This window comes from Equus caballus, chromosome 30, assembly GCF_041296265.1.
Source record: "Equus caballus isolate H_3958 breed thoroughbred chromosome 30, TB-T2T, whole genome shotgun sequence".
Lineage (NCBI taxonomy): Eukaryota > Metazoa > Chordata > Mammalia > Perissodactyla > Equidae > Equus > Equus caballus.
Window position 1 is genome coordinate 28,180,941 of NC_091713.1, and position 144,179 is coordinate 28,325,119.

The 144,179-nt window shown below is 35.9% G+C and overlaps 1 long non-coding RNA gene and 1 pseudogene across 1 annotated transcript; both read right to left on the minus strand.

Moving 5' to 3' along the window:
• Window positions 1–29,954: 29,954 nt before the first annotated feature.
• On the minus strand, window positions 29,955–92,563 carry LOC138921539 (uncharacterized). The gene is made up of 14 exons (XR_011434175.1): window positions 92,446–92,563; window positions 65,750–65,976; window positions 64,552–64,597; window positions 54,507–54,571; window positions 50,735–50,937; window positions 50,161–50,249; window positions 49,896–49,918; window positions 46,923–47,020; window positions 45,296–45,721; window positions 41,378–41,470; window positions 34,455–34,541; window positions 33,670–33,997; window positions 32,830–33,102; window positions 29,955–31,577 (listed from the first exon to the last, which is right to left on the minus strand). It is a non-coding gene; the product is annotated as an uncharacterized lncRNA (long non-coding RNA).
• On the minus strand, window positions 83,165–85,305 carry LOC111771290 (transaldolase pseudogene; annotated as a pseudogene).
• Window positions 92,564–144,179: the final 51,616 nt, after the last annotated feature.

Sequence of the window (144,179 nt, forward strand, 5' to 3'; positions counted from 1 at the left end):
AAAACTAGCATGACGACTTGGTTAGACATGAAAAATTATGAAAATAAAACTTTTAATTTAGAGTGGATTAGATAGAGGTGCAAGAGTCAGGGGTTGGTTAGTAACCCAATAAGAAATATAAGAAGAATGCCCAAAAACAATAAAAATGAGCTTCCTATTTCCACAGTATGGGAAGAACTATTGACAAGACAGGAGGCTTTGAATCAAACTAACAGAGATTATAAAATGCATCATCTTTGAATATGAACAGTCAAAATTATAGTTACATAAGACCAGGGGAGTTGGAGAGTGTGTATTTGTGTGTGAAAATTCATAAACTTTGTCCTACCTCGTATTCTTATTGCACTGGATTAATGGACGATTGTACTCGTTGATGCAATAAGCAGGCATTGAGCATATACTATGTATAAACCAGGGGGCTGGTTAACATGGAGACAGCAGTGGATGTGATAGGCGTATTTCCTGACCTCAGTGAGTGTATAGTCAGATAGAGGTCCAAGAACCGTGTAAGTGCACTACTAAATAAAATAACAGCTAGGTGTGTAAATTCAAGGAAGAGCAAGCAATAACATGAAGACTCATGCAGAAGAGCATTTTAGATTCAACGTCTTGGGAGATTTCCGTGGTTAGGTGATTGACCTGAGGTCTAGACACAGAAGGCTGAGAAGGAGTGAGCTGCATCATGCTTCAGGGAATGTAGAAAGGTCCTGAGGCAAGCAGGAGCTTGGTGTGTTTGGAGACCTGAAACTGATAAGGCGAGTGGAGCAATTTTGAGCTACAGAAAGGAAAGCTGAGCGAGGTTAGAGAAATGTTCAGGGATAATGTAGGTCAAAGATAGGAATTCAGATTTTATCATAAGTATAATGGAAGTCTCTAAAATGTTCTGGGTGGGAAGTGGTCCAATTCACATTAGGAAAAAAAAAAAAAAAAAACACCTCAGGATACAGGGAACAGCCTGAGGTGGGAGGAGTAGATGTGGGAGTTTGGTTAGCAGGTTAGGATGGGAGGACAGTGGCCTAATTTGTAGAGCAGAGACTGATGGAGAAAAGCAGGCACGGTCATTGCCAAAAGACTCCCTGAATAGGCTATTATCTTTAATCAAATCTTCTATTCACAGAATAAAATAAGCACTTCATGAATCATTCCAAATTTAAAGTTGGTGTTAATTCAGATTCAAAAATCAATTTATAGATATTTCTGGGTGAGTTTTTCCCTCTTATATTTTTTGCCAGTACACAGGAGAGTGCAATAAATGAAGCGGAATCTTCTTTGTGCATGTTTTATTATTTTTCACAGTCGTTTACCACCCTTTAGTATTGCAAGTAATCCCAGGGCTGGTGCATCAGAAATGTGGAAAGAATGCTTCTTGGAAATCACATTTTAAAACACAGATTTTTTTTAAACTTACTTAGCTTGTAAACTTTTCCTTATAGGTGAAATAATGGCCTCATCTGGAGATTAAATCATTCTATGTAATTGAAACATTTTATACTCTTGGTTAAAATTCCAGAATTTTGGAGCATTACCCTTTTATCGTCTTTAAAATGTTATCTTTACTATGTTGTGCTCAACTCTTTCTGTGATCCTTATTTACTGGAGGGGTTATGATGTTCGTGATCAATTTTATTCCTTAATACAATCCTTTTTCTTCTAAGAAAGAGGCTTTAAAAGCTGGGTAGTGCTCTCCATTTATTATTCTCATCACAATGCAGGTAGTGGAATGGCACTTTATTATCATCAAAGGCCCAGGTGAGTCCATGAACCTGCGTGGTAGGGACAATCTGTACCTGATGAAATGCTTCAACTTCCAGTTAGTGACATTTTCTTCCATCAATATAAAGTGCTGAGGTGACACATCCTGTTTTAAATTGTGCAGGGTATTTTTAAGCAGTCGACTACGGTACTCAATGTCAAGGTAGTACAGTGATCTATTTAAGTTTAAAAATGCCTTGCTGGCTTTAAGTGCTATCAATTTACCTTTTGTGAGTGATAATTATAAGTTTGACTTTACAGAAGTTTGGCAGAGTCTCCCCATTCTTCCAGCAAATATTAAGATTGAGTTCTGTTTTTCTAATGGTCTGTTCTGGTTCAATCTTTTCAGACCTTTCTAGCAAGACTGCGGTATAAATCAGATCACTCTGTTTCACAGGTGTAAACACCTCACAGTTGGATTATATTATCAAAGTTGTCCGTGTTTTCACAGGAAGAGCCAAGGCAGAGAATTGGAGATGTCATATAAATGTGAAAATATTACAAGTAAGGGAATATTAGGCAATTAGACACTTCTGCTAAATAAATGCAAAAGTAGGAAGACTATCTCTGAAATGTGTAAACCCAACAGCATGTACTTAAGTCTATCGACTATACAAACGATATACTAATTCTATGCCAAAATCCACATAAGAAGAGAAGAAAGGAAGGAAGAGAAGGAGGGAAAAGAGAGAGAGAGAAATATATTTTCTTGTTTTTACTCTAATACACATAAAAAATAAGTATGAATATTTTATTCTATTAAAGGGGAATTCAATCTAAATCCTTAGGCAATTTCAACTGTAGGTCTATCTCGTAGGCCAGTGCAACACTATTTTAAATTCTGTTCGCAACATCTCTAGAATAAAGCTCTAATTAAATTTATGTTTTACTCATTGCTATTCCTTTTTCCCCAACAAAGGTGACCTTGTGATTGACACATCTTCAATTGTCACATTCTTCAATAGGAGAGGGAGTTCAGAGTGACACAGGAAAGAGCTGCTCAGGCCAGCTTTGGGATCTCTTTGGAAAAAAAGAATGTCTAAATTGCTTTATTCTTGTTGCTGGGGCAGTGTGGTAAAACTGACTATAATGTCACGACTAGAGGCAATAATTCCATGGTTTGAAAATATTGAGGCCGGGATATGCTTTTCTCCTACTTTTGTTTGGATTGAATCTGAGTTCTCAAATCTGAAACTAAAATTTTTGCTGAATTTTCTAAATAGAAATAAAAAAGACATGTTGAGAAACAGAAATGATTTCTCAGAATTCCGGTTCCTCGTGTATCTCAATTCGTCTGGGAAGAAGTAGAAATTTCTTACAGTATGTTTATCTGTGTAGCTCATTTTGTTCTTAAAGTGGGATTACCGTGAATTTTATTTTAATTACGGAATCAAAACTAAATTTATCCAGCACTAAGCAAGAAAATAAAAAACACTTGAACAATATAGAATAATTTATTGTACAAACATACAAATTATTTTCTTAAAACAAGCCATTAAGCCCACTATTCTAATCAATATGTGGAGTAAAGGCTTTGGTGTTTTTCATTGACTAGTGCTTCAAGAGACTTTTTAAATCTTCCCTCTAAATTTATGATATTTATTATAGAAAACAAAAATCAAGAATTTTAAAAAGTCTTCTCCAGACTACTCTTATAAAAAAAGAATAAATTTGAGATAATAATAATACAGAAATTGTTTTTTAAGTGAAGGTACTCTTGGTCTCCTAGTGAAAAAATTACTTTAATCTTTTATCTTCATTTCCTTGAACTAGCTATGCATATACTACCCATGGAGAAAGAGAGAGAAAAAACATCTCTTCTAATTAGGATTTTTTTTAAATATTGAAAACAATATATAATTTTAATCAAGATTTAAAAAAGAAACTTCAGAATTAACCCAAGTTAATATCATATCCTACTAGTGTGTAATAAGGCAATATAGAGCTTTAATTAAATGTAGTCTCCTATTTAAAAATACTAACCCAAAGCTTATCTCTTTAGATGCAGCTTCTATGAGGCATTGGCTTCTGTTCTGTCTGCAGAGATGAAGCAATTGCTGTGTCAGGTATTAGAACAAGAACATTATTTTGTTATTTCTTTAATCTTCTCAATGAGTTTATGAAATCGGTTTTATCATTAATATTTATAAATAGAGAAAGTTAGGCTTACAGAGGTTAAATAAATTGCCCAAGCTCAGTCAGTTAAAAAAAAAAAAAAGCAGTACAGTGTCTCTCCAAATGCTCTGCTCTGAGCATCAGGCAGAAACATTAAAAGTTAAAAGGGTTATTTTTCTTTGTAAAATACATTTTCCAAGGAAGAGGTAAAAAAAATGGAGAGAAACATGGTGATAGCAATATATTTTTCCAGTTGATGATATCCTGTAATAATGAGGACAGATCAGCAAGGTGATTGATGTTATTTCCCATAGATCAATGCTACAGAATTAACCACCTATCATAGGACTTCTATTAATGATTACAAATATCCTTGTAATATATTTTTTTAATTACAAGTTTCTGATAATGCCTTTACACTTTTGGGAAATTGTGCATGAAGGACAAAACCTGACTGAAGAGTCTCAAATCTTTCAAATATTATTTCTGATAGGTTATCCATTAAGCGCTCTACAAAATACTCTTTTTTGTTCAATCATTGCCCTAAGAGGAATGTCTTGATTCCTTGAATGACTGTCAGCAATGCCTATTATGTTTTACAACTTTGAAATGTGAGGTAAATGCTTGAGTAAATATCATAAGGTGATACAAGATGCATTACATTTTTTTCCTGCAAACTTGATTTCTTCTTTTATCCTGCCATAACTTCTTCTTTCAGACGAGACAGCCAACAGATCTATCCCTATTATCCTGCAAAAACAATAAAGCAAACTGGGGCTGAAAAGTGGAATTTACCTTTTTTTACCAGAATCACTAATCTGTTTGCAATTTCTGTTCTAATGAAAAAATACTGAGAAAAATCAGAGGCACCTCTATTTATTGTTATGCCTCTCATTATTTTCATCTCTAGAGGTCATCAATTATGGGTCCATGCCTCGTATGAAATTCTATCCATGCGTCATGTGGAATTATACATTTATTTTTCTCTTAACTAAATACTTCAGTTCCAGGATCTAAAATTGCGTTCCAGGTCCTGATGTGAATTGGCTCATTCTAAAATCCAATATATGTTGAGCATTGCATCTTTATATTTTCTGATATGTCTCTATTTTAAACTCCTATTAATTTATCTGATCTTTAAACACTTAAAAAAAGTCTTATTTGCTTTCATTTCTGAATGGCCTAACGTTATATCCATGCGCCTTTATTAAGCTATTTAGCGCTTATCGTTCCTTTTTCTAGTAGCAAGCATCCTAATCTCATTGGGAACAGGCTTCCAAAACAACTTGGTAAACACAACTGTTTCGAGCTTTCATAATTTAAAATTTATGACTGTTCCCACCAGGGAGATTTGAATTCCTTGGTTATAATTAAAAAGAGCCGAGGAGAGGCTGTTCCTGGTCTCAGCTGAGCCAGGAAACCCCCATCCCTAGACAAGTCAACACTGTTTAGACGCACATAGTGGCCAAATGTGAACCACAGGGTCAGAAAGAAGGAAAGGTGTAGTCTTCTAACAAGAGAAGAACGCTGGGCACTTTATTGATCAGTTGAGACTCCCAAATGACAGAAGACTCAACAAAAACTTGCCTTAAAAAAACAGTAGTAGGGGGAGTGTACAGGAGAGGGAAACAGATATATTGACTTGTAAAACGGAGAGTCCATGGGCGTATGGTACGGGCTTCAGCACGGCGTGATTCAGAGTTCCAATAATGCTCCATTGCCCTATCTCTCTTCATCACTTGGGTTACCTCACTGCAGTTTGCTTCACTTTGAGGGCTCACATTGTGATAAAGTGGGAGCAGCAGCCTCTGCTCTTTCACATGCTCAGCATTGAGGTCTGTGGGGAGACGCGCGGCTCTCTGAACTAGTATTCTCAAGAAAAGCCTCAAGGAATCTCTTTTCCTCTGCTTGGGTCATGTGTCCATCCCTAAAGAAGTCACTCTAGCTCAGGAAAATGTAATGCACTTGATTTTGGTCAATATCACCTGTAACACCCAGAGTCACTGAGCTAGTTCCTCACTCAGGCCATTGAACCAAGAAAAGGAAGTGTATGTGCCCAGACTGGTATTATTAGAAGACGGGTGGCAGCTCATCCCCAAGTCCAATGACATTTCTTCTTATGCAAACAAGTTAGAATACCCCATTTTCATAATTCAGTGATATGACATCCATGTCTAAACTCACTTGTCGTTTTCGCCAAAGGGTGCAAGAAAAATCTCATCCACTTACTGAGTCCAGATCCAAGTTCTGGACCCCAGAGTATTTTGCATGTCTTTCTCTTGGGTCCGGATGAGGTTCGCAAGTCTAAATAATGAGTTTACATAAAACACGTTAAATAAAAATGATGTATAAAAAATCAAGTAAGTACACTAGAGAAAAAAGCAAGCATTCGTATTTGGGAAAGGGAAGGAGAAACAACACAGAGTCGTGAGTTACAGGGTCAAATGTAATGGAACTTTGCTTGAACTGGTTGAATGAAAAACTTAGTTTTAATATAATAGTACATTATTGCAACCTTGATATTTACAGAAACCCTTATTTATAAGTAATTTGTTAACTAAGACATCAGTTCTGGATATATTTCTTCTGGCTCAAATATTACTGATTTTTTATCAAATTGCTAAAGTTTATGTTCATTTTCATTTAATTTGGTGGGAAAGAGTTTTAGGCATTATTTTATATAAATTTTAGGGAAAAATCAGGATTACTTTTACTGGTTTAAATAAATTATTATTTATATTTTTTGTTGTCATGTGTAGTCAATAATCATTATAGACGGAAAATCTTGGAGCTGAACTGGTGGCATGGTGGTTAAGTTCATGCACTCTACTTCTGCAGCCCAGGGTTCACAGGTTCAGATCCTGGGCATGGGCATAGTACTTTTAGTCAAGCCATGCTTTGGCAGCAGCTCACACAAAATAGAGGAAGATTGCCACAGATGTTAGCTCAGCAACAATCTTCCTCAAGCGAAAAGAGGGAGATTGGCTACAGATGTTGACTCAGGGCCAATCTTCCTCACAAAAAGAAAAGAAAAGAAAAATTTGCCTTTTTCTGTTGCGATTTTGCAATGTCCCGTTTATACTCTAAAGTAAAGTAGGCCTGCATAGTGCAGAATAAATTGAATGCACACAAAGATCATCTTACTCTGCCTGGAGAAAGTTCCGAGGCTCTACAGAACATTTCAGTTCTGTCTCCACTTCTGGGGCTTCTGAAAGAGAAATCATCATATACAACATTTTAATGCCTTAGGAGAACAACATGCTCTTGCAAGAAAAACCAGAATTAATGTAAGAAAGCTCTTGTTAGATCACACAGTGAAGTTCGGAAGACATAATGGTTAAAAGTTGACTTGACAACTTGCCACCCACAGTTTTCTACAAGGAGAATTTGTTTTCATCATTTTTTATCATTTTTGCTTATTGTTTTATAGTTTTGGAAAGAAGGAAGAATAAAAGGGTAGATTAGAATAACTTCATATTTTATTCTTATTTATCAACCTCAACAAATAGCGCTGACATTTTTGTATGGGGTATGTTTTATTTTTGGAGTTGTGTATAAAGATAGATTTAGGAGTAGGAACTCTGATTCTTGTTCATATAAAATGTGAAACATTAAAAACTGATATCTGCCAATACTAATACACACATCGTGTACCAGAAATATGAAGAAAAGGCATGTGATCTATTTCTAAGAAAAAACAAAGGTTTTTGTTTTAAAATTTGTCAACTGATACTTGGAAGATAAACATAGCGAAAGTGATTTCAATGGAGATGGAATTCAAGACATACTGATATGAAAAATTAGATGGAGGAAATCAGAATTTTGTAATAGTCACAGGATCCCTGAGTACACTGTGTAGGGGGAAGAATTAGGACTTTGTATCATTACGCCATTAATATTGCCCATTGATGAATCTTGGTTTACCTTGGCCAATTGAATATTTATCTGTGACAGATTCTACTCAAACATTTTTCTTCTGTTTAAATAAACCAGAAGTCTGCAAAAGAAGTGAGTTATATAGGAACTACTTAAGTCTTTTGCAAGGTTTTGCATAAACCTTAACTATATTTTCTACGAATAAGAAGCAAAAGATACTTTCGAATGTTTTAGGACCCTTTTCCAAATCTTACTTTTTATTTCAGAAGTTTTTATTTCAGAAGACTAAATTGAACAGTATTTTAATTGGAAATTTAAGCAGCTGTGTATACAATTATTATTTGCATTATACTAAAGAGGACAGGTTGCAGATCTGCGTTTTGCTGTTTTCTTTTCTTCTTTTTCTTTCTTCCTCCTCCTCCTTCTCTTCTTTCTCCATGTCCTCCTTCTTTTGTATTGTTTCCACAATAACGTAAAGGTATGAAATATCATTTATATGGAATTTGATAATTGCCCCAATCTTGGAAACCACAGCATTGTAGAAGTTCTTATCCAAACCACACTTAAGTGGCTTGCCAAAGAAGACATTACTCCTTATATAAAGTATACTGATTGACATTTACAGAAAAATAGATGTTTGTGTCTCCTAGTCTACACTCTAGAATTCCTGGGTAATCTTCCTTCCACCATTGAGACATACACTTAGAAGTCTGAAGCATAATTGACCCTCTGCCTCTCTGTGTTAATTTTATTATTATAACTTAATTCAGTGAAAGATACGTCAATGAAATATAAATAAGTAAAGAGAGCAGTTTCTATGGACATTAATTTTAATAATTTAGAAAAATTTCTTGGTGTCAAGACACTAAAAATTACTGAGTTGAGTTTTTTTTCCGTTAATCAACTTTAAAAAATAGGGGAGAAAAATTCCAAAAATTATTAAAGTGTTACATTACTTATAATAGATACAAAATGTCATGTGGTCTATACTCTATTTTAAAAATTGTTTTAATCTGTTCTTCAGTTCTAGATGTTTTTCCCTATTGAGAACTAATGGAATTCCATTAGTTATCCTAGAAACTGTAGGCACTTCCAACTCCTGGTGAAAGAAATCTAAGTGGTAAAAATATTCCTCTTTCCTTGAAGCTGGATCTCTATATCTAGATCTGTAAATAATATAATATATGTCTATAATATAGGTTTTACATATATGTATGTTTATATATATTTTATTTACATATATATTTCATATACAAATAAGTATTTTATATATATTTTATGTGTGTAAATATATATAAATATATTATTTATATTTAAAATATATAAACATAAATAGATATAATATATATCATCCAAATGGAGAGGTAGAGTAGAGAGATGGGCAAATTGGTTAAGACTTCAGAGAAAATATAAAGGCATGTGACATATATATGGAAAACATAGTATACGGAGGGTATTTTAAGTATGGGTCTGAGTGAGATCATTCAGAGTTGAGAATGTGAAGAGAAGTGAAAAGAATGTTAAACTGAGCACCTAAGGTGTTGATCAGGAACAAAAGACTGTGATAACCATTATTCAATACAGAAGGAACATCGTAGTCAGAATTTTACATGTGTCTAGAAAAGCCAATGTGGAATCTATTTGGGGCTGCCATCACTAAACGAAATAAAGACAGCACATCAGGAAGGAGTAAACCACTATCGTTCATGCTGCCAAGAGGTTCCTTAGATAAGGACTAAGAGTTGTCCACTGGTTTTAGCAATACCGATTTTATTAATGACTTTGAGGAGAACGAATTCATTGGAATTTTGGGAATGAAGAGAGTAGATTCAAGAGAGAATAATTTGAGAGCAGTTGGAGACAGCATACTTCTTTGAAGAAGTTTTGCCACACAGAGGAGCAGAGAAATAAAGTAGTAGCTGGAAGGAAATATGAACTCAATGGAAAGTATTCTTAAGAAGGAATACATAATGTGGGTGATTTTACAATTTTGTGATAAATCCTTTTTTAGGAAGCATTATTTCTGTAATAAACATGAATAGTTTTGTTTTTTTTTAATTTCTAGAGAGCATGCAGTTTATTTTATTGTATTTGGTTCTCAAGGTTTTATAATGTTCTGGGATGAAAATTTCCAATTTCTATTTATTGGTAATAGGGATAATTTTAAATACTTATCATTGGGACATCAATTTCTCTGAAAAACATAGCGTTGTCTAATTTTTATATACTGATTAAAACAAGGTTAGATAACACATAGAGATACACATTATATTTTCCCAATAAGGTTAGTTTTTCTACAGAGTTGAAGAAATGTGACGTATTTTGATTTTTTTGTGAATTGCATTAATTTGAGAAAAATATTTAGGAAGTAACTCTATTCTAAATGCAAAAACATCAATAAAAAATGTAATACCTGGCCATGCAGATTATGTTGTATAAATAGAAATCATGCTAAGTGACACTAGAAATTTCTTTAAATATGTTAAACATTGAATTCCAGGTATATAAATTTTACTCATTATGTTTTCTGAGTTCAGCATGTTTTCCTTAGAAGAAAACCAAAACAGCACATTTTTTTTTGTTGGTCTGTGTGTTTTCACACACAAAAATAAGGCGCTCTGTCTTTATAAGCAACATATTAAAATTTGAAGTTTGTTTATACAAACCTTTTTAAACCAGTAAATACCATTGTCTGGTATTTTTCATACTTTCAACGTTTACCCATCATGAGAGTTACTTTAAGCTTTTCATTTTAAAATGTAGATTGACGATTTTAAGGTAAATTAAATGCAATAAATCTTTTCTCTTTCCAAATGTTCTGTTTATATTGTTGATAATATCCGACTCTAAACTCCATGAATTTCTATTTGTGGATTAAGAAAGGGCACTATTTGTTCTTGAGAATAGCTGCATATTTTATCCCTTTGAAACTCTATTTCCCAGATGGCCCGCTCTCCATATTTCCTCCTTTCATACATGTCCAGGCTAAGACATAAATTCGAGAGCATAACTAGTAACATTCTGCTCATTAGCTCTAACCAGGCACAGCTGTAGTGTCTCTCTTCTGTAAAGCACTTGAAGATTTAAAAATAACATTTTGCTGTTGGAGAAGAAACCCAGGCAAGAGATTCACCAGGGGAAAAATAGTCATTCTTCATTATTCCTTCTAAGAAGGCATATCCGGCACTTAAAATATATTGTTCTAGGGGTATTTTTTTGTTTTGATTGTTTTGTTTTACCTTTTTGAAACAAAGACCCATCGAGAAAAGAAAACCTTACCATTGGAAAAATAAAAGATAATTGGAACTGCAATAAAAAAATTAGAACACATTCCTCTCACCTAGATTATTTTTTTACTAATCTCTAATTTTCTTTAAATTAGTGCAATGTAATACCTGTTATATGTTCTTGTCTTTTCAAGTTGCTTATTTAAAACCTGGTTATTTGAAATGTGTTTTGCTGTTGGTATTGTTTTATTTTTGCCTACAACATCAGTATTATGAGTAGATGGAGCTGGTCATCACTTATGATGTATGATTTCAGAATGGCAACATCTCTGTCTAAAGCATCTGCATATCATATGTATATTTCATGTCTACATATCAGAAGTTTTAAATATTTGAGAGTAAAGAACCCTTCTATTGGGTCTATGTCATATAGGTTTCAGGAATATTATTCAGTTGAAAATACTAATAGAAGAGAATAGACTTTGAGTCAATTTCATCTGGACTTTTAAGAGAATTGACTGACAACTAACTGCAAGTAACATACTAAGAGGCATGAAAGGCAACTCTCATTTCTGGAATGGGACAGTGGAGTACTAAGAATGAGGGGAAAAGACTGGAAAAAGTGGGAGGACATCTATATAATTGCAATTAGTCCACTATTTTGGTCAGCAAACACCCTAATTTTGAATTGATATAATAGATAGAAATGGGACATAATTGTTTTCTCTTGATGTATGTCAAATTTATGAATATTCTTTTGATTTTTTTGCATATGTAAGTAGTAAGAGATAAAAAAATTTGTGAAAAATACATTTTTCATAGTTCAGGGAGAAAATTAAAATTCCAACAATTTGATACTTACTTTCTCAGAAATGAATTAGAATTTTATAGTACATTTCATAGTTGTTGAATATATAGAAAATATATGATAAGTAATTCAAGGTTTACTTAATAGTAAAATAATGTAAAAGTAACCAATATAAGTGAATTAAACAGGATATAATAATTATTATCTACTTTGATGAAAAGACTTGACACATATTGGAAATAAATTGTCATAGTGGATTCAGTTCAATTACTCTCAATTCATTCCTAATTTTGCGCTCTTGCTGTACGAAAAGTCTTCACAAAAGGTTAATCAGTGAATACTAATCTGATTCTGATATTAAATTACCTTATTTTCAGCGTTTCCAATTTAAATTTAGTAATTACGTAATATTTTCATCAAGTTGAGTAATATTGAATTGAAAGTTGAAAGCTAGGTGGAACAAAAATAAATTTATTTTGACAAACTATATCACTTAGAGAACAAGTAAGTCATGCAACTTAGCTGTCTCTGAAACTTCGCTGTAAATGTTTCCATAGCGTGATCTATAGCAGTCTATGCAAATTTTCCTAAGTAAGATAAGTGGGGTTATTATCTCCCACTAAAATAGTGGTTTTTAAGTGGCCTATTTTTTGTTTGGTTGCTGTGAGCTAAAACAATGTATCTAAAATACTTAGCATAAGGTATGACAAAAATAAGTGTCAAAAAAAAGATATCGAATAAAATTTTAGGCAGTCTTTTCTCTTGATTATCTTCCAGGCTAGTTAAAGAAGTGACTATGGTTAGAAAGATGATGATGATGACAATGATGGAAATGATAGATGATAGATACATATACATATACATACGTACGTACATACACAGCAATAAGTATATGAAAACATGTCAAAGAGTGAATAAAAACAAACAAAAAAATCATGTACCTCAGTGCCGAATCAGGTGTGGCATTCATAAGCTGGAGTTGAGAAGACCTAATGTGCAATATCTTGCTGAATGGTTCAATTCAGATAGACAGTGAACTGACAGTTTACAGAGCAGGACACCACTGTGCCATAACTTAGTTCCATGCGGTCCCATCTCCCAAACCTAGAACAAGAGTGAACGCTTATATAGGCATTGCTCTAAGTGCTTTGCATATATCAATATATCAACTTAGTTCATCCTGTAACAACCTATGTGGCAGGTACTAATAATAGTGCCCCATTTGACAGATGAGAAGTTAAATACTTAGCAAAGACCACAGAGACTAGAGTTAGCAGAACTAGATTTAAACTTGAGCAGTTGGTTTCACAGTTTGAGCTCACAATAACTATAGTCTTCTTCCACTCTAATATCTCTCCGTTCTTTACCTAAATCCAACCATTTTGCAAGATCGTGTGTATTAGGTGTTCTCACCTCCAGCCTGTAAATGCAAGACCCAAATCAGTGCTGTTACATGATTTTTTTTTATTCTTTCCTTGACATTCCTTCATATACTTATCTATAGCTATCTTATCTGTCTACAAAATGTCTTTTATCAAATTGCTGAAATTAGCAAGGTGTCCCTTGTATTATCTTAAAACGCTTTATTCTTTTCATTCATTCTGTCGTGTTTCATTGTGTTGTAACACAATGATTTATTTTTATTTACATACTTACACTCAATTATCATTCATCTACACACATTTATTGAATAATTAAATCTAAGTACTATGCTAGCAGTAGTCCTGCTACATACAATGAGCTAAGTTGTATGAGAGAGTCCTTAAAGAGTGTACTATGACTCATGCTTTGTGATGCAAAAGTTGCTCCATACAGCAAAAATGAGATCTGTGACATGTCCATGACTCACAGAAGTGAGACAATTCCATTGCTCCGAAGAAATTGAATTTTTGCTTCATTTATTTTAAAGCAATGTCATTTTGTGTTTATTGATACATAGCTTTAAAGATGGCAAAATTTTTTGACTACTTCTAGTCTTTGATTTAAAAGAAAGCCAAACTAAATTTACTTATATAAGATTGACAAACGTTATTTGGCTTTTAGCATATGATTTGTTAATTTTCAAGATTGATGGACTAATAAATGGCGGCACATAGTAACATACCCGAACAACCAAATATTCAGAATAATCATTATCACTTTCCATATTATCAGACTTAATGGATGACATAATTGATTGCTATATGCAAGGCATTGAACTAAGTTACTTTCATATATTAATTCGGTTAATACTCACAACAACTTTTGAGAAAGACTCTATTATTGACCCAATTTAAAAATCCAAAATTTCATTACTTTATTGTATATGATTCTTTTTCAATGTATACCTGGCTACAATGTAAAGTAGCCAAGAATTACAATCTTAATTTAAAACTGTTCTATCATTTCCATTTACTCCTCATAGAGCCAACAACCAGTAAACAGTCAGCAATTATTTGTTACTAAATGGAAATGATAAATCCAAGAATGAGATCTAAATAAAATTATTAATTATTTAAAGGAATAGTTTATAATGTGAAGTTTGGAGTAAAATACTAAATGCTGTAAAGTCAAAAAGGACAACATTATTTACTTCACTAATAGATGAAACCAAATATTCCTAATACTCCAAGCTTCTTTGAAAGTATTTATTACTCTAAGCATGTGAGAGCTACTGAAAATTTCTTTTAAATGTAATCTCATGAAACAGATTCATGGTTTGGGATGTGGAGAAGAGAATTAGAGGTAACATATAAACAAACATGGCAAAAATATTGAGATTATTTATTTCAATATAACAGTGGCCTCTCAACAACTCCAATGAAATAAGGGCTCCTAATTTCTTTTCTTTTTTTCTTTTCTGCTTTTTCTCCCCAAATCCCACAAGTACATAGTTGTATATTTTAGTTGTGGGTCCTTCTAGTTGTGGTGCAGCTCCTAATTTCTAAATTCCACTGAGAAATAATCTATCAAATTTAAACTTTAGACCAAAAAAGAAATACCACTAAAATTTTCACATTAAAAATTCATTTTCTATGTAATACGTGTCAAGCTTTATAGAAAGTAGCCATAGACCCAGTTCTTCATACAATTTAACTATTTAACATCGAAAATACTGGACTTAGTGTCCAGAAACCATGTTGTTTTGAGCTCTCTATGTGTTCACTAGCCAAATAGGGACTTTAAATCGGTTCATTTAATTTGTTTATTTGACAACTGTTATATCAAATCACTTCATATATTCAGGTGCTAACTAATCTCATAATTTAAATGAAAGAATGGTCCTAGATGACTTTTCAGGTTCCTTTCAGCTCTAAAATTCTACCAACTTTGTAGTTTCCAAATGTACTTTGTTGTCTGAGGAACTGGCTAATGATGTTCGGAGTAAATGTGTCTGAAAGCATTTCACCTTGAATACATCTAAAGAAACATATTAAAAAATGAAACAACTTCCATTTTGGGGAAAATATATTAATCAGATTGTATCAAATACATCATATAGAATATATTTGTTGCTTACATATATTAAAATTATTTTTCTTGAAAGATACTATCGGAATAGATATATACACATTTTTTTTAGCAAGGAAATAATCTAAATATGGTTTCATCTCATTGCCATTATTTCTTCCTTATAGCATTTAAATTAAAGGGTTAATTGAGAGAAAGATGACTCAAGTAATTTCTCTGCTCAAACTTTTCTGTAGACTCATCTAGTAGACATAAACTATCACACGCAATATTCTACCATCTTATTAAGCTTACTTTATAGAAATGAGAGGAACTAGTGATTATTTGCTCTTGTAACCCTAAAAGGAAAACCTGAATCTTAAGTAGTAATTAAGAAAAGCAAAACTACATTTTAAACAAAGCGTCTGTTATTTGGGCTTGCCATTTTCCCTTTTGTTTTGTGAAGAATAGCCTTGAATTTAATTGTACATTATAATTGCACACCATTCCTTTTGGAACTGCTAAATTATTCCTCTAATTCGCTCTGCATTTCTCTTCGTTTTTTAGCCCTACTATTTTCCAGCAGAGTATTATTACCGATTCCATAATTAAAATATTTTTGTTTCTCCTTGAACATGGCTAAATACCTTATAAATACCATAGCTTATACCTCATTAAGAGCTGTTGAGGAGGGGCAACTAGGATTTTTTTTTTTTTTTTTTTTTTTTTTGCCTTGGAACAGAAATGAACCCTAGGTCCATTTCAATAGTCTTTTTCATTCTGCAAGCAAGCACACACTTTCACGGAGAAAGAGCATTGCAATGACAATGTACCTTATGCAGAAACTAGTGCTTCAGATGAAGGTTAATGGTTTGAATTGCAAGAATACCAGTGTGCAGACTGTAATTAGGAGTGTCTGATGAAAGTCTGCAGTACAATATGAAAAGAAAACATCTGCTTGTTCACAGTAATGGCTGTCTTTCATTCTTTCTATGTAATCTTTCTGTTTTAATAGACCATTTATCAAAATCTCATATGCTCATTAATCTTAGGTTATAGGAAAAATATAACTGCATTTTGAATTTCAGTGAAGAAATTTTATTTCCTCTTTTTAACCTTCTCTCAAACACAACTTTGAGCCAATGATGCAGTATGTTCTCAATGTTGCTTAATGTTATTAGGCATTGGAAATTATACAAAGGTCAAGTTTTTCTCCGAATTCTAATAAGTGCCGATTTTACTCGATTCTGTAACTAAATATATTTGTGAAAGCATTGGTTAATACCACCAGAAATACTGCAGATAGATTGAATCAAATGAAGAAATACATCATGCGCCATAGACTCTTGTGTTATATTGATGTTACCAGTAGCATTATTCTAAATTATTATTAACAAGATGAGAACTTTTAGGGTAGATGTAACAAGAAGGATTCTAAGATAGGCCCTAAGATTACAGCTCCCTTGTGTAAATGCCCTGTGTTATCACATCCCCTTGAACGTGGTCATTAACTGTGAATATGGTGCACATTCATTCCTGTGATTAGCTTACTAATCAATAGACTTTGAGTTAAACAAAATAGAGATTATCTTGGGCCTGTTTTAATTAAAAGCAATTTTAAAAGAAGGTGAAGCATCAAATGTGCTCCTGCTGGCATGGAAGAAAGTAACATTTGTGTTGGCAACTGAATATGGGGAGAGCACATGATGAGTAACTGTGGGTGGCCTCTAGGAGCTGAGTGTGATTTCTCACTGACTGCTAGAAAGAAAACAGTCATACAGTCACAAGGAACTGAATCTGATCACGACCCTGACGGAGCTGGGAAGTGCATCTTTCCTAAGTCGATTCTCCAAGTGGGAAGTACAGTACGGCCAACACATTCATTGCCGCCTGTGAGACCCTGAGCAGAGGATCTAGTTAACCCATGTCTGGACTCATGATCTATGAAAACGTGAGATAATTAATGGGCGTTGTTTTAAGCCTCTATGTTTATGTAATTTGTTATGCAGCTATAGAAAACTAATATAGATAATATTGGTATTTCACTGTCTAAAATATCCAGGAAAATATATTTATATTGTCAGATAATAGAGGAAACCCACAAATTAGAAGATGTAATATTTGATATAATAAACTGAAGTATGTGTATTTAAAGCAGCCCTAATTCTAAAATTAAATCCCTGAAAATACATGGCTCTTTAAAGAGAATCTTGGGTTTAATTTTATTCATTATCATTAAGCCCACTTAAAATACTCTTCAGGATATATAATATATTCAAAACCACATTTCTGAGATTGACTTCTCTCCTGCCCCACCAAATCACAACTCCTACAGTCTACTCCTCCTCAGTTAATCAAAAGCAGAATTCTACCAGTGGTCCAAGACAGACGCTCTAAGTCATTATGGATTCCTCTTATTGTTACACCCTACATGCTATCCGTCAGCAAACTTGGCTAGCTATTTCTTCAAAACTCCCTGAATATAACCCAGTCTAATGATCTCTAATGATTTCTGACGGAAGCCCCAGCTTGCAACCCCATCTTTGACTTAGGTTAACCTTCCACAAGTTACTTTCACCTATTTACATGAAAGATACATTTTTTTTCCTCCTCTTCTCAAAATCTTCTAGTGGCATCTAGTTTCCTCATAATGATAGCCAAAGTTCTTCCAATGGAACCAATATGATCTGTCTTTCCTTTATCTCTGCAACTTCACCTTTGACTATTTTCTACTTATTCCCTCTGCTTTAGGTGTCCCGACCTTCATTTTTCTAAATAGTCAGATATCCCCCTAAGGTCTTTACTCTTGCTCTTCTGTTCCCTCTATCTGGAACACTGCAAGTCTTGACCAAATATATCTTCTCAATGAAGCTTTTTCTGTTTTCCTCCATAGCACTCATATCACTCTAATTTTCTTGCTTAATTTATTGCCACAGCAGTTACTGCTTTCTAACATACTCCATCTTAATCTGAAATTACAATAGTATGTATTTTGTTTCTGTTTTGGAAGAAAAGGGATTATAACTTTTCAGTGAAATCACTATTGATGATCATGCCTTCCATTTTCTACCTTGCTCTGATATGTATTGTGGTTGGTGTATCGACCACAGCCAAAGAGCATTGGTGTGTTAGTGCAATTCTTCTCACTTTCTCCTGAGCCTCATCACATCTAGGAATAATTTTTTCCAGTTATATTCTTTGATTTTTGTGCATCAGTCATGTTGGTTATCTATTTTCATATATTTGAGATAAAACTTATGCTCTTCAATCTATCCATCAAAGGTCAAATTCCTATACTTCTCGCTTTAATTGAATTGTATATTAAGTTATTTGTATGAATTTGGGCATAGATATAGTTGAAGTATTTTAGAATGAGTAAATTACATCATTGTATTGCAGTAATTCTGTAAATGGAAACATCTGAATAAGCATGTTTCATAGCAAGGTCTTTTATTTTATTTTTTCCCCTACCAAAAAAGATTCTAGAAAGGAAATAACAGTGAGAAAAACTTATGGTACTCAAAGTTCAAAAGACTTTTTAATTTTTTGTTTGTTTGTTTTTTATGATCTTAAAGTGAAGAGAGCTTTGCCCTTTTAAGAAGACTATATAATACAAAAACTGTGAAAAGTTTACTGTACTTTCACAATCAGAAATTGAAGTAACTGCTTCAAAGTATCAGGATAGTCCTGCACTGTGACGAGAAGGAACAGATGTTATAGGAAAACATAATTTGAAATTCAATTTTATTTTGTTGCGTATTTTATCACCCCATGTATTATGTAAACAAAACTTAAGATCGGTTCTTCTGCCTAATATATCAAGCTAATAGCTTAGTAGACTGGTTTGAAAAAATGGAAATACTCAACAAATGTGTGCTAAGAGATTAGAATATTATTTTCAAAGAAGCTTCAGTACTAAAGATAGACATATTATCAGGCTTAGATAATAGCAGAAAACCATAAAATATGTTTATTAATTTAAGAATTAAGTGTTCTAGAAATATATACTTTTTTAAAAGACTTCAGGTTTTTTTAAAAGCAGTTTTAGATTCATAGCAAAATTGAGGGGAAAGTACAGAGATTACCCACATAGGCATAGAGTCCCCTTTATCAATATCTCCCATCAGAGTGGAACATTTGCTATAAGTGATGAACCTACATTGACACATCATTATTATGCAAAGTCCATAGTTCACATTAGGGTTCACTCTTGGTGAACAAGAGTACATTCTATGTGTCGGGATAGATTTATAATGACACGTATCCACCGTTATAGTATCAAACAATGTAGCTTCATTGCCCTGAAAATCTTCTGTTCTCTGCTTATTCATTCCTCCCTCCGAACCAACCCCTGGAAAACACAGATCTTTTGACTATCTCCATAGTTTTGTGTTTTCCAGAATGTCCTATTGTTGGAATCATATAATATGTAGCCTTTTCAGATTGACTTCTTCCACTTAGTAGTAAGGATTTCAGTTTCCCCCAGATATTTTCATGACTTAATGGGTCATTTCTTTTGAGCACTGAATAATATTCCATTATGTGGGTGCACCACAGATTATTTATCCATTCACCCACTGAAGGGCATCTTGGTTGCTTCCAAGTTTGGGCAATTATGAATAAAGCTGCTATAAACACTGTGTGGAGGTTTTTGTGTGGACATAGGTTTTCAACACTTTGGGCAGATACCAAAGAGTAAGACTGCTGGCTATATAGTAAGACCATGTTTCATTTTGCAAGAAACCACCAAACTGTCTTCCAATGTGGCTGGACTATTTTGCATTCTCACCAGTAATGAATGAGAGCCCCTGTTATTCCACATCCTTCGCAGCATTTGGTGTTGTCAGTGTTTGGATTTTGGCCATTCTAATTGGCATGTAGTGATATCTTATTGTTTTAATTTGCATTCCCCTGACGACATATGCTATGGAACATATATTTTTATTTTTTTAAAGATTGGCACCTGACCTAACAACTGTTGCCAATCTGTTTTTATTTTTTCTGCTTTTTCTTCCCCAAATCCCTCCACTACATAGTTGTATATCTTAGTTGCAGGTCCTTCTAGTTGTGGCATGTGAGACGCCGCCTCAACGTGGCCTGACGAGCAGTGCCATGTCTGTGCCCAGGATCCGAACCGGCGAAACCCTGGGCTGCTGCAGTGGAGGGTGAGAATTTAACTGCTCGGCCAAGGGGCCGGCCCCATGGAACATATTTTCATATGCTTATTAGCCATCTGTATATCTTCTGTGGTGAGATGTCTGTTAAAGTTTTTGGCCCACTTTTTAACTGGGTTGTTTGCTACCTTATTCTTAAGTTTTGGGAATTCTTTGCATATTTTGTATAACAGTCCTTTACCACTTAAGTCTTCTGCAAATACTTTGACCCAGTCTGTGGCTTGTCTTTTTATTTTCTTGATAGTGTCTTTTCCAGGGAAGAAATTTTTAGTCTTAACGAAGTCCAGATATCACTTATTTTTTTCATGGATCGTGGCTTTGGTATCATACCCAAAAAATCATCCCTGAACCCAAGGTCATCTAGGTTTTCTCCTATGTTGTCTTCTGGGTTTTACAGTTTGGCATTTCTATCTGGGTCTCTGATTCCTTTCAAGTTCATTTTTGTGTAGGGTGTAAGATCTTGGCCTAGTTTCAATTTTTTGTATATACTTTTTTAATGTGCAGGAAAGAAGGAAGATGAGGGCACCCATCTCTAAGCTAAAGCTGCACCACATTTCCTTACCGTAAAATAATCCCACTCTCCCAACACCAATGGTTTTGGGTCCTCCAGAGTCCATTCTATTACGCTATTTGCTCTGCTTATTGCTTTGCCACAAGAAGCTTCAGCCATCCTGTTCATCCCTGATCTTCTCTGTGAGCTGCACCCCAGAGGTCTGCACATCTCCTTTTATCTCTTCTCTGTCTTTGCCACTATTCCAGAAACCCTCCCACTGTCCATCAAAAAAAAAAAAAAACACTCTATATCCTCAATCTTGTCTCTGAAAGCTTTTCTTACATTATTGCTTGGCTTTCACCAAAGGACTGACATTTCAACCCCTTCTAAATAGGAGTTTTATCCTCCTCCTACACTCTCCAGATGAATACATGAATGTGACTGAGAGAGGGTAGGTGTCCTCTTTGCTCCTCATTGTGCTTTCAGATAATTTTTTCTTTCTCCTCTTCAAAACTCTCCAGCCTTGAATCCTATGTCATCAGACTGTATCACTCATTACACATCATTGGTTCTATCTACTGAGAGCAAAAGACTTTCATTTTAGCTTTGTCTTCACATTACTCTCATCATTCTTACTTTCTTCTTAATTCTCGACAATTTCGATATACTTGTAGAAATCCTCCCAAACCACAACCTCAAAGTCCCACAAATTTCTCCTCACCCATGATCTTGTTATCTCCTCTGCCCCAACTATTCACCTATTCTCAGGATCATTTCCTAGATATATGTATTATCAATATACCTCATTTTCCTGCATTAATTTTTCCAATTACCACTAACTACTTCCCAAGTGACACCTTCTGGCATTCCAACAATCCTTCAAAATTATCAGGACCCATAATCCACGTATTCCTCAAAGTTTTCACTAACCCCCATGCCTTCTCTTCCTTTCTTATCCACATTATATTTCATGGTCAAGCATTATAACCACATTCATATACTCTCAAACATCCTCGCCATTCTCTCACATAGCTCTGCTTTCTTGCCGAATCACAACACTCTCAAAATTAACCATTTGCCTACTCTTTGCTTTCACCAATGTAGCTGAAAGTGACTGGAGAAAAAGATCAAATCACAATGACTGGCCTCACATCAACCTGATGACTACAACCTCAATGTGCCTGCAGCACTGCTCAGGGGCCATGATTTGTTTCCCCAGAAACAAGAAAGCTTGCTCCTTTTTCCAAGAAAATGAATCATTCTTTTCTCTCCTCTTCTCAACCCTTCAATACTTTATTTCTCACCCTCAAACTCAGATGATGAACTTGCTTCCCATTTTACTGAAAAACTTGAAGCAGTTGTAATAGAATTACCACTGATGTCCATCACCACATCTACCCAGAACTTCTAGAATCTGCACCTATATCATCTTTCTATATCCCTTTACAAAGAACAAACTAACATTCTTCTGCTTACAATGTATCTCAGTACATCTCCTCTTGGCAAATTAAGGATATAAGTACAGGCATTTTCCTGACTTTAATATACATCATTGATAGTCCCCCCTTAAATATATAAATATTTCATTTATGGTTTGTTTTCCTTCCTTATTAATTAAAGAAAAGTATGTGTAATCTTCACCCTATTTCCCACACTGGCTACTGCCCCACATCTGTGTTCCATCTGAGGCAAAGGCCCTTGGAATAGCTTATCCTATTGTCTCCAACTCTTCTCCTCATCTTCCATTATCTCTTAAACTCAATATAAACAAACTTTGCCTCCCACTCCAACAACTTCTAAGTTTGCCAACGATCATCGATGTGTGCTCTATGACTCAGTATTTGTCTCTCTCTTCTTTTGCATCTACACTTGCTCTTTAGTTATCTTATCTAGTTTCATAACTTTGATAACATTTGTAGGCTAACAATTCCCAACATTACTCTTGTGAATCCTAAACTCATATATCCAACTGCCTACAGATATCCCAAATTTAACATGCCCAAAGTATAAATTTTTCCTTCAAACTTATCCCACCCATGGTCCATCTCAGTTGATAGTGAGCCCACCTTGTCAGGTGTTTAGGACAAACACACAGGGATCATCACTGAATTCTCTGTCTACAATCCTTAATTAGCCTACAGATCTTTATAGGGTGACCAAATGCCTTAGATTGCCTGGGATTGAAGGGTTTACTGCGAGAGAAGATTTTCAGACTTAAAATAAGAACAACAGCAGGCAAAGTGAGACAGTTGTTCACTCCAGATGATCTTCTCCCTATTATGTCTTTGAGGTCATTTACTAGTAATCTCTCCTTTGCACACCCTGCTCCGGAATCACGGGGCTCCTTGCTTTCTCTGAAGCTTGTCAAAAACTTTTCCACCTTAAGGCCTTGGTACTAGCTACTCTGCTGCCGGAGTGCCATTTTAAATGGCTAACTCCTTCATTTCCTTCAAGTGTGCTCAAATGTCTATTTCTTGATGGTGCCTTCTCTGACAATCCAGTTAAATACTGTTCCACTCCTCCCCATCACTCTGAATCCACTTCATTGTCTCAGGCCTTGAGCATAAGCAAAAAGCATAATCAAAAGTTGTTTGGAAGTAAAAGTTGTAACCATCTTTGCTATGTAATGTGCAAAGTAAAATATTATTTTGCATATTTTTCTTCCATTTATATCTATTTCTATATATATATGGGTTTAATTAAAACTACTTCAGATATTCTATAGACTATAAAACTGACCTCTGCATCAATCATGTTTTAATCTAAGAAATGTTTATATTTCACATGTATCAATTTAATATAACTTTTCAGTGTTTCTTCCACGTGTTTAAGAACAGAGAAAATTCAACTTTAGTAACAACCATGGCCATTTATTAAAATGTCTTACATTTCACATAGTTATAATGCCAGTGATTCAGCATGTCTTGAAGATTTCCACTGTCTCCTGATTCTTCTCCCTAACTAATGACATCAATCTTGCAGGTTCTTATGAGGGCTCTCTCTTGATCTAACTAGATGGTTTCCATGGGATAGTTCAGAAAACAAATGGGAAAAATTTTAAGTGGCAATTAAATTCAACAGACGTAGTAACAATAATTCACCAAATCACACTGAAGTGACAGCAACATGAAAAACCATGAAGAAGTTTAAGCATATGGAAACAAAGACAAAAATGTCACTACTGCCACTATACAACAGTGAAAATAAGATTTTAATAATTTACCATGTCTCCCAATTGCAAAGATGTTAACCCTTGAAAAATTGTGTTCTAGAATCACTGAAATGTTGTATGTTGGAAATAACTTCTGCGGTCAAACAATTTTGATAAATCTGTATTAAACTCTGTTATCCGGCTCATTCACTGCAAAATTCCTCCTGTCCTTTCGCATATTAACTTATGTTGTAAAGCTGCAAGAGACAAATTTATTTTGTTGCATTTCACAAATTTGTCTGATTAGGACTTCTGGTTTTCTCCTCCATATCCTTTTTATTTTTTTTTTAGAGCAACTGATTTACCAGAGTTCTAAGAAAGGCTCTTTAGTCACTGTTATTCTAGAGTGTTCCAGAAGAAATATTATCGTTCCTTCATTCCCTTGTCCCTTCAAGCCAGATAAACTCTCAAGATACTAGATACAGAGAGTGGTAATAGGAGAAAAGGATTGAAAGGAAGTCCCCTTCTGAGTGTTTTATTACTTCACCTGGAGAATGCTCACTAGTTCTCAGAGATGCCCCTGCCTCACTTTTAAAATTATTAAAGAAAGTTTCTCTTGAGAGGAGCCTTAAATCTTGAACATCTGAGGAGAAGTGAACACACTATTTATTCAGCAATGGTTTGGCCAGCGATGTTTTTCCATCTGCTGGAAACATAAAAGATTTTGAAGAATACTTATGGTTGAAGAAGATAAATCAGAGAAGGTAAATTTATCTTTGTGTCCAGGAAGTTAGTATTTTCTTTCTTGGCAGAGAATATTGGTTTTACTAATCGAAATGCATATTATTAAAAAATAGAGCATACTAAGTGCCATCAGAAAAAGGATGTTAAGTGGGATACTTTCTTTCCTGTCACAAAAAAATGAGAAGCTCATTACTAAAGCTCCAAAGCTGAAAGGAGTAGGATCAGAGTACCACCAAGCTGTAAAGAAAGACAGCCAAGAGGCAGCAGATGAGCACCCATTGGGATGGAAGGATATCAGGGATGTCGTTATGCTCAGCTACCCCAATCAAGTGGAAAACTTAGGAGTTAAAGAACACATGGTATCAATAGTGGTGTGATGATTTTGGTGAAAGATTATTCTTTCACCCTTTGCCTTAATCAGAGTGGGGTTCTTCTAACCTCCTGCATGATTTGCAAGAATAAATAGCTGCTGCTCTAACACCCGGTTTGTGGGACTTTGTTACAGCAGCCCCAGGAAACGCATCTGTCCTCCAAATTCTTCCTTCCCCACTCCCAACTCTGGAGTAGGTAGAGGCAGAAGAGGAGAAGTCAAAATAGGCTTGACAGCTTATAAGCTGGCAGGTCCTGGAGCAGAAAGAAGGCTAGTGTTGGATTGTATGTGAAATTGAAATTTTAAATCGAAATACATTGAACTAGATATTTTACATTCTGGATTTTATATCCCTATGTCAATTTTCATTGCAAAGTGTCCACTTAAATGAGATAAGCTTCAAATAGCATTAATGGACTAAAAGGGAAATTAAGCAGACATTTAGTGGAAGTTATTGGAAAGAAATAAAATTATTTTGCATACATATACCAACAGGTTCAGGGTGCTGAATCGATCTGTCACATAGACTAGAGTAGGAATCACTGGTCTGAACGGGCATTTTCTATTAGCAGCTCACTCGCCTTGAAGCAACACTGAGCATTGGTCATAATCTTGCTTCAGTGACCTCTTAAAAAAGAAACAAAAGACAATCTCCACAATTCATTAAAAATTAATAAAATTTATATTATGCATTTTATAGATTTATATGCTACAGCATTCAGACAAATTAAATGAAATAGATGTGTGCCTGGCTTCTAGTCACATCATCTCCTTTTTCCCTTTTTTTTCTTTTTTGAAGCAAAACTTCTCCATATGACTCTATTGTCCTAAGCAAATAAACCGTGAACATTCTATTAACTGTGCATATCTATTCAGCAAAATTAGAACTCACTGTTTGTTGAACTTAAATTCCTCTAAAAGCAGCTCAGCAACCATTTATTGCTAATTAACTATGCTTCTCAAGTGATGTATCAACGTATTCAACCAACTAAATGGGCCTCTTGGAAGAAGCTAATCTTTACAGGAGCAAACACAATATGGTTGTTTATCCAATTATATAAGCTGTATTTAGAACATTTAAATTTATATATATAAATACAGGGTTTAATATTAATAGAATACAGAATGTAAATATTTATATATGTTTTATACTTCCATAGATATAATACATTATATTATTATAGTATAAAGCATATATACTAAATTATATGTAATCTATTGTATTTATATTATATTAATGTATACTAGATGCATGAATTTATAAGACAGTATGTTAGGAGTTATTGAAGATAAATATAAATAAGACAGTATAAAATATTTTAACTACAGGAGGAAATACATAATTCCCATAATTATAATTGTGACTGATTTGTGAGAGCTGATTAATAAGATCATTTTCAATTCCAAGTATTTAACCAACTGAGAAATTTACTCTGGAGCTGGTTGAGAAATAAGAATCAAGTTTCTTTTTTCCTGATCAAGCTGAATCAGAGAACGAAATCAAAATGAGCTTGCTGCTTCTTCCACCATTCCCTAACCCCACTCCACGTCTAGACCTCAAGATCTTCTGGACGGTCAAGCTGAGATATTCTGAGTGAACTGTCTCCCATCCCATCCAATTCAGAGGAAACCCAGAAATGAAATCCACTTATGAGCAATGGCCTTTAGGACTTCACACCTATGTAACAGAGAATCATAAAATAGCGAACTTACCACCAGTCTCTGTTGTAATCATATGCAATCTTCCAGTCTAGGGCATTCCTCAAAATCATTTAAGATTAACCACTCAGTTACTGTCTTCCAGACGTCACCTTCAGGCAGAAAGTCTTCCTAATTCCCGTAAGAGTGTCTGAGATGTAGTAAGCACTCAATAAATACTGGTTCCAAGTTGTGCAACAAGGATAAAGCCATGGAAAGAAAGGCTTGGAAAGGCCAGATTTGAATTTGCACTGCAAACCTCTCAACGGCTTTAAGATCCCCCAGAATCAACAACTGCATAAGATTCTCACTGTCTTCAAGCCAGCCAAGAACGAGGAAAAATTCCCTATGTTAGGGAATCCTGCCAAGAAACAACAATCAAAGGTAGGACTTTGACGGGCTGGTCAGGTGCATAGTGGTTAAGTTCGCATCCTTTGCATTGGGGCCCAGAATTTGCAGGTTCAGATCCTGCGCACAGACTTACACACTGTTCACCAAGCCATGCTGTGGCAGCATCCCACATACGAAATAAAGGAAGATAGGCACAGATGTTAGCTCAGTGACAATCTTCTTCAAGCAAAAAGAGGAAGATTGGCAACAGGTGTTGGCTCAGGGCCAATCTATCTCAACAAAAAGAAAGAAAAAGGTAAAACTTTAATAATTGAAGATTAGGCTGTGAAGCTAACTCAAGTAGAGGGCCAGCATGAGCAGCTAGTTCAAGTAGAGGGCCAGTATGAGCAAATACATGTGAACAGGAAAGAGTACTGACAGTGTAGCAGAATTTAGGAAATAATGGGAAATAAGTTTAAGAAAATAGGCTAAATTGCTTCTTAGAATGAACTGAAAATCAGGAGAGAAATTTTCAGTTAAATTGTCAACCATTTCATTTATATAATAAAATAGGCAAATAAAATTTTATACTTTGTTATCCTATTTAATTAACTAATCATTTAATTATTCTATTATTAATAGTTATATCATTATTTAATTATTTCTTCAGAGCAGTGTGATTTAGTTTAAGTTTTCTACTATTCATTTGGTTTTTATTCTGCCTTTCATCAGTTGAATGTCAATGTTTGTGTCCCACCATCAAAAGAAACTTTAAATCTTATAAAACACTTCCCACTGCCTAGTCCTAGAGACAGACAACAGGGCAAACACTTTTGGAGATATTGTGATTGTTTGAAAGCCAGGACACTCACTTGCCACTTGATTATTATTCAATGAATGAATTTGTTGATCAATGCTTAATGCTCAGAATAAGATGATACATTTATAACCATCAGTTCTTCTATTGCTCTTTAAATGGTTTTATATTTCTTGTTGAGATTGTGAAGCAAATAAATATTCAGTACTATAAATGAGATAGCAGCAAGCCACATATATATGGTTTCTGCTCACTGAAGTCGGAGTGTTTTAAAACATAAATATGACCGTGTCACTTCTTGTCTTAAAATTCATTGGCTTCCTATCTTTCAGGATGAAGTTAAAGCATCTAAGTAAAGGCTCTGACCTGGCTGCTTTATCTTTCTGTCCTTCCTCATTACTCTTTTCAACAAACCATATGTATTGGGCTGCCGTCTTAGCTGAAGACCGTAGAATCTATTCAAATTTCTTTAAACAGAAAAGGAAGTTATTTTTTAAAAGCCCCAAAATAAGCACAAGTTGTGCTAGAATAAATAAAAATATAGAAAAAGTAAACCACAATCTTTCTCTCTTACCATTTATAAAAAAACAATTCAAAATAGATCAAAAATCTAAATAAAACTCTAAAACTTCTTCAAGAAAATACAAGAGAAAATCTTTGCAACCTTTATGTAGGGCAAATGTCAGATGGAACACAAAAGCAAGAGCAATGAAAGAAAAAGATTGGCACACTTGACAGTGTCAAAACAAACAAACAAACATTTACTCTTCAACATTGGTGACACGAAAATGGAAAGGCAAGAAACCACAAGAAAATATTTGTCCAAACATGTATCTGACAAAAGTCTTGTATTTTAAATATATAAATAATTCTTTGAAATTAACTATAATTATTAATATATTATCATATATTAATTATATGATAAGCAACCTGATTTAAACAAATGTGCAAAGATTTGAGCAGCACTTCACCAAAATATATAGATAACGGATAGACACATGGAAAGATACTCAACATCATTAATCATTTGAGAAATGCAAACTAGAAAGCACAAAGATACACCATCAAATGCCCATTAAAATGGCTAAAACTAAGAAATTTGTTTATACCAAGTGTTATTGAGAATACGGAACTAGACCTCTTATTAATTGTTGGTGGGGATATAGAAGGGTATAATCAGGGGCTGGCCCTGTGGCTGAGTGTTTAAGTTCATGTGCTCTGCTTCAGTGGCCCAGGTTCACCAATTTGGATCTAGGGCACAGACCTATACACTACTCATCAGGCCATGCTATGGCAGCATCCCACATAGAAGAAATAGAATGACTTACAGCTTGGATGCACTACTATGTGCTGGGGCTTTGGGGAGAAAAAAAAAAAGAGTAAAATTGGCAACAGATGTTAACTTGGGGCCAATCTTCCTCACCAAAAAGCATACATTAAAAAAGAAGTGGTACAATCAATTGGGGAAAACAGCTTGACGGTTTCTTATAAAGTTAAAATATACTTATAAACAACCAGTAAATCAACTCCTGGATATTTACCCAAGAGATATAAAAACTTATGTCCACTCAAAGCTTATATCCACACAAAGTTTGCATAACATACAATGAAACAATCTCTGCTTTTTATCTGGTTGTCAGAGAAAGTCTTTGTAAAAATGCTTTTAACCTGAAGCTTGATTTGGAGGATGAAGCAACTCAAGCAAAAGTTGGGAAAAAGCGTTGGACATAAAGAGAGTAGCTAAGACAAACACTCTAAGGTGGGAACAAGGTTGGTCAGACAGAAAGCCAACATTTCTAGAGAAGAGGAAGCTGAGATGATTATGGCAGGCAGTGAAGGTTTAGCAAAACAAAAAAGCCATATCAAAGAGGAACTTAGAGCCTTGATAAGGAATGAAAAATCAACCAATAATATTCTCAACAAAATAAATGTTACAAACAAGCAACATTAATACGATTACACAAATATCCAAATTGTGTTTTCATTTTAATTCTTTCTTTGTGTACACAATGTAGGACCTCCATGCATCTCAGAAGAGGACAATGTTAGTATCAAGATTGACTGAAATAATTTGTCCTATATGTAATTAATTGTCCAATCTAATGACACATTATATATTGCTTTGTATTTGGGGCACATTTTTCTTTCGTGTTTTGCCCCTCCTCGAGTTCTAATAGTTTTTTCCTCATTAACCCAAGGGTAATGTACCTTTCCCATATCCTGATCATCTCGTTCATAGAAGCTTCCTCTTGTCAAAGCCTCTTCACTGCTCCGTTCTTGATGCATGCTTCCTACATGGCTGCTGAATATTCCTCCTCCTGTGATTTCCCTTCCTGGAACTCTTGGATTTTCCTGTTTCCAGTATTGTCCCTTATTTCATAATAATTCACTTTCAGTTCACTTGTCCAGCTAAGGTATACAAGGACAAAACTTTTGAAATTCTTGCACATGTGAAAATGTTTCTACTATGCTCTCACACAGGTTTGTCTAATATGTATAATTGTTTGCCTGGGTATTAAAGACTCAAAATTGCTTTCCTTAAAGAAGCTTGATTCATTATCCTCTAGCATCCTGTTTGGCCTATGAAAATTCATTAATATGTTATGAGTTTTGGCAGGTTACATCATCTCTCATTGAGATGTTTCAGTTTGGGTATTTTACTTGCAACTAAGTTCATTAACACCATATAATGAAAATGCAAAGAGTAATACTGTAGTTTCTGGTTATGTTTAAGTAAAAGACACTTATTAATAAGGAATCTTAGAAAGTGACTAACAGACGTGTTCTGTGATCAAAAACAATTCCCTCTGTTACATTACGCTACAAGGTACTGGTGTACATTTGAATGGAACTCAACTTTTCAAAATAAGCCTTAATTAACAAATATTATTCATATTCAAACTCAGACAAGTGAATATATTTGTTTCCAGAAACAAGAATGCATGAGGCAAAGCATTTTGTAAAATATGCTTCAGATCAAGTCAGTAAAAAATAAACCTACGTTGAGCTTCCACCTCCTCACCATGGAGGCTGCTTCAGATTCTCAGTCTTGGTAACAAGGAGAAGCAGACATATTAGCAACTTTGAGTAGAAGTTGTCAGTTATGAATCTCAAGCAGTCAAGTCTGAACACTTGTTCATTTGGGGAAAGTTCATTGAAGGCTCAAATTCCATTGGTAACTAACGACGCAAATGCGAAGTGGTTCCTCACAAGAAATAGGGCTGCCAGGGCCTGGTGCACCCCGCATGCACACTTGAATGCTGTGCTGTCAAGCATTGGCCTTCTTCTGAGAGAAGCTTTTGCCCTTGAGGAATCCAATAATCAGAGAAGTCTTCCATTTCTTGAATTCTCAAGAATATTTTTTCTGGAATCATGATACCATACAATATTTTCTCTTTTGTGAAGAGTTACCTTAACCAAAAAATTGTTTTGGAACTCTTGGCTAAATGATTTTATTCGGGGCAGGCCCAGTGGTGCAGCGGTTAAGTTCGCACGTTCCGCTTCTTGGCGGCCCGGGGTTCGCTGGTTCGGATCCCGGGTGCGGACATGGCACTGCTTGGCAGCCATGCTGTGGTAGGCGTCCCACGTATAAACTAGAGGAAGATGGACACAGATGTTAGCTCAGAGCCAGGCTTCCTCAGCAAAAAGAGGAGGACTGGCAGTAGTTAGCTGAGGGCTAATCTTCCTCCAAAAAAAAAACAAAACAAAACAAAACAACAACAACAAAATAAATGATTTTATTCATTTCTGACTATATTCACAAATGTCATAAATCTACTTGAAGGTCTTTAATAAATTTGTCCCTTGTTCCAGAATCACTAACAACGAATAGAATTTTGTTTTGGAATATTATCAGCTCAATGGGAAAAATTTTTAAATTTCAAGTGAAATCTTTTAAATACCTATGTAATAGAATTTTTTCCATGTATGACATTCTAAAATACTCTCTTCAGATCTTGTAGTGTTATGTTACAAATGATTGTGGAGGCCAAAATCACATTGAAAGGCAAAGTTCAGGGGTTATCATTACCATTAATTTTTTCTCCATTGGGAAAGTACACACATGTGCATGCACAAACAAATTTACAATTTCAAAAATTAATATAATGATAAGAATTGCAGAATCCATTTATTTAAAAAATTAAATCAAAACAACACAAAAATAAGAACAAATACAACAATATCATTATATGTATTTTACAAATACATATAAACCTAGATTGATCACACAATATCTTTTCCTAGTTAATCTCTCTATGCAGAGAAAAAGGTCAACAGATCTATCGCTACCTTCTTCCCCTCAATAAAAATTTTAGGTAAATTCAGTAGTTTCCTTAGGACAATTTTTTGTAAAATTTTCTATAGTGTTGTGAAAGTGCTTGGAATGGTGATATAAAACCATGATATTTATGGGAGGTTGGGGTAAGAAGAATAGTGTATTTAAGTACAAAAGAGGGAAACGAAATGGACAGAGAAGCAAATGCGACATTTCACATCTGAAAATGGCATTTTTCTAGAGACCATAAATCATTCATTTTATTTCGAAGTTTTACTATAGGAAGCTGGCTGGCACACAAGCAAATGACTTCATATTAGATTTTCTCTTTGTAGCTGCAGCAGCTATTTTAAAGAATTATGCAGTCAAACCAATTCAGAAATTATACTTAGTATTCATTTTAAAATCACTATAAACTGATGTATTAAAATAATGTAATTAACACATAAACAGGGAAATTTATCACATGCATGCTTACGTGGTGCTTGCTCTTCTGCTGTACAGTATCTGTACCTAGTTAGCAATATGTAAGGGATCTTTTCCTAGAGAATATGCAAAAACAGACTCACGTGACCAAGAATTTTAGGATGATGACATTTTCCATGCATTTTGTTGAAAGGTATTCTACCTTCTTTTAAAATCCCAGTCATTTAAATGTTTCAGGGGCCAGCCTCGCGGTGCAGCGGTTAAGTTCGCAGGCTCCATTCTGGCAGCCTGGGGTTCGCCAGTTCGTATCCTGGGCACAGACCTCCAAATCACTTGGCAAGCCATGCTGTGGTAGGCACCCCACATATAAAGCAGAGGAAGATGGGCATGAATATTAGCTCAGGGCCAGTCTTCCTCTGCAAAAAGAGGAGTTGGGTGGCAGATGTTAGCTCAGGGCTAATATTCCCCCCCCAAAATAATAATAATTAAATATGTTTCAATAATGCTATATTTTTAACTGTGACTATAATTCCATACATATTATAGAGAAGGGAAGCTTATAGTCTAGTTAGCTTAATTTGCCAGAGATTTAAAAATATTTATAAATATACATTACAAATATATATAAATATTGTAAACCTTTAAAATGTAGACCTACATTTTATTTTTTTATTGGAATATATTTGACACATAACATTTCGTAAATTAGGGTTACAACATGTTGACTTGATACATTTATATATTGTAATCTGATTGCCATTGTAGCAATAGTTAACACCTTTATCATGTCACGTAATTATCATTTCCTTTTTGTGGTTGGGATAATTATGATCTAGTATCTTAGAAAGTCTGATGATTATGATACAGTATTATCGTCTATATTCACTATTTTAGGTCTCTAGGAATTATTTACCACTCATTGCAACTTTAGACCCTTAAACAGCATCTCTGCTATTCCCTCACCACCCAGCCCGTGTACTCACCATTTTACTCTCTGTTTTTTGAGCTTGGCTTTTTTAGATTATGCATATAAGTGATATCATACACTATTTGTATTTCTTTGACATATCTCACTTAGCATAATGTCTTCAAAATCCATCCATGTTGTCACAAATGGCAGAATTTCCTTCTTTCTCATGGCTGAATAATATTTCATTGCATATATATACCATAACTTCTTTATCCATTCATCTGTTGATGAACACTTATGCTGTTTCCTGCATCATATGTCAAGAAGTGGAATTGCTGGATCATATCTCAAGAAGACAAGAGACGTGTGGGTGAGGATGTGGAGAAAATGGAGACCCTGTACTGTTGGTGGGAATGTACATTGATTCAGTCACCATGGAAACAATATGGAGGTTTCTCAAAAAGCTAAAAATAGATGTACCATATGATCTAATTTTGGATTCTACTTCTGGGTACATACCCTCAAACTGAAAATAGAACTAGATTTTAAATTTTTAGTTTTTCCTCAAATTTATCCATTTTCTTACTTTCTATGTTGTTCTTTCTGTACTATATCCTTCTTCTTCTTTTCCCTTTCTTGTTCATGCTAACTAGTCATCTTTTAGATTTTAGTTCAAACCTTATCTATTTTAGCATAACAATCCAGTCAGGATTGCAAGACCAATCTATCACTTTATGGTACTACTATTGAGATTATGCTCTTTTATCTTTCTCTTAAATACTTAGAAGGCACCTATGACGCCAGACATTCTTAATGACATGGTTCTGAGAACACTTGGTTCATGTTGCCTGTACTGACCTTGGTCAGGTGACAGTGTTCAGATGCTGCTTATCTCACAACCTTGGCCTTTGGACTAACCAGGCCTGGCCAAACGGTCTCATCTCCCTGCACACAGAATTGAACAGTGTGAGCAGATAAACAAAGAGTTCAGTTAATCCTTTTGGGGACAATTGATATGATTCTGAAAGAGAATACTGTCTTCCTTCTGTTATCACAAGAACCAAAGATCATATAAACTTCCAAGTTCCAGGATTTCTCTGTAAATAGAGCCAATATATAAGAAAGTAAAGATGTGAGATAGATAGGGTCCAAATTCCATTTCTTAAATGTCTGCGAGAGCTATGCCTGCATTCAACTCACTGGAATTCCCAGCCTGTGCATTGAAAATATAGCAGAGTGGTTCAGGATACAGACTCTGGAATAATCACTTAGAATTCGATTATAATTTGTTAATCAAAATCTGTATGATTGGGGCCAGCCCCATGGCATAGTGGTTAAATCTACATGCTCTGCTTCAGTGGCCAGGGGATCATGATATCAGATCCCAGGTTCGGACCTACACACCTATCATCAAAAGTTACACTGTGGCAGTGTCCCAGATACATAATAGAAGAAGATTGGCATGGATGTTAGCTCAGTAACAATCTTTCTCATGCAAAAAGCAGAAGATTGGCAACACACGTTAGCTCAGGGCCAATCTTCCTTGCCAAAAAAAAAAAAAACAACAAAACTGTGTGATTGTTGACAAATTAATTTAAGGTTTTTGAGCCTTGTGTTCCTCAATCTATCAAGTAACAATAATAAAGTTAATAGGATTGTTGTGTAGATTAAACAGGTCGGTGTATGTAAAGCACTTAAAATTCTGCTTAGTACACATACGGGCACAGTGGTTGTCAGTTACTATTATATAAACCAATTAGGCATATTTGAATTGGGTTTTTCTCACACTTTAGCAAAAATAGAGCTTTACAAATAACAACATACCTATATGCACAGAGAAATATTTGTCTGCAAAGAAGACTAAAACAGAGGTCTGAGGTGCAGAAAATATGAGGCAAATAGGCATATTATGCAAAAGAAAAAATATTCGGAAGGTTAACACTTTAGAGAGGGAGAATAAGATAAAGTTTTTAAAACACCCAGAATTCTTAGCTATAATAAGATCAATAATTCACATGGCAATAAGTTTTTGTGTACTGATGGAGTCAGAAGCCATACTTTCCTGAGAAGAGACTGGTAGTGTGGAAATGAGTACGAAGGGAATCATTCAGAAAGTTTAGCTGAGAACTGGAGGGGAGAGTGTGGTAACTAAGGTTGATCCAGGGATCAAGGGAGCTTATTTATTTAAATAGAATTTTAAAATCATCTTTAAAGATGGGAGAGACTCTCTATCTGCTTCTCTGTGTGACTGATTCATTTGGGAGGGAACAGTTTAATAAACAGGAGAAAGGACAAACTCCACACAGAGGTGACCAATAGAAATAACATAGGCCACCTATTTCTATATGTTTTCTAGTAGCCACATTAAACAAAGTTACAACATGTAAAATTCATTTATTGACATTTTAACTTAACCCAATATTTCTAAAATATTATCGTTTCAACATATAATCAATATAAAAATTGAGATATTTTACATTCATTGTGTGTGCATTTTAGTCTTACAATACTTTGCAATTAGAACAAACCAAATTGAAAGCATTTTCTTGAAGGTTTTATAAAACACATTTTTGAGTTTGCAGTTTCCTTTTCTAAGAGCAATTGTAAGTATGTTGGATCTCCTTTGTGATTTTTATATGTGTATTAAAAAAAATGTTCCTTTAACTGTTGTCCTTTTTAGTATGATCGTGCTCAGCTTTCATGAGACTGTTCTCCATAACCCCATCTGTATTTTGAGCAGCATCTATCCCTTTTTTAAAAAACTTCAAATGCAAACTTCATTTGCATGTGGGTTTTATTTTTCTTTTCTATTTTTTCCTGATATTTTCCAATTTAGTGTTTTTCTCCTCCTTTCCTAGCATTTTGTCTCCAAGCACTTGTATCTTTTGATTTAGCAATTTAACATGAAGCCAGATTTCATTTAAGGTGTTTTTCTTTAATCATTGATTTATGGAAAACTATTTTTGTTGCTCTGTGACATATCTTTCTTTTTATGTTGTTCATTTGTCTTTTCCTGTTCATAAACATTTTTCCTTTATTTTTATTTGCAGTGCATTTTAGGATTGGTCCAACTATGACTACATAGTTGGAGTGCTTTCTGTAAGCTACTTGTGGAATATTCTGGATTAGCCATCTGTTTATATTGGGCATATATTAGGCTCGAGTTGTATTCTATAAAGAACTTTCTCATTAACTGTTGCACCTGCAGCTATAACTCACATGCAGTATTGCAAGGAATTTTTCTAGCACAATGAAACCCTGGATGCTATAGGATTATGTTTGTAATTTCACCTTTGCTTTTTCTGACAGAAAGCAATTACTAGGCTTCTTGCCACATCTTTGGCCTGGCCAAATCTTTCTTTTTTCCCAAAGATAATTTGTCACTTCATAATAGTGATCCAAGCCCATTTCCTCTGCCACTTGATGTATCAAAGATTGATCCATTCCAAAACAAGACTTTATTGACTCTTAAGAGCTTGACTTTTAAGAGTCTGCCATCTGCTTTGATAACTCTATGCTTTTGGCTCTATCCAAAGTCTAATGACCTCTGTTACTATCTACCTTACACTGTTCCAATTTTACCTAAATTATCAACCCACTGTATTCAAAGAGTATAGATGGTTCTTGATTACAAGTAAGATAAAGATTTTGTCAATCACCTTGTTTTTTGGATGGCTTAGGAAAGAAAAGAACAGAGAAGATTCTATATATTCTACCAACGTACTGCAGTAGTGTAATAAAATTTTAAAAATAATTTGCCATTTCACTTTATGATTACAAAAATTAAATTTTAATTAGTTCATCTTCCAAATCTTTTATGTAATATTGTAAATTAACAAACCAGTTGTAAAATTATTAACTTTTTATGAGATCTATTCCCAGTAAATAAAATCTTATTGATTTTTAGTAATATGAGCTAAAAAAATAACTGAAGAATTTTATCCTTTATTATTTTTTCAAACTAATCTGAGGTGTGCATTTTTGCATTTGTGTGTCTATGCTCATCTTTAAATTACCTCTGTGTTTCCTAAATATCTAAGGCTATCAAAAGGGCACTATAAATAAAAACACAATATTTTAATAATTTAAAATACTTGAGGGAATATTGAAAGTAAACATCTCCAATAACCTTCCACTATTTAATTGATTATAACGGAATTTCTTTTAATCGCTCAAACTTTTTTAACATATGGTGACTGTTACCATGATCATATTAACAAATAATACATTTGGTTCCACCAAAGTTATTATTTTTTTTTGAGGAAGATTATCCCTGAGCTAACATCTGCTGTCAATCCTCCTCTTTTTGCTGAGGAAGACTGGCCCTGAGCTAACATTCGTGCCATCTTCCTCTACTTTATATGTGGGGTGCCTGCGACAGCATGGCTTGATGAGTGGTGAGTAGGTCTGTATCTGAACCAGCGAACCCCAGGCCGCCAAAGTGGAACATGCAAACTTTACTGCTGCGCCACTGGGCCGGAACTTAAAGTTATTTTTGAAAATAGATTTTCAGGAAAGAACACCTTCAGAGATTGTTTATGACTTGACAAAATTTACTGTGGTCCAATCTTGACCTATGAATTTGCAGTCTGATAACTATACTTTAACTGGCTTCTCTTTCAAAGAATTTTGTCATAGACCTATACCATTTGATTTGGTCAGAATCCATTTTTCTTACAACCAAATAAATGTCTTAAAAGTTCAATTGTTTACTAATCTTGCTATCAAATTCTGCAATCATGCATTGCCTTCTCCAGAGATCCTCAACAATTCTGACTAAAAACAGACCCCATTCCAACTTACATTATATTAGTTAATTCAAATACTTTGTGACCAAGTGGGGTAATAAATCATTAAGAAAATTAACCAAAATTACATCCAAAAAACAATCTATTAGCTTATTAGGTGTTTGTATAATCTCTTGATTGGTTAAAGTATTCACAGGGCATTCAAAGGTTCATTATCTATGGCTAGGACATAAAACATAATAAAAACAGACAAAAAAGAAATCCATTAGCTGGGGGTAAACGTATATCTTAAAGAATGACTTACGTTTTAGGAAACACATTGACCCTTTAGTTTGTTTGTTTTGTAAGGTTTTATCTCAGGTCATGGTCAAAATGGGCTAGGAAAGAGACCTAGATGGAGCTAAATTGTATGGCAGAAGATTGTATTAAATTTGGGGGGGGAATAACTTGGGGGAAAAGTGAACATAGACAGAAAGAGAACAAAAGTTACTAAAGAAAAGGGAAGAAGAACAAAAGTTTGGAAGGATGGAGTCAAATGACTAAAATATAATCAATAAAAAGCTTTCACTGAAAGGCCGGACTTCCAGTTCTGTGCTTTGCTGAATTGTAATCCCCAATCATGATAAAACCTCCAGTGAGTTTTTTCTTTCAGGAAAAATTGAGAAGATGCGATCTATTGCACAGTTGCGTCAGGATAGTTTGGATAAAAGTAAAGTTGCAAATATCATGGTATGAAAGATAGTGAGATTTTAGGCGACCCAGGAAATTGAAGTCAAATATGGGTAAATATTTGCCACTTCCCAAGAAACACTGGTGATAATGGAAGAGGCACTGGATTTCTTTGTATGTTCAGGAAGAAAACTTTAGTTAATTTTAAGAGAATATCGAAACACATGATGAACCCTGGATTACAATTAGATGGAAGTAGTATTATTAGTTGAATGAAAATTAATAGCTAAAAGCACCATCATTACTATAATTTTGCTTCTGTAGTTTCTTGGGATCAGTGTAAAGAATATAGCATTCATTTCCTGCGTTTTGCAAATAATCTTCAATATGTACCCAGAAAGATTTTAATTTTTGTGTTTCAATTTACCCTTAACTAACTGCACATTCACACGCATTTACCCTCAAGCAATTACGTCCAGTTTTGCACGCATCTGTTTCAGATGGAACCGTATCCTATAAAGAAATCCCCTTCATAACTCTAAGGCAGTCATCTGCCCAACGCATCAAACCTATTTGGGAGAAATATTCAACATTCAGCCTTAATTTTTAAAGATTATGTTAAGACTGATAGTCTAACTATTGGTATAAAATTGGTGGAGACACACTGATTGCCTTTTTGTTCTTTCCAAGATTTTCTTCTCCTCTATGTTACCAAGAACACTTCATGCACATTTATCTTGCACATATATTTATTTTTCATGCACATTTTTCTGTGAAATCTTCTTTCAGAATAAGCATTTGAAAGTATTATCTCATCATTCCTTTCTTTCCTCTCCATACGACTGAATACTTTTTTTCACTGGATAAGTGCACATCTCCAACTAGAGTTATATTAATCAGTCAAGATGAAATTGACTTCTTTCTTACACAAAATATTATTTTACTGTTTTCCAAAGTCATGGTCCCCACAACAAATCTAATTTGTCCTCTGACTCATACTTTCCCCCTGGATATCTATAACGTTTCCGCAAATATACTACCGATTGGAAATTCTTGTTTGTCTCCAGAGAATAGCAATATACCTCTTTACAAGAAGGTGTCCACATAAAAGAATAACATCACTTTACTGTTTATAGTTTCTTTCCTCTTGGTATTATTCTCACTAGTTATTTTTGTATCACCAATTATGATGTGTCTGTCTCTATAGAACTGGTTGTCCTACATTTTTGCTTCTTTGAGTATCAAAAAAAAGAAAAAAATCTTTTAGAGGGCTGGCTCCGTGGCTGAGTGGTTAACATTCCACATGCTCTGCTTTCGTGTCCCTGGTTTACAGGTTGGGATCTGGGAGCAGACCTACTCCACTCACCAGCCATGCTGTGACAGCATCCCACATACAAAATAGAGGAAGACTGGCACGGATGTTAGCTCAGGGCTAATCTTCCTCACCAAAAAAAGAAAAAAAAATCTTTTTAGGAAAATTTAGTAATGAAAATAAGCCAAAGTTGCTCTTCAGACTTATACAAGGGAAGAACCTTCTGACTAAGCTAGTTCAAAAATCCAATATTATGAGGATATTATTTAGACAAAGAAAATGTTTAAATATCTCTGCTTATATTGTACATAAGATAAAACACGTAGAGATAAGGATCATTAGATTCCTGAATGACAGTCAGCCTGGTTGGTATATAGTACTTTTCTAAAAGAACAAGAAAAATTGCTTGATAATGCTAGCAGGAATCAGTTTCTCCCCAAAAGAAAGTTGTAAATGACATCACAAGAAAATGTCTTTCTTGGATCAGCTTGTTGTTAATTTTCCTTTTACAACTGTGTTTTCCCCAATACAATTAAAAAGCTTTCGTCTTTTCTGAAATGTTCTTTCTTAAATTGGGAGAGTACTTTTCTCTTCATAAGCACATAACTAGAACTGGTTTGTGCACGAAAACAAAGGTATACCCCACAGGCAACCATAGCTTTAGAGCCAGCTAATATAGCATTAAGTGAGATGCTAGAGTTTATTGTCTTCTCTATTCTCTCATCCACGTCTTCAAATCAGTTGCTTTGTCTCTTCTAGGATTCACTGTAAGAGGCTATTAAACTGTACCCTTCTACTTAACTTTCCTAACAGCTTTTTATGAACCAATTTGTACAGGTGAGAATAATTAGTAATAGCCAGTCTCCAATCAGCAATTAGCTCCAATTAACGCTTGCCAGCTGCTCCATCAGTTCTGTGCTGACTTCCTTCAGCAGCTTTAAACACTGAAGCTTGATCACAGCCCAGGTTACAAATTCAAGAATCATTCTGATCTCATCGTCCTGATGGACAAACTTTTTGATTACCTCCTGTTAGCAAAGCAAATTACTTACCTTGTGGGGTCTCGAATACACGCAGCTGTAGGTTTATCAGTATTCAGGTGGCAAAATGAGACTGTGCAAAACACAGGAGGTTGATGGCGACAGCTATCAAAAAGAATGACACAAGGCAGATGTCACATGTTCACAATTTAGCCTAGAAACATGGAAGGAGTGCAGGCTATATCCAAATTAAGTTTCTTGTTAAAGTATTCAAAAGTACATAAATATGTAATCACCAAATTCATGAATAACAATATATCATAAAAACAATGATTAAAGAAGTACAGTTAAAATGAAAATAGCCATATTATTTGATCTCATACCAATGGGCAAATGGAGAGAAAGAAGGAAGGAAGTCAGGAAAGGAGGGAAAAAGGAATGAAAGAGAGCAAATACCCAATGCTAAGAATATTAGTGTGGTAGCTGGAATACTCAGACACCACTGGTGAGACCATAAAGAGGGTCAGCCTTTCCAGAATGTTCTCTATTAATGTACATTAAGAGCTTAAAATGCTAATGTCTTTCAAATTACTAATAAAATTTCTAAAGATCTATCCTTAGGAAAAAGAGAGAAGCACAAAACTTGTATACCAATGTCTTAATCCCAGATTTTATAATAACTGTAAAAATTCAAAACAACATGCATTTTTGAAATGGGAGTACTTAAAAACATGAAACATCTTTCTAAAACAACATTAGAAAACTTTTAAAATTATGTCCTTAAAAATATTTAATGCTTTTCTCCTATATTATCTTCTAGGAGGTTTATAGTTTTGTGTTGTACGTTTAGATCTGTGATCAATTTTGAGTCAATGCTTGTGAAGGATATGAGGTCTGTGTCTGTGTTCACTTTTTTTTTTCTTTTTTAACATGTGGATATCCACATGTTCCAGCACCATTTGTTGAAAAGACTATCTTTGCTCCGTTGTATTTCCTTTGCTCTTTTCTCAAAGATGAGCTGACTATAGTTATAGCGATCTACTTCTGGGCTCACTATTCTGCCTCACTGATATATCTGTCTGTTCTCTTTTCAATACCACTGTCCTGGTTGCTGTAGCTTTATACTAAATCTTAAAGGGGAAGAGTGCCAGTCGTCCGACTTTGGTCTTGTTCTTCAATATTGTGTTGGCTATTTTGGATTTTTTGCCTCTCCATATGAATTGTACAATCAGTTTGTTGATACCCACAAAATAATTTTCTGGGATTTTGATTGGGATTGCATTGAATCTATAGAGCAAGTTGTGAAGAACTAACATCTTGACTCTACTGAGCCTTCCTAAGTGTAAATATGGATTATCACTGCATTTATCTAGTTCTTTGATTTCTTTCGTAAAAGTTTTGCAGTTTTCCTCATATAAATCTTGTATGACTTTTGTTAGATGTATACCTATTTCCCCAGTATTGAGGTGCTAATGTGGGGAGAGATGGAGGTACTGGGGGCAATCAGATAGGAACAGCTTCCAGGCAGATATGACTCAGCATGTCCGCTGCAGGACAGCGCATGCGCCAGCCACGTATGTAAACATCTTATGTAACCTGCACAGCGTAAACATAGTTTGTTGGCTGTCTCCCATTTTTGTCTAGTAGTTGTATAAATGCGGCCACAAGGGGAGCTGTTGTGGGCATCCCTCGGCCCCACCGTCTGTTGTCCAGAGTGAGTAAAAGTATGATTGCTTTGCCATCAGTTGCCCTGCCTTCTTCCAGTCCCCAGAGCCCTGTGGCCCTGCCCTCAGTTGTTTCTCTCCTGCTCACATAATGTAAATGGTATTGTATTTTTAATTTAAACTTTCACTCTTCCAGTGCTGGTATATAGGAAAGTGATTACTATATTAGCATGTTATTATATGATACATGTCATTATACACTTGTCTAAAAGCATAAAATATACAATACCAAGAGTGGACCCCAATTTAAACTATCATCCTAGGATAATGATGTATCAGTGTAGATTCATCTACAGTGACAAATATACCACTCTGGTGGGGAGATTTTGATCATGGAGGAAGTTATGCCTGCATGGGGACAGGGGGTATTGGGGAAATCTCTGTATCTTCCAAAACCTAAAACTGCTCTACAAAAATAAAGTCTATTCAAAATAGTTAGTGATACATGATAAATTTTAAAAAATTGTGAAAATTACTTTAAAAAATATTATTCAGTATACTCTACCTACCTGTACACATACATATTTATTAGAAAGAGAGGGACACTGAAAGGAAATAATTAAATAATATGTGAATTACTGTTATTGCTGAGTGGTAGAATTATTCTCACTATATTTCTTTGTTTCTCTCTCTCTCTCTTTTTTTTTTTATTATTAAGCATTTGCTTTTAAAATCAGAGAAAAAAGTTAACGATCTTAGAACTCTGGTCCTAGAAGAATGGAAGTTGGGCAGCTTCCACCGGGAAGAGAGAGCTGGTCACAGCTGGGAACAGAATGTTAGATCTCTGAGTCATTGTTGGGGCAGCCAGAGTAGACTCGAAGGGTATGTTTCTCTCACTAAAACTGTAGATCTTTTATTTATTGTCAGTTATTTCATTCTATTAAAATTATAATGGGCAAAAAGAAAAACAAGATCGTTAAAACTATTTATATTTGAAAAGAACATTTTGCTGAACCTGGTCTCCCTACCCATAATTCCCAATAACCACTGTGAACTAATTTCAACTCCATCAGCTTGTTTTCTAAGTACGTTTGTGTTTCTAAATATTGTGACTCTACTTGTGTGCATTGATTTTGTTTTTCAGTTTTGAAGGAAAATGCTGTCAAGTCAAGATTGTAAATTAATTATTTGAATGATTCTGGGTTGTTAAAGACCCAATTGAACCTCCACATCAAATTCACACTCCCTAACTATAAGCTTCTCTCTATAAATAATAGATACTATCACAGATGAAGCAAAATTGGTCATCTTTCCATTATGTGCTGCTGAAATTGTTCTCGATACAGTACACTACCACAGTGGGTAGAGATTGTAGTTCCCAAACCAGCAGCGACAGCCTCATCTGGAAACTTATCGGAAAAGCAAGTTCTCATCTTCACCTCAGACCTACTGGTGGTGGGGCCAGAGTTCTCTGTTTGACAAGCTTTCTACACGATGCTGAATGCAAGCAAAAGTTTGAGCACCACCGCACTGCCCTGTCAGTTAAGAAATCAGCTCAGCTTCTCTAACAGAAAGACATAAAATAATCATGGGTCAAACGAGAAAGAGGTTCTTTCTTTTCTTTCTTTCTTTTTTTTTTTTTTTTTGAGGTGGATTAGCCCTGAGCTAATATCCGTGCCCATCTTCCTCTATTTTATATGTGGGACGCCTGCCACAGCATGGCTTGATAAGTGGTGCATAGGTCTGCACCCAGGATCAGAATAAGCCAACCCTGGGCTGCCGAATCGGAATGTGTGAACCTAAGCACTGAGCCACCAGGCTGACCCCAGGGATTTCCTTCTTTTTGAGTAGCAGTCTGAGTAGGTATTCCTATGCTGATTTTGTATCTCTTGTTGCTCTGCCTGTCTCAATATGCAACTTCTGTCTAATGGTGCCAGAAGCTGCTCCAGTTCCCAGAATCTGGTCTATATTCTATCCAGCAGGAATGGAAAATAAGAAGGCAGAGTTTTCTCCTCCTTTTAGAGTACAACTTAGAAGTTGCATGCACCGCTTCTGCTCAATTTCATTGACTAGAAATTAATCTCATACCCACACCTGGATTCTGGAGGCTAGGAAATGTAGCCAGGCCATAGCTAAGTGAGCATTTATCTGTCTAAAATTTCTATTTTTATGAAGAATAAAAATATACTTCTGGTGGCAACTAACACTTTCTTTCACTATCACTAACACTTTCTTTATCTATCACTAATACATCCGCACACTCCTTGTTAGAAATGTTCGTATCATATATGTACATCAGGTGTTCAGGAGCTTTCCATCAACTTACCTCACTCTGGCTGGGTTGGTTCTAGACTTTCTGCACAGATGTCATCCTTGAGATTTTCTTTACCTCTTTTCCGTGTTAGTTCCTTCGTCTGTCTCCTGGATTCCATATCTTCTTCAACTTCGCTTTACTCACTAATGATATACATTTTAATATAGCATCTGGAATACAGTCATTGATTACTTTTTCTTTCCCCCACATTTTCTCCTCAATGTGTATTTCCTTAGTCCTTCAGGACAAATTTTGTGTGTGTGTTATTTGATAAGTTTACTTTACTTAAAGGTATATAATATTCATTAAATTATATGAAACTTAGGAGAATTGTTGTACAAGAGACGGTCTAAAACAATCTGAACTATGTTAAGTTGATTGCATTCCTCAAATATAGGAGAGTGGTGGCATGTCCTCATCTGTAAAATAGTGACCTGCCTGGAATTTAAAAAAAAACATTTCTATGATTAGAGATCCTTATAGTTGCAGAGCATGTTGTATTTGTTTAAATTTAAGAAAAATGTATGGTTAGGTATGAACTTTTAATCCATAAAATTACAGAATTTATCAGTTATTCAAAAGAAGTAAATATAGACTAATCAATGATATTCACAGAAATACATACTTATGGTTCTAATGCTAATTAACCCAATGAGATTATTGGTGTGTCATAGGACATGGCCAGTTCAGCTGCAGTAAAATCTCAAAGAAGGCAAGATCATCAATAAGAAATAGAACACAAAATGTGTAACTGCAATGCAGCAGGACACTCCCTATGAGAGAATAATGGAGAATCTCATTTATTGATATGCCCTCTCTCACTTTTCTCAGCTCAGTGGTTTGAAAGGCAGTTATTCTCCTGTGCCACTCCTTTTTGACCTAACAGATTTCAAGTCTGTGCAGGTTTCATTCATCGTAACAATCCAGGTGTGTCTCTGAATAACAAGGGAGATATTAGGGAACTATATGTGCTCACATGTGTTCTTGATGACATTAAAAGCTTGGCACTAGTTTCTTGCTTGTTTAATAGGAAACTGATGCAAAAGCAACCTTGAACCTAGTCAGAGGTTCATATTATTTCTTTAATCATTTTCGATTTGTTTGCTACCTTCAAGTCTTAAAGTGTACCAATACTTTATATTTGGCTTCATATTCTATAAAATATCCCACAAAGCGTTTATGCAGTTATGAACAAAGTCAACAATTTTGTTCAATTCTTTGACCATGTCATACACTTGACTACTATTTTTTTTTTAATTTTTTGTTTTATTCAATTTTTGTTGAGGTCATAAAGGTTTATAACATTGTGTAATTTCAGGTGTACATTATTATTCATCAGTTTTTGAATAGACTGCATCGTGCTCGCCACCAACGGTCTACTTTTTATCCGTCACCATATACATGTGTCCCTTTACCCCTTTCACTCACTAACCAACCCCTTTCCTCTCTGGTAACTGCTAATCTGTTCTCTTTATCCATGTGTTTGTTTCTCTTCCACATGTGAGTGAAATCATACAGTGTTTGTCTTTCTCTTTCTGGCTTATTTTGCTTAATACCCTCAAGGTCCATCCATATTCTTGCAAATGGGACAATTTTGTCTTTTTTTGTGGCTGAGTAGTATTCCATTGTATATACATACCACATCTTTATCCCCTCATCAGATCATGGACACCTGGGTTGCTTCCACATCTTGGCTACTGTGAATAACGCTGACTAGCAGTTTTTAAAGCACAAACTCTGTTGATAAGATTCAATGAAAATGGAGTAAACTAACACAGTCATTTAACTTAAATATCTGTTGTAATTTTTTTGCATTTCACATTAAGTGACCCATCTCCAGAACATAAATTCAAAATCTTAAGCATAGTTTAAAATCCCTAAACAATGGGGCTGGCCCCGTGGCCGAGTGGTTAAGTTCGCGCGCTCCGCAGCAGGCGGCCCAGTGTTTCGTTGGTTCGAATCCTGGGCGCGGACATGGCACTGCTCATCAGACCACGCTGAGGCAGCGTCCCACATGCCACAACTAGAAGAACCCACAACGAAGAATACACAACTATGTACCGGGGGGCTTTGGGGAGAAAAAGGAAAAAATAAAATCTTAAAAAAAAAAAAATCCCTAAACAATGGAATCAGAGTCAAGGATTGCAATTACAACTAATTCCAAACTTATTGGAGGCTTTGATTAAGTTATTTTATTTATACAAGATTCAATTTCATCTATTGTAAAACAGGAGCATAATAACACCTCACACTAACATGCATTTGAGATTTAACAATATTGCTTACTACAATAAAGATGCTCAATACATCATAAACGTTATCATTATTTCATACTTTTCTAATTCTTTATCAATATGTCCTTAGGTACCACAATCACGAATAGGAGAGACCATAAACCAATATTAGACAGAGTCAATTTGTTCTCTTTTGGATAAATATGATCCAGAGTTCACATTTTAGAATCATTTGGACTACCCTGTGTGGTATTTATTAATTTACTCATTTTTCCTGAAAATAACATATTTCTTGATAATAGTGCAATTTTATGTTGTTTAGCTTTATTTTCCTTAGCATATTTATTCTTAATTTCTTCTAATTGGGTGTCAAATCTTCTTGTAAAATCTGAAAATTTGGGGAGTGTTTGAATAAGCAAGACATAGCAAATTTCTGTGACTTCCTGATAATTAAGGTGACCAGGTGAGCATGAGTTGTAAAATAAAGATCAATTAGTCTTTCCATCATTTACTATTACCAAGGGGTTTTATGTATTAATACTTACTCCATTATCTACCACAAATTTGTGATCTGCATGTCCTTCTTTAAAAGTGGAGATAATAATAATGAGTCTCTAATTCGTACTTTATATGGTTGTTAAAAAATCGTATAGGTGAATGCACATGAAAGTGCTTTGAAAATGTTAAGGAAAAAAGAAAAAAATTTAATAAATTTTAATTTATTATTCACACCATGAGCTTAGGGTCAGACAACTCTCAGTCCGCAAATGAGCTATGGGAGATGTATGACATGTTTTATCTTTTAAAGTGGATTTAAGTTTTATTTAGAATTTACATTCTGGTGGCATGGATGAACTTGATCTCACTCAATTCGTAGTTTTCATCAATGACAGCAAGTTTGAGTCCAAGTTACTCAGCCCAGGCAGGTCACTGCTGAGACATCCATTGATCTCCTGGAAGCGCTTTCAGGTCAGGTGTCTCCTTCTGCTCTTCCAATGGGCTCACTTTTCTAATTCTGTCCAATGTCTGGATATTGGAATTTCAGGGAATATGCCTTCAGCCCTGAAAGCATAGACTTGCCAAGAAGGTATTCCTTCTCTGGAGTCCTACAGATTCCCTGACCCTTCGGCCACACTGGAGGCATGGCAAGTGAGTAGGGGAAAGATAATGATAGAGGAGAGAAATATCAAGTCACATTTCAAAACGAACACTTCTTTACATTGCAATCAACAACATAGATGAAAGAGAAGGAGCTCTGGAGCTAGTCACATTTATGAATAATCAAAAATTACCTAATATATTACCTATTCAACTCTAGAAACTTATTGTTACTTATTTCTCTCTCTGAATGTTGATCATTATTTTTTTTTGTTTTAAACACTTTTTTATTTTTCCTTTTTCTCCCCAAAGCCCCCCGGTACATAGTTGTGTACTTTTAGTTGTGGGTCCCTCTAGTTGTGGCATGCGGGACGCTACCTCAGCATGGCTTGATGAGCAGTGCCATGTCCATGCCCAGGATCCGAACTGGCAAAACCCTGGGCCGCTGAAGAGGAGCACGCGAACTTAACCACTCAGCCACAGGGCTGGCCCCCTGAGTGTTAATCATTTTGAGAACATGATGAAAGACGAAAGAAATGACTTGTTGCTCCAGATAAGTACACACATTTTTAATACCGTTCCTGGGTTCTGTGGGTTTGTTTTAAATAATTCCACCTTTTTCTGTAAGTTGTCTATGATTGACTAGCTACAGGCAAATTCTTGTTCTTTTCTTTTCTTAGAATATATGAACTTTTCATGGGCCTTGTTATATTCTTCTATCTAATTTAGTTCTTTACAAAATTACTGTGTCTCACAAGCTATAAAATATCTGAAGAATAAGATTTTGCCACGTTCCTACTGCTGTTTCCCACTATCAAGTTATAAGCTTAATATAGTCTCAGTATATACATATTTAATTAATTTTCATTGAAATATTTAAATAACAAAAATTGAAACAACTATGTTTACTGCAATTTGCCCGTTTAACAAACTCACAATACAATAAATAGACGTTTGTTCTGCTACTTGCCTTTTCAATTCTACCAGCAGTTTATTTTATTCACTTGTTTATTTAGTTAGTTATTTTCATGTGTAAAAGTAGATAACTTTACGCATGGATACAGACACACAAGTTTTTAAAACCTACTGATACTTCCACTTTCCACATGTAAAGGGCTTAGATGTCATCACTCCTATCCTCCAACCAGAAAAAGTTGAGCAAACTGAAAATTGATAATTTATCATAAGCCCATCAAAGAACTGATGTTGTGAAGCCAACAGCTAACACAAAATCTGGGTAGACAGGCAAATACAGAGAATCAGAGCTGAGATCTGCTTACCTGGAGCAGAAGCCACTGGAGCCCTAAAATGATAGGAAAAGTTACATGGTAATATTGAACTGCTGGAGGCTTAATGTGGATTAGCATAAGAGTGAAACTTCTGGACAGGGGTTCTTAGGGATACCCAATACTCTCATAAGTTTTACTTCCATTAACTTCACCTGGTTCTCAGGGTGAAGAAGATCCCTCTATGTCATTGGCAGGGAAAGGGGAAATGTGATCATTGTGAAATACACCTAAAGCATTCTCTATATCAAAGGCTTACCCTCCAAGATAAAAGACTTGCCAGAGATAATTCCACTTGTAGGAAGGGCATTTCTCCTACTCCAGTCCTCTCAAGGCTTCTTATCTTACCTAAGAGAGGCAAAAAAATCTAAGAAACCTTTTGAAAGAGCACAGCCCAATGGAATAGTTTCACTAAAAACTGATGTTTAATCACAAGCTTATAGAATGCTTACTCATCCACAGTTTACCACTATGTCAATAGAGGTTTAGTATTATAATGGAAGATTGCAGCTGCAAGAGCTGAAGAGGAAGACTCTTGTCCCCTCTGAGGAGGATTACTTAGGAAAGTGACAAAAATAAGGGCACTAGGAGTATTTTAAGCCTCTGGCACCCATAACTAGAATAAATATTAATCATAGTCCAACTTCTAGCCAGATTACCATAAAAACCTCATACAAAATGTCTAATTTCCTCAGTTATTATAATCCAATATGTCACATCCAGTTTTCAATAAAATATTGCAAGTCAAAATAAAAGGGAAGAAAAAACACAATCAAAAGAAATAAAACAAGGCCAGTCCTGATGGTCTAGTGGTCAAAGTTCAGGGCTCTCACTGCTTCGGCAGCCTGGGTTCACTTCCTGTTCATGGAACCACACCTTCCGTCTGTCAGTTGCCGTGCTGTGGCAGCTGCTCACATAGAAGAACTAGAAGGACTTACAACTATGATATACGATCATGCACTGGGGGGCTTTGGGGAGAAAAAAAAAAAGAAGAAGGAAGATTGGCAACAGATGTTAGCTCAGGGTGACTCCTTCCCTGTAAAAAAAGAGAGAAATAAAACAATCATTAGAACCAGACTCAGATATGACAGAGATTTCAGATTTATCAGACATAGAATTTTAAACAATTGTAATTAATATATTAAGAGTTCTGATGGAAAAAATAGATAATATGCAAGATAGAGGGGTAATGTAAGCAGAGAGATGGAAAGTCTAAGAAAGAATTAAAGGAAATGCTAACATCAAAAACATTATAATGGATATGAAGAATGCCTTTGAGACCTCATCAGTAAATTGCACATGACTGAAGACAGAGTCATTGAAATTGAAGATAGGTCATTAGAAATTTCCCAAATGAAAAGCAAAGAGAAAAAATAACTTAAAAATTATAATAGAATATCCAAGATCTGTTAATAAATGCATAATTGGAATATCAGCAGGAGAAAAAGGAGAGTGGATCAGAATAAATATGAGAATAATGGCTGAGAACTTTCCAGAATTAATCATGGACACCAAACTACAGATACAGGAAGATTAGACAACACCAAACATAAGAAATACCAAAAAAAAAACCCCTGCATCTAGGGATGTATACTCAAACTGTAGAAAATCTAAGACAAGGAGAAAATCTTGACAGAAGTTGGCGTTGTAGTGATTGGGAGAGAAACACCTCTCTATAGAGGAAAAAGGATATGAATTACAGTAGACTTTTAATAAAATTGCGCAAATAAGAAGTGATTGGAGTGAAATATTTTAAAAGTTGAAGAAAGAAATCCTGACCAAACTACTTTGAGATACTTTCCTCCTAAGATTAGGAAGAACTCAAAGACATTCTCTCTCACCATACCTATTCAATAATGTACTGGAAGTACTAGCTTATACAAGATGATACGAAAAGGAAAATAAAGGTGTATATATTGGGAAGCAAGGAAAATAATTCTTTCTTTGTAGATGACACAAGTAACGTAGAAAACCCAAAAAAATGACAAAAAAAAAAAATCCGGAATTAGCAAGTAAATATAGCAAGATCACAGGGTACAAGATTTATATAAAAAGTCAGTTGCTTTCCTATACATCAGTAATGAACAATTGGAATTTGATAAAACATTGACAACGGCATACACACAAAAGGAAATAGGAATAATTCTAACAATATATGCACAGGATATATATATACGCAGAAAACTACAAAATTGTGCTGAAAGAAATCAAAGAAGATCTAAATAAAAGGCGGGATATTTCATTAATGGATCATGATACTCAAAGTTGTTATGCTATCAATTCTTCCCAATTTTATGTATAGATTCAACACAATCCCATTGAAAATCCCATCAAAATAGAGAGAGAGAGAGATACATATATACAGATATAGATATAGAGACGTATATAGGTAGATATATATAGATAAACATATTGATAAACTGATTCTAAAGTTTACATGGAAAGTCAAAAAAACCTAGCAAAGTCAACACAGTATTGAAGAAGACTAAAGGTGGAGAGTGCACCTTACCTGATTTCAAGACCAACTACAAAGCTGCAGCAATCAAGACAGCATGGCACCAGTGAAAAGACAGATACAAAGAACAATGAAGCAGAAGGGAGTGCCCCGATTTAGATCCATAAAAATATAGCCAACTGATATTTGACAAAGAAACAAAGAGATTTCAGTGGAGAAAAGATGGTCATTTCAACAAATGGTGTTGGAACAATTGGACTTCATGTGCAAAAGATAAATAAAAGAATTTAGACACACACCTTTCGCCTTTCATTAAAATTAAGTCAACATGGGTTTTTGGTCTAAATTTAAACACAGAATTTTAAAATATAGGAAAAAACATAGAAAATCTAGATGTCTTTGGATTTGGAGATGATTTAAAATACACCTCTAAAAGCAAAATCCATGAAAAAAATTGACGAATTGTATTTTACTAGATTAAAAGTCTGCTCTGCAAAAGACACCGTTAAAAGAATAAAAAGAAAATTACAGAGAGAGAAAATATTTTTGAAACATATCTGATAGAGGATTAGTATCCAAAATATGCATAGAATTCTTAGAACTCAAGAATTACAAAAAAAAAAAAACAGTTAAAAAAATAGGCAGAAGATCTAAATAAACACCTCACCAGAGAAGACAAACAGATAGAAAATAAGCATATAAAGTGATGCTCAATATCATTTATTCTCAGGAAATTGCGAGTGGAAACAATAGTGAGATTCCAGTACGTACGCATCAACCAGAATAGCTAAAGTGAAAATAAAAAACACACTGACAATATCAATTGTTGGCAAGAATGCAGAGCTACAGGAAGTCTCATTCATTGCTGGTGGGGATGAAAATTGTTGCAGCCACTTTGGACAATGGTTTAGCAATTTCTTACAAAGCTAAACATATTTTTTGCAATAGGATCCAGTATTCATGCTCCTAGGTATTTACCCAACTGATTTGAAAAATTATGTCCATGCAAAACCTGCATGCAAATATTTATAGCTGCTTTAATGATAAAAACCAAAAACTGGAAGTAATCAAGATAACCTTTAATAGATTAATGGATAAATAAACTGGTACATCCAAAAATGTTATTCTGCAATAAAAATTAATGATACCCACGCCAAAAAACGACATGAATGAATCTTAAACGTATATTGCTAAGTGAAAGAAACCAGTCTAAAAAGGCTACAGATTGTATAATTTCAATCATATGACATTCAGGAATAGGCAAAACTATAGCAATGGTAAAAATATCAGTGGTTGCCAGGGGATTAGAGGAAAAGAGAGAGTTTAATAGGTAAGAATAGGGAATTTTTACTGTTGTGAAACTATTATATATGATACTGTAATGGTGGATACAAGACACTATTCATTTGTCAACACCCATAGAACATTACAGCACAAAGACTGAACCTTAATGAATGCAAATTTTAAAGAGTCATTTAGGAAGTTGGAGATCTCAGGAAGGATTGTAGACTGTGACAAGATAAGATAACCTACCTGTATTACAGATACCTGAAGGTGACCTACGTAATTTTGGAAATGAGTGTAATCTGCAGAACTTAAGGCAAAAACAACTGCACAGAAACATTACACTCTAGTCGATAAAGTTGTTTTCTGTGGGAGTATGGGCTAGCAATTCTGATTCTGCTAACATTTACACTGGAAGTGAACAATGAAGTAAGTGAATGGCAAATGGTGGAAACCAGGTTTGAATGGGAGTTTACGATCAGCAAAGGAGGGAAGTAAAGTAATTTCTGTTGTTAACAGTCTATTAATAATAATAGACTAGAGTTGGAGGCAAAGGAAGGCACTCATGTTTAGCTTAATATAGAGACAGATGGTTCCCTATATAAATAATTATAGATATGTGTATATACATGTGTGTTTACACATATATGATTCCTGCTTGGTCAGCCGAGAAGACTTATAAAGATACTCTGGTCGCAATGAACATACCAGCACCCAGTTGCTGCTTTCTAATATCATTGTCCAATAAAAGGAACCAGGGCTCCTTAGAGAAATAATTGATTCTAGGACTGATGCTAGAAATAAACAAGATGAGACTGGAGCACTGTGTAATGCCAGAATGTAAGAAAGTGATTTAAAAAAAATACCCATATTGATCCGAGGATGTCAAGAGGAGACAGGAACCAACTGCAAGTGCACTCAATGGCTAATGCTGGAAAAATTAGAGCAACAACAAAAATTAAAAGAGTATTAGATTGTAACTCAAAGCATAAAATAAAAATCTATGATACGTACTGATACAAATGATTAAATAAATAAATGGGGGGGAAGATACAAATCTCCAGTGCAGAGGAATTCTAAATATTATGTAGAAATTGCCCCCTCAAGAGCGACGAGTATAATTCCCCAATCCTTCCGTGTGGGCTGTGCATAGTGTTTTCCTTCCAAAAGTACAGGATGGAAAGAGGGGGGAAAAGGCAATTCTATGGGAGACAAGCCTGACCAACTGTCCCTCCACAAGGTGGTCACAGTCAATATGAACAATAATAAATCACTGATATGTCTACAAAATACCAGTCCTGTACTCCTCAAAACTGTCAAAGTCATCAAAAACAAGGAAAATTTGAGAAACCGTCACAGCCCAGAGAAGCTTAAGGAGACATAATGACTAAATTTAACGTGGCATCTTGGCTGGGATCCTGGATCCTGGTACATTAGGTCAAAACTAAGGGGAAAAAAAGTAAAGGAATGTGAATAATGTATGGGCTTTAGTTCAAAGTGATGTATCAATAATGTTTCACAAATTGTATCAAATGTACCATACCAATGTACCATACCAATGTAAGATGTTAATAATAGAAGAGAGCAGCGTGTCTGACGTTTTGTACTATGTTCACAATTTCGCTCTAAATCTATAACTTTTCTAAAATCTTTAAAAATTGTCTAATTTAAAAAAGAATTGATTATCCTCAAGAAACCAATGAAAAAAAATCTGCTGATAGCATATGCCATATTTTATAGTTCTGTTTAAGCATTATTACACCAAACCAAAGACATTTTTCCCCATTATGATCTCATTTAGTGCTTGCTAAGAAAAACGACTAATGGACAAGTTAAAATTGTAGCAATGGAGAATAAATGATAAATCCCTATTTTGGCCTCTTCTAAACTGCAGTTTTCCAGATAAGCTACAGCACCATAAAAAGGTTATTTGGACCTCATTATAATATAATTTATGCACACTTTAAAAAATAAAGAATTATTCTGATACAGAATGAAGTGAAATATTGATTAGCAAACATTTGGTCTTGCCCAAAATGTCCATAAGACATTTGGTCCATGCCAAAAGTCCTTGATATTTGGCCATATTTGTTCCGGTCCAAAATGTCCATGGAGACATTAGGTCCACACAAAAAGGTCCTTAATATTTCCTCCTGTACAAAATCGTGGCATGGAACAAATATCCTCATGGACATTTTGGACTGGACCAAATGTCAAGGAACTTTTGGCGTGGACCAAATGTCTGATAGACGTTTTGGACAGGACCAAATGTCTTACAAGAGAAGTTTTAATTTCATTTAATGTTAATTAATCTAAACTTATAATTAAATAACCAAATGTTGTTCATGGCTCCCTAAGTTATCCAATAAGGGCATCATCTAGCTTCCTTAAATATGTTTCATCAATAGACTCCAGGAGCTGGACAGTAGCCATGCGGCCTAACTTCTTCAGGTAGGTTCACATATGGAAACTAGGTGTTGATTCTACAAAATATCTAAAGAGGTAAAGACGGTGAATGTAACCTGTATTCATTTTCTAGGGCTACCATAACAAAGTACTACAGACTGGGTGCTTAAACAGCACAAATTTATTTTCTCACAGTTCTGGAGTCTAGAAGTCCAGATCAAGGTGTTGGTAGGGTTGATTGCATTCTGACACCTCTCTCCTTGGCGAGTAGATGGCTGTCTTCTTTTGTCTTCACACGGTCTTCCCTCTGTATGTGTCTGTGTCCTAATCACCTCATCTTATAAAGATACCAGTCATATCAGATTAGGGCCCACTCAAGGACTTCTTACTTTAACTACCTCTTTAAAGGCCCTATCTCCAAATACAGTCACATTCTGAGGTAGAGTGTAGGACTTTACCATATGAATTTTGAGTCATTCATCCCATAACCCAACCAGTATCAGTTAGCTATTGATGCGTAACAAGCCACCACAAAGCATCAATCACTTATTATCGGGCAAGTATCTGATCATTGATTGATCTAGGATGAGCTCAACCTGACGGTTCTGCTTCTTATTGCCAGTCTGCAGACCACTCTGTTTTAGGCTGCAGAAAGTGGGATCAATTTGGTTCCACATTTCTCTCTTCCTCCTTCTGGGGCAATGACTTTACATGAGAAATGCTCTTCTGGTTATAGAATAACATAGAAAGACAAATAAAAATACATGGCAGCCTCCTAAAGCCTAGGATCAGAATGGCCCACTGTCACTTCTGCATATTTATCATTGGCCACAGCAAGTCTCATACCTAGCCCCAAGACACAGAAAAGAGAAGTATGCTCCATCTATGATGACGACATAGGATGAGTGTCAGTTCACAGCAGGCGAAGAATTAAGATCACTAATGCAATCTACCACAAAAGACTTCGTTTTTTGGTGAAGAATGCGTGGTCAAAATCAAAAAAGCTAAATTCCATCATCAAATGCAAAGGCAACACGGAATGTGGAAAGAAAGACAAAATCCGTGCATCACACTGGAAATGAGGTGGAGTGGCATTAAGCTGACTCCAGGGGGCTTGCTATGAAAATATTCACATAGCCGAAATGCAAGTTGCACATTCATAATGTCAGAGAAGGATTAGTATAATTAAAGACGTGGATTTGGAGAGGATGGAACACCACTTGATTTGGAACCGTCTATAGATTCCAGTTCAGTGTTATCATTAATACAAATAAGGAATAATTCGGTGCCATTTTATTGAAAGATTGTTTTAGATCACTTCTGTTTTAAATGGTTGTACAAAATTAAAAATGCAACGGGCATTTTTATTTTATATTGAGGAAAAGTAGCTACAATTGAGGCTTCTTGGAATCATGCATATCCCTAATCTTTATGAATTAGGTGGCATAGAATATTAGCGTAAGACTATATTTATGATGCTTCCTTATGCCTTTGTTTATTTTTCATTAATTATGTAAGATCTACTAAAATCACCTAAATCCCAATGTGCTGCAGGCTGCATTCCAAGATTTTATTTTTATGCATAAGGTGCACAATGGGGAAGCTTGATCCTGAGGGAAGGATTTAATTCAGTTGTTAGTCAGAAAACACTGTTTCTCCAAGTCTCTTCTGTCTTTTCTAGTGCTGAAATCTCATTACCATTGTCTCCAAATTCAGTGTTAATTACACTTTATTAGTGTACACAAAGCTATTAGTATTTGTCATAGTCTAAAACAAATTTAGAAACAAGGTGGAGTAAGTTTTTAAAATGATTTTTCCTTGTCAAGACAATTTTTTTTCTTTTCTTAAGGCAAGTAACAGGCAACGTTCTAAATTGCCCTAATCTCACCTTGCCTTTTGTAAGCCATCCTTAAGGTTTACTTCCAACTGTGTTACATAAAATTATTTTCTATTTACTTTAAAACTTGGTAAGGATAGTGTTAGGGACTAAATTGCGTCCCTCCCAAATTCATATGTTGGAGTCGTGACCCCTAGAGCTTCAGAATGTGATTTAAATTAGAGATAGGACTTTTAAAGAGGTACTTAAGGTTAAATGAGATCAATAGGGTGGCGCCTGATCCAATATGATGGCATCCTCATAAGAAGAGGAAATGTGGACACAGATGAGTCTGTGCACAGAGGAAAGACCACATGAGGACACAGAGAGAAGACAGCCGTCTACAAGACAAGGAGAGAGACTTCAGAATAAAACCCTACTGAAACCTTGATCTTGGACTTCTAACCTTCTTAACTGTGAGAAAATAAATTTCTGTGGTTTATGCCACCTAGTCTATGGTGCTTTATTATGGCAGCCCTAGCAGACTGACATAGATAATAATACCGATCACGGAACATTAGGAAAGACAAACACTGTCTCCAGTAACCATCCATTACTCCATTCTAGACTAACCCAAAGACAGGCCAGAAGCACAAATCTATGTTGTAGATACATCAAGGTTAATACCACATATATCATCCCTAGTTAAGAGAAATTGTCTTGAATTGCCATGCTCTGCACAAAGACATCCTAATTCCTAGGCAGGATCCTGTGAATTAATTAGGCAGTGAGACGTCCACACAAATGGAGATGATACAAACATCTCAGTTTTTCCCTGGGTAGGTTTTTTTTTTTTAAAGATTGGCACCTGAACTAACATCTGTTGCCAATCTTCTTCTTCTTTTCTTTTCTTCTTCTCCCCAAAGCCCCGCAGTACATAGTTGTATATTCCAGTTGGAGGTCCTTCTGGCTCTGCTATGTGGGATGCCACCTCAGCTTGGCTTGAGGAACAGCACTAAGCCTGCACCTAGGATCTGAACTGGCGAAACCCTGGGCCACGGAAGCAGAGTGAACTTAACCACTCAGCCATGGGACTGGCCTCTTCTTTGGATAATTTGAACTTAGAAATGAGAGTAATTACCTGCCAGTTTATAGGGACATTTTGAGCTGAAAAGATGCTCTGCAATAGGTCATAAGATGACAGTAGCAGGAGGGGCTGTAACCAAAAGGCAGCTATGAACAAGTGAACATTATAAGTTAACTGAAGCCATGAAGCAAAAAAGACAACATGAAATGGAGGTGGTTGATGATTACAGAAGTGAAAACAGAAAAAGATAGAGAGGGCAGGGAAGGGGGGATCTAAGACTTTATAATTAAAGTTGAGCAATAAAATCCTATTGCTAAACTCACAACAATATACTCCAGTGACTGAGGCTTAGTCTCCTTAGCTGTGGTGAATTTCTTCAGTAACTGAACTGTTGCAGCTGGTGATGAGGCAACTGATTGATAATTCCAGGCTATGCATGGAATTTTGAATGTCTTTATTGCTTTTAATAAAACCCCATTGCTAGAAGGAGCCTGCATGGCTATAACAGAGAGTTCATAGAATCATGTCAAAGGATCTGCCTTAATTCAAAGGCATGAGGTCTCTATCCTCATTTTGGGGAGTATCACAAAAACATGGAAATTAATTTAGAAAATGCAATATAGTAGGTATTAACAAGCCATTATATCAACACCACTCTGTGATATTTGTATTATTACTTGCATTTTAAAAGTGAGTTTCCCTTTGGATTAATAGGGCATTTAACAATATTAAGTCTTCTAATCCACAAGCACGAGGTGTCTTTCCATTTATTTGTTTGTTTAATTTCTTTTATTGATGCTTTATAGTTTTCAGTGTATAAGTCTTTCACCTCCTTGGTTAAGTTTATGCCTAAATATTTTATTCTCTTTGATATAATTGTAAATGTGATTGCTTTTTAAATTCTTTTGCATAGTTTATTGTCAGGGTAAAGAAATGTAACTAATTTTTGTATGTTGATTTCATATTCTACAACTTTACTGAATACATGTTCTAATAGTTTCTTTTGTGGAGTCTTCAGGGTTTTCTACATAGAAGATTACATGATCTAGCACCAGAGATAATTTTACTTCTTCCTTTTCAATTTGATAGCTTTTATTTTTCCGGCTTGCCTAATTGCTCTAGGTAAGACTTCCAGGACTATGTTTAACAGAAGTGGTGAGAGTGAACATCAGGCATTTGCCTTATTCTTGGTCTTGGAGATAAAGCTGCTTTTCATCATTGTGTGATCTTAGCTGTGGACTTCTCATATAATGTCCATATTACCCAGAGTGATCTATGGATTCAGTTAAATCCCCATTAAAATCCCAATAGCATTTTATACAGAAACAGAAAAGAAACATACTAAAGTTCACTTGGAACCACAAAAGACCCTGAATAGCTAAAGCAATCTTTAACTGGAAGCATCATACATCCTGATTTCAAAATATATTACAAAGCTGCAGTAATTAAAATAATATAGTACTGACATAAATCAGACATATGGACCAAGAGAACAGAATAGAAAGCCCAGAAATAAACCCGTACATGTACAGTAAACTGACCTTCGACAAGGGTGCCAAGAGTACACAACGGGGAAAGGATAATCTCTTCAACAAATGGTGTTGAGAAAACTAGATAATCATATGCAAGAGAATAAAACTGAACTCTCATTTTACAACATACGCAAAAATCAATTCAAAATACAATAAACATTTAAATGTAAGATCTGAAACTGTAAAACTCCTAGAAGAAAACATAGGGAAAAAGCTCTTTGACATTGGTTTTCAAAACAATATCTTGGATAGGACACCAAAACACAAGCAACAAAAGCAAAAATAGACAAGCGAGACTACATCCATTGAAAAAGCTTTCGCACAGCAAACAATCAACACAATGAAAAGGCAATCTAGAGATGAGAGAAAATATTTGCAAACTATATATCTGATAAGGGGTTAGCACCAAAGTATATAAGGAAGTCCTACAATTCAATAGCAAAAACACAAATAACCCAATTTTAAAATGGTCCAGTAATTTGAATAGACATTTCTCCAAAGAAGACACACTAATGGCCAACAGGTATATGAAAATATGCCCAACATCACTAATCATCAAAGAAATGAAAATCGAAACCACAATGATATACAACCTCACACCTGTTAGAATGATTATCATCAAATAGACAAAAAATAACAAGTGTCAGCAAGGATGTGAAGAAATTGGAACTCTGTACACTGTTGGTGGGAATGTAAAATTGTGCAGAAGCTGTAGAAAACAATATAGAGGTTCTTAAAAAAATTAAAGATAGTTATCATATGATCCGGCAATCCCACTTCGGGGTATTATTACAAAAGAATTGAAATCAGCATTTTGAAGAGGTATCTGTGCTCCCATGTACATTGCACTGTTACTCACAATAGTCAAGATGTGGAAACAACCTAAATGTTCATAGATGGATGAGTAGATTTAAAAGAATGTGACATACATATAAGATAGAATGTGATTCAGCATGCAAAAAGAATATATCCTGCCATAGATGACAACATGGATGAAACAGGAGGACATAATGCTCAGGGAAATAATCCAGTCACAAAAGGGCAAATACTGGGTGATTCCATTTATATGAGGTGTCTGACATAGTCAAACTCATAGAAACAGAGTAGAATGGTGGTTGCCAGGGCCTGCGGGATAAAGGAGTGGGAAGGTATTATTCGACAGGCTTAAAAGTTCAGTTATGGGGCTGGCCCCGTGGCCGAGTGGTTAAGTTCGCGCGCTCCGCTGCTGGCGGCCCAGTGTTTCGTTAGTTCGAATCCTAGGCGCGGACATGGCACTGCTCATCAGACCACGCTGAGGCAGCGTCCCACATGCCACAACTAGAAGAACCCACAACGAAGAATACACAACTATGTACCGGGGGGCGTTGGAGAGAAAAAGGAAAAAATAAAATCTTAAAAAAAAAAAAAAAGTTCAGTTATGCAAAAAAAAAAGGTCTCGAGATGAATGGTCCTGATAGTTGTTCAACGTGAGTGCAGTTAATGGCACTGAACTGTACATTTAAAAATGCTTATGATGGTAAATTTTATATTATGTGCATGAACCACAATTTTTTTAAGATAAGTTTATGAGAAGTTAAATGAACTTCCCAAGCTTACAGAGTTATGAAATGCTAGAATGTGGATGCTTATCCAGTTTCTCTGATTGTAACTACTGGGCTGTTATCAAATCTGTTTAATAACTATATAGGCCCCCGGGTGAAGAATGAATATGTTATGAAACTGTGAAAGGTGCTTTGTTACTTGGAATGGCATTGTGTTTTCTCTGATTATTAATTTGAAACAAATGTAAAATTTCTTTAAGGAAATTCAAAGCAAATTCAGGTACAGCAACATTTACCAAGAGCCGTCTCATCATGTATTTATGGGCACTTCTCGGTGTAAATAATGCATAGATGTTAAGGATCATCACCTACCTATGGTCGGTAAATCCAGATGAAAGGACATAGTTGTCACTGTGATCTTAACAGAAGGCAGAAATGTCACGCTGTTCAGCATCCAATTGCTCATTGGCTAAAATGTCACCTCGTCTACAGAAGCAGTCTATTTATGGCCTCTATAACCCACAGATTATATGGAACCTAAAATTGTCCTTGAGCTGATGTAATTAAATGCTTACTTAGAAATACATCATATAAATTTATGATGCTAATAATTATCTCTTTTTAATATGCATCAGGAGCACCTGAAGAACTTAAAGGAAGACTAATTTCTTTAAAAGCATGCAACTATTTTCAGGTTTTTCGTTCAGTTTAATAAATGTTGGCATTTTGACATGAAACTTATTTTTTCCTAGAGGGAGGCAGAAAGGCATATGTTTGTGTGTCTTACAGCAGACAGATAAATCTAATTAGCGTTGAATTAAATTGTCATATCAGCATTAGCCATGTATGTGTTTGTAATTTAATTGGATATAACTAAAGGATTCGTTCATCAAATTTTCTCTGCAATATATACATCATTCTGCAAACGGTGAGGGCTTGAAAATACCAGGCTCAGAAATCACGGGTCTGTCCTCACAGTGGAAATTGCTTTCATTCAACAGATTTTCTATAGGGAAAATTTTTCCAAGTTCCATAGTCTCCCTAACTTAGTGAGAATTATATTTAGCAACATAATACTAGCAACATCTAAAACATTATTCAGGCCATATTGAAAACATTTTTGGATGTAATTTGAACTTGTGATTTACAGAAAAAGGTCCCCAGATACATCAACAAATTATTCTTCAGTCATTCACTCTTGTACAGATGGATTTAGTACTTAGCCCTGGGATTTGAAGAAAAATAAGTGTATATAGGAGATGTTCTTTGCTGTTTCTACAAGTCATTTCTCCTTCCTTCTTTGCTGTCAGAACTCTGACTTTGCTCAGTGCACAGCCTCAGGCATGAATGATGACTTTTTAAGCTAATTGTGACACTCATCCCCTTTGTCAGATTGGTAAATTTCCAAGCCTCCCTTGCAACTCCAGATATCCAGGTAAGCACGTTCTAGCCAATGGAAATTAAGGTCAGGGATGCTTCTGTGCTTAATAAATGCTTTTCCTTCAAGAAAGGAACCACGAGAGGAGAAGCACTTTTATCCATGTGCCTCTTTTCCTGTTGTGGCATGTGTTTGTGAGGAGTTGCCGTTCTCTTACAACTCTCAGAGGATTATATTTCCTTCATTTGTGAAGCCAAAGCAAGGAACTCAGAGTGATTTGACAAAGCCTGATTTAGAATAGGCAGGAAAGCTGGCACGTGGCATTGGCCAAGATTTGGATTTGGACCAGTCATTTTACTTGGTTTCCCCACATATTCCATGGAGAAATTAAACACACATACTTCCGTCGGAAGAATCTAATTCCTAAATCTGTGGTCAAATGAACCCAAAAGAGTGAATACATTTAAAACAAATCAAATAGACCTGCCATTGTCTGTTAAAAAAAATAAATAAATAACTGGGGCCAGCACAGTGGTGTAGTGGTTAAGTTCATGCTCTCTGTTTCAGCTGCATGGGGTTCACAGTTTCGGATCCCAGGTGCGGACCTATACACTGCTTAAGTCACACTGTGGTGGCATCCCACATACAAAATAGAGGAAAATTGATGCAGATGTGAGCTCAGGGACAATCTTCCTCAAACAAAAAGAAGAAGATTGACAACAGACGTTAGCTCAGGGCCAATCTTCCTCACCAAAAAAAAAAAAAAATCTAGAAAAACCCTTTAACAGTTTATCATAGGGTTTAACACAAATGTCTTCTGGAAACGTTGAATTTGAAATATAGGTAATGTATTTAAACTGGATATGTTTGTGAAGAAAAATGCATCGTGCTTTCAGTAGGCCGACTGCCCTTCTTCAAACACGATCAAAGGAAAATATGAGTTGAAGTGGGTAGGAAAGTTTTAAGAACATTCCTAACAAAATAAACAAAAAAGCTGATATGAATCAAAAAGTGCTAGTGACCTGAGTTACAATTTAACTATAAACTATAACAAGATTTCCAGCTTATTGAAGATACACCATTAAACCATTGCTTTCTATTATGACCTCAGTAAAAAACAAAACAAAACATTGTTTCCAGTTTAAACTTACCTAGACATAATTATCTTGAGGATGAAAAGTTCTGCCTTTCTTTAACCTGAAGAAAAAAAAGTTTTTAAAAAATATTATCCCAATGCCGTGATCAATGGTTATTTTTTAATATGTATAGTCATTTGCTATTTGAGTAATATGATACTACAGTACAACCTCTTATTTTTCCCTAGAATTTCTTAATTATTTCCACAACAAAAACATCCTTGTGACGGTTAGTTTTATGTGTCAACTTGACTAGGCTGAGGAATGCCCAGATAGCTGATAAAACATTATTTCTGGGTGCGTCTGTGAGGATGTTTCTGGAAAAGATTAGCATTTGGTTCAGCAGACTGACTAGAGCAGATCTGCCCTCAACAAAGTGGGTGGGTATCATTCAATCCATCAACGGCCTGAATAGAACCAAAAGTGGCGGAAGGGCCAATTCTCTGTCTCTCTTCTTGAGCTGGAACATCCATCTCCTCCTGCCCTTGGATGTCAGAGCTCCTGCTTCTTGGCCCTTTGGACTCTGGAACTTACACCGGCAGCCTCCCCACCCCCCACCCCCCACCCCCCGCCCTGCCTCAGACCCTTGGCCTTGGACTGAGGAGTACACCATCAGTTCTCCTGGTTCTTGAGCCTTTGGACTCTGACTGAACTATAACACCGGCTTTCCTGGTCCTCCAGCTTGCAGACAGCAGACTATGTGACTTCCTGACCTCCATAACTGCGTGAGCCAATTCCTATAATACATTTCTCCACATATATGGAGACTATATACAATCCCCTTTGTATATGGTCCAGCTAATACAATCCCCTTATTGAGTTAAGCTTGATGTGTTTTGAGGATCACGTCTCATTTACCTTTTTCCTAGGTTTCTATCTTATTTCAATAGGACTAAAAAGTTTAATTGCATTTATAGTAGATGGATAATGTTCTTCAGTATCTGAAGCGTGCATTGAATAGCATGATTCAGATTAAACAGTTTCTAAAATGTCTTTTCTTATGTAAATATGGCATACCATGGGATATTCAATTATAATATTAATTAATTCCAAGTAATTTACCGAGGACTTATTTTAGGTTCTCCTGAGTATTTGGTCAGAATTTGAATTTACACCTACAGACACAGATTCCCCTACTAACTCACAGGAGAAGATAATAAGGAGGGCATCAATGGAAAAAATCATATAATTTGAATTGCTTTCCAATCCCTACCTGGAGTCCATTTCCAGCAAATAAAATTAGGACACATAAGATCCTTAAAGTTTTCTGGGCTGGCCTGTTGGTGCAGCGGTTAAGTTCACATTTTCCACTTCGGTGGCCTGGGGTTTGCTGTTCGGATCCCGGGTGCGGACATGACACCGCTTGTCAAGCCATGCTGTGGTAGGTGTCCCACATATAATGTAGAGGAGGATGGGCGCGGATGTTAGCTCAGGGCCAGTCTTCCTCAAAAAAAAAAAAATCCTTAAATGTTTCTTTCGGTCTTCCTATTTTAACCCAAGTTTGAAAGACTATCTATTTTCCCTAGCTAAACCTGAAAATTTGCCCCTTTACAATATGCCAGGAAAAAATGTTGACTACATTAAGTTTTTTCTGTGACAACAACCTCTCCTCCTCGTATTTGGAAAAGTCACTACTCTGAGAATTCCTTTGTGTAATAATTCGTTGTATTATCTTTCCCTCCAGGACCTAATGTGGGACTCTTGAGGACAGTAATGGTGTAGATACAATGGTGTACATATGCCAGTTTGTGGGATGGGAGCTGGGACATTTATTTGGGGCACTAAAGTAAAACAAATTAATTCTCCAGGAAATAAAGATAATCTAGCAGAAGATATTGTGGTAAAGTGGTTAAAAACATCACCCTTTTTAAACCACATACAAGACCTAAATCCTATTTCTATTTTAAAGTGCAGAATAAGAAAGCACAGATCTTATCCTGCAGGAACTTCGCAATTTCTTACTCCTTTATTTTGAACCATTCCTTCTGTGCTGGGTTTTTTTTTTTTTTTTTTTTAATGAGTGTCTTTGTGTCTGTGTGTGTGTCTGTGTGTCTGTGAGTGTGTGTATATAACATGGAAGGGGAGTGGAAAGGAGTTTACAAATAAAATACATCCAGATCCCTGAAGGTTTTCATAAAATCCTTTCTTTGACTTTCTACTCAAAGGCAGTTTACCTTCAAAGAGGATTCCACGGTCACACTGTTTTGCCTCAAAACTTCAATTTTCCTCTAAATCTGGCATTGTAAGTTTAATGGCCGGCCTATTTGCTCATTTGTGTGTGTGGAGATTGTTTTTTTTCTCTCATTTCTATGGCTTTTCTTCTTGAATGCCTGTGAAATGCTTCATCTTCCCTTGGATTGGCCCATCTGATCAATAACGATTTCAAACTCTCTCCTTCACTCGTGATTCTGTATCCTAGAACAAGGCATGCCACCTTAATTACAGATTCAAATTATTTTTCATTTGAGTAATCTCATTACCTTACCTTGATACTTCATATTTCACTTAAGGTATATTTCAATGCTTTATACTTCATTTAAGGAATCTTAAAATAATAATCTTATTTCTATTATATTTTAGACTTAATTACTATTCAATTTGTTCTGTGCTCTAACTTCTTGATATACTATGTCTAAATGTTATAACCATCAATTTATATGTCATTCTATTTTGCTGTATCACAGGATTTCTTAAATCTCAGATGCTTACTGTCTTAAATTTGTGTCTCTTGAACGTCCAGTGTAAGAAAATAAATTTAAGATATTTTTCAAATAACTTAAGAATATTAAAATGTCAAATAATGTTTAGTGGTTTGTATTTTTTGTTATTTTTCTATCTAATAAATATTACCATTCGCTAGCCAGTGATCAATAAATTGTTAGCTCTTCATATAGTAACCATGGCACTTTCATGCTATGTTGTGATTTTTTATAATATCAGTTGTAAATACTAAAGCATACAGGATTTTTTCAAGAGATGGGACCAAAATTCTGCTTTAAGTATTACAGGTGGTCTAGATAATTTATCTTTAAATAGTGAAACACGATATTCTTCTAATCCTAGATTATTCATTTACCTGCAATGGAAAGGAGGTTCAATATTTTACCACTAGTTTGCTTGAGAGAAATATAAAATAAGAATTCTTCTAAAAAGGCAAAGTAAACACTCTAGTCTTGACGTAAGTGCACAAAATCGGAGGCATGTAGCAGTTACCATCATTGAGATACGTTAAGCCTAGGTATTGATTTTGTTTTACAAAGGCAGGTTATCCTGGCTAACGATAAAGCTCAGTTTCTGTGAAGCTATATGAAGAGAATTCTCCAGTAATATCCTGCCAACCTCCTGGAGAGAAGCATGCTGAAGAGTGAAAACAAGTGCCAATACACCTCGGCCTAAGTAGAGCTTACGTTGACCTTGGAATTTCAGTTTTCAACAGTAAGGGAAGCAGTCAGCCATTTCAGCATCGTTCATGTGGATATAGTGTGACATACTGGAAAACAACAAATGCATTAAAATTTTTGATAGCTGTTCTAGAAGCTTTTTCTGAAACAGGTGAGATAAAAGGCCTTTGAACAACGAACTCATAAAGAAAATTGGACACGTGAGAGTGAAGAAAGCAGTTTGGGGGGTAAAGGATGAGGTCACTCAGAATCTTATTCTTGAGAAACTAGGTGTAGAGTGGACAAGTTATCAGAGCCTGAAGTCTTCCAACGCAAATAAAGCCTCTACCTCAAGAAATATGATTGAATGTGTAGCAGACATTATGGTGCTGTAAAATTCAAAATTATTATTAGTTTCTTCATCAGTAGAAGGAATATGGCACATACTTTTTTCAAGAATATAAAATAATCAGGCTTTGGGGAAATTGGTAGGTAAAGTACCAAAATTTCTCTGAGTTCTACAGTAAATTTGCTACAAAATATAATCTTCAAATTTTATATGAATGCTTTATTTTGTTATTTCGGAGAAGGGTCAAAATTATAATAGATTGAAGAATAAGAAAAAGAATAATGGATTGACTGTGTTATTGTTGCACAATTAGGATCAAGATTTTATTTCCACACATGTATTTCCTAGAATGGAGAGTTGAGAAAGCATCATAAAAAGTCAAGAACTAAGCCATTGATTTGTTCAAGTGTGTCATAATACGAAACATATTTACATACAGGAAAGAGGAGACATTACAGCTTGATCACCATACTAAGATTAAGTGACACTTACTTGTGTGTATGTGTCAGAGTGGTGATATCCCTTTGTTGCAAGTAATAAACTCATCTTTATGAATAGAGTTTTGGATGGCATTTGTGAATCAGCACTCAACAGAGGTCTTGGTCAGTGCCACGAAAATGAAGCATTTATTCATTCATGAATTCAACAAATATCCATTAAGGGCTCATGTGTTTTCAATTTCTCAAAAAACTAGTAATGTCAAACATGCTTATATTTGGTAGGAATTTTCAAAGCCTATATTTGGACAAATATACATGATAAATTGCCAAGAGAGCTCAAGTATGTGCAATGCTTCACCCTTTTCCAAAGAGAATCTTTAGCAACTAATGTTTTTGATAACAAAGATCTGGGAAGGATTTTAAATGAATTAGTCTTTACAACAAATCCAAACACATAGGTAGTCCAGTTGACCCTTTGTAACCGCAGATGCGGAACCCGAAGAGACAAGGGCCAACTAAGGGACCCCACTATCCGTGGATTTTGGTATACGCAGGGGATCCTGGAACGAATCCTGGGCAGATACCGCTGGTCGACTGTGTTATTATCTAATCATTTGATGAAGTAATTTCCTTTAGAAGATTAATTTGCACAAGTTCATTCATGCATTAGTAAATAACAGAATGGAGATTTGCGCCCTCGTCCTCCAACTCTTCATCTGATATTCATCTCACCACACAACAGTGGTGAATAGGGACTTAGAAGTCAAAGTATCTGCTATATTGAGACAGCTATGAAAGCGGAAATTGCCTATATTCAGCCTTAAAGTAGCCATAACTGGCATGGCAAGATTGATATTGATTCTAAACACCTGAATATTTGTAGAAGGGTTTTGGAGCTTTCAATTCTTTAAGTATTGATTACCTTCTCCCAGCCTTTGAGAACTGATAGGCCAAGGATGCATGCATTCAATATCAGCTGAGTAAGGGGCCTTATGTGACTGGCATCGCAAACACTTAACTTCATTGTAATCTTGTTTACTATTGCTCCTTACCTAATTTGCTTCACTTTTAGCATGTTGAAGTCTTTGTCATGCACAGTTTTACCCAAAGGTTTTGATATAAATCCTCATGATTTGGTGACCAATAAATCAACAGACAAAATACTCATCTCTAACTACCACCTTCTCCCTTTCAAGTACAGGGTAACTGCCATACCAACTCAATTGTGAAAAAGGAGGAAGAGGTACATAGTGAAGTCACAGCTGCTTATAAAATCTACTGTATAGATATTATGATGCCTCCCCTTCTCAATGTTGGAGTAACTTCTTTAATGGAACTTGGCTCTTCTCTGTGACAAGATCTCTCTAGTCCGTTATGTCTACATCTAAAATAAACAGTGGAGAGTAAGCCTTCCTTGGTGTGGCAGAGTTTTAACAGCAAATCCCCTCTGTGTCCAGCTTTTCAGACTTAGATTTGCCTGAAGAATTGGACTATCACAGGCTTTGAAGCTAAATGTTTTGGGCAAAATACTTTCCTTAAAAACTCTGGAGGCTTCTGATTTATTTGCTTCCATTCAGTTCAATGTGAAAGAAATTACAATGCAATCAAACATCTACCTGGACTAGTTCTTAAGCCTGGATGACTCTCTTTTATTTACTGACATCTATACTCATTTTAATGGCAGCTACCTCAAGGCAATCTGAAATAATAGGCTGAGTGAACAGACAATATACATAATCTGATCTTTGCAGTTGGCTTGGCTGCCATTTTATGTCCAAGCACATTGATGTGTAGGCTCCATAATCTTATCAACTGCTGCTCCCTGGACAGAAGCGCTTGGCTTTTATAACCCTGCAAAACTCCACATTTGTGTATCCTCAGTCAATTTAGATTGCAGCTGCCATCAGAGAAAGCCTCTTTAGCAGAGTGGTATGCCCTCCCTCTGTGCCCTGGTTTAGTAATCTGGCTTGTACTACCTTGCTGAAACAGGAAGGATTTGAAAAGAAATCCCAATATTTGGCCTTTTTTTGGCAGGCTTTGTAGATATCTCATCTATCTCCCTCATTATTTGAGTCAAAGTGATTTTTCATGGCAGGCTACTATGTGCCAAAATCTTTTAGTTTGCTTCCAATTCCAATTCCGATAATTAATTAAAGTGCAGTGCTGTAAACTCAGTGGTTCAAACAAGCTAGGCATTGATTCTTTCTGCAAAACTTTCACGTTATAGATGGCTAGCCCAGGGAAGGAAGGCTGTTCTGTTCCATGAGGTCATCCATGGATCCTGGCTCTCTACCCTGTGCCTTCATCATCTCGTAGGGCTTTCTCCCAGCCTAGTTTGAAGGCTGATCTTCTGCATGAAATATAAATTGCAGCTTGAAGGAAAGAAAAAAAGATAAGGAGCCTCTATTTCAAGTAGATGACCTACAACTTGAACATGTTACTTCTACTCAAATCTCTTTGTCAAAATGGGGCCACAATTGCCAGTTTCTATCATAGAAGATGAACAGTATGACCCACTTATGTTTCCTCTTCTATAAATAACTATCCACAAATTTTATTCATTTTTCTCAGAGATTCATGCTTTTTCCCTTAATAATTTCTAGGAATTCTTCAGATAGAGATAGAAATATAGATAGATAATCTTAATCTCTGTCTCGTATATGTTCTAATATTGTCTCCTCATTTGAAGGAGATATACTTTTTATATACAGACATTTTTTAGAAAAAGAAATTATTTGTTTCAGTGTAACTGAATCTGTCAAAATTATCCTTCATAGTTATATTTTTAATGTTTTATTTAAGAAATCATTTCCTGCTTCACCATTATAAAACGTTATATGCAATCTTTAAAATTTTGCTTTTCACAGTTGCCATTAATCCATTTGGACAATGTATTTTTAATGTGCAGTATGGAGTTAGAAATTCCATTTAATTTTTGTTTCCATGTAGATAAACAATTGTCCCTGGCAACATCCTTTTCACTGTACATATAATATCCTCTTCCTAAATTAAGATTCTTGATTTCATGAACCTCTGTTTATTTATTTTACAGATCTGTCTTAATTACAAGAAGTTTATAATAATTCTCGATACCTTGCCTGCTAAATCCTGCCACATGACCTTCTATTTTAGCTATTTTTCTTTTCAAAGATTGACACCTGAGCTAACAACTGTTGCCAATCTTTTTTTTTCTTTCTTTCTGCTTTTTCTCCCCAAAACCCCACCATACATAGTTGTATATCTTAGTTGCAGGTCCTTCTAGTTGTGGCATGTGGGACACCGTCTCAACGTGGCCCGATGAACATTGCCATGTCCACGCCCAGGATCCGATTGTAATCCAAAGTACAATACATATCAGTTCATCCTGATATAAATAAATTATTCTAAAAATAAATTTTTAAAAAGAGAACAGACAAATCTCCCATGCAGTAGAATTCCAAGATATTATGTAGATTCTCTGTTATCAAGGAGGGGGAGCATAAATCTCCACTTCCTAAGGGAGGGATGCACATAGTGACTTCCTTCCACAGTGCAGCGTGGAAAGAAGGAGATAAGAGTAACTTAGAGTAAGGAGACCTAACAAATGCTACCTCAGCCAGGTGATCAAGGTCAACATCAACAGTCATTAATCATGTTGATAGTATGTTCCCTTTAACAATGTGATGAAAATGACACTTTACCTCTGTAGATCTACCACTCCAAAACACGTAACAGAAGTCTAATCATGAGAAAAACATCAGACAAATTCAAATAGAGGATCATGTCACAAAATACCTGACTGTTAGTCCTTAAAACTCTCAATGCCATCAAAAATATCTGAGTGATGTCTGAGGAGATGTTGGTCAACGGGTACAAACTTCCAGTTATAAGATGGATAAGTTCAGGGTGTCTAATGTACAGCATGGTGACTTTAGTTAAGAATACTGTATTGTATACTTGGAAGTTGCTAAGAGAGGAAATCTTAAATATTCTCGATCACCATCAGCACAACAATAAAAAAGTGGTAATTATATGAGGCAAAGGATGTGTTAACTAACCTTATTGTAGTAATAATTTTGCAATATATGAATGCATCAAATCACCACATTGTATGCCTTAAACTTGCACAATGTTTATATGTTAATTATATCTTAATAAAGCTGAAAAAAGGGGGAAAAATTCTGAGAAATTGACACAGTCAAGATCACCCTAAGGGGACACAAGAACTAAATGTAATGTGGTGTCCTGGATGGAATCTCAAAACAAGCAAACATAAAAGACATTAGGTAAAAACTAAGGAAATCTGAATAAACTATGGACTTTAGCTAAGAATATTGTAACAACATCTGTTCAATAATGATAATAAACACACTATATTGATTAATAAATTAATGACTGGAAACTGAGGAATGGCCTACTCAATTGTTCTATAAATCTGAAATTTTCTACAATATAAATCTGTAAAAAAATTCAATGACCGTAAAATGGCCCCCAAAGTCCTCCATAATACCGACACAGTGCTGTCTCTCTATGGGCATCTTTTACCACCTGCGTTTCTCTCAGTCTGCCCCAGCCACAGTAACTTCACCCTGGTCCTTGAGGACACTATACCTGCTCCCACATGAAGAAGGACCTGCTGTGACGTCTACCTGGCACACTCTTTCTACAGTGTTCTTCAGGTCTCTGCTAAAAAATGTCCTCATAATAGAGAATTTCCATGACTTTCATATACAAAATAAGATGCTGTCTCCATCCCGTTTGCAGAAATCCCTATAATTCTTGCTCAGTTTTACTATTCTGCATTGAATTCATTAGTATTTGGCGTGTTATATATTTACATGTTTATTTATTTAAAGTCTGTCTACAACCACTGGCATACAAGCAGCATGCGGGGAGGAATCTCACTGTTTTATTCACTGCTGTATGTCCAGAATTTAAGAGCATCTAGTCTATGGTTGACGTTCAATAAATGAATGACTGAAGCATGCAATAGACAGATGAATATATATGGAATCTCTATAAATATATGTTAGTATATCTAATCTATATGTAGAAAGACTATCTTACAGCAGAACTTTTAATATTAACTTTCTCCTTGCTTGTCCTTAATTTCTGTGAATTTTGCAGAGTTTTAGTTTACATTTTATATCTGTACAACACTTTATAATACTTCCATTATGACAGCTGCACTAGGCATAATGCTGTTTGCAACACAGCGTGAATCACAATCTGGAATATATAATGTTTAAACCTCTGACTGAACTGGAATATATAATTTAGCAGTGTAGTAAAAAATGCTCATGAACTTGGCATTAAAAATGACAATAAAATATTATTACCAAGCAGACTTTTGGAATACCTCTTGAAGATTTCTTGATTGTGTACTAGAAAGGAAATGCTTTACTAATACTCAGTTCATGAACTTTACTGCAAAAAAAAATGACAACTGGGTTCCAGGGTGGTGTCACAATTTGGATGCAATATCAAAAACCTGGAGGATGTGAGATATGAGAAACAAAATACTAAATATGTTTCCTCCTGATTATTCAAATCTGTTTTAAACACAAAATGAACCCATAAAATTCCATTTTAATTTCCTTCCAACTGTATAAGCTGGAGAAATGTTGTGCTGTAGAGTGAACATGCTGAAATTAGTTACGGCAGAGACTAAGATGTAACGCAAGTCATCTGGAAGCACCCATTATTGAGAGACATCTTTAAACAATGAAAAGTATGATACATGTGACATTTCAAGTATTATCACTAACATTGACTCTTTGTAGCTGAGATATTCACAGTGCAAAAAACAAAATTTCTCACAAAGTTAAACAGTCATTAATACATTCTTCAAACACATCACAACCACCTGATATTTCTAGACTCCTCTACTTGTCATTAATATCCTTTACAGCTTTAAGATTTTAGCAGATGTTCCAGGCTTTGGGTTGAGGGGACTCTGGTGATCTAAATTATTCAATGTATTGGAAATAATGTGTGAAGCCTTGGTGAGAAAACAATAAGTTGGCCATTGGACGAATATTACTATTACTCAAGAAATACTGATGGAACATCTACTATGTTTGTTTTAAGGAAATATTATTAGTCAAAGAAATATTGATTGAACAACTACTCTATTAAAGAATATCTCACGGAACCAAAGTTTGAAGTTAAAAGGGAAGATAAATTTTATAACTAAATATTTATGATACAAAGAAGATTTTGTGTTGTGTCACTATCTTTGTATATTTGTAATAGAGAAATAAGCATGATTCCACACAAGATAGTTAATAAACATGGATTTCTGGCAGCCATTGCTAAACCCAGACTTAGAGATGCCCCTAAAGAGAGAAGGAATTACATGTGTAGAAAACTACAGTGAACATTGTTAGAAACCTCTATGGATGGAGAAAACTTAGAGAAGAGCCAAGAGAGTGAAAAATGAAGGAGGAGGAGGACCAAACTCAACTGGAATGGGTTGGAAGAGAACTTCTGGGTTATGTTCTTTCTCTCCTACATTAACCTGTAGGAGCATCTACATATACACTGGTATATCAACACCTGCCCTATCAGGACAGTGAATGAATCATTGTGGCAGTTTTAAAACATTCCCACAATTTCCTTGATGCTGCCAGCATCAAAATCAGAGCTTAATTCTCCTCTTCTTAAGTACGGTTGAGCTAAGCGACTGACTTCAGACAAATACAGTGGCATGGAAATGATGCTATGTGACTGCAGAATCTAGGTCACAGAAAGTACTGGGGCTTCCTCTATCTGGGATTGCTCACTCTGGACATGTTAATCATCGTGTCATGAAGACAATCAAGCAGCCTATGGATAGGCTCAATTAGCAAGTAACTGAAGCACCTGCTAATAGCCAGTGAGGATCTGAGGCTCCTCCAACAGCCATGTGAGTGCGCCATCTTGGATGCAGACTCTTCAGCTTCTACCAACATCCTGCACACACCAAATGAGACACCCTGAGCCAAAACACACTTCTAAGGTGCTCCTGGATTTCTGAGCCACAGAAACCCTGAGAAACTAAATGTTTTTTTACGCTACTAAGTTTTAGGATAATTCGCTACCCAGTAATAAATATTTTCCTTTTCCTTATTGAATTAAGAGCTCACCTTAAATGATACCCATAGGACCAAACCTTATCATTTATGATGTGCAGATATTTTTCCAATGTCTTTTGCTATTTTGACTTTGTTATCTGTTGTCAAAAACGCCTTTAAAAGTTAAATATATTTATATTTGTGTCTTTTATTTAAGAGCTTCTGTGTATCGTCTTGGATAAAACGGAGCAGAAGTCAGTGGAACAGTATAGGGCAGATGAAAAGTAATCGAAGGATAAGGGCCATTTCTTTCAAGTTGTGATTTGGAGTAATTTAATAAAGAGATAGATGTAAAGTTCTTACATTTTTATTAGACTTGGCTAAGGAGTATCTTAAGAAAGGGACTTCTTTTAGAAACTTTCTCAAGCCAATAAAAAAAATGAAGTATATTGACATCATTGGATATTTGCGATGTTTTTTCCTCTTTCCCACTCAAATGAACAATATTGTTCATATAAAAAGTTACCCAAAGTTGCAACTGTAATTTCAAATTATCTTTGGTAAAAGTGTGTCATTTAGACAGGTAAACACAAGGATTCAAGTTATACTATCAGTACATGAAAGAAATAGGAGTCTGACCCAGATGACTTAGACCAAAAAGAACCCACAAGCAAGTCACAATGTTGAGAAAATGTGTCACTTATATAACTCATGTGTCCAGCCACAATTTAATGGTTCACTTTCTCTAATTGCAGACCCAAGACATTTTCCATTCTTAGTGAAAAGAAAGATACAATAAGTAATCTGTTTCAGAAGAAGATTATCTGAAGCAAACAAATATAACTGAGGAAAGTTCTCATGTCTTTTGGTTTTGATATTTATTTAATTTTTATAAGGGTGGGATATATAAATTCACGTTTTTATTTCAAAATATTGCATGTAATCCTACACTATTTTGCAAATAAATTTGTAAAAAACAAATATCCTTTGTCTGTTACACATCTCATATCCACCTTCCAAAAAAATAAAGGGAAACGTGGATTTCTGTCTTTTGAGACATTATAAGTCCTGAGCTCATTTTTCTGCGTGCCTACACAATTCACAGACTCAGTCAAGAATTCCTACCAGGGTAAATCACATCCCTGCAGGCTTCTTCCTCTGGAACACTCCATTTCTACAACACTAGGCATTTTTCTTTCTTTGTTACAATTAATTTTCTTTGAAGCTTGAATAGGGGCAAAAAAAATATTTTCTGCTATTATTTTCCAGCATACACAGACCCACTCCTTAAAGGTCATCTGAAAATCACTGGGTAAGAGATTTAGATCAGGCCAGAGTAGCACATGAATAAGTGCCAGAATGAACAAAACCTAAATGTTAGATGGTTGAACTTTGGAGCATCAGATTTTTTTTTAACTGGTTTTTTTAGTTCTAGCACAAAATAATCAATTCTCTTTGCCACAAGTTTACTGATAGAAAGAGATAAAGAAAAAGCAACTGGATATTGTACTACATTTGTCAGCTCAAAATTCTCACACTTGAATTATGTTCATTTTCCTCAGCCACATTATCATCTTTTTTTCATGCTTGAGTGGCAGAATTTGGTTGAGGGTCCTGGGGGCAATTCATGCCCAGGCAAGACAGAGGGCATAGGTCAACACAAAGGAGGGTCTTACCGCTGAAGGAGTTAAGAAAAGTCGTGCCCTTTCTCATGTCAAAAGTATCAGGTCAGTGAGAAGTTCAGAGCAGGCACCAATAATACTTACTTAAATAAATGGAAAGACCAAAGTGGAAAATTAAGTAAATGCAAATACACTTTATAAAATAGTCCTAAATAAATAAGAAAGACAGCGGCAAAACATAAAGATAACGTGCTATATGCTTGAGTTCCACAAGGCCTTAGGTAAAAGCAGAGTAATAACCCTCCTAAGCTTCCAAAAGTCATAGACCCCAGACCAACACCAGACCATCATAATACTGGTTATATATTCTTTACAAAGGTGTTTATTATTCTCAAGAACTTTTTCTTACTGGGTGTTCTCTGCTAGGAAAATCATCATCAACATATAGCACCAGCACGGGAAGTTCGTTAAGTCCTGGAAGCTTGGGATTCTTGTAAATAAGATGGGCTTCACTTTGACCTCGAAGATGTTAAATATAAGCCAGCCCCGTGATTTATTATTCTGTCCTGGTGCTCGAGAAGAGAAACTTGGATAGTAGTGTAGACGTAGATGAACCCATATACCTGAGTTGGTTGCCTGAGGTAGAAAAGTAAAGTCATTTGGTATAAATTGAAAGTTAGTTTCAAAGTGACTTTTTGCAGATATCCTTATATTCCTTGGATCAAGAGCTTTTAGGAATGAGGCCCTAGGCTCTGTATCAGTCTGCGGGCCGTGGAATTGGAAGATTCCCTGACTCCTCTCATGAGGTTTCAGTAGGTATCTCAAGGTAAGGTTTATCCTATGAAGACGTTGGTATAGGAAGAACTGGCTGGCTCAAGAGATGACTTATCAGACACTCCACCTATCCATTTCTTGAGGAACTTTATCTCAGAGACTTACATTAAAAACCAAAAGATACAGAGGCTGGCCAGGCACAGTGGTTAAGTTCCCACGTTCCACTTTGGCAGCCCAGGGTTCACTGGTTTGGATCCCTGGTGCAGAACTATGCACTGCTTGTCAAGCCATGCTGTGGCAGGCATCCCACATATAAAGTAGAAGAAGATGGGCATGGATGTTAGCTCAGGGCCAGTCTTCTTCAGTAAAAAAGAAGAGGATTGGGGGCAGATGTTAGCTCAGGGCTAATCTTCCTCAAAAGAAAAACCAAAAGACCAAAAGGTACAGATAGAGAAAGAAATAGTATTTGTAATACAGAGTCTGGCTTCAGTTTTTGATGTTTGACTGCACACAGCTTCTAAGCCTCATCCCTCTCTCTTCTGTTCTGCTTGTGTGCTCCCTTCTTTGACACCACTGGAGATTTAAACCATGCAAGCACCTGCCCACAGGTAGAACCCAGCTCCATCCCCTGATGACAATAAAAAACCTAAGTCAGTCTTCTTACCCTGCTCTCTCAAGCTGTCTTTGGACCAGCTTGGAGGCCTGACTTGTTCTCCCTAGAAATCCTCATTATTATATAAGTAATAAACTCTTCATGCTATCTTGGTGTGTGTGTGGCATATTCAGTTTCACTATCTGAATTAAATTTTGAGTGAGGGTCCATCTTATCCTGTGGGATGGTCACAGAAATAATGTTGGTAGTAAAGTAGGTTTTCATTAGGGGTATCTTTTCAAATCTAATCAGACAATTGAAGAATTCCGAAAAAGGGTTTATAATTTGTAGGGGATTAAATAAACTCAGCATTTGGAAGAATGGTGAAAAGAAATCAGAGCCCATATCTATTGTGAAACTTGCCTCAACACTGCAATCAGGGAGATGCTCATGTGTAGGTCAAGGGTCCTTGGGGGATATACCATTTCTGAATGGCGGCAAGCCTGTCTATTGCATTTCACTGGAACCGCCAAGATTGTTGACTGCCTACTTTATGAAGTAACTCCAGAACAACCTGTTGACCCAAAAGAAAGATAATTTTCTTAAGTCTACTGCAACACTGGAGAACATCATCTTGACAGTAGTATATATATGAGTAATCTGCATAAAGTTATAATAAATATAAGTGATATTGCTGGATAGTAACAGAGATAGATATGTATGGAGATGCCTGAAAATACATCATGTTGCAACAAAATTGTTATTAACAAATAATATTTATTTCTTTTAATTTTCTCTTACTAGTGGAATCTTGTATGGTCTCTAATGTCTTATTTATAAATTTGTATTTCTTAATGAACTATGTTTTTTTCTTTTACATTTTTTTCTAGATATCAATTAGCAAGAGTTAAGTTCAAAACACATTATTCTTTTTTGTCCAGCTTTAATGAGATATGATTGGCAAATTAAAAATTGTATATATTTAAGGTGTCCAATGCGATGTTTTGATATAAGTATACCTTGTATAATGAATACCACAATCAAGCTAATTAACATGCCCATTCTTACTGAATTCTAAAATACTCCTTCTTACTTGATGTGTATGAACCAGTCTATATATCCACATCCTTAGAAATACTTAGTGCCACTCAGCTTTTGAACTTTTGCCAGTTCAACAAGAGTGAAATAATATCTCAGTATTGAATTTCTTTCTATTTTTCCCTGAATATTGATGATTTTGAGTATCTCATCATATGGTGTTTAGTGTTTTGAGTTTCTTCTCTACGTTTGCTTTTCTTATTTTTTGACCATTTTTCTTACATTCATTTTTTTGACAATGGAAATAGATTAATGATGAGGTTCATCGTGAAATAAAACAAATAAATTGTGAAACGCTAAATTGAAGGATATTATGATTTAATGATATTCTCACATATTATGGAAAGTTAGAAAATGTCTTGTAAGATGGAAGTGCTTCTCTGTTTTCCTCTCAAAATGAGATTCTAACCTTTAAATGGCAACATTTCAGCTGTCAAAATATACGCTGAGATGTTGGTGCCCTATTACCCAGAATGAAAATAATTGCCATTGGCTCAAGAGCACCAGCAGGAAGTGTGGGTCGCCCTTCGAGCACCTTTGACATCCTACAGGCACGTAAGAGGCAGAAAGTCCACATGGATCTTAAATGTAAAAATGACTATATTATTGATGTTTCTTTTAAAAGAAAGAAAAGAACTTTAAAAGTACATTTATAAAACAAGTTTTGAAAACTTTTAAGCAATATCTTCCTTTGTTATTTTTCTCTCAATAAAAAGATATTGGCATCTTCATGTTCAATTTGTTTAAAATAATAAATCCACAGGCTAATATTTTAGAAGTCATATATGCAACATACAGAAAGAAGTAAACTTTACCTTTAAAGGTTATGGACATATATTTGAATCTTATTAACATGACTGATTAATTGATTAGCATAACTATTTTTATATTCTCTGTGAGTTTATCAGATAATACATGAGTAAAGGTCTACAAACACTTTTAATAATTCATACCCTACTTACGCAACAATAAATCAATGAATTAACTGACTCGATTATGTAGAATTAACCAGGTCAGTGGTTTTAAAACACTAATGTTAACTCATTTTTTTCTGCCAGTAATAATAATTTTGCTGTCATTAGATGGTTCAGCCTTTTAAGCATAAAGAATGAGTAGTTTTCTTTGCAAGACTTCTTACAAGTTTCAAATTATACCTGATTTTCAAGAGGATTCTTAAATTTTAAGGGTTATAATTTAATTTTAGTGATCTTTTGTAAAATTTAAAAATCTGGTAAATATAAATGCACAAAGACCTGGAGTATGTTTTTCATATGATTGTGTACTTATCCTCCATTTGAACACAAATTTATTTTCATAAACTATGAGTTGTCAGAAGCAGTTTGTACGAGTTTGTATTTCTGGCACTCAGGATAATTCCTAAAAATAGTAGATGTTAAATAAATAGTTGTTGCTCTAATGGAAAACAGTAAAGGCATATGGGAAAATGTTTAGCTTTATCTATGATGTGATTGCATATTAAAATTTAAAAAAAAAAGAATTGTATCTTTTCACCTGTCAGCTCCCAGTCAAGGTAAAACTGACTCAGAACTAACGATTGCACTATGAATTCAAGTCATCATTTCAGGAGTTGCATTTTGCTTTATTGGTGAGGAATATTCATCAATTGGTTCCAGAGGGATCCCAGCCTCATGACAGAGATGCAGTAAAACCCTGGTTCAGAAGTCACTGGGCTGAAGTTTAGGGCAGGAAAGAAAGATGATGATGCAGCATAGAAAATAGCTGAGGAGTTTATTTTCTTCCCATCTATTCTCATTTAAGACTCAGATATTAAACATGGCAGGACATGACTTTGGAAAGCCCAGTGATCAATATACACCCAGGAGTGTAGATTCCAAGAATAATGGGAGAGGAAACTGATCTGATTTCCATCTAAGCTTTTGTTTCTCTTTTGTTTTAATCAGAGAAGCTGACCTGTATAAGTTCTTTAGGCAAATACTGAGAAGAGACTATGGCAAGGTAAATTCTTACGTGACTCTTTTAAAATTGCCAGTCCCTGAAATCTGTGGCTTGCAAAGATTTAAAGGGGTGGGATTCTAATGAACTTGCATGGAAAGTCCAGTGTATTTTGAGCAGAAATAAAATTACTATACCAAATCCTGTGTCCTGGGATTAAATGTTGGCTTAGAACTGGGTGGTCTCCACTCAGGCACAGTGTCAATGGTGCACAACCAATGTCTTAAACAAAATTACCAAAAGAAAAGGAATAATGTAAACTGATGATTCTACATTAAGGAAAGGAGTCAAGGCTCCGAGAAGAATTACAAGTTTGAGCAGAGAAAATAGTTGCTACAGAAAACGTATTCCAACCGTGTCACGTAGCAGAATCCACGTACTGAGAATAACAATGGCTCAACATGGAAGAGCACCAAAGCATGGAATATTCTGGTCTGACCTTGGTGCTGAGGATTGGGATTGTTCTCCCTCAAATGACTATAGCCATCTGTGCAGGGGACATGAAATTGTGAGGTACCAGTGCAGAGTAAACTGGCATTGACTGTTAGGCAGTAGATAGTGACATCCCGACAGTGAAGACATCCTGTGGTAAGAAGGTCACAAATATAGTGCAGAGACCTCAGAATATTTTGATTGCAAATAACAGAAACTGATTTCACCTATCAAAGAACAAAAAAACATATTTGAGGGGGCCAGCCCTGTGGCTCAGTGGTTAAGTTCACACGCTCCACTTTGGCGGTCTGGGGTTTGCTGGTTCAGATCCTGGGCGTGGACCTACACACGGCTCATCAAGCCATGCTGTGGTGGCATCCCACATAGAAGAACTAGAATGACCTACAAGTAGGATACACAGCTATGTCCTAGGGCTTTGGGGAGGAAAAAATTAATATATGTATATTTGAAAAATACTAGACTTCTCACAAATTATAAGAAATTGTTGAGTTACTGAGACTCAAGAATGGAAGGAATAAGGAATGCTCAAGGAAATTCAGTAGCAGTGTTACTGATGTTTATTCTAAAGTATTAGAGGACATCATTTTCTTATGTCACATTATATTTTATCTAACAACATAGAATTTAGTAGTACTGCAGTTATGCATATCAAGACACAATGAAAATTTACATCTATCCATGAATTGATTTTATGAATACATATAAGCTGAAATCTTATTTAGTTTTCAGATTTTTAAATAAATTTTATTCTATAACAAATTTATTGATATACTCCACATACCATAAAATGCATTCTTTTAAAATGTAGAATTTAGTGGATTTTGGTGCAGAATTCTGCAACTATGACCAAGAGAGGACGCTGGGGAGCCTCCAATTGTTTGGGTCCAGCTCCCAGGTCAACTGATATTCAGGTCATCTTGATGTGCTCCTCCAACATGTGCTGCCAGAGGAATGCCTTTTGTCCAGGAAGATCTTCTCCACCTCAGTGGCCTGGGCTGTCTTGGCTAGAGCACAAGTGTCGGTTTGGTCCTGTCCTTGAGCATCTCTGCCTGAATAGCTCTCATATGAGCTTGGGGGAGATACTGAGCAAGTTGAAGCTCACCAGCACTTTGATCTTGCAGGTGTGTGGGAGGAGGCATCCATGGCCATGGTCTTGTAGCCAAATTTCTTGTAGTAATTGTAGATTTTGGTGACACTCTTCACTCTGTGGTCCTCCAGGGACTCATACAACTTCTTGTCTGTGTTTGTCTGGCCTGGGCACAGAACATGGCCTAGGACAAGGAGAAGTGCAGCATCAGGATGCAGAGGACACTGTGCTGCTCTTCAAGCTCCTTTCCAGCCTCAATTCCTTGCCACATTGACAACAGCTTTACAAGAATCGAGTCTGCTGATTCAAGCTTCTTTATAAAGCTTCTTAAGGTTCCTGTCTCTGGCCACCACCACTGCATCCTTATCAAAGGAGAGTCTTGCAATATAGAATCTTCCTCAGTATTTTTGCTACAAACAACACAAAAAGCATATTAATAGCTTTTTAAATCTGTTTGTCTTGTGACCCGCACAGCTTCTTGAGGTAGACTATGGTCTCCTCCATCAACTCTTGTTAGATGTGCATCTGCTTGGTGGCCAGGATCAGGGATAACTTTGTAGTGGTATCTTTCAACTTACGTTCTGTGATAGGTTGGAAGTCACCTGTGTGGGCCACCACCATGGTGAAATAGCTGAGCTGGTTGGTCTATCTTCTGGTTGTTCACCTAGGAGCCTATGTGGGGTGGTCCTGGAGGTGCAGGGGGTGAGAACAATTGGTAACTGGGATTTTTATAGGGATTGAATTTGTAGATCAATTTTGGTAATATCGCTATTTTAACAATATTAGGTCTTCCAACCCATGAACATGGGATGTCTTTCAATTCATTTAATACATCCTTTAAAGTTTTTTTCAGCAATGTTTTATAGTGTTCAATGTACAAGCCTTACAATTCTTTAAATTATTTCTAATTATCTTATTTGTATTGCTTTTATAAATGGAATTATTTTCTTAATTCCATTCCTTTATATTGTTTATTCCTGCCATATAGATATATAATTTGTTTTTTGTATTGATCTTGTGTCTTGCAACTTTGTTCCATTTGATATTTTAGTACTCATAGATTTGGGGCAATGCCTCTTTAGACTTTTCTATATATAATGTTACATCATCTGCAAACAGATACAGTTTTACTTCTTACCCCTCAGAAATTGTTTTTTCCTTTTAGTTTTCTAATTGCCCTGGCTAGACATGCAGTACATGTTGAATAGAAGGGGTGAAAACTATATCTTTGTCTTGTTTCTGATTTTAGGTGGAAAGGATTCAGTATTTTACCATTAAGTATGGTGTTAATCGTGGTTTTTTTGTAGATGCCTTTTATTGAGGAAGTTCACTTCTATTTCTATTGTGTTGAATGATTTTATCAAGATGGAGTGGTATATTTTGTCAAATGCTTTTTCTGTGTTTTTATTAGGACAGTAATGTGGGTTTTTGGAGGAGTGGGATTTTTTTTGTTTTTCGTTTGTTTGCTTTTTTTTCGAGGAAGATTAGCCCTGAGCTAACATCTACCGCCAATCCTCCTCTTTTGCTGAGGAAGACTGGCCCTGAGCTAACATCCACGTCCATCTTCCTCTACTTTGCATGTGGGACACTTACCAGAGCATGGTTTGCCAAGTGGTGCCATGTCCGAACCCAGGATCCAAACCGGTGAACCCCGGGCAGCCGAAGCAGAATGTGCAAACTTAACTGCTGCGGCCCCAATAATGTGGGTTTTTTAACCCATTTTACTATTGATATGGTATGTTACTTTAATTACTATTGGATATTAATCAACCTTGCATACCTGAGCGAAATCCCACTTGGTCCTTGTGTATAATCCATTTTTATTTCTATTTTCTTGGATCTGGTTTTCTAGAATTTTCTTCAGGATTTTTACATGTATATACATAAGATACAACAGTTTGTATTTTTCTTGAGACTTTTGCTGCTTTTGGTTGGATATTGTGGTAATACTGGCCTCATCTATCATGTTGGGAGTGTCCTCCTTCTAGTTGTTAGAATTTGTCAAGAGTTAGAATTAGTTTGTCTTGAAACGTTTGGCAGAATTCACAAATGAAGTCATTAGGGACTAGGTTATTCTTCATGAAAAAATTTTTACTTTGAATCTAATTTCTTTTCTTCTAGGTCTATTCACATTTTCTATTTGTTTTCGAGTCAGTTTTAGAAGTTTCTATCTTTATGGAGTTTGTCCATTTCGCTAGTTATTGAATCTGTGGCATAGGGTTGGTAATAGCATCCATTATAATTCTTTTTTCTTTTACTTTTGTAAGGTCGGTAGTGATGCTCTTTTATGTATGAAATATTTTTTGAATATCCTGGGGGTTTTTTTGATCATTCTAACTAGAGTTTTGCAACATTGTTGATCTGTGCAAATAAACAACTTTTGGTTTAACTGATTTTCTCTATATGCCATTCTTATGCCATTATTATAGTGCTTTGATTACTGTGGCTTAGAGTCAGTTCAGAAGTCAGTAAGTATGAATCCTTCCAATTAGTCCTTTATTAGGTTGAGTAATTCTCCTTGTTTTCCTAGTTTTCTGAATGTTTTTATCATAAAAAATTGTTGAATTTTTTCACATATCTTTTCTGCCTCAGGTGAGATGATTATTCCTCACCTTTGTTTTACTAATGCAGTTCATTACAATATAAGTCAATTGTTTTCTTATATACCCACAAAGAGCAAGTGTAACTTGAAACAAACAAAAAAAATAACATTTCTATGAGCATCCCCAAAATGAAATACTTAGGTAGAAATCTTAACAAAATATGTACAAGATTTATTAGAAAAACTATAAAACACTGATGAATGAAAGCAAAGGAGAACTAAATAAATGGAGAGATATTTCATGTTCATTGATAAGATTTCACATTGTCAAGATATTAGTCCTTCCCAACTTGATTTTCATACATTCAATGCAATCCAATCAGAATTCAAGCAAGCTATTTTGTGAATATCAACAAACTGATTCTACAGTTTATATGGAGACACAAAAAATATGCAGAATAGCCAACACACTATTGAAAGAAAAAGAAAAAATTTGGAGGACTGACACTACCCAACTTCGAGACCTACTATAGAGCAACAGTAATCAACACAGTGTGGTATCGGTGAAAGAACAGACAAACAGTCAATGGACAGTATAGGGAGACCAGAAATAGATCCACACAAATATAGTCCACAGACCTTTGACAAAGGAGCAAAGGTAATACAGGGTAGCAAATACAGTCCTTTCAACCAATGGTGCTAGATCAAATGGACATCCAACTGCAAAAAAAAAAAAAATAGAATCTAGACACAGACCATGCACCCTTGACAAAAATTAACTCAAAGTTAATCACAGATCTAAATGTAAAACGCAAAACTATAAAACTGATAGAGATAACACAGGAGAAAAACCTAGATGATCTTGTTTTTTGTTGGGTTTTTTTTTTGGTGAGGAAGATTCTCCCTGAGCTAGCATCTATGCCAATCTTCCTCTATTTTGTATGTGGGACACTACCACGGCATGGCTGGTTGGGCATGTGTAGGTCTGTGCCCAGGATCTGAACCCCCAAACCCCAGGCTGCCAAAGCGGAGTGTGAAAATTTAGCTACTACACCACTGGGCCAACCCCTGTGATCTTGTTTTTTGACAATGACTTTTCAGATATAACATCAAAGTCATAATCCATGAAAGAAAGAACCAGTAAGCTGAACTTCACTAAAATTAAAAAATATCTAGGGTCAGCCAGGTGGCATAGTGGTTAAGCTTGCATGCTCTGCTTCGGCTGCCTGGGGTCTGTGATTCAGATCCTGGGCATTGGCCTACACACTGCTTGCCAAGTCTTGCCATGGCTTCATCCTATATACAAAAAATAGAGGAAGACTGTCATAGATTTTAGCTCAGGGACAATATTTCTCAAGCAAAAAGAGGAAGATTGCCAAGAGATGTCAGCTCAGGGTCAATTTTCCTCAACGACAACAAAAAATCTCTCAAAATAAAAAATTCAAAAACTTCTGCTCTGCCAAACAGATTGACAAGACAGAAAATAAGCCAAAGACTGGGATAAAATACTTACAAAAGACATACCTGATTAAGAAGTGTTACCCAAAATATACAAAGACCTCTCAAAATTCGACAGTAAGAAAACAAGCAATCCAATTAAAATGTGGGCACAAGATCTGAACAGAGAGCTCACTAAAGAAGATAAACAGACTGCAAATAAGCATGTGAAAAGATGCTCCAATCGTAAGTTATTAGGGAAATACAAATTAAAACAACAATGAGATACCACTACACATCTAATAGAATGACCAAAATCCAGAACGCTGGCAACACCCAATGCTGGCAAGGATGTGGGGAAGCAGGAACTCTCATTCATTACTGGTGGGAATGCTAAATGGGAAAATCACTTTGGGAGACAGTTTGGAGTTTTCTTACAAAATGAAACACACTCTTACCATAAAAGCCAGCCATCACACACTTTGGCATTTACTGAAAGGACTTGAAAATTTAGGTCCACATGAAAACCTACTTATAGTGTTTACAGCAGCTTTATTTGTAATTGTCCACACTTGGAAGCAACTAATATGTCCTTCAGTAGTTAAATGGATAAATAAACTGTGGCATATCCAGACTACGAAATATTATTCAGCGCTAAAAATATGAGCTATCATGCCATGAAAAAACATTGAGGAAACCTAGATGCATTTTAGTAAGCGAAAGAAGGTAACTGTTTCTTTAAGAACTTTTATGCTGATTGCTTTATTCAAATAAATCAATCTTAAAAGTACACATTCTTATTATTCCAGTTTTACAGATGAAAAACATGAGGCTTGTAGAATAATGACAAAGACATCCCACCAGATCCTACTCTGAGTAATTTTGGCCCCTGGATTTCTACCTGAGCAGTTCAATTTCAGAACCTGTGCGTTTACTTTCTATAGGATGCTGCTGGTTTTTTTCCCTGAAATTTGTTGCATTCCAAACTTCTTATAACTAAATGAGAGGAAAAATAATAACTGCTATTTGAAAAAAAGTTCCCGTGTAAGAAATGTCATCTACTACAATATCCTTCTCTACATGATAAGAAGTAATGATTTATGCTTCCCATGACATTTAGCTCATTATCCAATAAAACAGAACAATAATAAGCATTGCTTTAGGCAGAGAATGTTCTTTTTCTTTATGTTGATAATAGCATTAAACATGATATTTCCAGCATCATTACTCACCTGAGGTTCTTCTTGCGCTTGTATTTTTGAAGACTCTATTTCTAAATTTTAGTATATGCCAATTGTGAGAACAGCTTTTAGATATTTTATAATATATTTTAAAAATATATTATAAAAGCACATCTTATGTTGAAGAAATTTGGGCATCAATTATGGGAAAATTCTATATGTTCACATTATATTGAAAATTGTTACTTTTCATACATAGAGTCAAGAATATATTTTGCGTGTAGGTTAAAAAAGACCCATTTTAGACTTAGAAAACTTGAGATTTAGTATTCATGTCAACATTAACTTTTGGGTGACCTTGGGCAATTCGCTTACATTTTTCAGCCTCAGTTTCTTCATTTGCTTAAGATAATCTATGAGTACACATTATTTTATGTGTTCTAATAATTAGAATAATATACTGATATATACACTAATAATTAACATATTTTAGAGCATATCATCTGAACCTTTTGTGTGTATTACTTTATTTAATCACCATAAACAGCTGAGAGAATCAGTTTTCCAAGATCATAAATAACCTTCCTAATCTTGAATTGCCTAAGACTTGGAAATGCCTATCATGCTAGAAAAGGATCTGGCGTTCTCTAAAGCTCAAGGGAAATCAGCTGTAGTTTAAAGCTTAAAGTGGTTATTCCCAGCCAATGGCAAGGATTGGACAACTTCAAGGCTTGGCTCCCATTACTCCTCCAACATTCGATCATACCAAGGGGTCAAGCTGGTGTGCCGAGGAATTTCGGAGTGGATAGTTTTGCCTGTAGTGAGCCTTGCCATAAAGCTGCAATTGCAAGTCTTGTATCCCCATCCAACAGTTGTGTCTGCGGAGGGTCTGTTCAATCAACTACCATGATAGGACCGGCTGGTACCCAGGGTAAGAGGTAGTGCTTCCCTAATCATGTGAGTTACATTTCCGTCAATCCGAGAGTCAATGCTCTAATTCCAGAACAGGAGACCACAGAGAACAAGATTACTTGGTTTTTATTAACAATTTTAGAAAAAGTAACCAAGAGTAACCATGGAAGGAACAGACACTTCTGAGGGAGCTATGAATCTATTTCCTGATAAAATTTTGTACCAAAAGAACGGAAACATGGAGTACCCTCCCTTGTCACAACTGGATGATTTGTTCCATCATTCTGATGTCTTAACACTAAAAATAGAACAGTGGAAGACAGCACAGATCAACTGTAAGAGGAGAATAAGAAGAAACCCCAAATTTTACTCCTTCCTTCTGTGATTAGAATAACGGCAGTGTAATCAGAGCTTGCTAGTTGAACACTCCCCCAAAATCACAGAGTAATCTGATGATTCAGATAGGATATTCAGAAATCTCTCAATCTGACATTGCAATACTCTTCACAGTTCAGGAATCAACATCAGGCTGTTCTGCATGTGATGTGATGGGAATCCAACGTCCTGTCTATTTCAGCAATCCTGCAGTATTTCCATGACAATGTCAGTGACTGGCCTCCCTGCCCATAAGGGTTAAAAAGGTACAGTTTACTGAAGATATTGTGATGATTCTTCTTGGCCACACTTGGGAATCAGGTGTGTGAACTGAGAATGAACGATGAACTTGCCCAAGACCGGTTCCTTGGCATCTGGTTTTCTAGAAAAAGGGCTGGCTTTCTGAAATTCTCAGTGACAACTTGCTATAAAGCAATACTTAAGATAATAAATCTTGTTCATCTTCACGGCCTCTATCCCAGGGCCTCTATAATGCAGGGCTGTGTCTAGTGCTTCTCCAACTGTGGCGGATATTCCTCCAATTAGCTTGCTATGTCTGATGCACAAGGCTTTGCCGCCAGCCCTGTGATCACGCCAGAGGAGGGATTAAGGGTGATACAAACAATAAATATTGATAATATTGGAACCGTATTTTTGCCCCCTGTATCATAATTACATCTTAACCGCAGATTCCTTAATCACTCAGCTTAAAACGCCCTTGTTGGATATCTTGCCTTGCTAAGTTTCCTAGTGTTTCCTTAGAGTAAATGAGTAACTGTGTTCTCACTCATCTGCTACTGAACTTCTCACCATGAGTTTTCGGATGATGAACATCTGGTTTGACATGTGTAACATCTGATCAGTTTCTGTTTGTTTTCATGATTCAAAGGCACAAAACTAGAGAGACTGTGGCAGATACTGTGAGTCACCTTCTGAGTCTCCACTTCCCCTTTTTCCTTCTTCATAGAACTTTTATTTTCTTGGGGCAACAATGTGGGCTGATCAGATTTTACAATTGTTTTACCTGTCCCACAGACATGGGTGACCATATGACATAGATCTGACCAATGCAATATGACATGGGAATCATTGAATGAGACTCCTGGGGGATAGACTGAGAAATCACCCTGTTTTTGTCCTTTCTTCCCCTTTCCAACTGCCTGGAATATGGCTGGGCTCAAAGGAGCAGTGGCAGCCATTTAGAGAGCACATGATGAGGTCAAACTGTAGATGGCAGGGTCAAAATTTAGGACAATGGATCTCTGATGAGACATGTCACTCTAGATTCTATTACTTCTTTTAATATGGAAACAAATCTTAAATATTTTCTTGTTTAATTCATAATTGTTTTGACTTTCTGGCCCATGAAGCTCAACTTGATTCTAATATATAGTGCGATGAAAAAAGGATGTAAATCCAGATAATGTGGCTGCTTCTACATTCTTAACTACCAGGTTATACAATTGCAAGGATAGTCCTAACATTAAAATGAAGAAATTCATATTACATTTTAAGATACTATGCAAATACACAGCCTTGTTTTCATATATAAACGTGGAAATAGATACATCAATTGTTACAACTATAAAGCTTCCATTTTACTTAAAATCGTATACCATATTATACAAGAATAGTACACATTCTATTGGAATGTTAATAAAGTGCCCTAAAAAACAGTCTTCATTTAAAAAATCTCACAAACATATTAGTGGATATCCTCATAACCTCACTTCATTTAGTCACTGCAGATTTCATTGACCAGTACAAATGAAGTGATGAAAAAATAAAATAATATATTGTAACCAAAAAAAAATATTTTAGGAAATATAACATTAATTCTGTAGGTAATGTATTTTCCTAGTACCTTCTGATTTTGTTTATGCTCCCCATGAAATATTACAAACTATACTGACCAAAAAATCCCAGAGAAAGCTTATCTAATGTACATAAATCCCATAGCTCACATTCTCAATTGTACGTCATGTTAGGGTGGAAAGGGAAAATAATCTAGGGTTATGTTAGTCTAGCCTTGTGTCTCACTAGAGGCAATACCTTGACACGAAAATCACCAGTTTCTCATTTGCAAAATGAGAACAAGCCCCACTCAGTAAGGTGAAATATAGACATATATGATTTAGCTGCCTACATCTGTGTCTAACATTTAATAAATATTTGGTAAGTTGATTCTATCAGTGGTTGTTATTGCATCTATGGTATTATTGGATAAATACGTATGAGGATGAATATGTATGAGATTGAATGAACGAAAGTATGAACATCTCAAGTAATAGGTATTTTAAATAAAAATAACACAAGAAGTACATAAGGAAATCTGAAGTTTTGACTCAATCATACTGGTTTTACATGAAAAATTCCTTCTCAAATATTTCAGTGTGACATTTTAGTTAACAGATTGAAAAGCCATTGTAATATCTAATTTTAAATCTAACTTCAAATATGAGTTTTAAAGAACAATCAATATGATAGAATATCTAATGTAATTGAATTGGAGCAGTATCTTCACTCATTTAACTGATATACTGCATCAAGGATTTAAAATAAACAATCTCACCTTAGGTATTTGGTTGGGCATTAGCAATAATTATTTGCACACACACCCTCCCCTCCCTGTTACCCAACCTGAAGTGAGTTCGCTCACCCGTTGCGCAGCAAGCCAATCTCTGACACCGGGGGTGGTGGAAGAAAGTAGGAATTTTATTTTTGCACAGCGCTGAGCAAGGAGAGTGGGCAACTAACGCTGAAATCCCAAACTCCCCAAAAAGCTAAAAGGAAGGGTTTTTATTTGGGGTTTTAGGTAGGGGAGGGGGAGCATATGGCCTTGCTGGTCGGTGCTTTCCCACGTGCCTGTCTTTGGCCTTGAGACACTTGCAGAGAGGAGGGAGCTCATGACCTTGCTGGTCAGCAGCTTTCCCACCAGCCCTTATCTCTTTGTGGGAAGAGATAGTCCAGGTGCTTGTCCTTGACGGTGTCTGTCTCCATGGAGGATGGTGGATTCTGGAGCCAGGAAGCCAGAGAGTAAGCAGGGAATGAGTGTTTTGGTTTTAACCCCATATATGCTGGGTTTAATGTGGGGAAACTGATATCAAGGTCGATATCATCCCCATTTCCAATAACATATAGTTCATACCAGGTAACTTTACACTTTCTCTAGTATCATAGCTATTTAGGCACTTATTTGTCAGATATTAATCCTCAATGGCAGAAGACATATTATTTATTGTTATATTACTGCTGACCAGCAAAGTGTCTCACACATGGTCAATTTTTAATAAATCTTTTTTGCATTTTATGAAACATTGCTAGGGAGTTGATACCCCATGTGGTTGGAATTTTAGAATTAACAAGACTAACTTATTTAGTATCATGTCCTTCTGTGGTTTTGTTTCCAAGATAGTATAACAAATCCTGTTGTTGTTGTTGGCAAAAAGAAAAAAATAGAGTTATAAGTACTTTGAAATTACATAAGTGTTCAATTATTGCAATGGCATTAACAGAATAAGTTTAATATATTGTTAAGTTTTTATCGTCTCATTTTTTAAAATTACATAACTGGTACTTAGGAGAATTTGCTACCTATATTCTCAATGTATTTTAAAAATTAAATAGTGTAAGATTAAAACTAGTCTTCCTAATTTGTATGTGTCTGTGCTTTTGGGTTAAAAGTACATATTATATTCAAATCCTTTACTACACACGTTAAGGAAAATATCGTTAGAGAGGAATGAAAGTTCTCCTTACCACTCTTTCATCACCAGCAGCATTATCTTTATTAAATTAAATGTTTTATCTCGATATAATTGTAGATTCACTTGCAATTTTAAGAATTAATACAGAGAGATCCCATGTATCCTTTAATATCTTGCAGAACGATAGCACAATATTAATATCACAATGAGGATATTGACATTGAAGGTACAGAACGTTTCCATCATCACAGGGATCTTTCACGTTGCTCCTTTATAGCCACACCCACTTCCCTCACATCTCGTTATATCTCATTATCTTCTGGAAACCACTAATCTGTTCTCCACTTGTGTAATTTTGACATTTCAAAAGGAAGGTTATATAATGGAATTATCCAATGCGTAACCTTTGGGGACTGACTTTTTTCACTGGGCATAATTCTCTGGAGAGTCATCTAGGTTGCTGTATGTGTCAATAAGCTGTTCCTTTTTCTTGCTGAGTAGTATTCCATAGCAGGCATGGACCACCCCAGTCTGTCTAATCACTCACCCACTGAAGGACATCTCAGTGTTTCCAGTTTTTGGCTATTACAAATAAAGCTGCTTTAAATATCTGGGTACAGGTTTTGTGTGAACATAATGTGTCAGTTCTCTGGGGTAATTGTCTAAAAGTGTAATTGCAAATGTTATAAAGATAAAAGATTATTTTAAAATACTAATAGGTAGACCTTTTTCTTGAGGACATTTGGTCCCATTTAAAATGTCCATCAGACATTTTGTTCACACCAAACTGTCCTTGATTTTTGGTCCTGTCCAAGAGGTCCATAAGACATTTGGTTCATCAGACGTTTGGTCCTTGCCAAAAGGTCCTTGATATCATATTTGGTCCTGTCCAAAACATCCATGGAGACATTGGGTCCACACCAAAAAGTCCTTGATGTTTACAGGACCATTTGGTCCTGTCTAAAAAACATGCATGAGACATTTGGTCCATGGCAAACTGTTCTTGATATCTAGTCATATTTGGTTCTGTTCAAAACATCCATGCAAACATTTGGTCCACACCAAAAGGTCCTTGATACTTGGTCCTGTCCAAAACTATTTGGCATGGACCACTGATGCTCATGGATGTTTTGGAGAGGACCAAATGTCTGCCAATTGAATGATGACAGATGCAGATTTGCTTTGTACACATTTGTTGGGTCAAAGTGTGGAGATCAGATGTGAGGTAAGGAAAACTAAAGATCAGGTGTCTCATTATGTGTTGATCATAAAAAACAAATTGGAAACCTAGAAAAATAATATAAGCTAAGGCTATAAGCTATGATAGAGCAACATTTGAGTTACAAAAAAAATGATGGGTTGAAGAAATATTTAAAAGATAGAGTCAGAGTCTGGCCTGGTGGTATAGTGGCTAAGTTCTCACGCTTCTCCTTGGCGGCCTAGAGTTCACTGGTTCAGATCCTGGGCACAGATCTACATGCTGCTCATCAAGCCATGCTGTGGTGGCATCCCACATACAAAATAGAGGAAGATTGACAACAGATGTTAGCTCAGGACCAATCTTCCTCATCAAAAATAAATAACTAAATAAAGATTTAGCCAGACTTGATGCTGAGGGAAAGGAGAAAATTTTAGGTCTCTTTTGACTTGAGTTTGTGACTTGAATGACTGGGTAGATGATAGCAAAGTTTTGAATTTGGAGAATAAGAAGGACTGAATTAAGGGAGATAGTAGACCAAGTTACTCAAAGGTTGGCATTGTTTTCCTGGTGTTTCTAAACTCTTAACAAAATAATGCCTTAGGTTCATTACTATTGTAAAACTATTTAAAAGTTGCCTGCATTTTTGCATGCCACTCCCTATGTTCAAGAAGCTATTTCTAACTAGACGTTAAAAATAAAGATCGTAGACACTTACTACATCAAGTATTTCTGTATATACAAAAATTATGCTAGACTAATAGTATATTTTTTAAATTACGCCTTACAAATTCTCCTAAAAGTATTTTTAAAAGGGTATGCCTGTTACACTTAGCTATTGACTTCCTGGACATTATTTTTAAAAAGTTAAATGGGGCCAGTGCTGGTGGCCTAATGGTTAAGTTCAGTGCCCTGTGCTTCGGTGTCCTGGGTTTGTTTTCTGGGTGTAGACCTACACCGCTCTGTTAGTGGCCATGCTACGCTGGTGGCCCACATATTAAAAAATAGAGGAAGATTGGTACAGATGTTAGCTCAAAAAAAAGTTAAATGACTTTAAATGATCATTTTAGTAAAAAGTTTAAAATTCAATAAATAATTGCATTAAATGCAATAAATGTTATCAAAAATAATGTCTGCATTCTTCACTAGATTTTACTTTCCCAGATGTATTTCTGACGTGTTCATGGTGCGGATTTAATTTTCAGTCTTACCTGACAGCATTACTCCTATGACTTTCTATTAAAGGAATATATAGGCGTGCTCAAAGGACTTCTTTGTTTTTATAGAGCATTCAATACTGTTCTCTTTATATAAATGTTTTACTTGACTGCTTCAGCTTTCGGAAGCACATGCTTTATCTGAAGTCTCTTCCGGTCATGGATCCTGTCATCTAATCTTTTTCTCCAAGAGTATTAAGAAAGTCCCCTGAACAACAGGAAATAAAGCTGCATTTTACTCAGATAAATACTAGCTTCAAGCATGCTTTTTCCGGAAAGATTTTGGACAGTGGTAAAATTAGATGAGGTGAATATGTGACTGAATCACTGCTTCCCTTATCACTCTCAAAATTGCTTTATTGAGTTTTGGGGCAAAAAATCCCTTCAGCTGCATTTTTCACATCTTGGTAATCCCCAACTTCCTTTCTCCTAACTTAGCTTTCTCCAAACACTTGTCCATTATTCCACAGATGTACTCTGCAGACTCTCCATGTCTTTTCTGCATGTTAATTCTCCATCAATATTTTAAAACATGACAACATTTACTTGGATTCTAAATCTATTTTCATGATCACAAAAGCCTAGTGTTGAACATTTTCAAACAAGAAAAAGTAGAGTGGTTACTCTTTAACCGTAAGTTCAATCTTTTTACATATTCAATTTTTTTTTGAGGAAGATTATCTCTGAGCTAACATCTGCTGCCATTTTGCTCTTTTTTTCTGAGTAAGATTGGCCCTGGGCTAACATTCATGCCCATCTTCCTCTATTTTATATGTGGGATGCCTGCCACAGCATGGCTTGGTAAGTGGTGTGTAGGTCTGAGCCCAGGATTTGAACCAGTGAACCCCGGGCCACCAAAGCAGTACATGTGAACTTAACCACTGCACCACCAGGCTGGCCCTACATATTCAATTTTTAATTTTTTTAATCATCTACTTCTATGAACAACATTTGTCCTTAATGATAAAGGCAGTGGATGCTGTGATGCTTGGTCCAGATCACTCTTGGCTGAAGGCTCCCAAGCATGTCACTCACAGGGGACTGCCTTCAGTAATTAGCATGTGCACCTTACTCCAACACAAATATTATAGGTACTTTCTACAGATGCCATAATGAAAAAAAGATACATCACAGGTGGTATGGTTTTCTACATTCTCATTACTCTTGCTTTATTTATAGTCAGTTCTAGCACTTTCTAAAACAGAATCCATAAACATGGCTCCTTAGTCTTTTAGACAGCCAAGTCACTGCTGAGGACCTGGATCCACCAATTGGATTTACCTCTGAAAGTGGTAAAAAAGAACGAAGGAAGCTTCTTAAGCTTCTTCTGATGACTTTAGATAAAAGAAGAGAAAGAAAGAAGCTTCCATTGGAATCTATTTTATTGACAGAGTTTGCGTGGAGGCTTCCAGCCTTTAGCGATGGTAGAAGTTATCAGGCAGAATTGCTGGAAGACCCACAGTGGGGCTGGTGGAAGTCTTTCCTCAGCAGCACAGCGTTTCTCCTATCAGGCCAAATCTGCAAAATGATTTGGGGCATTGTAATTGCAGCTTAGTCTTGGGCCTGCTTCTTCATTTCTTCCAAAATTTCTGCAGCGACTTAAAATACTTTGAATTAATCCTCTTTTACTTATTTAATCAGCACAAGTCACTTTCTATTCCCCAAATCTAAGAACCAAACATGTGTGTGTGTGTGCAATGGCTAATCTTTTGTGTCAACTTAATGGGGCCACAGCATCCTATATTAAACATTATTTCTGCGTATGTCTGTGAAGGTATTTCTGGATGAGATTAGCATTTCAGTCTGTGGAATCAGTAAGGATTACTGCCCTCCCCAGTGTGGGTATCCAATCCAGTCCAGTCCATTGAAGGTCTGAATAGAACAAAAAGAGGAGTAAAGGAGGATCGGTCCCCTTCCTGTCTGCCTGCTGGAGCTGGGACATTGGTCTTCTCTTGCTCTTGGACTGGGATTGACATCATTGGCTTTCTTGGATCTCAGGGCTTCAGACTCGCACTGAAATGACTCCACTGGCTTTCCTGGGTCTCCAGGTTGCAGATGGCAGATCACAAGACTTAGCCTCCATTATTGTGTGAGCCAATTTCTCATAATAAACCTCCTTTTGTGTATATAATAGTGAGGGATGCCGCTCTCATTTCCACCCCTTGACTCCTGCATCTTTGAATCCTGGCTATGGGAGAAACAGCACTGATTGGATGCTGACTTAGAGCTTCTACAACCTTCTGGAGATCTTGCTATAGCCCTACAAGGTATTGCCACATAGCTGACAGTATAACTAAGTCTTCGAAAGGTCATTCCAGAGGCCTGACCCCGTGGCCCTGTGGTTAAGTTCGCATGCTCTGCTTTGGCGGCCCAGGGTTTTGCCAGTTCAGAGCCTGGGCACAGAACTGGCACTGCTCGTCAGGCCATGCTGAGGCAGTGTCCCACATAGTACAACCAGAAGGACGTACCACTACAATATAGAACTATGTACTGGGGGGCTTTGGAGAGAAGAAGAAGAAAAAAGACAAGAGAAGATTGGTAACTGATGCTAGCTTAGGAGTCAATCTTTAAAAAAAAAGGTTTTTCTACCATTCATGAAGTCAGCTGACCCAGGATGATGGGAAACATGATAAGACCAGTGAATTCTGCAACCATGGTCCCATTGCTGGACTTCTTTTGAAGTGAAGTGAGTTCTTTAATCAGGAGCAATGCTTGTGGAATATCATGATGGTGGATAAGGCATTCTGTAAGTTCACAGATGAGAATTTTGGCAGAAGCCTTGCATGTACAGAAGGCAAATTCATATCCAGAGTAAGGTTTTACTCCAGTAAGAACAAAATGCTGCCCATTCCGTGACAGGAGTAATCAGCCTGCCGTTATGTAGCTGGCTGATCATGTCAAAGATTGGTTCCATGTTAAGGGCTCATGCTAGTCTCTGCTGCTGGTAGATTGGGCCCTCAGTGCTGGCTGTGGCCAGGTCAGCCTTGGAGAGTAGAAATCCATGTTGCTAAACCCATGAATAATATTCCTCCCTGCTACCTGGGCCACTTTGTTCATGAGCACATTGGCTGATAACAGAAGAGGCTAGGGGAAGAGATTGACTGGTATCACAGAATGTGTCAACCTCTACACTTAATTATTGAAAGCATCTTCTGCTGAGGTCATCCTTTGGTGAGCATTCATATGAGACACATATATCGTCATGTTTCTGCCCATTCAGAGAGGCTTATTTGCATACTTTTTCCTCAAATTTCTTTGTCACCAATTTTCAGATCACGTTCCTTTCAAATCCCTGACCATTCAGTCATTCCATTGGCCACAGACCATGAATCAGTATATAATCATATGTAGGACCATTTCTCCTTCTGAACAAAGTGAACAGCCAAGTACACAGCTTGAAGTTCTGCCCACTGGGAGGATTCCTCTCACCATTGTCCTTTGGGGATGTCTCAGAAGGGGGCTGTAGGGCTGCAGCTGTCCACTTTGGGGTGGTGCCTGCATATCATGTAGAGCCATCTGCAAACCAGGCCTGAGTCTTCTCTTCCTCTGTCAACTGATTTTAGGAAACTCCCCATTAAGCCATGGGTGCAGGCTTGGAGAGAGAAGACAATGTGTCAGGAGTTGGGACCATGGACATTTGGGCCTCTTCTTCACGTAATGTACTTGTGCCTTCAGGACCTGTTCAGGTCCTATCACATATAGACCCCTCCATTTGATGATGGAACCTTGCTGTGTACACTCAAGTACAAGGCTTGGTAGGTCAGATAACACCCAGTTCATGGTGGGCAACCATGGGTTGCATGGTAACTTAGTGGTCCACTGCTAAGTGTCCTGTCTCTGCTAAGGCCCAGTAGCAGGCCAAGAGCTGTTTCTGAAAAGGACAGTAGTTATCTGTGGAGGATAGCAGTCTTTGCCCTCAAATCCTAAGGGCCTTCACTGCAATTTACATATAGGGGCTTATCAAAGTTTCCAAACAGCATCCTTCTCTGCCACTGACACTTCTAGTACCATTGAGTCTGCTGGATCATATGGTCCAAGTGATAGAGTAGCTTGTGCAGCAGCCTGGACCTGGTGCAAAGACTTCTCTTGTTCTGGGCCCCACTAAAAACTAGTAGCTTTTCTGGTCACTTGGTAAATGGGCTAGATTCATACACCCAAATGAGAAATATGTTGCCTCCAATGACCAAAGAGGCCCACTAGGCATTGTGCCCTATGTGGCACACATTGGGCCAGATGCAATAGCTTCTAGGAATACAAGATCAACTAGGTAATGCCATAACTCTGCAAGAGTCAGATGATTCTGATTACTGCTTTGACTCTGCTGTCTCTTACCAGAACTACACCCACCTTCCCCTTGGCAGTTGAGTGCCACCACATGGCCCTGCCAGCCAGGCATCCAATTATTTCCACTGCGTTTAAGTTTCCCAGTTCAGTGACTGCACTTCCCATTGTGTGGTCTGGCCAAAGAATAATCACAGTGCTCTTCAAGGATGGCAGGACCCCCTCACAAATTTATTTCTGATAGTATGAGTGAGAAGGATGTCTTCTGAACCCTCTCAGTATGAGTGAGTAGATCTGAAACGACAAATACACTCTGACATTCCAGGCTCCCTAAGCCTTTAGATCTCTTCCTCTGCATTAAGCCAAGGCAGGTATGGCATTTCTAACTCATTCACCATGGGCCACCTTTTAATCCATGTTTCAGTCAACCAATCAAGCTGTCACAGCCATTTTTAACTTCCTGAGATGCAATGTTAAATGCAGAATCTCTGCTTCGTGAGCCTGTGGTATTCAATTTAGCCTGTCCCACTATATATTCCTTACACCATTATCCCACACCTTTCTTATCCATTCCCACACATGATCCTCTGATTTTTGTGTGTATAAATTAGAAAACTCAATGCAACACATCTACTCATGGGTCATATGTTGCACCTCAACTTTAAGGGTCTGCAGGGACTTGGGTCCAGTTATACGTCCAGAAGCAAAGAGGAGTGGCAGATCAGGGTCCCGAGGAGAATCAGCATTATCTCCCATGGCAACTGCCTCAGGGGAGGCCATGACAATCTCTTCAGGCAATGCAACATTAATCCCTTCAGACAGAATCGGAAAGGAAGCTACTACTCTGTGTGAGAGGCTGATACCTGTTGGGGTGAGGAGGCTACCGCTATAGATAGGGAGGCAAATTCTACTCTAGATGGGGAGGTTGCTCCCACTGGGGTTGGGGAGACCTCTTCCCGTGACAAAGAAGACTCATCAGAATTTAGAGTTTCAGTGTCTCAGTTTCATCAGAGTCTTCCCATGTGTTACTATGCCAGTATACAAGACCCCATTCTTTTTGCGTGTGTGTAAGGAAAATTGGCCCTGGGTCAACATCTGTGCCAATCTTCCTCTATTTTGTATGTGGGACACTGCCACAGCATGGCTTAATGGGTGAATCCCAGGCCGCCAAAGTGGAGCATGTGAACTTAACAACAACACCACTGGGCCGTCCTCCAGCACCCCATTCTCAGGCCGGACTCTTCATTTCTCCCCAAATTTCTGCAGCTACTTGCTATCCCTTTAATTAATTTTTCATATGACTCAGCACAAGTCACCTTATATTCCTTACAACTAAGATATATCTTTACCTATATCTATATCTGTATCTATATATCTATATCTAAGGATATAGATATATCAAATGCCATGTTCATAATATTCTAAAATGTTCTATAGGTGGAAATGTTACAAATTCTGTTGTATAAACAGAACATAATTTCTTATGGGTGAATTGCTTTTCTTTTCCTAATTACGAAGCAGTACGTCTCTAGAATATTGGCCTAAATTTAATCAGTAGCAATTTATTTTTTGACAATTCTGAACACAATTAGATTTCAAATAAAGCTCTAAGAGCTACAGTCATGCATGCCCTGTGGTATTCAATTTTCTCCAATTGTTCAATAGTGTGTAGGTAGCTGTAAAATTCCAAATATGTGTTGGAAAGGAGTTTGTGTGTTGAAAACACCTGCTGAGGATAATGAAGAACCTTGGTAAAATATGTGAATATTCATGATTTTTTTAATATCAGTATAAATGGCCCAGATGCTACCTCATAATAATTTACTTTGGGTGTATTGTAGATTATGTAGAAAGACAAATCTTGTGTTTAAATCAAATGTGCAAAATAATAAAAAAAAAATTACAGGTATTGATGGTTACAAAGCCTGAACCATATGTTTTAGAAGAGAAGCTTTCCCAGATGCCAAACTCTAAATTTCCACCATCCCTTTGTTTAAAAATCACTTAATGAGTGACTACTATGTTCCAAGTACCACTTTAATCATTGAAAATATAACAGTGAGCATAAGAGGTAAAATCTTTCTTGGAGCTCATATTCTAGTGAGGTGAGGCAGGTAATATAAAACACATCAGATAATATTTAAGAGTGGTTATAATGTATATGTAGAATACTTAGTCTATTAAGATAAAGAGTAGATGTCAGGAAAGTTATTTCCATAAAGGTGAAATTTAGAGAGATGAAGGAAATCAGAAATTGAGCCATATGGAGATCTGGGAAAAAAGCATTAAAGAGACAGAATGTGGGATCTCTAAGGGTTGTGAGTCAGGAAAAAACAGAATGTGTGTAAGGAAACGGGGATCAGTGTGGCTGGAATATAATGAATGAAGGAAGAGTCATAGGACATGAGGGGAACCAAATGGGGATTAATATGCCTAAGATATTGGGAGCTAAGACTTTGTTAGAATTTATATTTTATTTTAACAATTGGGCAAGCGGTTGATTGATTTTATGACTTAAGTTCTGAAAGTGCAAATCATTAGGAAATAGATTTCTAATTTCTAACTTTTTCTTACAATGGCCACTAGGAGGTCCTTTATCTTACTGCCATATTTACTAATTTGTCACTTTTCCTTAAGTGCAATCAGGAATATATGAGAGTCTCAGTTATTCCATATCCTCTCCAATATTTACTATTTCAATCTTTGTAAGTTTAGTCATTTTTTTCTGAGGGTAATGGTATATCGTTATGGGTTTCAGTCATATTTCTCTGATAACTAATGCGGCTGAGCAAGTTTTCACGCACATATTGGCTGTTTGTGTAGCTTCACTGTGAAACGTCTGTTCAAGATTTCTTTGCCATTCTTCATGTTATTATTATGTGGTTCTTGATTATAAACGTTAATTTTACATTCTAGACACATATCTGTCATGTCTCAATCTATCCTCTATCTGGTTCTCTATCTATCTACCTATCTATCTGATACACATGCAGAGATATGGGAATATAGCTAAACTTCCATTTATTATATTTAATTTTTTTATATTTAATACTTTGGTATTCTCCTCATAAAATCTCTGCCTACTTTCAGCTAGCAAGAATATTCTATATTCTCTTCTAGAAATATTATACTTCTAACCTCATTTTTAGGTGTACCTTGAATTAATTTTTGTGGATGTATAAGGTGGAGATTGCAGATCATTTTTTCGTAAACTTATCTGATTTTTTCCGCTCCATTTGTGGCAAAAACTTTTCATTCCCCATAGAATAGCATTTGCATCTTTGTCAAAATGATTTGACTCTAAATATGTGAGCCTCTTCTGGACAATCTATTCTCTGTCACTGATATATTTTTCTATTTTTTCACCAATAATGTACTGTTTTTATTATTGAAGTTTTCTGTAGAACTTGAAAACAGGGAGCTCTTTTTTTCTCAAGATTATTTGGCTATTCTGGTTTCATTATTGTAACATACAGATATTCGAATGGACTTGTTATATCTACCAAAAGAAAAGTCTTTTGAGATTTACTAGATTTGTATTTAGTCAATGGATCCATTTTTGGAGTATTGACATCTTAATAATTTTATTCTTCCAATTCATGAATTTGACATATCTCCTCCTTTTAATTAGATCTTATTTTAATTTCTCTCAGTCAAGTTTTCAAGTTTTCTGTGAAGAACTTTTGAATGCTTTTTGTTAAGTTTAATACCAAGCATTTTTGGTGCTTTTATAAAAGGAATTGTTCGTGTCTTTTTAACTGAAAATCAATAGCTTACTTGAAATCCCAGAGCTGTAGACGTCCTGTCCTCTTCTACTTCATTGGTAAGACTATGTTGTGCATAGCCACCCATAGGGACAGGAAAACGACAATGTGCTATTTTTTTAATTTTTTTTTTTTTTTGGTAAGGAAGATTTTCTCTAAGCTAACATCCATGCCAATATCTTCTGCCACTTTGCATGTGGGCTGAGGGTGTAGGTCTGTGCCTGGGATCCAAACCCGCGACTCCAGGCCTCCCAACTGGAGCACACAAACCTAAGCACTATGCCACGGGGCCAGCCCCCAATGTGCTCTTTTTTTTTTCCAAAATATGTTCTCTCTGAATCAAATTGCAATTCTTATCCTAAAGAATATGAGATTAATGTGTACTAGATAGATGACTTTCAAGATGTGGCATCCCATTTCTTACTGTGACACTCAATTCTTACTTCCTTCCCAAGACCATTCCACTGGAATTAATTTTCCACCATTCCCCCACTCCTATGACACTATTATAATGCCAAAATCTCATTGTTGCAGAAGTGTTTTGTTAGTACTCTTTAAAGGAAAGGCATCTTATTGTATTAACCTAATTCACGCAAGATCTACAATAACATTTATCATTTAATAAATATTTATGAATAGATATAGAACTGAATTAGTTTATTCTCTATCAACATTAGTAGCTCTACGCTATAATTATTTTGATCCTCTGGCTCAAGTAAATCATTTATTCTTCATTAACATGCATCAGAGCTATAGCTTCCAGCTATAGCTAAACATGATCCTAGGTTCAAGTACTTTATGTCTTATATTTTTAATTTACGAGTGGATCTTCTCGCCAAATTATCATGACTTTATTTCATCTATGCTGTTTGATAATGCCTTCACACATTCACTTTGGGCTTGGCCATGTGACTTGTGTTGACCAACAGGAGAAATGCAAATTTAGCTCAAACAGAGTCTTAAACAAAGCACTTGCACAATTTTATGTCTTCTCTGGCTCCTCTGCCTTTGCTATGAGAATACTACCAGGTTAGCCTGCTGGGGATATATGACAAACAGCTGAGCCAAATTTCCCCGGTTGAAGCCATCGCATGCCAGCCAAATCCCAGCCAATTTTCCAGCTGATCACAGATACATAAACAAGCCCAGATAAGATTAACCACACCTGGTTCTGATCATCAGCACTACATAAATAACTGGTTGTTGTCTTAAGCTATTTGTTTTTGGAATAATCTGTCACCCAGCATTACTGTTGTCACAGATAACTGATACAAATTAGAATCAAACGATCCAAGGACTGGCACTGGATCATGGGTCACACTTTGAGTAGTACTGCCCCAAATGATCCAAATGTCTTATTTTTCCTTGAACATCCCAGGTAAATCACATCCTCTATCTTTTTTTCTTTTTCCTATAGCCTTCATTTAAACTTCTTAACAGTCTATGTGATTAACTTATTGAATTTGTTTTTATTTCTAACTCACCCTACCCAAGTTCATATAAAAACTCCATGGGGCAGAGATCTTTGTTATGCTTATTAACATATCCCAAGCACATAAGAGCCCAGCACAAAGTAAATGCTCAATAAATATCTGTTGACTTAATTAATATTTTCTTAAAATATCTAGGTGAAGAATATAGGATGAACAAATGATATTCAGAAAGTTAGATGTGTAGAATTTTTAGCTATCAAGAAGGTTTTATGAAAAAAATTAATGACTAAGATAGAAATTTGCAAGTCCTTGACTCATCTGTATAAATAAATATCCTGTGGTAAAGACATATAGGGTGGGAAAAACTCAAAACCAATAATTTTGATCTTTTTACTGACAAACACCCTAATACCTTATAAAACTTTCAGGGCAAGCGTGAAAGAAATTAAATTATACAAACCTAAGATTCTATGTGTATATGTGTGGTATGTACACATAAACAAAAATTTTTTAAAATTTTGCTTAAAACTACCAAATTATCATTTCTAAATATAAAAATAACAACAGAATATAGGATAAATGATTTTGTAATAATTAAGTATATTAAATGTATGTATGTATGCTCATAAAATGAAATAAACACTTTTCTGTGTTTAAGGGAATCATGAGATCCTAAAATTCCACATGGTAACTTTGAAAAGGAGCTATGACATCTTCAATACAAAATGTATGTTCTATGAAATAGAGATGTTTTTATTAGTTTTTGTTTTTTTTAATTACAGCTACTGAATGCTATTCAGACGTTTTCTAAGTTCTATAGCTGGAAACAGGAACAATTCATATAAGCCAATGTCAATAAATGTCAGAAAGCTCAGCAGCAGCCTCATAGTTTTTTTTTTTTTTTTTTTTTGAGGAAGACTAGCCCTGAGCTAACTGCTGCCAATCCTCCTCTTTCTGCTGAGAAGACCGTCCCAGAGCTAACATCCGTGCCCATCTTCCTCTAGTTTATATGTGGGATGCCTACCACGGCATGGCTTGCCAAGCAGTACCATATCCACACCTGGGATCCAGGCGGTGAACCCTGGGCTGCCGAAGCGGAACGTGCGAACTTAACCACTGTGCCACCGGCCGCCCATGCCTTGTAGTTTTGACGGATAGATGACCAATTCTAAAAATCATCTTAAGAAAAACATTTTAACTGTATTCAAAATATTTATTTATTAAAAAACTTTGAAATACATAAATGTATAATTTTTATACTGCTTTTTTGTGGCAGAGGGAGAACGAAATTTAAAACAGAGAAACTTTTAAAAATATAAGAACTCCTTTCTAACATGAGTAGAGTATATTTTCTATGAAAATAAACATTAATGATATGTAAAGAGATATACTGGGAACATATCACTTTATATAAATATATGTATATAAATAGATAAACATAGACATAGTTATAATGGGGATGTACATACCAAATGATATTAGGTAAATAGATAATAAATGGAATATAATGGTAAAATAAACATTAATGGCTTATCTCTGCCCAAAAAAGAGATTACTAAGGACATTAAAATAATAATTATGAATATAGATATAAAAACCTTAAGTAATCTATGCGAAAGTTTAATTCAGCAGTGTGTGTATGTGTAAATATAGAAAGAGAATCAAATTAGGCAAGGATGGCTTGATATAACGTATTAATAGAAAATGAAAGAAAATAATACAATTGATTCAATAGATGCCAATAAAACATTTGATTAAACTGAATTTTCAATCATGAAAATAAATTCCATTTAGAAATATAAGTAAATCTGTCAAAACCTACCTAAAGCATATTAATTAACATCCCTACTAAAGTCAGGAAAAAACCAAAAGTGTTCCCTAGCATTGTTCTGATTAAATATTATACTAGAGATCATAGCTAATACATTCAGACAAAAGTGAATGTATGATTAAGTGATACATGAATCAACAAAGAAGAGTCAAAACTGTCCTTATTTTAAGATATAAAATATCCTCATGAAAATCTAAGTGAATCTACAGAGTTCAATAGTAAGATAAAATTTCATTAGGCCTTGGTTAAAGATCTGCAAAAATATTATACAGTGTTATTATGCATCCTTAATGGTCAAGGATTATTCACAAGAGAAATGATAATCAATCCTTAACATTCTGATTGGGCCCTGACACTTGCTTCCTTTCCAAAGCAGAATTACAAATCAATAGGAGAGTTTGGACTATTCATTAAATCATTAAGTTTTGCTGAGACAACTGGTTGTCCATATAAAAAATGACATTAGCTTTCTACTTCAAGTCAAATTTGACTACAAATTGCACATGTATTGAGGAAACTAAAAAGGAAAACTAAACTTAGAAAAAAAATATATGAGAATATCTTTCTACTCTGAAGTAGGAAAGGATTGCTTAGGCACATTATAAGGAATCCAAATAACCACAATAACAACAAAGGAATATAGTTACAAGAAGAATTAAATTATTCCACATAACAAAAGTACCATAAACACAATTAAAAGGTAAGACAATTTCAAAGCTGCTGTTTTCAATGCTTGCCATCAACAAAGAGTTACCTAAAATATTAAAAGTCTCTTAAAAAAAAGAGAAGAAACATAATAAAATGATCAAAGCATAGAAAAGTTTAGCTATATCTCTGAAGAAGAAATATAATGTAAATAAAACATAAACATAAAAGTCTGCCTCACAGTAACCAGAGAAATGTAAATTTAAAAAGCAGAAAATTGACATTTAACATCTATTATATAGGCAAAATTAAAATCTGATAACAAGGAGATGAGACACAAAAGGAGCTTATAGTGCTATAAACTGGTACAACCATTGTCAAAAACAATCTGATAAAGTCTAAAAATGTTGGAGGGACAAAGCAAATAGAGAGAAGCACAAAAATGACATATGCACCATGATGTCACTTCTACAATATTGCAAAACCTGAAAGAGAGTACTATCCATTGTATGGATGCAGAAGTATGTATTAAACTTGTGAAAACATACAGAGAAGAATAAACATAAAATTAACGTTGGCAGTTTTCACTGAGAAGGGATGGATGTAGATGCTGTTGGGCGGAGACACCCAGCAGGCTCCAAAACCATCTATAATACATGATGTGCAGATCTAAGAGAGTTGATGGGGGTGAGTAAATTCTTTATCTTGATCTTTGTACATATATTCATGTTAAAATATATAAATATAAATACATTTTTTAAAGCAGCCATTATTTTACTGATTCAACACAAATTTTTGAGCCTCTAATTTGTCCCAGTGATGTTTTAGGTTCCGAGGATATAGGCGTATACAAAGCAGCCAACTGTTTTCCCTGAAGGGCAGAATGTGTGGTTCAGGAGAGTAGGGAATGGTGGGTGGACAAAGATGAACAGACAGGCTGTAAAGAAATACCAAATATGTACGATGTTAGGTGGTAAATGAAAAGAAAATATAGAACAGAGATAAGGAGACAGAGCATAATGAAGACTACTGTAGACAGGATGTTCAGAGGAGGTCTTTAAGGTAAAAACAACATTTTCATAAGTGAGGAAGGGAACGAGGGGCAGACTTTGGGAAGAGGGTTTAGATAGAATGAAGAGCAATTGCAACCGTCCCAAGGAAGACATGTTTGGCATGTTCAAGACACAGGAACTCAAAAGAGTCCAGTGTGGCTGGAATGATTCCATGTATATCCAAAATGTAACAAACGTCATTATTAATGAACAAACAAAAGCACATTTTAATTTCTATACAAAATAAATAATCGAGGCTGGCCCAGTGGCGTAATGGTTAAGTTTACGCCCACTGCTTGGGTGGCCTGGGTTCGCAGGTTCGGATCCCAGGCGTGGACCAAGCACCACTCATCAGGCAACGCTGTGGCAACATCCCACATAAAATAGAGAAAGATTGGCACAGATGTTAGTTCAGTAACAATCTTCTTCATGAAATAAAATAAAATAAAAACAAATAAATTAATAGGAACATAAAATACACAGCTTATTATAACCACTAGAACTTCCATTTTGTGAAACACTTTGGTATTTTATTTTCCCTCAAACTAAATAAGAAGTGCTTTAATGTGTTTTCACTGTATTTTTATGTGCTATATAAGTTAGATAAAACTTTACAATAAAATTACTGTTTAAATTTAGTATGTTATGTTAGCTGTCCATCCAAATTTTTCTATAAAAATATAACTAATAGGTGCTGAAAATGCTAATTAAAATTCATCAAAAATCAGTTTGCTTGCATGTGTTTTAACGAAATGAAGTGGTTCTGAATTGTGCTTCTTGTTTCTGTGTAAGCATATTCCAATTTATATTTGTGCTGCAGAATTTGAAGTGTGCTTCAAGCATGTTCAGAAGCATGAAGAATGGTGTATGAGAAAGACTGTCATTGAGATATAAACAGATGTGGTTTTCTTTTGATCTCCTAGGGATATGGAGAGCTGAAGTTTTGAGGCAAGTCAAAACCCTAATTTGGAGCATTGAGAATCAAAGATGGGACAGAATAAAACAAAACATTGAAATCCTAAAGGGATAGATACAACACTAGCAACAGTATGTCAATGCATATAGTCCATAATCATTCTACGAATCAAAATTGGAGTGAGTTTATTATGAGCCAAATCTGAAGACTAGCCTGGGGCCTTCCTTCCCCAAGGAAAGAAGGGCACCAAAGAAGTGGGGTGTACAGACTGCTTATATACCATCTTGGAACAAAGAGCATACATCGCACATGACAGGAATGTCCCTTTTACAATAGTCTCAAGATTACTTTGCTGCCATAGCAGATTGGTGAACACAGCAAGTTGGTGGTCACAAGGTGAGTGATCACAAGGTGAGCACAGCAGGTCAGTAATTAACCCTTAGTTTAGGGAGAGATGCTTATCCTAAAGGAAATGCCGATATAGAGGGGGTTACACGCCTATCTTTAGGAGCATCATTCTTGTCTTTGGGACGTGGCAAATATTTAAAGCAAATGTACAATGCATGTTCAACAGACACATCAAGCTCTTTTGGAAAAACAAGGTCAGGCCAAATTTCTTTTAAACCAAATGGCTTCCTCATATACTCCAATATATCCTATTGCTTTTCATTTATTTATCAAACACAATATCAAAATATCTTACAGACAAAAGCAAATTAATATGAAGACGATGCAGACAACTTTCTTGCTCTTAAACATTCCTTCTCTATGGAAGAAAAAAATGAGAACTAGATGGAGCTCTTTATCAGGAACAAGGGAATGTCTCAAAAATGTGTATATATTTTATATATAATATACTGTGTATATAATACATTGTATATATAATATATTGTATATAACACATTGTATATCTAATATATATAGTGAACTACTTTAAACAGAATTTGTCCTTGTTGTCTGTATCCTTTGACTGATGCCTCATGGAACAGAGTCCTTGGTGTTATACAGACCTGTGTTTGATTCTTGGTTCCATATTAATTAGATATAATTTAATTGCAAATGTGTTGTATTCTTATGGTCATCATAACCAATTAGTACAAATTTTTCAACAAATTATCACAAACAGAAACTTAGTGCTTCACAGTTCTGGAGGCCAGACATCCGAAACCAGCATCACTAGGCCAAAATCTAGGTGTACATAGGGCTGCACACCCTTGAAGGTTCTAGAGAGGAATACTTTCCTTGTCTCTTCCAGGTTCTGTTGGCTGCCTGCAATCTTGGCTGCTGGTTGCATCACTGCAGTCTGTTTCTGTCACTGTCTTCATATGACCTTCCCCTCTTCTTTGTCTTATCTCCCTCTCCCTGTCACAGGACATTGTGATTGCATTTAGAGCCTACCTGGATAATCTAGGAGAATCTCTCCATCTCAAGATCATTAATGTTACCTTATTTTCAAGGCCTATTTTTCCTTACAGGGTAATATTTACAGTTACCAGAGATTAGAACATGGTATGTTAGTGGGGCCATTATTCTGCTTACCACAGCAAGCAAGAAGAAACCTCACTCAAACTGGTAAAACAGGACAAAAACTGGTACAAAATATTTCAAACCAGAGTTGAGAAGGGAAATTTTGAATCTTATAAAGGGTACAGAAGGTGGTGGCTCCAGACTTGGAGGCCGATGGTGTCATCAGAGGGGCAAATCTGTAAGGCCATTCTCTCTGCTTTGCTTTCCAAGTGAGACAACTTTATCCTCAGGCTTCCTTCCTCAATGAGAGAAAACAAAAGAAAAAGCAAATATGCTGTAACAGTTCTCAACCACATTTAGCATAACCATGCCATTCACCTCAATCTCTTTGGGTTAAATTGAGAAATAAATCCAAACCAGAATAAAATACTCTGATCAATGGGAACTTGGCTTAAGTCACTAGGGCTTCCCCTGTTATCAGAGGTGGTTAATCATACCTAAATCACAGCCAAAAATAGGAGAGATTAGTTTGGCTCAAAGTAAAACCTGTGTGTTATCAGGGGGAGACGGGAAAGATTGATGCTTGGGTAACAACCCTTAGACTAACCAAATAATCTAATCACCAAACCACTAGCTTTAGTTCTCTGCTATAGTATGGTATAGTAAGTCATTGACCCCATCTTCATTGGCAATTAATCTGTCAGCTATGGCATTATTACTGTCTTACTAGAGGACAGCTGTCCCTCAAAATAATTGATGAAGGCTGCTCAATAAACTAATAAGAAACTCATTTTATATGCAGTTAAGACAGGCAAATATTGTATATTAGATGCTCCTATTCAATATTAATAAATACCTGCAGCTAAATAGATTTTCCTGACTAAAGAAAGAACTAGAATCTCATCCAGCTGAACAGTTGACTTGGAATAGCTTGTAGCTACCTGTACAAGTAAGTTTGGAAATTTATGTTTAATTTAGTCAGCTGAGCTCCAAGAGATATCTTTGGGCTAGAAATAAGGGTATAATTATCTTTCCTCTTGATTTCAGAAGCAGTGTTCAACAAGCCCTGTGCGTTTATATTCATGCTACAGAATGTGCAGGGTGCCTCCAGTCATTTTCAAAGGCATAGAGAATGATATAAAGATGAAAACAAGCACAGGAATTTTTTTTATCACTTAAGTCAGAGAGAAATGATTATTAAACTTCATTTATGAACAAGTATTTTTTAATGGCTCCACAATTTTTCTTAAATATAAAATGGACATATTAATATAAATGAACATACTTACATAAATTATTTATATACATATTTCTATAAATGGACATATTAATATAAATTAATTATTACAAAATTTTAAATGGAATAATCTATTAATTCATTCAAAAACATGTTGCATACCTACTGTGTGCTGGGAAATGTGCTACATGCTACAGAAACAACAGGTTTTCTGATTTTTGGATAAAGAGCAACTGCAGCTCAAATGGTTAGATTTCTCTATCCCAAATGCTAATTAAAATAAACAATTGAATCTGGAAATATAGGAGACAATATTCATTGGGATTGGAAATGAGGATTTTGACACATGTATATCACACAAACATTAGGAAGATTTAAACAAATTGAATGAAGGCAACAGGGGTGAACTCATATCTCTCCTTCCTGAAACAATATAGTTTCATGAGAATTATTAAACAACAATAATAAGTAACATTTACTGTCTGCATTTTAAGTACTTAAACATACTAACTGATGCAATAAGCCCACGACGTTGCAATATTGTCATCTCTATTTTCCCACGGGAAACTGAGGCACAGAGAGCCTAAGGAACTTACTTGCCCATGGTCACAGGACCAGTAAGCTGAGCTTCAAATACAAACTCAAAAAGTTGAATCCTAAAGTCCTCACTCTTAATTACTGCAGTTTACAACCTCTATAAAGTAGAGGTTGATCAAGCAAGCAGAATGATCATGAGTGATATGGAAGAAGACACATTATAGGGAGTGATTAGACTTTAGGCCTTTGTGGAAGCTGTGAAATAATACTGTTGAAGACTGTTACATCTGGGTCTGATATTGGGTCTGATGTCTCTCTCTGGTAGTAGAAGTCAGGCATGGGATGAAAATTTGGATGTGAGGGAGATGAGTATGAGGACAAAGTGGAACCCATGAAAACACAACGAAATTCATATCAGTCTCTCCCTGCTTCCAACCTTGGCTATGTGGGGACAAGCAGAAGGAGCTGGAAAATTCTACCATAGAGCTTCTCATGCTTCTGACTTAGAACTCAGAGAAGCTGAAGCAGGAGAACCGTGAGATCCAGGAGAGGAAAGCTGAGGGCCCGCTGCTGCCCCATGCCTATAAGATAAGCCAGTGGTTCTGTGACAATGCGTGCAAGTTACAACAATGCCTGGCATCCATCATCAACCTTGAAAATGTAATAGTTGCCACTTCACCTTTATCTCTTAGATTTCGTGCAAATATTTTTTGTATCCTATGCTAACCTAGAACTGTGCAAAAAGGGAACTTTTGAGAAATGTAATTCCATCTTAGCAAAACTGTAGCAGCACAAAATCACCACAGTACCCATAAGTAAGACAGATTCTGGAGCAAATCCAATGATAGCACTTACTTTGAAGAAATAAGCATAAACCTATTGGACATATTTGAAGCGTTTCCGTTGGAATCCCTTCACCAAAGCAGAATATTTCAATTTGAAAGTCACTACCCTGGAAGGTTTCAGGCAAGAGCAACCCACCACTCTTGGGAAGAAAATAGTAAATCGACTAACAGTGTGACAACCTTCCAACCCCATCCAGTAGGGTTCTTCCATTGCGTGCCAGGGTCTTGGAATAAGATCAGAAAGAGTCATGCGGTCTTATCTGAATTTGCAGGTTAGTCAAAAAGAAAATTTCATTAAGAAAAGTGACCCTGCATTGAGCTGCTTTACTGAACAGAAAATATTATGAAGAAAAAGTTCTACAACACTGAGATGTAAGATCACAGACTGGCAATTTAAAAGTTGATTGATCAGACTTCCGTTTCAAATATGAAAGGATTAGTCTAACCTAACCAAGAACATTTAGGGACATAAAAATTACCATCAATTTTGAGGCAAACTAATCTCTCTTCATTTTGACCAATTTTAAAATAGAACATTCCATAAATGCAGGAGAACAAAGGATGGAAGAAGATTTAAAAAGCTAGTTTATAACTAGGAAATTTCAAGGAACATTTCAAGGAAATTTCAAGGAAAGGAAATTTCAAGGGTTTTAGTAGGTACAAAACTACAGAAATACTACCTAAAAATGTTCGCTTTTCCCAAACCTCCAGAAACATTTACCTCACTACTTTTCCAGCTTTCGCTAAGCGTACTCACTGCTTCCCAGCCTCTGCTTGTTGCCAATTCCCAAAGCCAAAGTCAATGCTTTAGAATTTTGTTATGGTAACATCTCAATTCTATGTAGTAATTTACATATGAGTTACATATTGATGCATAACTAACCACCACAACAATTAGTGGCTTAACATAATAATGATTTACTACCTTCCGCATTTCTTTGGCTTGGCTGGTCTCAGATGGGCAGCTCCATGTGTTGCTGACTTGGGTCACTCATATGTTCGTATTCATCTAAGACATCACCTGGGGTTGGTTGTTAACTGAAACACCTCTGTTCTACTCCAAATGGTCTTTGTAACAGAATAACCTAGAATTCTTTATGGGTCAGAAATCCAAGAGAGTGAAATGGAAACTGTCAGTCTTTTTTAATGCCCGCTATCAAATCATCACTTCCACCATATTCTACTTGTTAAAGGCACTCACAAGACCAGCCTAGATTTGAGGAAAGATGAAACAGATTTATCTTGAAAGAGGCAGCAGCATGTACCTACAGAAATAATAAGTGCAGTCAGCAAGTCTTTCTATAGATTGGAGTCAACAATTTTCTTCTTAAAGGACCAGATGGTGAACATTTTAGGTTTGCAGTCATCTGGTTTCTGTCGCTCACAACTAGTTAATTCTGCTGTTCTGACACAAAAGCAGCCATAGATAATACATGACGAAGGGATGTGGCTGTGTTCCAGTAAAAGTTTCTTCACAAAAACAGGTAGCATGCCTGTGGGCTGTGGGTACCTACCCTGCTGCTATCCACCAAAGCATGAGTGCTCATATCTAAGCAACTTATCCTTAAGAAATAAAGATATGTAGAAATATTGATCTGTTTGCTTATAGCAATGGGAAAGCAGAATGATCCTAAACATCTATGAACAAAAATGAGTGTGTAAAACTATATAGTGGGATTTTATGTGTTTAAGATTTTTAAGTGAATATTCTTCCCATCCCTACTCTTTGGGCAGAGTACAGTTTCATACCCAATTGGCTTTGGACTTGGGTAGAATCACTTTGACCAATGGAATGGATGTGGCAGAGACACTGTGTCCATTCAGAGCAGAGATTTAAAAGCAATTCATGATTCTCTTCCCCCTCTTGACTTCAAAGTAAGACACCAAAAACCCAGAGAGTAGCTGCTCCTCAGATGGGGTTCTAGAATGAGTAGACATGAGAAACAGATAAAACCAGACCTACCCACAGTCTAGAGCTGAGCCTAGCTCAAGTTCATGATCCACAAACGTGGGAGCAAATAATAAACATTTATGCCTATAAGCTACTGAATGTTGGAGATTTTGTTAGGCAATGTTATGAGAGAAACATCTTATGAATATGCAAGGGATCTATTAAAATGTATGTTGTAGGTCTATATTGATTGAAAGCAAATCTTGACTGAAAATTAGTTTGGAAAACATATATTTGGTGGTCTCATTTATTAAATAATCTTTTGTACCATAAGGGTTGTCTTTGGATAGATGGGATAATATATGCTTCAGATTTTTTTTGAATATTGTGCTTTCTATATTATCCTAAAACAAGCATTGCTTCTCTTATTTTTAAAGAATGAATTCAGTATCTCTATTTATCCTTTCCTAAAAATCTACCTGAGAAGGATGAGGAAGATATCGGAAGTATATTAAAAATGTCAATGCTTGGCAGAGGAAAAACTCAATAGATAATAATTTTGATAATGACAATAATTATATGAATAATTTGTCACATTAATGTTCAATAAATAGTTTTGAAATAACCAAATAAATAATAATATTGTATTTGAGATCTTCTAGTAACTTGAGGAAATACTGTCCAAAAATCATATGCTTTGTTCCTAAAAGATGTATGGTTCCTATAGAAAGTATTATATTTATCTTGAATAAAAAAGTCCATCAGAACTAAATCAAGTAAATATTAATTGGATTCTTCCAAATTAAAAGGCTTTCAGACATCTATGACACGTCACAGCATAGGTTTCCCTGGTTTTTGTATAGTAAGGTATATACCTACATGGGCTAATAATATCATCCCACCACAAGAAATTAAAGTTAGATGTATAGTAATAAAGCATACCTCCAACCTATTGAGTACCTAATAGAGTCCAGATACTTATAAACATCATCCTTAATATACATAACACCTTGGCAAATTTGCAACATTCTCCATAATTTACAGATAAGAAAATGGTCTTAAAGATAAGTAAGTAGGTCCAAGTAAATCTAAGTAGAGATTCAAAATCAGCAATATCTGGTACTAGAGTGTATGCTTGTAGTAATAAAATGTGCAGCTTCTAAATATTCCTTAATTGTACAAGACAAAAAGCAGAATGGTGTTCATATTTGTTTTGACTTCTCTAAAGCAAAAACTAATATGAAGAATTTGACAGGCATTGTGAGTATTCTGTTAGAGTGATTGCATTGATGGCTCCAATTAACAGCCTCCATGTACTGTATCCCTCGGCTGGTAACTTCATAGTCCCTGCCCACTCTGACACTGAGATGAACTTGGAACTTAATTTGGCCAATAGAATGCTACAGAAGTAATGCTGTGCTAGTTGTGAGCCTAGACCTCAAGATGCTTTGTGGTACAAGTACAAGTCTTCTGCTGGTGCTATCACTCACTCTCATGATAGACTTGCTTGTGTCATGAGAACAACCCTGGGCTAGCCTGCTGGAGGATAACAGAAAGAACAACCAAAGCCTCTCAGCCAACAGCCAGCCAATCCTGATTAGCAGAGCTGTCTATCCCACCTCCCACAACTGACCATAGCTGTGAGGGAGCCCAGTGTCAAAACCAGAAGAATTGTCCTGCTGAGCCCAGCCTAAATGCAAACCTGCTCATCATGGAATGATGTTATCAAGATGATGATATAGGCTATTCTTGACTTCAGTCCCCGTCAAGAAAGAATTACCTAGCAATTATCCATAGATAAGACACCATTTTGGAAACCCCAGATCACAGGGATGAGGCTGAAGCACTTCTTGAACCACAGAGGCTGAGAACGACAAGAGGAATGGCTACACTGAGACCACATTGCCTCACTCTCAGGCTGGCACAGTGCCAGACTGAGAGGGTGCCCCCTGAGCCTGTGGTTTCTCCAATGGGATAAAGAGACCCCAAGTTGGACATTCAGCTTCCTCAGCATTGTGGGACGCTTCCAGGAGGCCCACTTAGGTCTTGCCTCATAGGAAAATGGGGAGATCTGAGGGGCTTGATCACTGGTGATTGGATTGAGATGGAGAAGGGGGACACGGCTTGCAGCAACCAGCACTCAGACCTTGGCAGATCACCTTTCTCCATACAGCGGCAACAGAGTAGAGATCCCAGCCAGCACTCCGCCTGTCTGCAGAGCCATGCTGGTGACCCCATATGGCCAGGGAGCTCAGTACACAGGTCTGTTTGATACAGATTGACAACTAAAGAGTCATGCATGCCTTGGAGCCTGTTCTACCACCCCACCTGGGAAGAGAAAAAAATTTGTAGCCGTGTCTATTGCTGAATATGGTCCCCAGCTTAGTCCAACAAGGTAGCCTAACCAGGGCATCTGGGAAGCTGCATAGCCCATCTTACAATCCTGATTATAGCAGCAGCAGAGCTGAAAGTGGAGCCAGTCGATCTGTCCATCCGCAGAGAAGAGCAGATGGCCATGTTTGGCCAGGGAGCTTAGTGGAAGTTCTGCCTGATCCAGGTCCTAAACCAATGAGCTGAACTGGCCATGGAGCCAGTTCTGTACCCCCGCGGGGCAGGGAAGCAAATTCAAACTGCTACCTATTGTTTAATGCAGCCCCCAGGCCAGTCTAGCCAAGTGGGTTTGGTAGAGCACTCAGGAGGCTGCATGGTCTATCCTTGTTGTTGTTATTGCTGTGGGTTGATTCTGACTCTTAGCAGTCCTGTGTACAGCAGAGCTGAATACTACCTGGTCTTTTTGTGCCATCCTCTCACCTTCTAGGGTTGTATCAGATAATGCTCCACTGCTATTTGTAGGGTTTTCACGGCCAATTTCTTTGAAAGTGGGTGGCCAGGTCCTTCTTCCTAGTCTGTCTTAGTCTGGAAGCTCTGATGAAATCTGTCCACCAGGGGTGACCCTGCTGGCATTTGAAATACCATGGACAGCTTTCAGTATAACAGCAACATGCAGCCACCAAGGTAGGACAATCAACAGGTGGGTGGTGTGTTTCCCTGATCAGGGAGTGAACCCAAGCTGTGGAGATGCGAGTGCTGAATCTTGACCACTAGATAACTGGGGCTGGCTTTGGGCCATCATATAGCCCCTTTTACAGCAGCTCTTGAGCAGAGAGACCAGCCAGTGGCTCTGTCCACCCGCAGAGCTGAGCCAGTGACCTTATCTGGCCAGAGAACTCGGTGGGTAGTTATGCCTGATGTGCATCCCCAGCTAGCGAGCCATGCCACATTGGAACCTGTTCTCCTACCCTACCCAGGCAGGAAAGTGAGTTCATGGTCTTGCCTACAGCTGAGTATATCCCTCAGTCCCACCCAACCAAGAAGCCTAACCAGAGCACTTGGGAGGCTGCCTGGCCACTGTAAAGCCCTACAGTGGGCCCAAACAGAGAGGGCCAGCCAGCGGTTCTGTCCATCTGTGAGCCCAGCTGATGGCTCTATCTGGCCAAGGAGCTCAGTGGACAAATCTGTCTGATTCGGGTCCCCTACCAGCTGTGAAGCCTGTTCTATGGCACCACCTGGGCTGGGAATCAAAGTCAAAGTCCTACCTATTGGTAAATATAGCTTACAGCCCCACCTGACCAGAAAGCCTAACCAGAGCACCTGGAAAGCTGTGTATCCCATCCTACATCTCTAGGCATAGTGGCACGCAAGCAGAGAGCCCCACCAGCAACTCTGCCCATTGACAGAGCTCAGCCAGTGGCTCTGGTAGGCCAGGGTACTTGGTGGAAATTCTGATTGATTTGATTCCCCAGACACTAGGTTGTAATGGTAATGGAGCTTTTTCTACAGCCCTGCCTGGATAGGGAACAAAATTTGCAGCCCCATTCAACTGCTGTGTATAGCATCCAGTTCTTTTCAACTAAGAAGCCTGACCAGAGAATCTGGGCAAATGCAGAGACCATCATACAACAATGCTTGGGCAGGAGACCAAGCCAGCAGTCTTATCCAACTGTTCCTAGCAAGTGATACCTTCCAAACTCAGAGCTTAGGCAGTGACCTCACCCAAATAGAGACCCCAAAAGCAAGCTGCACTTGCCTAAAGATGCTACCAGCTCACCCATCCAGAGCCTCAAGCTGAGCTGACTGGTGAAGGACTGTCTCTGGCGAAGTGAACCTATGAAGTGTAGAAGAGGAGACTGCTTACTCAAATGCATAGATATCAATGCAGGGAATCAAGAATTATGAAGAACTAAGTAAACATGACACAATCAAAGGAAACTACCTTAAAAAAATGGAGATCTAAGAACTGTTTGACAAATAATTCATAATAATTCTCTCAAAGAAGTTATGAACTACAAGAAGATACACACAGACAACTAAGCAAAATTAGGAAAACAATGCATGAACAAAATGAGAAGTTCAACAAAGAAATTTAAAAAAAAAGACCCAGAAAATCTAGAGTCAAAGAATTCAATTGTTGAACTGAAGACTTCAGTAGAGAGCTTCAACAACATACTCCAGGCAGAATAAGGAACAAGTGAACTCAACACAGGTCATTTGAAATTATTTAGTCAGAGGAGCAAAAAGAGAAAAGAATGGAAAAAAGTGAAGGAAGCCTATGGGATATATGGGACACAAATAAAAGAAACAATATATGCATTATGGAAATCCCAGAAGGAGATGAGAAAGAGAAAGGGAAATAAAGTATATTGAAGGCAATAATGGCTGAAAACTTCTCAAATTTGGGGAGAAAATGATATTCAGATTCATGAAGCTCAAAAGACTCTAAACAGGTTGAACCAAAAAACTGCAATGCTGAGACACATTATAATTAAATTGTCAAAAGTCAAAAACAGAGAGCATTATGCTAAGTGAAATATATCAGAAAAAGAAAGACTAATACTGTATGATCTCGTTCATACATGGTATCTGAAAAAGCCAAACTCATAAAACAGAGAACAGATTAGTGGTTGCCAGAGGTGGGAGATGGGGGGTGGGGAAAATGAGTGAAGTGAATAAATTTTCAGTTATATGACAAATAAATTCTGAAGATGTAATGTACAGCATGGCAAGTATAGTTAACAATACTGTATTGTATATATAAAAGTTGCTAAGAGAGATCTTAGGAGTTCTCATCACAAGAAAACATAATTGTAACTATGTTTCAGGTCGTGGATGTTAACTAAACATTGTGGTAAACATTTTGCAATATACACATACATCATATTATGTTGTACAGTTTAAACTAATACAATGTCATATGTCATTTATATCTCAATAAGACTTGGAAAAAAACCCTGCAAATCAAGAGCTTGCTAAACAGTTGTTTGAAGTCACTATGCTTTGGGGATGATATTAGAGGAAAGGATGCATTGCAGTCAAAACACTGTCGACTTACTCTTCTACTAACAAATGCTGAAAATTACTCTGTTCTTTCAAGAAATAGTCATAAATACAGTGTTTGCAAATTTTTTATTCTGAAAATACGTTATACTTTTTAAATTCAGATAAGCTTTAGTAGAGGACATAAAAATCTTGGGATTGCCTCAGAGCGTGTGTGTGTGTTTCCGTGTGTATGTGTGTTTTGAGAATGCACAGCTTATTAAAGAAAGAAAGATACAAGATTTTTTTTAATTAAATATGGCCATGGGATAGAATTAAGAATAAAACACAAAATCTTCTCAGTCTTCTGGGGATTTCAAATAATGTAATTTTTATTTAGTTTATTTCCCCAAAGCTATATTTTAAACAAGGAATTACTCTTGAATATTAAATATGTAAGCTTTAAGTAATATTACTTTTATTAAAAATAGAGTCTCTGGTATTTCATTTATGTAGGTCTGGCAAATGCAAGTATGCAAAAAGAACATATATTGCCTGGCATGCTGACTCTAGCTTTCATTCTTTCTTTACTTATTGATATTTTCTTGGTCAAATTTGACACTTTTTTACCTTAGACCAATTCCACTTCTTCAAGGAAAGCTACTGGTTTCAAAATGTACCACCAACCAACTCACAGATGCAAGTTGGAGCTCAGCTGAGATTAGCTGAGCCTCGCCAGTATTTCCTGACCTCTACCTCAGGACTTATGAGCCTAGAATAGTCTTTTGTGTGTGTGTGTGTGTGTGTGTGTGTGTGTGTGTGTGTGTGAGGAAGATTGTCCCTGAACTAACATCTGTGCCAATCTTCCTCTATTTTCTGTGGGTTGCAGCCACAGCATGGCTTGACAAGCAGTGCTAGGTCCGCCCCCGGGATCTGAACCTGTGAACACTGGGCCACGGAAGCAGAGTGTGCAAACTTAACCACTACACCACTGTGCTGGCCCCCTAGAATGGCATTTTTTTAATGTTATTTTAAGCCATTAAGTATGGGAGTTTTTATAAAAAGCAAAAATAGCTAACTGATGCAAACTTGTTAGGCTTATCAGCTAAGCATTTTGGTAAAGATTTAATTATAAACAAACTGACTACCCCCTTCTAAACCAATTTTCCAGTTTTCAGTCTCAGTTAATGTTGCCATTACCCACTGAGACATTCTTGACTTTACTGTTACTCACCTTCCCATCCCTTATCTATCATATCTACAGGTCCTATGTGTTCTATGTTTGGTATATGTGCCATACAATTTTACCTCTCAGGATCTCTTGTGTTGCCACACGCCATATTTAATCTCTTGGAAATCCAGTCAATTTTTCCTTCAAAATATGTGCATAATCTAACTTCATTTCATCACTTTCAATACTGCTGCACTGTTCAAGCAACCTTCATCTCCTGCCTGCACAGTTTTGAGACAGGAACCAGTCTAACGAGACAGGGTCATGTGCAAGCCCCTGGCCTCACAAGATAAAGCCTCTAACCAATTGTCAAGCTAGGAGAATGAGATAGAGATCCACCAAGGCCCACATTCCACAGCTTGAGGACTTTCCTGGACTTATGCATGACCCCTAGCATCCAGGAGTTGTCTGAAGGTGACCCTAGCCTCATTATCATACTAAGAATCACACCCAGGGGCAGAGAGCTAGCATGTTAGTGATACATGCATCACATGTAGTAGCATCTGTCTGACAGTGCAGGCACAAGTACAACCACCCCCTCTACATGCCATGACAAGGCTCTCCTCCCCAGCCTTTGCCTAATAAAAGCCCCACAATCCCACTGCCTAATGAGCCAGTCACCTGCCCCTTTCCTTTCCTCACCAGCTCCCTTGTGCCTCTCCCGTGCACAAACTAACAAACTTTTACTTTTCTACCCCTGTTTGTTGTCCCTCTTGATTTCCATCTTGGGGGACAGCAAGAACCCAATGCACTAGCAACACTTGTAGTCTGGCAGTGGTTTTCCGTGCTTGCGCAATTGACTCCCTATATTCTATTCACAGAGCAATGGCAAAAATGATACCTTTATGCTGTAAATCAGGTTATGTCTGCTTCTCACAATGCTTCATGGAGCCCCACATCATGTGCAGCAGCAGAGGCCAGTTATAGATAACAATAGAAGCATATTCATCACAACAAAAAAAAGACCTATAGCTCTTTAATTAATAAGCTAAACCTTAGCTACCTTTATAGCTAGACACACAGATATGGATATTAATAAAGATTTAGATTTTTTCCCTATAATTAGAGACCTCCCTAGGTTTATAACAAAATATCAGAATGATTGGCTGGCACATATATATTGTAGTTAGGATACGACTAGCAAATTCATATCCAATTGGGGGGGGTGTGTGTTTGTGTGTATCGTATATATGTATATATTCACTATCTAATTCTCCTTTTCTGTGGACATACCATAAGTGAAGCCAATCAAAGCAGACTTGTTCTGGTTGATAAGTGGGAATTGTGTTGGAAGGGAAGAAAATCCTCCTTTCTCTCATCCACCAGAAGCTTCCGATATAATTCTATGGAGCCCTTTAGGGTTCTGAGAAACACTTTTAGAAATCTACTAATCTAAAGTGTGGTTAATAATCATGATATGTGGTGAACAAAGGACAAAATTATGGAGGATAAAATTATAAAGGATAAAATGGAGGATAAAATTATCTCTAACATCTGATGCTCAAAAGAATTAACCTATAAAAATCATAGTACCAACCTGTGCGTTACCTCCCATCATCACTGCAGCTGAGAACAAGTTAGAATTCTAAGAATTTGTCTTTTATTTTCAAACTCAAAATTGCTTCCCATGTTTATGTTAGCTTACCTTTATAAATAATAAGTTGGATTGGACTGTAGAGGCTGAAGAGATGACATACACCAGGATGTATCCATGGCTTCTGTCTTGAGAATGGCTCTGGTTGTTAATTTTTTATAATAGCTGGCTTGGTGGCTCAGTTAAGTTTGTGTACTCCACTTCCATGGTTTGGAGTTTGCGAGTTCAGATCCTGGGTGCAGACCTATGCACCACTCATCAAGCCATGCTATGCCGGCATCCCACATACAAAATAGAGAAAGATAGGCACACATGTTAGCTCAGGGACAATCTTCCTTAAGCAAAAAGAGTAAGATTGGCAACAGATGTTAGCTCAAGGCTCATCTTCCTTACCAAAAAAAAAAAAAAAAAAAGAAATATTTTAAAAGCTGCACTTTTATGTGCTCTTTCACACCATGTTCCAGTCTTTTATATTAGGTTGAAAGAGGTAAAATGTAACAAGGGTGGGAACGTGCCTGAATTAGCCCTGTGGTGACAGTTCTCTGATCATTTACAAATCTTGGTCCGGGGAGTTACAATTTAACAAGTGGAGTAGTCAATATAAAAGATTCTTTTGAAAAGTCAAATCCCTGTAGAGCAGGATTTGTAAGAATCTGAAGGAAATTTACATTTCAACACATCGTTCCTTTCTACTTCCTACAGAGAACTCTCACAGAACAATTGCACTTTTTAGAGTTCTTCACTTTAGTTGGAGTCAGTGGCAGAAGTCCTGCTGCTAAGCCACATTACCAGAACATTTTAAAAGGACATTCACAGGGACCAAAGTCACTTTGTTAAATAACATTCTATAATTTGCTGCTGTGAGAAAAAATAAAAACTTTGAATTTAGTAAATCGCAGTTCAATATCTTCATAGATTTCAGTTTTTATTGTTGCGGTTTATAGGATCATTTGGGAACAACTTCTTTTTCTTTCTTTGATATGAAACATTGATAAATAATCTCTGTATATGCACATTATCAGTTTTATGCTAAAAAGCCTCAAGGAACTGCATATATGCAGATATTCTGAACATTGTAAAATGTAGTCTTCAAGGTTAAATTCTTGGCAATCTCTAAAACCTAGACTGCATTATTTACTGAAGTGGGGTATCACTTAGCATTCAAAAATCATGCCATTTCCTTATGGAAAAAGATATTTGAAGATTGCGAAAATTTATTCTCGGTGCAAAATCTTATATGCGTTAATTTATATGTAGCAATCACTATTTCCCTCCAAACTCACTGATGTAATTGTAAATTTTGTCTCAGTATGGTCAATATTCAAGTTGTATTCTTTAACTATTTTTATATCTCAATTTTCTTGCCTAAATAAAACATATGATTTGCATTAGAGATATTACCTGTTTTAAAACAACAAGTAAATGAACTAAATCTACTAAATGTACGATAGCATAATTCTACCATTTTAGAATAATAGAATTGGAAGAGCACAAATAATGAAACTAGCCTAGCACTGACAAATGCAAAAATACCTTCCAGTTCTTCAGATATTCATTCAGATTCTAATTAAATCTTTTAAGTGATGAATAAATAACTGGATTACCAGAACTTTTATTACATTTTTGAATAACTGTGGCTATTTCCAAAAATTGTTCTTATATTTAGCTGAAAATTTTCTCTCCCTTCCGCTCACTGCTCTTGGACCTCTATCGAATCATGTAATTGCTCCAAGTGTAAAAAAAATCTGGTCCCACAAAAAGAACTGTACAAAAATGTTCATGACAGCTTTATTCATGATAGATAAATCCTGGAAACAACTCAAATGTCCACAAACGATAAATGGATAAACAATTTATGTAATATTTATATAACGGGCTACCAGACATCAATAAAAATAAATGAACTATTCATAAGTGGGACAATATGAATGAATCTCAAAACTATCATGTCAAACAAGAGTAACCAGATACTTAAATACATAATGGATGATTCCATGTATAAGAAGTAAAAAAAAAAAACAGGTACTCTACAGTGATGGAAGTAAGAAAATGGTTGCCTTAGGGACTAGTGAGAAAATGACTAGAAAGAGCACAAATAAACACTTTCTGGGGGTGGAAATGTTGTGTATTTTTAATTGGTTTTTGGTTGCATTGGTGTATCCTCTTGTCAAAACTCATCAAACCAAACACTTCATATCACTACATTTCATTATACGTTAATAAAAAAATGAAATAAAAGTCTTAGAAGCTGTGATACTGTAATTATATTTATTTTTATTCTTTTCTCTTTTTGTAAATATAACAAACATTTTTGACATTTAGACTTAACACCACAATACCACTATAGTAAACAGGGTGGGTTCTCATCAGCTTTGTTAGTCAGTATGATGACCCCTCCTCGTGACCCCAAAACACAGACATACAAATACACTCATTAGAGTCAACTGTCTGAGCAGCTGCTATGGTCTGAGTGATTGGATTGCCCCAAAATTTATATGTTGAAGTGTAATCCCCAAGGTGATGGTCTTAAGAGGTAGGGCCTTTGATTATGTCACGAGGGTGGAGCCCGCAAGAATTGGATTAGTGACCTTATTAAAGAGGCCAAAAGAGCTCCTTTGCCTCTCTGCCATGTGAGGACATAACAAGAAGGTGTGGGCTATGAGAAAGCAGAACCTCACCAGATGCTGAAGTGTTAGGGCCTTGATAGTAGACTTCCCAGGCTGCAGAATTGAGAAATAAATTTCTCTTGTTTATAAGCTACCTAATCTCTGATATTTTGTTACAGTAGCCTGAATGGACTAACACAGAAAATTGGTACCAAGAAGTAGGGGCACTGCTGTAAGAAATACCTGGAAATATAGAAGGAGGTTTGGAATTGGGTAATGGATAGAGGCTGGAAGAGTTGAGATGTACATGCTAGAAAAGCCTACATTGCCATGAATGGATTGTTAAGAAGACTCAGGTGAGAGCTCAGACAGAAAAGAAGAGAGCTATAGAAAGAGCCCCAACCTTCTTGGAGAATGCCTAAGTGGTTGTGAACCGAATGCGGGCAAAATTTGGACAGTAAAGGCCATTCTGATGAAATTTCAGATGGAAATGAGGAATATCTTATTGGAACCTGGAGAAAAGGTGATCCTTGTTATAAAGTGGCAGAGAACTTGGCTAAATTGCATTCATGCTCTAGTATTTTGTAGAAGGTAGAACTTGTGAGGAATGACATTGGACATTTGGCTGAGGAAATTTCTAGGCAAAGTGTTGAAGGTGCATCTTGGCTTCACCTGACTCCTTATAGTAAAATGCTAGAAGAGAGAAATGATTGAAAGATGTAATTGTTAATCAAAAGGGAAGCAGAACTTAAAGATTTGGAAAATTCTCAGCCTATCCATATTGGAAAAATATGAGAAAGCCTATTTGGGAGAAAATACAAAGAACATGGCAAATTTGATAAGGAGATTGGTACAGACCAGGCGTCTCAACAGGAGCTTAGAGCTATTCATGTAGATGATGGAAGAACGACCCCAAAGGTATTTTGGAGATCCTCGGGGCTGCCCCTTACAACACAGGCCCAGAGTGCAAGAGCTCTGACATGCTCAGGGCCACCGCAGAAAGCCCTGGTCATGGCAATGCTCAGTAGAGCCCTGGAGGTGGGCTGCCCTCATGACCCCAGAGCAGTAGAGCCTCTGGCAGGCTATTCCAGAGCCAGGGAGCTTGAGATCAAGGCACAGAACTGCGGCAGAGGTGGGGTCACTGCGGAGAACCACCACAGAGCTGAGGCCCAAACCGAGAGCCACTTTAGGACATGGCATAGCTAACACTCAAAGTCTTGGGGGCTGGGCTGCATGGAGCCTTGGAGGACTAACCTCTGCCCCAGTGGGTCCCCTTTGCCAGTGGGCATGGACTGGAAGGAAGAGCACCAAGCCAAAGAAGGTTATTCTCAAGCCTTAAACTTTGGGATTTCCTTGCAACCTGTCACTCCTTTCTTCTGTCCTATTTCTCCCTTTTGGAATGGAAATGTTTATCCTGTGCCTGTCCCACTACTGCATTTTGGAAGCATATAGCTTGTTTGATTTCACAGGTTCACAGCTAGACCGTATTTTGCCTCAGAAAGAATGGCACCCTGAGTCTCAGCTGTACCTGTTTCAGGTGATTTTTAGAAGAGATTTTGTTAAAGATGAGACTTTGTACTTTACACTTTTGACTTGATACTGGAATGAGTTAAGACTCTTGGGGCTATTGGGATGGAATTCATATATGTTGGATGCAAGAACGACGTGAATTTTGGGAAGCTAGGGACAGAATGCAATGGTCTGAATGTTTATTTTCTTCCAAAATTTCAAAATTGAGATTTCATATGCTGAAATCTCAAAGTGATGGTATGCATCCTCATGAGTTGGATTAGCTTCATCAAAGAGACCCAAGAGAGTTCTCTTGCTCCTTCTGCCATGTGAGGTCACAGCCAAAAGGCTCCTGTGCAGTAGGCAGATCCCCACCACACACCAAATATGTTTGTACCTTGATTTTGGACTTCCTAGCCTCCAGAACAGTGGGAAATAAATTTATTGTTTATAAGACACCACATTCATGGTATTTTGTTACAGCAGACTGATGGACTAAGACAGGAGCAAAATTCTAATAATGGTCCAATTAGACCTCCCTTTTGGGTATATGGAGTTAAGCTGAGTGAACAATTGAGTATATCTGTATGATGCACTGTAACATGGAAACATCTTTTAAAAGTAATTGTATTCTCTTGGGAATTGGAGAGAAGGCGATGTTATTTTATCCAAAGCAAAAAAAAAAAAAAAGAAAAAGAAACAAAGGAAGAGAAGGATGAAATAGAGCCTCAAAGAAATGTATGAAGAATAGAGAGGGAAGGGAGTTTAGATTCCTGGCAGCTTTCTAGTTACTTACTGGGTGTTGTGTAGGTTAAATACTCAGAACTCTTACTTTGGAAGTCAACTCTCTCTGCTTATATCATGTTTCCTCATCTCAACAAACTCTTGTCTATTCCTTCTACATCGATCTATTTTTACCTATAAACTAGTTATTAAAATAGTAGCTGCTAATAGAGTCCTGCTCTAAAGTCTAAGAGTAGAGTACATTTTGCTTATATTAATCAATAAAAATGATATTGCAATACTTTGGTTGATATCTATGTATAAAATATAGATAATCACCCAAATGCTGAATACAGTATTAAAGAATCAGCAATGATCTTCAATAAAATATAATGAGGGACACGTGCTTAACGACTTCTCAAAGGTCATAGGTCCTTGAGGAGACACCTGTGATTGGAAGCTGGTGACGTCACATCACACTTGAATCTCTGCAGACTACCTCCTTTATCCACATAAACAACCAAACCAACCAAGCTTGATGAAAGATAACCTTTCCAGCACAACGACACCTAACATAATTAAATGCATCATGGCCACCGATTTCTCACCCCAAGTATGAGTTTTCCATTAACATTAAAAGAAAAATTCGTCTAATACTAACTCATCTTCCTCCAAAATGAATACGTGGTGCTCTCAATGCAGCTCTTCTTAAAATGGCTTGAATAGGTTAGCTTCTACTCAAATGCAGCGTTTTATTTTTGTGAAATGTCTCGTTTAAGTTGCCTGCAAACATAATGTAATTTGGAATTATTTGTAAAGTGCTTCTTCCTGTCTGTTAAATAAAACATTCTACATTTGGAGAGAGAGATTTGGGAGCATAGCAGCTTTTTCCAAAATCGGTTTGAAGAATTGATAAACAAAATAAAGATTTTTTTCAAGAAAGAGTAATTTAAAATTTATGAAAACAAACTGAAAAATATGATAGTCGGGGGGCCTCCTCTCCTTCCTGGAGCAGGGTTTACGTTTGGCAAGGCAGCCTTACCATTGTGACTGCAGGAGTCAAGATGCTTTCATGCACATATGCTATTGGGATTCTTTTCTTTCCAAGTGGTTCTTAGCGAGATTCCTTTTGAAAGCCAGAGGTGCATGTCTGTATGTGTCTCTCGTTTTCTGGGGCTGTTAGTCATGTTAGCATGCAATATTCATTTCAACTTCAGTGGGGTGTCTTGCTGTTTAAAGATTTATGCTTTTTTTTTTTGAAAGCCTATGTGTATTAAAAAGCGATTTTAAGCCATTAATATGGTGAATATATTTTTATTGGTTCAAGAGGATCAATTAGAATTGGTAGGACTGATCATTCAGTTATAAACTGAAAATATTTCCAAAATATTTTCAGCGTGTGACTGTGAAAGTTAAGACCACACATGAATTTTGAAATATTTTTCTTAAAACAGAGCCAGAAGAAAAAAAAATGATGCACAGTGAACAAATCTATTGAAGACCTTTTAAAAACTCAGATATAATGAATAAAAGGATGTGTAATATGAAGCAGTGGCCCCGGTATGCACTGGGTGCTAATCCTATTTGTAACAGTTTATTTTAACTTGCCTTTTTCAAAAACTAAATTATACCACATTATGAGCCTGCAATTTCTGTGATGATTGAAACATTACAGAGATTGTTCTTCCAAATATTATCGTATTTTTCACATCATAAGAAGGTCGATAGAAGAGCTTAATGGTGTGGGTATGTTTAAGGAAGACATTAATATTGTGCCTCTCAGGTCAGGTCAGGAATTTTCTGAAGGCAAAAGTGGATCTTGTACATAGGCTTCTATTTTAGATTTACCCTTGATACCAATTTGTTTCATTGAAGCACTTCTATATCACCTGATTTTTCACAGTCGAAGTTGTAACTTTTAAGCATGAAATCGAGGAGCTGTAGTAGAAAGGTGGGTCCATGAGAATATGCTCTGAAGAACTTGTGAATTGAATTGCAGAAAAGGTAACTGCTAATAGAAAAAAATGGCATAAATGTGCTTGCTATTTGAGTGCATAAACAATTTGTATAGACAATATATTTTGTTATATGACATAATAGACTAAATATATTGCAAACATCACAGAGATTTTTAATATATGAAATTTAATGCCAATAAATGAATCTTATTTTTAAAGTTTTCAGAGAAATTAATAAAAAATTATATATCTAATTTGTGTTTGAACAAATTGCGTTTTCTGAAAATTTTATCCTTTTGCAAGAAAGTTACAGTTATTAATTTTGTTTTGGAAAGTGTTACTTTTCTAGGCTTTTGTGTACTTATACTTCTTGTGCACTTATTGAAAAATCACTTAAAGATTTGTGTTATTAAATAAATCGAGAAAATATAACAATAACCAAATTAGATCAAGTGGGTCTAAAACATAAAAAAATAGGATACATTTCAATCAATAATTACAGTAAAACTAGCCAAATTCTATGACAACTAACTAAACCATTATTGGCGAACTACATCGTTACTATCTTCAAGGATAACGGTATCAAACATAAGGATAAATTTTTATCTCAAAGTTGTTTATGATGGTGGCACTGGAATAGGATATTGCAAGTAAATTTTGTGGGATCTGAGGGAATTTTTTTGCAATTTCTTTGGCTATTATAAAATATATCATATTCCTCTAATGTAAAGATAAGTCAGTTGACTGAACTTACTGCCTGTGATCATATTTCACCGGATAACTTGTTCCGGGTTCCTCTGGTAACACTGTTGAATTACTGCTATTGACCAAGAGAAGCTCACACAGAAAATTAAAATTGTGAAATCTTATACACATGTTAGCAAAATTCATTTGAAATCACATACAGAAAACTAGAAGGTATAACCTATAGATGTCAAATGAAATAAAAATAAAAGCACTTAAAATATTTGAAAATACATAAGTAATTAAAGAAGTATAAACTAAACAAAAATACCCACAGTGTTTGAGAGAGAATGTGAAGTTAAATGTCTGTAGTAAGGAGTAAAATTAAGAAAAAAAAGGAAAAGAATTAAAACCCTGTTTTAACTTACAAGTGTACAGTGCTACTAGAATCTGTTGTTCTATTAATTAATGAAATTAACAATAATTTAAAGAGTTTCTGTTGCAAAAGGTAACATATACAACATTGACTACAAAGTACTATTTTAGAATATCAATTTGTGTTGCCTACTAGAAACGTGACGATAGAAAAAGGCAACAGATCACTGGCTTACTTCCTGGTATGTCAATGTCAGGTGTCACGGACAGCAGACTTCAATGAAGTCAAATATAACTTCACGCTCATCATAAAGCAAAGATCCTTTTTATCACTACTAGTATTTTTTCTCACTTATCAAGCTTTGCCATCTTCCATATACCAAGGTTATTTCGACTTTGTATTTCATATACCTAATTTTAACACATCCATGAGGAAGTAAAATATTTTTTGTAGTGGAAGACTCTCTGTGCACTCATTTTATTTTTATTCTCTAAAATTAACGATAGACATAAAGATATGCCACATGAAATCAATATGGATACGACTTTTTTCACACGAATACTGTCCTTCTGCAACACGTGGTGGTATTCCAACAGACGTCTTCTCATCAAAGGTGCCTATGGACTTCTCTTCAGAATGAGATGTAATGTCATTCCAGACACATGAGAAGATCATGGGATGGACAGTCCTGAAGCTGTATGACATGCATGACGTACTTCCATGTGCGCTGGAGATCAATATCATCAAATTGAATTTAAAATACTCTTATTCACACTTTATGTAAGACAGAGGAAACATCATCCCTTCACATCAAATAATATCGTCATTTTTTTGTGTTGCCTTTCAGCTGGAGGGCATTGAGGGGCATCATGAGGAGGATGTCTCTGTCACTCTTCATTGCATAGGCACTAAGTAGGGAAATTCAAGTTCCTCTTTCGCCCTTCAAAGAACTACACACACGCACACACACACACAATTTGACGCGCTCTGTCTTTCAGAAGATGGTATCTGTTTGTTCCTCTATGGTAAGCTTGAGAACTAAATATTTTAGCAACTTCCTAAGTAAAGATATCATCCTGTTGTCCTCAAGAGCATTGTATGAATGGTGAAATACACACGTACAACATTAAAAATCCCTCTCTTCCTCATTTTTATAAGTGTCAGAAAATAATCTCATTGAATCTAAGGTTAAAAACTCTTCTTTAAAACTCTGTCCCATATTTAACATTTTGTATTTTTGCTATATATATATATATATATATATATGTTCTACTTTAAATCTTATGAGAATTAAATTGTGTTTTAAAGGTACATATTAAGGTATATGATTACATCACAGGTCACAGCAATTAATTATTAATAATAAGCAATCAGTAAGTAGTCATCATTCTGAAAAAATGATTTTCCTTATTCTGAATGATTGTTATTCAGTGTGTGGGATTAGCTTTAAATAGTTTAGTTTTTACGTGGTTGAAGATGACACAGAGGTACTAGAGAGCTTTTTAGTCTGAAACTTCATAATAACCACAGAGTAATAGCCAAATTGATTAAAAAATTAAATAACTCTATGTGTGATTTACTAAGGGTCACGTTTATTTGACAGTGAAAATTGATTTGGTAATCAGGACTACGTGACTTATATTACCATATAGATATAACTTTTTATTTTTGGTAACTGATGCACAGTTTTATGTCACAAGAGCTGTCAACGGTGCTATTGTAAATTATCCTACAACTTAAAAATTTGGAGAAAATCATGCAATTGGCAAATACATCTTACATTTTAGCTGTTCAAAAAAGAGGTTCAAACCTACAGTTGGAAAACTCTTTTTACATAGGATAATATGCTGAAAATGTGACTAGAATGTACAGTATATTGCTGTTGCTGATGTCAGCATAAGTGGAGTTGCCCTCAAGTGAAGAAAAAATTATATTCTGCCTGATGATTTTACAAGAGTATTGTTTGTTATGTAAGGAAATATTTCAAATTATTTTTACATATTTAAGTGAGGAATATATATATATATATATACCTACCACATCTGTATATAATTTGTATGTATACATATACACATATGTACAAGTAAGAAAAGAATATAAAGTTAATATTATTTGTATCATATAATATGTAAGTAGAGTGTAATATATATTATATTGTATATCATACATTTCTGCTATATATCATATTTCTTATGGAATATATCATATATTATACATTCTTATCTCATATGTATATTTATATCTCATGGATATATATGTGTACATATGCATTCATATTTATCTGATAATATTATAATAAAACTATACAAACCAAGCTATTGATATTGCTTAATGGGGTGGGATTAAGCATGGAGAAAGAGAAGAACATTGATATTTACTTTATATACTTTCGTATTGTATATGTTATTGTAAGGGATGGGTTTTCGTCTTGTAATTTAAAATTAAAGTATTGAATTAAAAAGCATTTTTCCAATACTGTGGTTTTGAGGTGTTACAGTTTTTTTGTTGTTGTTGCTTTTGGTGAGGAAGATTGGCCCTGAGCTAACATCTGTTGCCAATCTTCCTCTTTTTGCTTGAGGAAGATTGTTGCTGAGGTAACATCTGTGCCAGTCTTCTTCTATTTTATGTAGGATGCCGCCACAGCGTGGCTTGAGGAGCAGTGCTGGGTCTGCGCTCAGGATCCAAACCTGCAAACCTCTGACTGCCAAAGCAGAGTGTGCAAACTTAACCACTACACCACGGGCCTGGCCACGTACAGTTGTTTTGAAGAATAGAAAATCTTCCTTCCTATATGTTCCACTCCCTTATTAAATGTCTGTTTCTCCTTTCTGTCTGCTTACAATTCACTCAGCACGTGGAGTTATTCTCTATCTTGGTTTGTCAAATCCCTTACATATTGGAGTGTGAAGTCATTTAGGAAGTAGTAGCTGGATATTAACTACGTCATTTAATAAAACATGAAGTAGGAGAAGATTTCTATAATGGTACTTGTGTACTAATAACCCACAGCAACATATAATATTAAACACATGCATACTTTACAGAGGGGGTCTCAGCCCAAGCTTGGGTAGTGTAGTCCCATGGGCATTCCTAACTCTATTGTAAAGATGAACAGAGCATAGTTTAGCTCGATGCAATTCAACTTTCTAATGTTGTAATGGCCCTGAGCTCATCAAGCCACGTTCTGCTTATTATTTGACTTCCTATAGTTTCTGGCTTTAAAACAATATGCTAATCGTGCTGCTTAGTTTTCTGGTCTGTCGAACAGTTACATTTCTCAAGACAAAGAAATAAATTGATAAGAGAGTTCTATATATCAGTATTCTGAGCTTGCATCAAGTGAGACCCTTGTGAGAAACAGGTCCTCTCTTGTCCTAAATCGTATTGAGCGCTAAGGATGGTATAATGATAGAATCCCTGAGGAAATGCCCTGCAAAATCTCTTTAGAAATGATCAGCTGAACTTTTCACAGCATCGGCTCTTTGCATTGCTAACCTGGCATTCAACTTAGCACTCCAGTATATTACTAGAATATAAAATTTCCTCCTTTAATTGGCATTATACTAAACCAGAATGTTTTCTTCAGTGATTCATTCAACAATAAATATTTATTAAGTGTCTACTATGTTTGAGATGTGTACTTAGTAAACGAGGAGTGAACAAGTTAGACATGGTCTTTGCCTGCAAGAAAATTCCAGTCTACTGGCTAGAGATGCAAATGGTACTGTAATGTCATAATGAAGGAGGTACGTGAGAGATGCAGACAGATCACAGAGAGAGAGTCCCTCTATTTGCCTGGGGGAGTCAGGGAACTGTTTCCTTACAAAGAGATTACCATAAAGATAAGCAGGAAAGGCACGTAAATGGATATATAAATTCAAGGACTCTTTAAAGCCATAGTATTTTGCAGGAATTAAAAGTGCTTTAGTTAGTCCTTTTAAAAGTGAAAATAGGAATTGAAAATAAACTCAGGGGGACAGTTAAGGAAAGCAAAATGTGTGAAAGGCTTGGTATACCAGACCAAGTAGCTTAGAGATTACTTTAGACAATGGCTAGTTTTGTCTTTAGAAATAAGAAATACAAGAGCAGAATTGTAGAGAACGAACTGGAGTCTAGATGATCATTAAAAAGGTATGAATAAAAAATGGGTTTAATATTAATTCTTACTAATTTTGTTAATGTTTGTTTTTTTTCTTCTCAGCTAGATTATAAACTTTAGGACGGCATTCATATCTTGTATCCTTATATTTATTTTGTTTCCCTGAAGTGTCCAGCATATTTTTTTAGCAGCAGAAACTCAATATATACTTTTTCCTTGATAACTGTTCATTAAGTAATCCACTATATTCAAAACAAAGATTTAAATATTCCAACTTTATGGAAGCATGTACTGGTCACAAAAATTTAAACATTTCTCCCTACTAAAAAATTACACAGAGATTTTTAAAGAACTGACTGTATTATTGCACTCAACATATGATCTGATCAACAAAATTCAAAAATTCAATGTTCACAAACACATTAAAGAATACAATTCTGTCTAAAGTAAAATATGTCTGTTTCATCCTTGAATATTTATAACTATTACTGAGAAAAAGGATTAGGAGCACAGTAGATATAAACCAAAATAGTACTATAAATATTTTTAATGGAAATATTTATTGATAAAATCACTTATAAATTAAACTATGGAAGAAAGAGAACAGGTGGTTTTAGACAGATAAATATTTGATAAATAAATAAATAGAAGGATGGATATATAGACAGAATATTAGAACACTTGTAGGGCATGTGTGTTAATTATGACCTTTTCTGCAAGTTCTTGTCTTTTCTCTCATTTTCTCTGGAGAGTGAGGAAACGATAGAGACAGAGAGATCAAGAGAGCTAAATATGTCCCTTACGTTAGGTTCAATCCTATTAGTCAGAATCATGTTTGCTGCTTAGATGCTTAGATAACAAATTTGAATGTCAGATTCAATTTGTTGTGCCAGTTGATGGAGTGCCTAGTCAGTCAGTGGCTTAGGTCATTATTATTATCTAATTAACTGATATGGTAGGGCTTTCAATCCATTATTGTTGAAACTTTGATGAATGCCTTGAATATATTACATAGTTTCCTTTGGCGATTTTAACCTCCTTGCAAAAAATCTTCCCCAAGGACAAATATATTTTAATAATATATGCAGTACCAAAAGGTCACGTTTCCCATAGAACTCTAGAAGTCCTTGAAATATTTATAATTTCCAAAGACTACAAAGTACACCCAAAAGCTATAGGATACCATCCATTAATTCAAGAAAGGCGATTTGAGAAAATTTGGAACTGCCTCACTGAGAACTGTAATGCAGAAGATGCTCTACTCCCAAAATTGGTGATAAAATCAAATTGCCATTTCTCAAGCCATTTCTAGGCAGCAAAATCTACTTTAATGTGAACCTCTTCCTGGAAACGCGTTGCCGGTATGACACACTTTGCACTCAAAACTAATTTGAAAATCCATTTGCTTTTAAGATATAATTTGCTTGTTTAATAGCTTAGTTTTAGGTTTAAAGTATGGGCTTAATTCTGGTCCTCTAAACAATGCAGAGTACCCTTTCATAAGTATTCTGCGTGAATAAATAAACTGCTAGGGAAACTATTTCAATCAGGTTGACTTTTTGTTGAAGTAACATTTTCCATTCTGCTAAAGTTCAACCGACATTGACTTCATTGAATGGCTGTTGGGAAATTGCCCTCGGGGCTCTATTCAAAGCGCTACCTTCTTCCTAATGAAATGTTGTATTGTGAAAGTCACGCTCAGCGTGTTGATTCTGTTCCTAAGTGACATTGTTGGAGCATAACATACATTTAGTTACCTACCTGACAAGTTGTCTATTTAACAGAGAAAAAATGATCTGACTATGATTGATGGCACAGCTGCCCCTTCTCAGTGATGGGGAAAATAAGCTGAGTCAAAACATATCTGGTTATACCGGGGCGCGTCTGTCTGCCGCGCTGTTCCCTCATTTCTCTTCATTTGGATAAGAAGGCTTTCCTTTGAGCGTATATTCCCGCAGTCTCTAATCTACCCACCACTGTGCTTATTGCTTTCTTCTTGTCACTTTGAAATTACTTTACAAACATTATCCTGCTCTGGTCCGCATTAGAGCAAAGCTTTCTATACGTTTTTAGCTACATGCTCTCTAGGTCAAGGACAAGAGTGTTGAAAATTACTGTCCTTGGTAGGGCGTATTTAGTGAATTATTAACTTTTTGGCTATAAGGTTCTTCTGCTCTCTTTTCTTCTCTGTGTCACTGAAGTAAGTGTTCCTTTGAATACCTGCCTTGCAATTGTAATGACATACAGTAAAACTGGAATCAAGTTCCAAAAACCATGTTAGCCCCTTTGCCTCTGGATTTTTCTTTTGTTTTTTAACTACAGTTGATAGATCAGGACATCCTTCAGTGGCAGAGCCTAAAAGCAAAAATGTATAATAAAAAACAAAGCCCATCTGTGTCGTTTACTCTTCTTCCTCACAAGGACAACGTGCAGGGGATAAGAGTTACCATGACAATGAAAGCAACTGACTTGTGGGGATCAGAAAAATATAATCCAAACAGCCACACAGGGTAGAAATACAAGATATTAAAATAGGCCCTTGTTGGTGAGAGAGGGAAATTTATACTGAAAAGTCATATATATCACAGCTATGTTTCTTCTCATCTTCAACTCATTTAAATTCAAGTGCAACAATCAGAAGACCTGGGGTTTATATCAGACTTCAGGGAACAGTACATTGTATTCAATCATAAAACACACATAAAACGAGACCACCAGGAGTCTGGAAAAGTAAAATGGAAGTTATAACAATATGTCCAGAACTTAAAAACAATTTTCGAAATAATATATAGCCATACCAATGAAAAAAATCAAAATAAAAAAATAAGGAAGGACAAAGTAAGACCACGTATTATCTGTTTCTCATTTGGAATCCATAAGTTAACTATATTAAATGAATATCCGTCAAAAAACATTTTCAAAAGCATCCATATTTGCAAAAGACAAGCAAAATCAACATGCATGTACTTTTGTGAACCTCATTAAATAAGAATCTGTAAACATATTTCTGAGCTGTGGATTCACTACATTATTTATTTAAAAATGAGAGACAAGTAGAACAAAACTCCTTATGTTTCTTTCTATAGTTGATGCAGAAAACCTGGCCAGAAACAACAATCTCAGTAAACTAAAAAACCCCTAAAACACAGAAAAACAAAAATATAGAAGAAGGATTACGAAGAGGAGGAAGTGGAGAATGCTCTTGATTTGTGAAAATGTCCGAAGCAATGTTGCCATAGAGGTAAATTATTTTTCATCCAAAATGGAAACACTTTTTCTCTCTGTGTACCCCAGAATCAATAAACATGTAGTTTGTCAGATGATGACAAGCATTATAGTGGAAAAAAATATGATAATGTGGAAAGAAGTATTAAGATATATTAATGATTTTGCATGATACTATTTCAGTGATTGACAATTTTCTTTCTAATTAGTTGGTTTTAAATAGAAAGCGAAAGAGCAAACCATGTTTATATCTAGGGAATATCATATTAGGTAGAGAAACAGCAAATTCAAGAGACTTGACATGGGAAAATTTGTGTCATGTTAGAAAAACAGTGAAGAAGCATAGCAAAGAAATTCAAGAATCTAATTATGACTCAAGAACTCATCTACTTTCCTAACTGCATGAGGTCTTGTTTGGAAGACACAGGATATTAGCTCGACACACTAAGCTAAAGCTTGGGCTTTTCTCTAGATTCTAATACAGAGGAAGAATTTCTCTATATGGTCAAACATCTAAAGGGATAGCAAAGGACACATAAGTAAACCATGGTTCAGGAAGTACTGAATTTCTACAAAAATAAAACTCTTCTACATGCAGCCTCACTTTGGGTCACTTCTCTTTTCCTCCTTGTGGTTGATGTGCTTCAGATGATGGGCTGCCACCTGCTTGGGAGGACTTGCCGGATTTGAGAAATCCTAAAAGCTCTGGAACCAACTTAGAACAGAATTAATAGCCACAGTGCGGGCAGCTTAAATAAATTTTGAATTAAAGCCTTTAATGAAAAGTCTTTCTTTAATTTATCCATTTCCTGGTGGATAAATAGGTGTAGTTCCTATTACAAATTGGATTGGTAAAATACAGCATACTAAATTCATGATATAGGCTGAGAGATAGAGGCCTTATTTGAGTTTGGATTTTCAGCAAATGACATTCAACACTCTATGGATTAGTATTTTTAAGCCATTTTTTTCTTACTGTACAATAATTTTTATTTTGAAATTGGTCACTTAATCATTTATTCATTCACTCAATCAAATTATCAAGTAACATTTTTTCTACTCATCGTATGCCATTTCAGAGTGGGGTTGAGAGTAGAGGGTTGAAGGAGACGAAGAGTCTTACAATTTCAGCTGCAGCATGTAAAGAGTTTGAAAGCAATCATTCACACTCTTACTGCAAAAATATGAACAAACTAAAAATCAATGACTTTTCTTGGACCCAGCAGAGAACTGAAGTTGCGGGGAAAATTGCCCATCTAAAATCTGAAGGGGCAGGTGCATACAGAGTCACAACTGAGATATTCTTACCTAGAACAGAAACTGCTGGAGCTAAAAACTGGTAGTAAGACTTAAACAGTAATTTAGACACATTTCTAGAGGCTGAGCACATACTAGCATGAGAATAAGAAACTCATGAGTGACACAGTCTAAGGGAAAGGCAACACTTTTGTGGACTTCACCTCCAGGATTCCCACCCTGTTCCCATGGTGAAGATCTGAAGATTATCCCCTCCTAGCTCTGGCAGGAGGAGGAAAGTGGTAATGATTTGGAAATACATTGAGAGACTTCTCCATAGCAAATGCCTGCTCTCCAGAAGAAGAGAGTCACCAAACTTTATCCTGGTTGTCAGAATGGCATCTCTCCCACTCAAACTCCTTCAGGCTTCCTATATCATCTAAGGAGGGGAGAACAATCAACAAGGCTTAGGGATTCAAGGAAAAACATTAAGAATGTGGCAAGGAGGCCAGGGGGAGGGGGTGGGAGAGCAAAAAATTCATACGACTGGAGAAACACTTTTGAAGATCACAGTGGTAAGACACAGATCCACTAAAAGAGGGAGTTTTAATTGCAAGATTACAAAATGCACTCGTTCCTCCACCTCTTACTATCATGTGAACTGGCCTCCAATACAATAACAGTAGATTATAGCTGAAATACCAGCAATACATACACCCTCTGAGGAGGAGTACCTAGAGAAACTCAAAGTCGAGGGGGAAGACAAAAGCAATGATAGTAGAGGAATTTGAAGACTCTGATACCTATAGCTTTAGGCAACTTTAAACACAGACTAAGTCATACCGAAATTAGCATGAATCTTCACATAAGAGGCCTATTCATCTTAATTCTTATTAACAGGCACATGTCCACTTTTCAACAAGAGCTTATAAGGCATGCCAAAAGGCAAGAAAAAACAGTGTGTAAAGACAAATCAAGTATCAGAACCAGACTCAGAGATAAGATACATTTTGGAATCATCAGACAGGAAATTTAAAATAACTGTGATTAATATAAAAGCTCTAAATGAAAAAGTAGACAACATGCAAGAACAGACAGGTAATGTAAGCAGAGAGATGAAAACTTTAAGAAGAAATCGAAAGAAAATGCTAGAAATGAAAAAACTGTAACAGAAATGAAGAATACATTTAAAGGTCCATCAGTAGACAAGGCACATCTGAGAAGAGAATGAGGGAAGTTGAAGATAGAAAACTTTCAAAATAAAATGCAGAGCCCAAAAAACAAATGAACACACAAAAACCCAGAACATCCAAGAACTGTGGGGCAATTCCAAAAATTGCAGAAATATGTGTGTAATTGAAATAGCAAAAAGAGAACAGAAGAAAAATCGGAACTAATAGTTGAAGTGACAGTAGCTAAAAAGTCTTCAAAATTAACTACGGACACAAGAAGGTCAGAGAACAACAAGCAGAATAAACAGCAAAAACAAATACACAAACAATTAAACAAAATCCCAAATATTTAGGCTAGGCATATGTATTTGTTAAGGCTGCCATAACAATGTACCAAAAACAGGGTGGTTTAAACAACAGAAATTTATTTTCTCAGGGTTTTGGGGCTAGAAGGCCCAGATCAAGGTGTTGGCAGGGTTGGTTTCTTTTGAGGGCCATGATGGAAGAATGTACTCCTGAGCTCTCTTTGGCTTAAAGATGATTGTCTTCTCTTTGTGTCTTCACATTGTCTTCCCTTTATTGATGTCTGTGACCAAATTCCCTGTTCTTATTATGACACTATTCTTATTGGATTAGGGTGTCATCCTAATAACCTTACTTGAACTTAAATAGCTATATAAAGGCTCTGTCTCCAAAAAGATGACAACCAGAGGCACTGGGGGATAGGACTTCAATGCATGAATTGGAAGAAGCCATTATGATTTAACACATTACAACATACCATATTCAAACTGCAGAAAACCAGAGGCAAAGAGGGAATCTTGAAACAGCCTGGTAGAAAGTGGGGAATACCTTCTTATAGAAGAAAAAGGATAAGAATTACAGGGAACTTCTTGTCAGAAACCATGAAAATATGAAGACAATGGAATAACATATTTAATATCTTAGAAAAAATACCAACTTAGAATCCTATATCCAGCAAAATTATCCTTCAAAAGTGAAGTGAACATATGAACTTTCTCAGACAAACAAAAACCGAGGGATTTCATAATCAGCAGACCTGCCACACAAGAAATGTTTAAAAAGTTTCTTTAGCCAAAAGAAAATAAGATAGGTCAGAAACTAGAATCTGCATGTAGAAAGGCAGAGAATCAGACAAGGAATAAATGAAGGTAAAATATTTTTCAAGTTGTTAACTTATTTAATGACAACTATTCAATAAAGGCAATAAATTAAGACATGACAATTGTAAAAATGCATGTGTCTAACAACAGAACATCAAAATACATGAAGCGAAAACTACTAGAATTGAAAAGAGATGCAACATATTCCCTATTACAGAAAGAGACATCAATGCTTCTCTGTCAGTAACTGATCAATCAAACCAGCAGAAACCCAATAGAGATGTTCCCCATAACACAAGTTTGGGAAATAAAATATCCTCGAAACAAGTAATGTTCAAGCATCTTAAACTAGGATTTTTTCTCACTAATATTGAAACAAAGATAGCATAATTATACAGCAATATCTATTTATTGTAGGCTTGGGCTGTGCATCTTTTGTTTACCTATTTTAAATCGCTCTTTTAACACTTACCTTATATATCAAGGGTGCTATAAGTATTAGACAGTAAGAACAAAATAAGAATGCCATCATACAATATTATTGGGAAGTTCTAACAAATTAAAAAATAAGGAAAAATGAAATAATCCATATAATATTGGAGAAAACTACTTTCATGATGTGAATTTACACCTGTAAGACCAAGAGAGTTTATTGAGAAAAAAACTATTAGAAGTTTAAAGTAAATTTGATAGTTGGAAACAGAGAAAACAATATTTTTTTTCTCTATAATACAAGCATCTCCAAATAGAAATGGAAAAACATAGCACATTGACATTGAAAATGAGAATATCACATATCCAAAAATAAATTTAACAAGGAATTTTCAGTGACCATATTAAAGAAATAAATTTTTTAGACAACACATTCATGAAAGAGAAGCTATAGTATGTTGTATTTTTCAAAAGGAAAACTTACTACCATAAAATTACTATGTTTCCAAAATTAATCTTTAATTATAATTAGAAGATTTTTTCTTGATTTGGAAAAAACATATTAAGCCACAAAAGAAGAACCAAAGAGAATAGAAAAAGAAGTGTGTTTCTCTGTATAGTAAAATATTCTATAAAATTATTTTATCTGTCATTGAAATATATACATTAATCAGTAGGATAGCATAAAAGAGCACAAAAATTAATATCAGTATGCATCAAAATTTTACATATAGCAAAATAATTATTTGTTTAGTGCATTTTATATAAATGGTGCTTGCAAAAGCTAATATCAATCTGCAAGAGTGTAAAATTGGATTCCTACTTCACACCATATGCAAACAGTTAAAAATATTTTCAAATTAAAATAGGAACGTATAGGTTTGGACTGGATGCTTTCATGATGACATTATTCCCAAAATTCCCAAAAGCTAGATGGAAAAAATGCGTATATTTCATACATAAAAATTTAAATCTTTTGAAAAACTATACTATATGTATAATCTAAGTGAAAGAACAATTCTGGGATAGGAAAATATTTGTCTCATTTATGAAAATCATAGAGCTAATACATATAGAATTCAAGCTTTCT